The following is a 144,179-nucleotide window of genomic DNA, read 5'->3' on the forward strand; positions in this document are numbered from 1 at the left end:
TGCATCGCGTCACTTGCTATAAATTGATCTAACGACACGCACGTGACGTCGCGGCATGTTCGCCGCAGATAACGAAATATATTATGCTAAGCTCCCACCGAGTTATGAGAGCCTGGTACTCCGGCCAGGATTAAGGAGCTACACGAATGGCTTACAAAGCACCTCGCAAGGAATGAGAAAGGCGCAGGTTGAGATACTCACTTTACGAGGTGAGGCTTTGTATAGTAAGACTTCAATTTAAAAAGTCTTATGCCCATTTTCACCATCAATCCCTAATTTTTAAGTGACCCCTATGAAAACAAAATGCCTGTTAAGTGTTACCATAGGTGTCACTTAAAAATAAGGGACCGATGGTGAAAACGGGCATTAACCCCTTATAAACGGCAGTGTATTCTGCCGGTTACTTACCTGCCTACTACTGCCGTATCTTACATTAGAGTAATCCAGCGCGTAGGATACAATGAACTCGTCTGAAAATGTCACACGTCCCACGTAGGTTTCGCTAAATAACTTCAGCTGTGTTTATACAACAAGGCACTATTTTGCGAATAAAATAAATATAGTCTAATGGCGCTGCACATCACAATGATAACCGACACTGTACGTGTAGTACGAGTACGTTAAATACAGGTGGTAACTAACTAAATCAGAAGTCGTCAAGAATAAAAATTGTGTCACATCGCGGTTAGCTAAAATAAATTCAAATCACGCGAACAAAATACGAAGGTAGGTACCTCCTAAATAATGTCAAAATTCTTTCGATCTCCTAAAACCTACCTCCTAACCTACGGGTCCGTGGCCGAGTCCCCCAGTATTCGACGCACCCGTGGTTGAAGCCCCCGATTTAAATAAATTTATTATCATACTTTTTTCGGCTTTTGCACTAAGTACAGTCAACGAAAACCATGCATATTTGACGCTATTTAAAATGATGTATTTATTTTTTTGTTAAAAATACTTAAAACTTTTATAATTAAAACTTTTATTTGTAGTTAGTTAAATGTAGAGAGAGTAGAGTTATTTTAAAGACTGGTTGTTACAATTATTTTGATTAGGTAAAACGATTTACATGTTATTATAGGTAAATAAAACCTATGACAAAATATGATAGGTTAAAATAAAACCTGTTATATTTTTAGGTATCACTATGGTAAATTAATATTATTAAACATTTATTTGTACGATCAGTATAAATATTTAATCGTTTATAAATATTTTTGTGACTGACTGTACATTTGATTAAAAATTGCTTCTATCTGACCGGGGGCGTTGACCACGGGTGCGTCGAACACAGGGGGACTCGGCCACGGACCCTAACCTACTCCTCTCGCAAAGAGGTCTTCATACCTACTTGCACAATTCTAGCGATACCTATCTCACTTCAAGACAGCATGTCTAAAATGCTACACAGAAGTCTATGATCTAAATAGTTTGCAATAAGTTCCAAAATACCATAAACACTTACGTCGTTGGTGGAGACTTCTCTTTCTATGATCTGAGGTGGAGACGAACCATTATCTCAGTTCAAGACAGCATTTCTAAGAGTAGGCGCACACCGTTGATTTTTAGTTGGCCGATAGTTGTGCCCGATTTTAAATTGTATGAAGAATCGGCCAAATCGAATCGGCGTAGTGTGAGCACTCCCATACATGCCCATACTGATCAACTGCCCGACTAAACTATCGGCTGACGAAAAATCAACGGTGTGCGCCTACTCTAAAATGCTACACAGAAGTCTATGATCTATTTATTTATTTATTTAAAATCTTTATTGCACACATAAAAATACAGTGGTACAACAGGCGAGCTTAATGCCATGTGGCATTCTCTTCCAGCTAACCAGAAAATTAAACAAAACAGAGAATTTAAGTAGGCGGTGCAAAATAGTACAAAATACAAAAAAATAAAATCTAATATAATACATAAAATATTATAATATAAATTAATACAAAATATATATACAACGTGTCCCAAAATTCAAGGATAAGCCGGCGCCGCAGGATGGACATAGTCATGACTACTTCAGGAAAAATAAGAAAAAAAATCTATCTCAATTATTTTTTAAGTTACACAATAAATTATGAAATTCGTCGAAAATTGACACCTCTTATGATATTTTACATTACCACGACCACAATTTTTCAAATACTTCTGTTTTTTTGTTTGTATCGGCAACTTAAGTAGTGCTGCTGTCCTCTCCAATTCTTAAAACCCTCAGAATCCTTGCAGTTTTTACACAAAAGTTAATCAAAATATGATATTTCTTTAAAATTTTGAACGATTTTTACTTTCACTCCACTTTGACTCGTCGTTTTGTAATAAAACAGTATGAACACTACTGCGGCAAGTTTTTTATAAAGTTGCCGCAACTATCCAAGATTCCAAAATGGTATAATACTCTAAGAAAACTAGTCGGAATAAAGATATGCGTACCATTTTTACAAGCACTTCGCTTGTTAGTTAGTATGGGATAAATCTTGCAATTAAATAGGTTTGGTTCGAACTAGCAGAATTCATATTTTGACTTGTTTTTCTCAAATTTTCTACTCCTTCGGCGAGGCTGTTGGTATTATTTCTGTTGAGGTTTTATTGCTGTAAGGTATCGCACCGCACTTTTTTGGTATAATATTACACACTTTTAGCATAAATTTAACAAAAATATAGCAATATATGGTAGTAATATACTTTTTGATTTTTTTCAGGTAAAAACTACCTAGCCAAAAATCTTTATAATATTATTTTAAACAGAATACTAATTGACATGTTAAATAGTTTTAGCATACTATTAAATATAAATAACATTTATGTACGTTACATACACTTTCTAGCTGAAGTTTTTGTTGTCTACGCAGTTTTTTATTAATGGTGAACTTCAACGGAAGTAAAAATATATTTTTAGTTATGAAACGCATACATGTTACATATCAAATTAAAGGCAATTTAATACACTTCTTTGGATCCTGTAAAACATTTAGTAGAGTATAAGACATTTTGTAAAAAAATGATTTAAAAAGTAGTATCTCAACAATGTAAAAAAAATCAATTTTCCTTTAATTACTAACTAAAGGTTGATTTTATCGATACAATTTATAGCACAAAATATTAAGCGCACACGTAGAGCTATCATTTAAATAAAAAAGTAATGAAATCGGACAAACGGTTTTCAAGTTATGGTTGATTTTCTAAAATTTACTGCCATTTTTGTTAGCTTCCACTTAGAGATGCCAATCATTGTTTTATAATAGCGTAATAAAATTATTAACCTGCTGTGAGAAGGGAATTGAGTATCTTCTAATTAAATCGATAACTTGGCTGACCCACGGATTAATTAGGAATACATTAAAATCGCGCGCGTAAATACCTAATTCTGGTCAAAAAGCCAATTCTGTTTTGAAAGTATTTATGGATTTATTGGCTTTTAAACTATTTTAAACCTTGCTGTGACTCATTGTGTACCCTCAAATTTCATAAAAACGCTATTTTTGTATTATTAATAGTTTATGTTAGAAACTCCTAAAATAGCAATTTAATTTTTTTTTAAGGACAGGTAGAGGCCTCAAGATGACAGATATCTCATTAAATTTAATGCTAATCGTAATCTATATGTCAAAACGCAACTTTTGATACCTCTTGCGTAACCGTAGCTCAAAAAAAAATTTTTCCCATACAACGACGGGACACCCTAATGTGCAGCCCAGACTACTTTTTAGATGCTAAAACCTATTACGGCTACATAAGATAACAATGTTTACCTTGATGTACCTTCAACACCCACACACTATTTATCCAAAAGGTTAACGTATGTGACGCATAGTTTGCGGTGCATAAAAAGCATTTTTTTTAGTTTGTAGTCATAGTTACAGATAAATCTTATACACCGTTGGAATTTAAACTTTATTACAGTGGAATAAAACGTAATGTGTACATTTTGTGCTCGTGACTGTACCTGAGTGTACCTGCCCAAATTAAAACCGTTTGATATTTATGAAAACCTCCAGCCTTCAGCTTAGAAATAAAACTATATCAAGACCTATTAGCCACTGGTATGACGTCATAGTCTAAATTGCGTTCTTCATCCCTAAGTTCTATGGGGGAGGGGACTGGGAATGACGTCAGGGGCAGCTAGGTCTAATTTTATTTCGACGACAAGTCTAGAGGGCAGATTTTTATTGTGCCTATTTACTGCATGAATGTCAACGTATAGATTACGAAGCTCTATAGCATCTTATGTACCTACTTGGAAAAAAGAGCTATTTTGAAAAAAAAGAAATGTTAGTCTCCAATTTTAGAATCCAGTTCTCTGATATGGGATATGGCTAAATCGTACGTCCTATGACGTCATGTTTCTTTTTGATTCAAGACAGACCTGACCTGACCAAACTGACAACAAATTAGGCATAATATACCTAATGCTTTGTATGTTTCAAGTCCAACTGGGAATGGAAACTAGTACTTCGGAAACGGAATCAAGAGAGTTCAACTCCCTAGCCACTTGGCCATGTCGGTGTTGTCTCATGACGATTTTGCAAATATTTTCGACCTGCGCGGTTGGAAGCGGCCTAATCATTAGTAAGAAAAAGATTAGTGAATGTCATGTCTGACCTTCTTTATGGTTGCTTAGCAACGCGTGTTTTTCATTGTTATGACATAGTCATGTAAATAAACATTCAATATTTATCAAAGCATATTATTTTATGTAATAAATTGGCGACAGGATGCCGATTTCAAATAAAAACTACACCAGAGTGCGAGCTGCACTACGAGGAACCCTTACAAGAACAGAAAATTACCTAAACCTGCATGAAAACTAATGTAACGAAGAGATTGAATCACGACTACAGTCATTGGAAAATACATTACAAAAATTACTAGAAACACAAGAAGAAATAGAATCTCAAGTGGACGAGGAATTATTAGAACAGGAAATTCAACAAAGGTACGAAATAGAAGAATTATGTACTACTTTAAAAACGAAACTTTTGAAATTACGTACAAATAATAGATCTATTCATGAGCAATCACTAAATACAGCTCCGATTACAAACATTGCAACTGGACATGTACCGAAATTACAATTTCAACCATTACACGAAAAAGAGTCGTTCCGAAATTTTAATAAGAGATTGATGGTATATTTTCTAATAAACAAAATCGTTGAGCCTAGAACAAAAATATACATTCTGCTATCTACATTACCACCAGAACTTCATGAGAAACTATATGATCTATGTGCACCAGATGATCCACTACATAAAACTTATGAAGAACTTACCGCAATATTGGACGAGTATATCGACCCTAAACCCAGCGTTTGGGCTCTACAACACAAATTTATTTCCCGAATACAACAAGAAAATGAAACCATTGCAATGTACGCATCAGAACTTAAGAAACTTTCATCAAATTGTGAATTCAAATGCATGAATTGCAAGAAAACTACCGCAGAGAGCTTCCTATCTCTACAATTTATACGAGGACTTAAAGATGGCGAAATTCGTACGAAAATATTACAAGAACCGGACACATCCTCTTTTACTAAATTATTACAAATAGCTTCAGCAAATGAATTGGGTAAAACAGAGAGCTTAAAAATTACATCTGATATTGAAAAACGTACTGACTGCATCAACAAGATAATCAGTTCTAATAAAAAACCAGCGATACAGAATATGAATCGAAAATCACCTAGGTCAATTAAAGACCTATCAGGTAAATGTTTTCGCTGTGGGAAGCCTGATCATCGTGCAAATGAATGCGGAGCAATCAACTCTACATGTCGAAAATGTCAAAAAGTAGGACATCTGGCAAGAGTATGCTTGAAACGGACACAGACGAACCAGATTGATGATGGTTTGAATTCTGTAAGTGATGAAAGCATAGCTGATATTAACCTCATCAAAAGTGAAGTCACAGAAAGATATATGATTACTATCACCATAGAAAATAGAACAATTAAGATGGAATTTGACACGGGTGCTTCATTGTCATCGATGTCCCTTACCGACTACAATGCCCTGAATATTAATAAAAAGATTTTCAAAACTGATATGAAACTGAGAACTTACACCGGAGAAATAATTAAACCTTATGGAGTCGTTTACATCAAAGGAATTTACAAAAACCAAAATTTCTATGGTAAACTGTATATTATTGACAAAAATGTTGATCCAATATTTGGTAGAAGCTGGATGAAAGAATTAAACATTGAACTAGCAGATGTTCGATTAGTTGAATCAGTACCTCAAAATAATATATTAGACCAATTGTTGGAGGAATTTGCATCTTCTGTATTCCAAACTGATCTTGGTAAAATTCCCAACTACAAGGCACACCTTAACTTAAAAGAGAACACACAACCAATTTTTATAAAACCTAGAAGAATCCCTTACGCTCTTAAACCGAAAGTAGATGAAGAAATAGATCGCCTTTGCAAAATAGGCGTAATTACAAAAATAGACCATTCTGAATGGGGTACGCCGATCGTTCCAATTGTAAAACCTAATGGGTCAATTCGACTTTGCGCTGACTACAAGATAACATTGAATAAAGTTATCCAAGATGAAAAATATCCGATTCCAATAATTGAAGACATATTCTCGGAGATGAATGGAGGCAAAATTTTCTGTACACTTGACATTACGCAAGCATACTTAAATATGGAAATGGACGAAGAAAGCGCCTTACTACAAACCCTTAGCACACATAAAGGAACATACAAGGTTAATAGACTAATGTTTGGAGTAAAAGTAGCACCAAGTCTTTGGCAAAGATTTATGGACCAACTGCTTCAAGGACTAAGAGGAGTAAAATGTTTCTTTGATGACATAATTATTCAAGGATCATCTGAAAGTCAATTATGTCAACGATTGAAAGAAGTTCTTTTAAAACTTAAGGAAAACAATCTGCGAGTGAATAAAGAAAAATGCCACTTCTTTAAACGCAGTATTAACTACCTAGGTCACACTATTGACGAACATGGCTTACACAAAAACAAAGACAAAGTAAAAGCCATATGTCAAACTAAACCACCGAAAAACGTTAATGAATTACGTACATTCCTCGGCATGGCAAATTACTACAATAAATTTATACCAAATCTAACGGCAATTACAAACCCTCTGAATGAACTACTAAAGAAAGGAACGGAATTTATATGGAATTCGAAATGCCAGACCAGTTTTGATAATATAAAGAAAGAAATTCTCAGCGAAAGAGTATTGACATATTTTGATCCAGCCAGGCCACTTGTTCTAGCTACTGATGCGTCACCGCTCGGATTGGGAGCTGTTCTCTCTCACAGATACCCTGATGGGTCCGAACGGCCAATCGCGTTTGCATCGAGATCTTTAACTTCAAGTGAAAAGAAGTATAGTCAAATTGACAAAGAAGCAACAGCTATACATTGGGGGTTAAAGAAATTCTTCCATTACTGTTACGGCCGAAAGTTTACACTAATTACTGATCATAAACCATTAACTTCAATTTTTCACCCAAACCAAACCTTGCCAGCCCTCAGCACCATGAGATTGTTTCATTATGCACATTTTTTATCTGGATTCGATTACAATATTGAATACCGAACTTCAAAGAATAACTCCAATGCAGATTACCTATCCAGATTTCCTGTAGAAAATGTCAAAGAAAATTCAATAGACCAGCATTGCGCGTACCAAATACAGCAAATTAACACACTGGAGATAGGGCCGCAAGTCATCGCTCGTGAAACTGCTAAAGATGATGAACTTAAGCCAATACTAGAAGCGCTGAAATCAGGACGATCTCTGAAACATTATGGGTACAAAGATAATGAACTTACTCTACAAAATGATTGTATTTTAAAAGGAAGCAGAGTATTTATTCCAAAAAACTTACACATGCAGATACTAAACGAATTACATGCGGGCCATATTGGTATTCTGAAAATGAAGTTACTAGCTCGTAGCTATGTTTATTGGAAGAACATAGACAAAGATATAGAAAATAAGGTAAAATCTTGCAGAGCATGTCGTTTAGAACAGAATCAACCAACTCGAGCTCCTATTCATCACTGGGAAGAACCAAACGGCCCATGGCAAAGACTTCATATCGACTTCGCAGGTCCATCAAATGGACACTATCTTTTCATTGTCGTTGACGCATTTTCAAAATGGGTTGAAATAATCCCTACAAAAACCACTACAAGTTCATGGTGCATAAAAAGATTAAATGAATTATTTGACTATAACCTGCCCAGGTGTATGAAGAATAATTGTACCAAGTTTCGTTAAAATTCGTCGAGTAGTTTTTGTTTCTATAAGGAACATACAGACGGACAGACAGACAGATAAAAATTTTACTGATTGCATTTTTGGCATCAGTATCGATCACTAATCACCCCCTGATAGTTATTTTGAAAATATATTTCATGTATAGAATTCTATAGAATTCTGTCCGTCTGTATGTTCCTTATAGAAACAAAAACTACTCGACGGATTTTAACGAAACTTGGTACAATTATTCTTCATACACCTGGGCAGGTTATAGTATACTTAGGAATTCCCATGGGAACAGGAATTAGCGGGAAAATCTTTTAGTATGAAAAATCTAAACGCTTAACGGAAGTTATACGCTTGAAATTTGGCATGTAGGTACCTTAGTAAACTCAAAGCTTAGTTACAACAAGGAATTCCCGAAATTCCCACAGGAATTAGCGGGAAAATCCTTTTGTATGAATAACCTAAACCGCTTAAGTTGACCTGAAGTGATGCAGTGACCGTGCGCTCTCCGCCCTCTATCTCGAAAACGGTTCACCGTATAAAAAAAGTTTTTAAACAAAATTTGTAGAAAATTTAGTATTCTACAATATTGATAATAAATACAAATAGCAAAAAACCCACAGGAAATGAGATATTTCTAAAAAAAGCGCAAAATACCCATTTTTGTGACCGTTGACCTTAAAATTTAATAGTTGCTTACACCCTACCATATGTAGGTTTTGAGACAACTTTTAGGGTGTCAATTTACAAGTATTTACAGACTTACAGCTGGGTATCTCGAATTCCGAGGTGAACTTACTATAATGACTGGACTATAGTAAGACCCTATACCTACTAAAATGAACATTCAAACGAATCATACGATCCTAATTCGTTCATGCTATAATTAAATTCTTGTTACACGAAAGTTCAAAGGTCAAGCCACCTCCAACTGATTTAGGACTTGAAAGAGGAAATTCCTAAAGTCCATAAATTTTCCCTTCCAAAGAAATTCCAAAACATCCCGTTTGAAATATTCCCTTTTTCCTGAAAATCGGCAAAGGCGTAGATCTTATGCAGCCGATAAGCGTACGCGCGTACGTTGTGAAGTTCGCACATAAATTGCGCGTACGTCAGCTACACAACGAGGATCTAAAGTAGTCCAAGTATGAAGGACTATTCGATGCTTGAACTATGTTAAAGCGAAGAAGTTGAATTTATATTGATGAATTTAGTACAAACTTAGATTTTTCTGAACCTAAGCACAACTGCAAGTCTAGTTACATTTTTATATCGAATGTAGGTATACTTGCAATGCAGTCTTCACCCCAAACCCGCCTATCCACCGACATGAGTCGTCGACTTTTGACATTCTTTCAATTAATTTCAATTAATTTAAATTTCTTTTGACATTTGCAATTCAAATTTTGTTTCCTGACATTTATTTATTGTATTGTTACTGTCATGGTATGAAAAAAAACTACGAGTAAAATAAGATTTTGAGTCATTTTGAGTTGTAAAAATATGTAAAGTCTGAAACTAAATGTAGCAATAATAATTAACGTAACTTTAAGAACAAGAACTTTTGCACGTCGCATGCGACAGAATATGCTGGAATTTATTAAATTAACACCCATCTGTAACCATGTTCTTGCAAATAAATTATTTTATTATTATTATTATTCGCTTCTTAAGGAATCTACACACCAATCCCAGAAGCGGCTTGGTAGGGTTGACTCTATATTTCAAAAGACTTTTGAAATATAGTCACCACTACCAACTACGAGATTATTCTACAAAAAAATTCACAGTCTGATTTGTTGTCGACTTGACGTGGAACACAAAAAGTCAACAGTTTATTCGCGAATATTTACATACGATATTTAAGAAACTTCTTTGAATTTAAACTTCACTTAATAGTGAACTTAGTTAATACTAACTAGGTTGTTTAGCTTAAAAACATAAAAAGCAAGTGTGGAAATAATTTTCCCTTTCCCTGTGTTTCCCACGGCGAGGTTAGGTGGGTTCGGATCTTCTAATTAATTTGCACGAGGATCCGTGGTCGACCCCTAGTCTTGATAAATGTTCGTGTTCGTTTATATTACTCCTGACCTTACTATTGTCCTTCTTAACTCCGTGAGGTAATGTAGGTGCTTTTTTTAACCCACAATGAAGAAGATTGCTCTGCATCTCACCTGATGGAAAGTGATGATCAGGATCAGGTAGAAGTGAGTTTCACCCAGGAATCTCGACCACAGAGGAGCTGGCTATCTTATCATTTTTACTATGGCGACAGGCATTGGTAAAATGATGCTAGCTAGCCACGCTGACTTAAAAAAGTCCTACCACCAACCAAACCGAGCAAAAAATTTTGCCCCCCCTGACTGGGAATTGAACCCGGGACCTCTAGCCAACAGATGATCTTATCTTATCACTAGGCAGAAAAAATTGCCCCTACCGGAAAATAAAACCAAGGACCTCTATGTCTGCGACAGGTGGTCATACCATTAGACCAGGTGTAAAAGTAGTTTTGCAAGCTCTCCCAAAACTGCCACTTTTCAGCCTCAGAAAAGTTGTGAAAAGAAAGAAATACAGGGTGCAGATAAGTTAATACGATGTTCGGGCGTCAGCGCCCGGCGCGGCGTCGAACCGGATAATCCGAGACAGGATTTATGCCCCAACTTCAGGCATTACTCCTCTTATCGGCTACTGTGTACTGCAATATACCTTCGTACTTTTTTGGAATTCTTCTAAGTTTGAAAATCATATAAAACTTTTTAAAGGCTTTAGAATTATTTCAAAAAAAGAAAAATCTGTACTTAGGCCCTTTTCGGGGCACTTGCCCTACCAACTCCTTGGGACAATGGGCTGGTTTGAGAAGAAGTGTTGGAAGAAACTCAGTCACCTTTTAATTTATTTAGTGAAGTAGTTTTCCAGCAATTTTTCAGCCATTTGGGATCTTTTATAATACTATGCGAGACTTCATTCACTAGAGGCTCTATATTATTAACCATAAAATAATAAGGTATACTCAAAGTTTTAAGTTCGCCATAATCATCATCATTTCAGCCACAGGACATCCACACATCCACTGCTGAAAATAGGCCTCGCTCAATTATTTTCAGATTGACTGGTTATTAGCGGCCTGCAAAGATTTTAAGTTGCGTAGATATAATTAAAATTTAGGAAACAATGTACGTTAATAAATTGAAAATCCGCTCTGTTCTAGAATTCCCTCTGTCCTAAATATGATCCTTCATGATTCTTTCTTAATTCCAGCTAATTTTCATTGGATAATTAAGATATCGAAATAACTAACACAGGCAGCTGTCCATTAATTCCAGCGTAAAATAAAGCCCACACAGGCACGTAGCAACCGACCTGACGGCGTTATTCTGCATATTATCACGATCTCCTTAATCGATATTAACTATTAACAAGTTGTCCACTTAATGCCAGCTACCAGTTGCGACCGAGCGCCGTGGGTGGTGCGGTTATACGCCCATAATGCGGATGTCGCTGATTGATTGAAGGCAGATTATGAGTATAATCATCTTTAAATGACAGGAGTGCATGGACTTTAGCTGGCTTGCTCGCACTTATTATCTTGTTAATAAATTGTGATATTCTAAGGCCGACTTGCACCATGTTACTTTAACTTTAATAAACGTTAAAATTTTGTCCAACTCTATACAAAAAAAAATCTGTTATTGTTATCATCATCATCATTTCAGCCATAGGACGTCCACTGCTGAACATAGGCCTCCCCCAATGCTTTCGACGGATTAGCAAGCTGAAGTGGCAATGGGCAGGGCACATAGTACGCAGAACTGACGGCCGATGGGGCAGCAAGGTTCTGGAATGGAGGCCGCGTACCGGAAAACGCAGCGTGAGACGTCCACCTACAAGGTGGACCGACGACATCGTAAAGGTAGCAGGGAAGCGCTGAACGCAGGCCGCTACCAATCGATCAACGTTATTGTTATAGTAACGGCTAATTTAAATTGGTGCAACTCAGCCTAAAGTATGACAAAGGTGACTTGAGCTTTTTTCGCCACTTCATCTTCACTAGCCGATGCGATGTAATTATTGTCCTGAGTGGTGGAGCAAGCTTTATTTGAGAATAAACACGTCCCAAATAATACTTTAAAAAGGGAGCTACATACTAAACTAATTAGAAAACATCATCATCTCATTAACTCAGCTATGGGATGTCCATTGTCCATTGCTGGACGAGGGCCTCTCTCGATGATTTCCAGATTGTTAAGTTGTAAACGATGCATTCCCAACAACCTGAAAAAACCTTACTGATATCCCAACTAATATTATAAATGCGAAAGTAACTCTGTCTGTCTGTCTGTCTGTCTGTCTGTTACGCTTTCCCGCTTAAACCTCGCAACCAATTTTGATGAAATTTGGCATAGAGATAGTTTGAGTCCCGGGAAAGAACATAGGATAGTTTTTATCCCGGTTTTTGAAACAGGGACGCGCGCGATAAAGTTTTTCTGTGACAGACAAAATTCCACGCGGGCGAAGCCGCGGGCGGAAAGCTAGTAGAAAATAAATGTATTCTTAATAAAGTCTTGGTATGGCCCAAAAGATAAGGAGACATGTAACGTGCCCCATAAGCGCTAACTTTTCTTTTTTATTATTTTATATAATAATTTTGACGTTCATAAGTGCCACTTGTGGTCTAAACTGAATAAATACTTTTGATTTTAATTTTGATTTTGATTTTCTAGGTTTATACGCAGAAACAATTGGCCAAGTAGTTCACCAGCAACTGGATACAATTAAATCATCCAAGGCAGAAATATGTAAGGCAATAAATCAGTCGCGCAAAGATGATACGCTTTGTTAGCGGCGACGCTTGCGACACGCCGTATTTCACATAGATTTGGTTTGTGCATAAATCCGTCAGCCATTTTGTTTTTGTTGTCTTGAGGCCGCTTTGTCTTGAATATGCTGGGAGTGTTATAATAATTGCAGGTCTCACTATGGTGGTAGATTTTTAAAACTGTCCCTTAATGGAGATTGGCGCTTAAATCTTAGGATTTTCAAAATATTCTCTGGGTCTGGATTTTCAAAAAATCTCAATTGAGTAATTAACTTCACAATGCAGTTACCTGGCAAAATTTACCAATTTTACTCTTAAAACTGCGTTTTCTAGGAGAGCCGTAGCAATAAATATTGCAAGACCTGCAATATTTATTGCTACAATGCAGGTATAAAAATAACCACCCAAAGATCAATATTTCTCACCACTTAATTGCAACTTGACTCACCTAGTGCTTACCTGGAATAAAAATAATTCGTTTTATTAGAATATATTCTAATATTTTACCTCTAAATGAAACAAATGGTAAAGAGAGGATTAGCTCGTTTGTTAGCCAGCGGAACGAAAGCTTAGAGTTTGAATTGTTATTATTAGATTAGTTGTTAAGTTGTCGCAATTAATCACGCGCTATTGTGACGTGCGGTTATGATGATAATATACTGGCAACGCCTGCATTGTTTTAAAGCTTAGTGCTGTTACAATAATGGCGCACATAAGCTTGTGTGAACAATGTGGGTTATTTATTTGGATTATGATACAATTTTGTTGCGAGTTGAAATTCAAACATAGGCGGGGCATCTTTATTCAGAGACTAGCTGGCCCGGCGAACTTTGTACCGTAAAAAATACGCCAATTCATTTAGGATTTTGTTAGTGAAAAATAAGTATCAAAAATCAGAAATCAGTTCAGTAGTTTCGCAACCAATTCAATCAAAACAAGCTACCTATCAAATCTTTTCACTTTAAATTTTAGGTAATTTTGTTTTTTTTGTCAACTGGCATAAGAGTATTAAATTTATGCCAACAAACGTAAAAAAAAGTATCGCGAAGTGAAGAAAAGTAAAAGCTTATTACTTACATAAAAATAAAATAATAATAATCTGTTCATATTGTAGACAGATACGAGTACGTTGACACTAACTTGACAGCATCCCGTGTCACAGTCAATTCCATTTCGCTGTACAGTTGCAAAGATAAAAATAAAATCCAACGATTCCAGACACGTTTATTCACTCTAGAAGCTTCGATTTTATTTCGATACAAACCGCAACTGCGCGTAAGCTGGAACATCAACAAGGGCGAGGCAATAGCGTATCGAGAGCCCCATTCAAATTACATGCGCTACGTGAATGTCACCCATCGCCTAACCGCATACATAATACAACACTGCTTTTGCGGTCCCAGCCATCTTTATCCCCTTGTGATATGGTAACATTTCGGTTGTCTGAGTGTTGTTACGCTTGGCTGGATATACTAGGTCTCACTTCCGAGTGGTCAGCTCCAGGCGATGGCTAATTAAGAACGTAACCTCAGTGGCTGTGCCTAAGGCATGCTAAATGAGGGCTAAGCTCGCACCAGCTCTTAGTATTTATTAGGGCGTGTTAGATGATTTTGCATGAAGATGCAAATGCGCTGGGAAAGCAACCGTCTGCACTTTCTAACGGCTCGCTGATCTGAAATGGTAATGAAGTTGTATTGCTTTGAACGGGATGGACTATGGTTAATATGGTGATGCAGGTACTACATATTTGGTTTTATTATTATTTGTATTTAATTTAAATTATTAAGTAGCTAAAATGGAGAAGGTAATCGTAAAACGACGATCTGGTGAAGGTCGCGGGAAGAGCCTGGATGCGGGCAGCGCAGGACCGTTCATTGTGGAAAACCTTGGGGGAGGCCTTTGTCCAGCAGTGGACGTCATTTGGCTGAAAACGAACGAATCGTAAAATATGCTTTCGAAAATCGAGATGTTGTTGAAATATAAATAATGAATAATAATTGAAAGTGTGCGTTTTTCTTTTGTTATTTTTTTAATAGTGGTAAGTATGAGGCAAAATATGCCAACTGATGATTGAAAGCAACACCAAATCCTAATCTTGCAAATCCTAATGTTGTAATTACTTATGAAAATCCTACAGTAGGTACTAGGGCATGAATATCGGAATCTCGGAATCTCGTAATATCGGAATCTCGGACTGCGAGATCCGATATTTCAATTTCGATATTGAGCGACCCAATATCGTAATATCGGAATCAGATAAAAGTTTCAATTGAGATTTTAAACAAAGCGTTTAAGCTCGCCACAACCTGCCACAAAGCCCAAATTACATGATTGGCAAAGACCAATGATTTTCTCATGTATCTCACCATCACTTTTTGTTCAACTGCAAATATTTTAATATCTTTACTATTTATGTTTAATTTAACTTGTTATAAATCAATTTTAGCATTTGCCATAGGTACTTGGTCAACAAAGAACGACATCTCAACTCCCATTCAAACATTAATTTTACTGGACTATGGACCGTCAGTCAGTCAGTTCTGCGTACTATGTGCCCTGCCCATTGCCACTTCAGCTTGCTAATCCGTCGGGCTATGTCAGCGACCTTAGTTAGTTTACGGAGCTCCTCATTTCTGATTAGATCTCGTAAAGAAACACCAAGCTTATCCCTCTCCATAGCACGTTGTGCCCTATATTCAAAGGCCACGTTTTCGAGCCGTATATCATCACTGGTAACACACACTAATTAAAGACTTTCGTCTTCGTATTCGACGATTTACCTCTTTCTCGAAATTGCATCTAACTACCTAGCTGATCGTTTGTCCGAGATAGACATACTTACTTGTCAACAATCTCGAGAATCGAGCTCCTAACCGAAACTGGGTAAGGAGCAACACGGACATTCGACATAAGCTTCATTTTTTCCACATTCATCCGAAGGCCTACCTGTTGGGAAACTCGATTAAGGTCTTCGAGCATTCTGATAAGGTCTTCCAACGGCAGAAGCCTTAGTACGCAAAACAGACGGACGATGAGGCAGCAAGGTTCTGAAGTGGAGGCCACGTACCGGAAAGCGCAGCGTAGGACTCATAACCACAAGGTGGACCGACGACCTCATAAAGGTAGCAGGAAGGCGCTGGATGCAGGCCGCCACCAACCGGCCATTGTGAAAATCAGCATCGGAGCCTGTGTTCAGCAGTGGACGTCCTATGGCTGACATGATGATGATGATGGCTCGTGGTTTTGTGAGTTGTACATCGATAATCAAAAAGGAACAAATTACAAGCATATTCAAGTTTTTTACCACTCTCTACAATTTTTGTAGCACGTGATTTGAATGACTCTAAAATTCGTTCCGCCAACATAAAACAGGGTAATATAATGAAGGAGTAAAAGTTTGTTTGATACCTGTGATTTTACAAAAACACTTTAATTATTTGCTAGTCCATATAGGCTCATTATCAGTAACCATTCATTATCAGGTGATCCGTCTGCTCGTTTGCCTCTTTTCACATAAAAAACCAAATGCAATGGATACCCATAACGTAAAAATGGTTTTAAAATACTTCAATTTTATGAAGTGCTGTTTTGTACCAAATTAAAGAAATTAAAATCATTATTTAGTTGTAAACAATCCAGAATTCTTACGAATATAACCAAATAGTAAATTTATAGCACATGAACTCAATTCCGATATTAATATCGGAATTCCGATATTGAGATCTAATATCGGAATCCAATATCGGAATTGGAAACCTTCTGATATTACATGCCCTAGTAGGTACCTACACTATCCAATAGTACGCAGAAAAAAACCTCATTGTAGTTGAGCAGTGAACAGTGCACCTATATATTATCTTAAATCAGTATACATAATGACCATCAAGAGAAAAAGTAAACCTGTCTCATTAAGACGATCATACAAAAAATAACACGTCCAAACACAGCAGATTTCAAATATCCGCTACCAAAATTGATGTAGTTTTTCTAAGCTCATTAATCAACAAAAACGCTGATGGGAAATTACGAGTATCCGTGCACCTCGGGCTATAGGAGCGGGTATGTTGAGTAGTGATGTGCTAACATCGATAGAAAGTTTGGTATCGATGTACAAATCGGTTTTGTTTAATTATTTAATGCCAAAAATAGAGACAATATAGGGCAAGCAATGTCACATTATTGTAGTGGTTTTTACATGAATTCTTGTAATTTGTGCTATCACACTTTTTCTTTTACCTTCTGATCTTGCCTTTCTTTGAAGTCTGTTCTTATAATCTATTTCATCAACTACATTATGTAATTATTTACATAATACTTTTGTCCCTTATGGAGGAACTTTTTTTTTTTAATTTATTTAACAACTTAAAGACAGTTACATTGAGACAATTACATTTAGACCACTAGGGTTTGATGTAAAGCTAACGAGTTTGCAGTGGGTACATTCACAATTTCACATACAATTACATAATACAGCATAAAATTATTTATAACTATTCTCTCCTATTCACACTAAATCAAATAAATCTAAATTAAAATAAGTAAATGGTGTAGGTACTCTTGTCTCGCATATTGCTGAGTATAAGCAAAACGACTTTGTCAACAATCAATGTGTATCTAATCATAAATCTTAAACACTGATCTATGTTGTTCACAGACTTCAAAACTTTTAGCGCATACTAAGCGTATCTAATTATCGATATATCGATACATTTGCCTCAAATCCCTACCCTAGTTACAAAAACAATCATTAATGACTAATATCTTTATTATTCGTTCTATAATCGCAAACCAAATTACGAATTCAAATCAATTGTTATTTAGATTTTTAGGGATCCTTAAAAAAACTACGATACACTACCCATTTATTTACTTTACCGTTACCGTGTTTTAAATCAATATTAATAATATGAAAATATGCAAAATGTACCAGTATCCCGCCGTGCAATTTAATAATGATATTTATTTTGTGTTCAATGAGATTGAATGCGTGTACGAGGCGCATTACCAAAAATTACCAGAGTTTAAGTATTTATAACCTATCTTTACTTTAGGGTTCTTTATCAAAATGTGAAATAAAATATAATAACTTTCGCTGTATGATAAATTTTATAGTGTTGTTGAATGGAAGACTTCGTCTTCACCAGATTTTATAAACTGTCATTGAAATCTGACAATATAGCTTATTTGGGCTGAAAGATGAATATTAATTATTTACCTTAATTGACTAGGGCTCAGTTGCACCACCTAACTTTAACCGTAACTACAACGTTAAGTGATGCTTTTTGTATGGAGTTTGACAGATTTTTACGTTTGTCAAAGTTAAAGTAAGATAGTACGATCCAGCCTAGATATTTCATAAATGAGAGCTGCTCTTTCAACGGGCTCTATATTCACATTTTGTAGTTTCATCGCCTTTTCGCCATAATAAAATTAAAGCTATAAAAATGTACAGAACCTTGACCATTTTCAAAAATTTTCCCACAATACCAGATTATTGATTTTGTGGCTGACACGACGTTTAATGACTACTTTAAGTACACATGTCGCGGACTAAAAACGAATGGACCTGTCGTGTATCGTCCGCATCAATCATTTTTTTTGCTGCGAGGTGAAGGAAATGAGTTGCGCCGGAGCGTGGGGCACGTTTGCGACTTTGCCGTGCGATTTAGTCGGATGGGATTGAGAGAAGGTGGACCGACGACATCGTAAAGGTAGCAGGGAAGCGCTGGACGCAGGCCGCTACCAATCGATCAACATGGAAAGCATTGGGAGGCCTATGTTCAGCAGTGGATGTCCTATGGCTGAAATGATGATGATGATGATGATGATTGAGATGCACAGAAGTTAAATTAAATTATAAAGAAGTTGCATCTATGCTAGCTAAAGTCGGCCGTTTGGTGTAGTGGTTCGAAACGGACTACTATTCCGGAGGTAGCGGGTTCGATTCCCGCACAGTACAAACATTTGTGTTCATGAACATATTTGTTTGTATTGGACTGGGTGTTTTCTATGTATAATAAGTATGTATTTACAAAAAAAAAGTATTTAAGTATGTTTATATCCGTTGTCTAGTACCCATAATACAAGCTTTGCTTAGTTTGGGACTAGAAGCGCAGTGTTAAATGTCCAAGGATATTTATTTATTATTTATTATGCGCTACCAAAACTTGTCTTCAAATATTAACGAGCGAAGCATTATAGCACTTCCGTGCCATATTTTGACCAAGGTGTAGAGTCCAAGCTTAGCTAGGGCTTGTAGAGTTGAGGCGTCTAGAATTATACACTTAACTCTTTATGAGAATTGATAACTTTTTCACAGTGTGAGCCATTATGGTGTCATCATGTTAACATTTTACATAAAATATTTTTGGTAGGATCAAGGATGTTTAAAAATCATTATTTTATCGTTGCAAATAATTTATTCATATAATTGCGACTCGATCTGTCTCTGTCTGTCTCGACAAATTCGTTCCCAATCGAGTAAGTCGCGAGCGTGCTCGTTGAACCGTGAAAAAATGTGTGAAAAATTGCGTCGATTACATCTAATGACTGAGCGACGTTCATGTAAGGTTTCGGCAGTGGCCATTACATAGATTGGCATTAGCGACCTTTGTGTCTCAGACAATATGGGGCTTTCTCTACATACGTAGGGTATGTGGCGTTTTTGCACAAATATGTGCCTTTTTGGCTATTGAAAAGAAAGTACGGGACAAACAAGTGAAATTATTTTATTTTACCTATGTTAGCTCAAAATATGGAGTTTTTGATGTCGAGAAGTTTCCATGAAATAAAACAGTCAAGTAGTATAAAATTAGTGCCATCATCTAAGGAGCCAAGTTCTCTATTTATAAAATTTTAGGATAAAAGCTGCAAGGAAATCAAAAGTAATAGATACTAAGTTAGTTGTACATCTTAGCACTGATACAAATATAATCAGCTAAAAATAATTTTCTTTTTACTTTTGCAACCCGATCGAAACATCAGACGGATAGAGGTAATTAATTCTTAATTAACCTAATTTAAAATCTTATCATGTTCAATTCCTATTATTTATTCCTAATATTAAGCTATTTAAATTGCCCATTCCAGCTGACCTCCTATAACAAATAAGTAAACATTCACATCCACAAATGGAGTATTAATCTCACGTAGACATTATACCGTGCGCAGACGCCGTGTGTGGCTGCGATTATCCAGTCCAGACCAGTTACACCTGTCCGAACTGATTGACGGCGCTCCAATTACCGATCAGACTGTAGGTTTTGTTTCAATCTAGCTTAAGTGGCCTATAGTCTTAATTGAGAGTTCATAAAAGGATCGCTGTCTTGCTTAAATACGGATACTTAAGTGTTTAAAAATAAAGTGAAGGCTTTAATAGGCGGCTTTTGTTAAACTTTTTTCGCAAATAAAAAACTACCTTCACAAACGTAACTTTTGTGTTTTCATGCCTAACGTGTTTCAAAAGTTAAGGTAGATTAAATAGTTCTCTTGGAATACTCACACTTGAAAATTGGCTAGGTCCGGACAAGGCCTGGTAGTCGCTTGATTAGTAAAGTGAAGGTCAAGTATTAGTCCAGTCAATAAAGCATTATAGATGGAAATCCATGGAACACAATTTCTGACTTCGGGACTTTATTTAGACTAGTTAGGAGGTCAAGGACTAAGGGCGGGGACTTTTGCTATGTTCACCTCCTAACTAGTCTAAATAAAGTCCCGAGGTCAGAAATTGTGTTCCACGGATTTCTCTCTACACCGTCGTTAAAGCATTCATTGACTGGACTATATTCGTTTTGGGACTTTATTATCCTTGAAATGGTATCTACAGGACTACAGGTGTACTGAAAACTATTGAAAAGAAAATAATAATATGTCTCAAACTCTTAGATCTGACACTGACCGGCATCCTTTCCTGGCATGCCTTCTATCAAAGTCAAAGTCAAAATTCCTTTATTTCCTAAATCGTCAAATATTATCTTTATTCTAGTATTTCATTCAGCCAGTTCTACACATCGCTTCACGTAAAAGATAATCTTGCTTTTCCCATATCATGACATAAGAACGCCAGGTGTTAATAAATTCTAATAATACAGAAAGAATAATGTTAAGTGTCACCAACTAATGCCTTTACAGCTTCAACTGGCTTAGTCCCATTACGGTTCCGTACTGTATTCGCAACTAGGTACTGAATTGATTCATGCAAATTTATTGCAAAACGCGAGCGGCTGCTTCAAACAAGTTTATTTAGAGCAAACTATATATTTACTTATTTTATGGTAATAGTAGAGAATTTAGTAATGATGTTTGGTCGATTCAATGCATTGACTTCCTTTGTCGAACTTCAGTTAACTAACTAGGTCAATACTAATATAATTATAAATGTAAAAGTAATTTTCTTAGTCAATTAAGTTTTCACGGTTAGTTTCTGAACCCATTTTAGGGCGACGTTGATGAAAAATTAATTGGCTTTGAAAGAAGAATATCATATCTTTGACTTTTCGTGAATCGTTACACTAAACATCCTCTAAGTACCTAATATTAAAGGCCGGTCGATCTATTCTCATAAATAAAACACTGGATACTCATTTTTCACATTATATTGCCTCGTCCCGCTATTCTAACGTTTGATTCTCGTGTGACATTGACGTATTGTCAATGTCACTATGACAGCATCTCATTGGCCACAACGATACCGTTATTTTAACGTTTTAGATTTTTCATAATTAACACTAAGGATTAAAATTTAATTTGTCTAAGTAAATGTTATTTGTTAGGCATTCTCATTTAGTTTCAATTACAAAAAATATTCATCAAATCATTAAACTGAATATTAGAGAATGTGAAAATGAACAGAGGCTCATAAACGATCCAACGCTAATTACTATTGCTTCCTTCCTTATTATGATTATGAATTGAGCGTTTATTAAATCAATATTAGGATATTGAATACTGAAAAGGAACGCACGAATATTAACGACTCTATGGTTATATTCTTACAGACTCTACAATTTGGTGACTGAAGCCCGTTTTCACCATCATTACCTACCTAATTATTATTTTTAAGTGACCCCCATGGAAACAAAATTCCTGTTATGTGTTACCATAGGGGTCACTTAAAAATTAAGGATTGGTGGTGAAAACGGGAATGAGTTTCTTCCGCCACTTCTTCTCAGCACCAGCCCATATGTTGTCCCGAAGTGGTGGTAGGGCAAGCTATATTTGGGACGTGTACAAGCGGCCTAAAATGGGCTTAAGTACTGAATAAATGCTTGTTTCCTAAAATGTTTTTCTGAAGTTCATCCTAAAATGTCATCAGTTTATTGAGCTTTACAACCTGCGTGGTTTTCATTTCTGCTCACATTTTTCGGTCACTTTCCACATTATAACAACCATGTCTAATCCTTCAAGGCCCGCGAATCTAGACACAATAGATAATCAATTGTTATGACTTAATGAATGCCGTCTGGGACTCAAGCGGTAAATAGAAAATCTTTTTAAACGATAGAATTAATATTATCGTGCGATATCTTTATTGCTTCATGTGGTACAAACAAGGTATTAAAAATAAAATAGTCCCAGAACATGAGCCCTGTGAGGGCATTGCAACATTATACATAATATTAATTAAGCTTAATCTAAATTATTTTAATAAATGTAAGTACAAATTCTAATTAATTTTTGAGATCATACAATTCTTTCAAAGAGTAAAAATATTTCTTTAACCCATTAACGCCCGCCGTACAATAAATAGTACACAACTTTAAGTTACGATAAATCTGGTTTAATGAGTATTTTTACCCTGGAAATAATTACAATCGGTAAACAAAGGTCTATGCATTATATCCTGAGATGAAACAGACCATAATTATTATACAATCTTAAGGGGGTATTTTGCGATTCCGTTTCAGTGATTTTTTCATGTCTTCTAGTGGGTACTTGATAATTTTTTATGCTAGGTTTAAGTTACACAAAATACCAAATAAGTTGTTTGTGTATTAGCTAACAACATATCCTAATAAAAAATACATAGAAAAGTTCATTTCATGGAAAGTTTTTCATGCTATAACTCCCAAAGTGATGCTGTACAAACTTTAGTACAATGGGCGCTTGACACGTTACGTAAAATAGTACAGTAACGACATTATTATTAGAGTGTTTACTTATTTCTGCCTAGTTTTTATATATAATCTTTGTTTTCTTTTTCCAATAACATGGCTCTTTATTTATGGAGTTACAGACAACAAAAAGAAACATTTTGTTTTCCCAATTACGACCTATTTGTCGACCTAAAGAGACTTAGTTACATAGTTTTTGGAACCACACGTGAAAACAGAACCAAAAGGTATCTTTTGATTACTTATAAAGATTTTCACAAAAAGCCTAGAGACAGATTCGACAAGGCAAACGTCATTTTATTAGCATTGATTGAAAGATAATAATGTGGGTACCATTAAAACAAATGTTGACGCTTTAGAACCATTGGGAAAGGTCATTATATGGGGTCTCTTGATAAAAAAAAGTAGAGTTAGGCACCACAGGGTGTCCAGGTCTAGTATAATAAGAAAATCAGTGGGTTAGATTAGATGACTAGTCTATAGAACTTTACCAAATTGAGGAAAAAGGAAAAAAAGCGGTGGATGGGTCTTGTTAGCTTATATGGTGGACATGACAATTTCAAATGCATGCAGACTGCACTGCATAGTAAACCCATATAGTCGCTTAGATCAGCTAGCATTCCGCAAATATATAATACGCACATATTTGACCTATAAAAGATAAATAAAAGTAGGTATTCTTGCTCTAGTTGATGGAGAAGAAATATGAAATAATGGTTATAATCAAAATAAACCAGCAAACAAGCTGATTTGATAGCTTAAAATTACTGTGTGTTTCAATAGAGTCAAATCAGCTTATGGCAAGTGCCTGAAAACACTGTGCCAGGATGAAGAAGGCTTTGCTCAATATGACTCATAAGCGCCCATTGTACTAAACTTAGTACACCCCTGAAAACCTAACTTCTGATTTTGATTTTGGTTTTCTTTGTGTTTAGTATTATTTCTGAAGTATTTTTATAAAGAAAATAAACATTGGCTATGGGAAATTGACCGTAGTTTTCATTTGGGCGTTAATGGGTTAATAACCATTCCTTCAATTCTTTACCAAACAAATTATCATTTTCAATATTCTTTATATTCGTAGGTATCTTATTATATAATTTTATTGACATATGGTAAGTGCCTGAGCTAACTAGATGCAATTTAGTAAAAGGTTGTACTAGTCTATTTCTATGTCTTAAGTTTCTTTCTTGTGAATAAAGATCTTTTGCTTGGGCATATTCATGGAGATTTTTCCTGACTTTACAAATTTCTAATATGTACATTGAGACAAGTGTAAGAATATTTAGCTTTATGAAGTGAGGTCTGCAACTTTCCCTATCTGTGATGTTAACAAGAATTCTAAGGCATCTCTTTTGCAAAATAAAATAAATAACTGACTTACTTCCGTACTGTTACCCCAAAGAATGATCCCGTAATTCAACCAAGCATTAGCGTAGGCATAATAGGCAATGGTAGCAGTTTTTAAGTCCGTGCATTTTTTCAACTCGTACAGTGCATAAGTAAATTTTGAGAGTTTAGCGGCAATTTTTTCTATATGTGGTTTCCAGTTAATATTTGAATCTAATTCTATTCCTAATAGGGTACATGAGGTCACGAATTTTATGCTATTATTATTTAATGTAATATTTGTTTGGAGGGGTTGTTTTTGCCTTGGTTTAAATTGTATCAATGATGTCTTAGCTATATTAATTTCTAAATTGTGGTCTTGTAACCATTCTAATATTTTGTCTATTGTACTATATAGTTGGTGTTGCAGGTCTTGGCTGTTGTTACATGGAAAAACTATAGATATATCATCAGCGTATATTATGCATTTCTTATCAATACAAGTTACCACGTCGTTGATATAAATTATAAATAAAATGCACCCTAATACACTACCTTGGGGTATTGAACGTACTACTTGCAGTTTTTGAGATCTAGTACAATTTAATATGCCAGAACTACAGTCATAATAATCAATTTCGCTTAACAGCAAAGTAATATAAATACTGGATATTTTAATGCAAAATGCAACTTTATACTGTAAGTAACAACAATGGGGTAAGTATTTGTTGTGGCTTGCGCCATAAAGTTGCCCGCAGATGTGTGAACTTTCTCGAACGTTCCAACGACTGACAAAGGTTCGTGAGTAAGTGTGATTGAAAACACCTTGAAGTGGTCTCAGTGGTTTTAAGTTGTGGTGAAAATAAAGGTTTGTGGTCTTACAGTCTTAAAATGAAGGTGGTTTCAAGCAAGAATGATGCTGACGTAAATAAAAAAATATTTATGGGTAACATGTAAAATGGAGTTAAAATAGCTTAAAGAAATTGTTGAGATAACTAAAATTCTTAGCAATCAATAACAGAACTCCGTTCGTTCGTTCGTTTCAGCCAAATGACGTCCACTGCTGGATAAAGGATTTCCATAACCACTGATCCTGCACTGCCCGCATCCAGGTACAACCCGAGACCTTCACCAGATCGTCAGTCCACCTAGTGCGGGGCTTGCCCACACTACGTGGCCCATAGTTGCCACTTGCCACTCGAGAACAGAACAGAACTTATGATAATTCATTGAATACAAAAAAATATAAATTATGCCGACCACTGATACTTATTAACTAGCTCTGAACTCCCAAATTACTCCTACAATCACATCAATATTTGCCTCTAGTAGGATTCGATCCAGCAACCATAACGCGTCGTGGTCCTCTACGCTAACCATCTTGCAAAAGAAAGCCGTCCTCTTTTTTATGCATCACAGCCAAGTTACGAATGGGCGTCATTAAGTTGAAATATAATATTTTTAACGCCTAAAAAGTGCTCGCCGCTTTAAATGGATATTCTTGTAAGCAGAACTAATTGCGGTAATTGAGGTTGCTGTGCTGCTTTTTAGCATTGACCCACATAATTTTCTCAAGTGCTTTTGAGGCACAGTTACCTTATATTACAATCAGGACACGCTACGTCTTCCAGCCCGTGGTCACCACTCGAGAACTTTCCTGCCCCAACGGCCATCGTCTCTACGAGCTATGTGCCCCGCCCACTGCCACTTGATTTTAGCAATTCTGCGAGCTATGTCGGTTACTTTGGTTCTCCTGCGGATCTCCTCATTTCTGAATCGATCACGCAGGGCGGATCACGGATCACGTAGCGTGGGCAGGCCTCCTACTAGGTGGACCGACGATCTGGTAAAGGTCGCGGGAAGGGCCTGGATGCGGGCAGCGCAGGACCGTTCACTATGGAAAACCTTGGGGGAGGCCTTTGTCCAGCAGTGGACGTCATTTGGCTGAAACGAACGAACAATCAGGACATGAATATTCACATCTATCTTAAGAGGTATATTTTTTAAAATGAGTTGGTTTGCACGATCACTGAAACTATTAATCCGATATTTTGTGACAGACTAAAATTATGAATTGAGTTTATTAAGTTGCATAAAATATACATGAAAGTCGTTTCTGAGCTAAATCACTTTATGGCGATTCTAAGTAAATAAACTTTTATAAAGCTCTATTTTATTATTTTACCTAATTATTTGAAGTTTAATTGCCAATTTAGCCATAATGCGTTGGCAATTTAGCCATAATAAAATCCATACCCATTCGCAATAAATATGCGCCATAATTTATCTATTATGGATGTTCCCGTCACGCCAGAGCCAATAAACACGGTGTACCACCGTCATGGTGTACCACCGAATCGCAGTAGTAGAACAAAGGTGGACATAAAACTAGTTTATTATTTGCACACGAGTCTACGCCAAGGATTTATAGATCGAACCTGAATTTGTTTATATTTGTAATGTCATCGGCAGAAAATGCTGTTGAATTTGGGCAAGTTCGTAAAGAATTTAAATTTAATGCTATTGAATAGAGTGCAAACATGCTTGTTATTACTTCGGTTTTTCTGAATATTTTAATATTTTTTGTTACACGTAAATTTTGGCGTTATCTATCTTGATCTTCGAATACGAATATACATTTATGTAAAAAAATAGTTGACTACTATCATAAAACAGATAAATCAGATACATATCTATTTTATGGTACAGTCAGTGTCAAGTAGTTCATGATATTATGGCTGGGTTGCACCGTCTTACTTTAACTTCGACAAACGTCAAAAATCTGTCAAACTCCATACAAAAAGCACCGGTTATCGTCATAGTTGCCTTTAAAGTTAGGTAGTGCAACTCAGCCTAAAAGTGTGCAAAAATATGACAACACAATCGTTTTTCAATTGTAACAAAGACGTGTTGCGAATTTTTTGGCTACTTTGGGTGTAATGAACTATTTGACGTTGACTTTAAAGTGACCATGAAGATTAAACAATAGACGAACGCATCAAAAAGCGAAAAAAACTAAACCAACCTGCGTCATGTTCCCAACTGTACTCCTTCAGGAAGTGCACGGGAAGCACCGTATATCCCGATGATGCACGCGGCTCCCGCGGATCTATTGTTATCGGAGGCAGGCTTTTTATTTATCTTATTGCTGCTCCCATCGAATTATTGACAGCTCAGATAGGGAGGTGAAACATTCGGAATATGGGAGATATTTCTTTTACGATCGCGGGTGGAACAGTGTGGTACAGTTTCAGATATGAACTCTAGCGGTAGGGCAAGCTATATTTGGGAATTGTGTAAGTGCCCTGGAAAGGGCGTATGTACTGAATAAACTACTCATTTTATTTTATTTATCTACATCATTTGTTTTGAAAGTAGACGATACGTATCGTGAAAGTGTTGAAAATCAAAAGGATAGAGCAAATTATTTGACCTTTGAATGCGCCTTGTGTGAGAGTTTTCCAAAGTTTTAGGCGGAGCCCACATTAAATGCAGCCGAGCTTATTTGTAACATGGCATTTTCTTATTATTTTTGGTAGAAAGCTAAGTGTACCTACCTAAGTACTTCCTATTTAAATCGTGCATTTTAAAAGTTTAGTGACATTAAAACTATTTTAGCAGTAACTGACAAAAAAAAAAGGTTTTTATCCAAAGGAATGCTATCAGATATGGAAAATACTACCATTGAGGATCGAATAGTTCAATTTAAATGCATTCAATGATTTAAACGTTCACAGTAGACTAAAGTCCTTAATAGCCGCTATTCCGCCACAATCTATTGTTCCCAGTATATAAATCACTGTGGTCTAAAATTACAGAGCATGCGACTCGTATATGCCAAAGTACTGAGACAACCCTTAATAATAGTAGGTCAGGGCGTAATGTCAGTAGGGCTGCCGCTACTTGATAGTTAGTGTTCACTATCATGGTGATCTAGACTTCTTTATCCCTATAAAAACCTAGAATTCTATGAACATAGCTGACAGCAAAACATCGCAGCATATTGTGGACTCATATTTCAAACACGATTTAAAACTTGAAAAAGTCAACTTCTGTTTCACACGTTTGAGATATTATTATATTACTTAGCATTTTAAATTTGGAAAAATCCCTATAAAGTAATGGTCCTATAAGTTGGTATCTAATCGATCCATTATGGTCCTTCTACATTCGTTTTTCCGCTAGCCAAAATAGCAATATTAATAACTGCGCATAGATTCTATCAACGATAGCAATAACAAGGAGATAGCACAGCATGGGATAGTCACGTGCCACTCGCCTTGGCCGTTTTTAAACAAATTTTAAAATTAACCTTTACAAAAAATGTCACCTCCATTGCTGACAGGCACCGCGTGATGGCAAGAAAAACTCATTCCTTCGTAAGAGTAGGCGCACACCGTTGATTTTTCGTCGGCCGATAGTTTAGTCGGGCAGTTGATCAGTATGGGCATGTATGGGAGTGCACACACTACGCTGATTCGATTTGGCCGATTCTTCATACAATTTAAAATCGGGCACAACTATCGGCCAACTAAAAATTAACGGTGTGCGCCTACTCTAAGTGTCAACCCTGGATCTAGCTCCAGGCACTTTGCGGGCTACGGAGCCCTCCTAACTCGCAGGGTCATCGCACCGATCCGGGCGGGTGCGGTCAAAACAAATTAAACTTTTTGCAACGCCGGAACGCCGGAAAATTAGGCCGGTTTGTTTCATAATGATATCGTCCGCCGGCTAATTTTGCGACTCCATTTCTTTCTTTGGACTGATTTTTTGAGTTTTTGTCGCTGAGCTTAAAAGTTAGTGGGTTTTTAGATCGGTTAGTGTCAGATTTTCTCGTTTGATTAAACATTCGACATACAGCGACAGCAATAAATTGGCAGGTCTTTGCAATAAAACTGAATTAATAATAAAATAGCACATTCTAATCTGATATAATTTTATGTGAAAGCAGACACATTACAAAACTCATTGTCTTACACCATTGGCCATGTGAATAATGGAATTCCGCAATTTAGGGAAGAAGATAATTCACTTGTTCGCAATATTATTGTCAAATTTTATGAGCTGTCCGCTCGCCTCATTGAACTCACTCAATCGGACTGTTTAATGTGATCTCCGATTCAAGAAAACAAGCTTTTTTGTACAAGCTATGTATTTATTAAATCTTATAATTATAATTTACTTATCTNTCGTTGATATAGATTATAAATAAAATGCACCCCAATACACTACCTTGGGGTATTGAACGTACTACTTGCAGTTTTTGAGATCTAGTACAATTTAATAGGCCAGAACTACAGTCATAATAATCAATTTCTACAAATTGTGCTCTATCATTTAAATACGACGCAAACCATTGATGTGCTATTCCTCGAATACCTATATCGTATAGCTTTTTTAATAAAATTTTATGGGAGACCCGATCATATGCTTTACTCATATCCAACATTATTCCTATGGCATATTTATTTGTGTTTATTATATTTAAAATATCATTTACGTATTTATAAACGGCTGTAATAGTAGATCTTTCTTTTCGAAAGCCATGCTGACTATCATTGAAAACATTGTATTTTTTACAAAAAGATTGAAGGCGGATGGCCATTGCGGTTTCAAAAATTTTAGAAAAGGTCGACAAAAGGGCTANTGTTATGACGTAGGTATCCGCTAAGAAAGGATTTTACGAAACTCCACCCCTAAGGGGGTAAAACGGGATCCACGCGTACGAAGTCGCGGAATTAAACGTTACTGATTAAATACGCAAAAATCATATTGTATAACAAAATATATTCCTGACTATAGTTTAAAGCTATAAGTTAATTCGTACATAATTTTATTTCAGTTACATACAACCATCTAATTGAGTGAAACGTTAAAGATGACTATGTATTTTAATGTATGCTAAATACGTAAGTAGGTAGTTACGAGGAAACGATCACTCGTTTTCCAGTAATGTTCACAGTATCACGTTTTGTGAAAGGTTTACCTGTCTAATTTTCATAAAGAAACGACCAAGTTAATTAGACTTTGGAAAAAAAATGTGATTGTTAATTTTCGATCGCGGCTCTCTGCCGTAATTGGCGATGGTCGGTACCTTGAACCTGGCGAGGGCACGCGGCGTCATGTGACCAGCGGTCGACGGCGACCGTCAATCCTCTACTATTGCCAACTGGTTTTCTTCATTCATACAGCAATCCAATAACACTTACATTCTTCACATGATATGACGCTATTTGCATTTAAATCATCGCGTCGTAATAATAATAAGGACTATATTACTTGAGCAGTCATACTGTATCCACCTGCTACCGTACTCAAAGATACTACAATCATATCGTTGTTGCACAAAAGAGAGAACTGATGTACTTACTTAAGTAAGCCGTGTAAAATAAATGCTTGGTTAAGTGATTCTCTAGACAAACAAATAGTTGCCGTATGTCTTAGATAAAGGGCATAATATGTAATGCACAGCTTGTTTTATGTAAATTACATGAAATTGCTTGCAACGAAAGGTTAAAATAGTGTCATGTAATGGGCCTTCTCGTTAAATTGCTTAGGTTGTGTAAGGTTAGGCATTGTAATAGCGTTTAATCATACGTGTTGTACAAGAGTCAGAGCTAAAACGCATATGCTCTGATTTATTATGATGATTTATTACACATGGCCATATTGAAATTCCTACCTTTTGAACAAATTCTATTGACTCACATAGGGAAATTATTAAATAATTGAGACCGACTCAACGATGACTAAGGCACAGGTCAGGTCCTTCCTATCTAGGCTTTTTTGTAAATATTATAGATAGAAAACTGAACCAATACAAAAAATATGTTCACGCACACAATTATTTATACTGTGCGGGAAATGAACCCTCGACCTCTGGCATTGTAACTCAGTCTGGTACGCGACCACTTACAACAAATGGCCGATCTGCCAGCTTATTAGGATGCGCGCCACGATATAATCTTACCGACGATTTATAACGATGAAATACCCGGATAAGATTACCTAGTAGTTATATCGTTACGCGCATCCTAGGCTACCTCTATAAAAACTGGAGAAGGGGTTTGGGGGTTCTCTCGAAGCCGGAAAGGCTCGCCCGTGAACGATAGCTTCTAGCCTGAGGCGGAGCTGTGGACGAATGTCCAAGCTAGGACAATAGCTCCGATTCATTGGGCTCCTGTGGACACCGTCAGGTTAGTGGGCAGGCACCGCCTTTAGGGCGCAGGCGGGGAGAGTCCTACATAACCCACTGACCGTCCTCATCTATTTATTACTAGCTTTCCTCCCGCGGCTTCCCCCGCGTGGAATTTTGCGATTTTTTTATATAATCTATGACACTCACTAGCTTTCTATTGGTGAAATAATTTTTAAAATCGGTTCAGTAGATCCCGAGATTACCCCTTACAATTTAACAAATATACAAACACACAAACTTTACCTCTTTATGTTAGTATAGATAGATTTATTTAAAACTTTAATGCCAAATAAATTTGAACATAAGGCGAACTTAATGCATTAAGCATTCTCAACCAGTAATGCGCAAAGCAAAAAAAAAAAGGATTTAAAGTATATTTATACAAAGTCGTATCGCAAGACGAATTAATAAAAGATTCCTTTGAAGCATGCCGTCGTTAACGTAATAGTTATTAAATAATTGTACCTATCAGGCATTTTGGCCAATTACCTGTTCAAAAACAAAAAAACCACAGTTGGCAGATGTAGGTATATATATCAGTTCCGAATATCAAATGGCCAAAGTTCAAAAAATTTACTAAGTACAAAAAGGAGTCACAGTCAAAATAACAAAATTACAAAGGTCAACATAGGCAGGTATAAACCAAAGAACACACAGATCATAAGATCATTAAAATCTGTTAGCTGTGGAACTTAATATCCCTAATAAAAAAAAAAAAACAAAAAAAAACGTGTAGGTTTTTCTTAAACTCTTCTAATAAGACCTATCTAAGATAAAATATTAAAGGATTTGTCCACTAGATGCAGTCTGCGGTCAGGTCAAGTAAGTAAATGTATAATGTCTTTGACCTGACCGCATACTGCATCCCGTGTGGCAAATTCTAAAGATTTAAATTCTTTAAAATATGATGTAAAAAGAAATTTAAGTAGGCCTACCTAATTGTCAAATGTCCTTTTGAATACCAAAAAATACTGAAAAGTTACGATCGTGCATTCTTACAAATCAAGCGTTCACTTGCCGTCGTACAAGCGACGCGCCCACGTTTTGGCGGTAAAAAATGTTGAGGAAAGGTCGGAATGCTTCCTCGCCATGCGCCGTTGGTCATGTGAAACAGGATCAACACGAGTCACTGATAGTAATTTAGTTTAGTATAGGTACAGTACCTACTTAGAAGAATTTTGTCGCCAATCGAATCCACCAATTTGGAAAGTTCATATTTGTTATTAACTTTGGACTTAAGCATACACACATAATTGTGAAAAATAAATACTTCTTCTTAAGCTATTTCTCATAGAATAAATTACAATAGAGATAATAGAACTGCAGAGCATTTAGTCTTATTAATTTGATGTATTTAATGGATGATAGAAAGTAATTAAGAACTTTAATATTATAATTATTATTTCAATCAGCTCGTAGTCATACGAGTAGGTAACCAAAGGGTTACGTACTTACTAAAGTACAAATCAGAAAAATATAATTACCAATAATGAAGTATTAATCATCGTAAAACCACTTGTTTACAATAATGAAACATGTTGTAGACGCATCGTCTATCGAATTTATACCTCTAACTATTGTTTGTTGACCATATTGCAGGTTCTAAAGTTTTTCTTTATGGGCTGTGTTAAACACGGAGGCAATGAAGTGGTATTTTGGTGGTTCTAATCATACTCTAATAAGTTTTATATGTCATCTAGCTGTAGGCGATAGAGACGTCACTCAGGACTCTGGTGCTGGACTGTGTGCATCAGCAACAGTGCACACACATAGTAACTACACAATAAATATAATATAATATACCGATGTATTCAATTTGTGGATAGAAACATTATTTTTTATTAACTTGTGTTTTTAGTTTAGAAATTATTTACTTATTGCGACAAGAGATGATAAAAAAGTCAGTAAGTAGTTTATCGTATATTATAAAAATGTTATTCATACCGTGACCACATTATTAGAAATAGGTAGGTACATACCTACTTACAGTCCTATCTTTGAAATGGCATGTCCGATTTTAAAGGTAGGATCTACGTCATGAAAAAATGACGTCAAAATAATCTTACCATCGTTATCTGCCTCCCTACTTAAAACTTATTTTTAGGTAGCATTTTTATATGAGAGAGATTAATATTATCTCTGTACCAAAATAGACTAAGTGGGATTAATTTAACATGAATAAAATATTCGCATTCTTTCTACAATTCTATAAATTAATCTACTTTATTATCCCATACCTACTTACTTATAAAAGCTGATCGGTCAATGTATAACTATAGAGAAGTTAATAGTAAGTATTATGGACACTCTACCAAAAAGCTATATGTATGTATAGTATCTTGAAATGAATTAAAAACAAAGGTAAAAAATTTAATCACTACGAATTTAACAAAAAGCATGGCAATGGAAATTAACCTTTTGTTACAGGATTGTAAAAAGTATATAAAAGACATACAAAAGTTAAATGTTGTTTAGTTTTACTTCTTTTTTGTTAAGTTATTCGCTCCAGTTTTTAGAAATAATATTACCGGTTAAGAGTTATGTAACACTAGTAATACACGGAAACGACAAACACGATCTTAAACAAACTATGTAGATACGCTATAACTCAAAGCACATGCTTAAGGATGCACATAATAGTATAATATATTATGTAGGTTTAATTTAGTACATTTAATTACATTAATAAATTGTAAATGTACTAAACAAGCAATACAATTTTCTATAGACAATTTTTTAATAAGTTGAAAATATCGAATGTGGGAAAACGTGTAAGTGGAAGAACTGGAAAAGACTAAATTGAGTAAGTAATTAAACGTATTATACGTAAACGCACATGGTCCCTGAAATAAGAATTAGAAGCTTTTATTTGTAGTGTGAGATTACAATTGAATTTCCCTAATTTTAAAAATAAATACACAATTAATGATTGAACTCGATATGAGTTTTCAACTAATCATTATTGAATGTATTGTAATTTAAGAGTTAAAAACATTGTTATTTAATTTTTAGCGTTAAGAGTCGCATCTCAAACTAATTTGAAAATTATAAATAACTTGAAAAAATCGTGGGTTCAATTCCCGCCTTAGGCAGTTCGATTTTTTCAAGTTATTTATAATTTTCAAGTTAAAAACATTGTCTAATTAATTATATTCTGAAAAAAAATTGTTTGTAATAGTCTTTCAGCGCCATATTAATCGACGAACTTTCACATCAAGTAATTTTAATATGGGCTGGTTAGCTTTTAGAAAGCCTATGGTATTTTGGCGCTTCATATCTACTGAATACTAACTAATGTACCTAAATAAACTAGAACTTTTGATATACCCAAGTCTGTACACCTTGTATGTTACATCAGTTACAATGCAATGCTGCGAATGCGTAATCCAATAGAAACTTAGTTTTTATAGGTCTTATTACCCTTACTAACTTATACATATCTAGGCAGCCTCTACATTTTACACACGAAGATGTCGAACTGATAGCAGAAATTAACAAATACTTAATTATTGCAGAAATTAGTTCCAGATAAAGTGGGTAATAATTTCTGAACATGAAAGACTGATTGTCGAGAGAGTTGCTAGTTTGGTTATTGTGTACAAGATAATACGTCATGCTCATGACTTTAAGGACAAAAAATGGTTTGGTACTTAACAATTTATCATTTCTTTTGTCCACGAGGAAAAATTGTGTTCTACCATGCACTTATTTCTTTATTTTTATATAAAAACTTTATTGCACACAAAAATGGAGTACAAAAGTCGAACTTAATCTTAAGTCAATTTTGATGAACTATAAACGTGAATTTTAACTACGAGCAACTGACCTACACAAGGACCTATCTAATAGAGTTATGAAAAAAAAAATATAGGTAGCTAGGTAGGTACAGTTAGTTACTCTAACATTGCGAACTTAGGTACCTGTACCTAAGTATCTAGTAAAGCGGACATTGATCGGATAACGAAATACTTAGAGCTACAGTTCCTGCAGATATCTAATATAGAAAGTATTTATGTGACATATAGGTAATAGGTAGCTCAATTTCATATGTAAGTAGAACAGTAAGTAAAACTTTTAATTATTGCACTTGGTTCAGAATCGTTCTGTGATTTTTGTGCGGTTTTGCTACGCTCTAAGTAGATACCTGGGTAGAAGTCTGTCAATTTAGTTTTGCTAAGTAAACACAAAGACTAAGGTGCACTAGGTAGAGGCCCTGATATTAGACAATATTATGTACCTACTATGATGGAGCTACTTTTAAAATATAGCGATCCGATCAAATAACCGCCGAACCACAATCGTCCTATCAAAATTCCAGTAGTAAGGGTATAGGAGGTAGTTACCTAATGTAGGTACACACCTACATAGAGATGCTCTCTTTCAGGCATAGTTCTGATACGGTAGTACCAGTAAGTAGGTATACTTAAGTATTTAAGAAAAGAAGTTATATGTACCTTGGTTTGGTGACAAGGCTCAATTTACGAATTAAAATGATAATGACATTATCAAACATTGCGCATTGACTGGTGCTATATCGCAAGCACATAGGCACGTCTTACTGCCTATTGTTTGACATTGTGGAGCATTAGGATCGTGTAAGCAAGCACACACATCATTAATAGGTTCCTATTTCCTACTGGATCTACGATGCAACCTATTTCAGATTTTGTGGTTTACTTATTAAATACCTAAGTTTAAGAATAACGGTTTTAAAAATTAGATTATTAAAGTTACTTACATTGTAGTGTTTATTAGAGTAAAATGCTAGTAATATTAAAATTCTACGTTCTACCTAGTTTGGAACTTCTATGTAGACATCTAATAAAATAGTGCACGTTTAACGTGTTACTATAATAGTTATTTACTACTACAAAAACAGCGATAGAAGTTAATTTACATTTAAATTGATAGCGCAAACGTATTGTAATTTATAAATACTTACGGTTGTGTCTTTTGTCCTTCCACATTCTTGCAGATTATAACAATAAAATGAGTAATTAAAAATGTTCTTAAATTCATGATGAACTATATAACATCGAGTGCAGATGTCACTTGCACGGGATGAGACCGGTCCGCTGCGCGAGATCGTTCCACTACAACTGCGTGCGCAAGAGCGTCTATGGCTGCTCCGAGGAAAACGGATAAGGCTGCGCGGGCGCTGGATTTACCTACGGCTGGGAGCTTTTGCATACACCTAAAGCAAATCTGCACGCGATAAATTTTACTTTACGTAGAATGTGCGTCACGACAAACACAGTAAGTTGGTGACTCCAGAAAAAGGATAGGGTTTTAGATTTAGATACAATCCTGCCTCTCGCTGAATATCACACCGTTTACTAAGGAACTACATTCGTTTAGTAAACATTATTCGCATAATATTTTTGCTATGTGATAGTGAAAATGGTTTGATTATTTTTATTTAAAAGTTTATGTAACAGAGCACAAAAGGTGAACACAATGCCATAATTGTGGTATTCTCTTCCAGTCAACCTTTGGACCAATAAGAATGTACGGGACTATTCCCACCTCTCGTTCCCACCACTGCAACTCCTGTGTAGCCAGGATCTACAGCTTGACCGCCACAAAAACCCAACCAATAAGAATGTAGAGACGATTCGATTTTTTCAAGTTACTTATAATTTTTTTAAATGTAGACGGTGCCTAAATATGTATCTTGCAGTGAAATTAACTACTAACTGCCTTTACATTATTTAATATACTTAGCAGTAACCTGAGCACGAATATACAGGATGATTTTGTTATCAGTGTCCAAATTTTTAGGAGCGACTCAGAATCAGTAACTTAATTGATTTACGTAATTAAAGAAAATAAATATTTTTAAAGTTTTAAATTTGGCACACGTGGATAATTTGCTTCGTTCATAGAAAAATAGTACACACAGTGAACTGCAAATCTTAACAGACATAATGGTGCGCGAAAATAAGCCTTAACCTTTAAAAAATAAGATATGGAATTAGATTTAAGTACAATATTTTTTTTGCGAAAAATACCACGATTATAAATAATTAAGATTAAGTTGTATTGTTAAATTATTCTATAAGTTTATTTATTTTGGATACTGATAGCAGTCACCCTGTATATATCATTGTCATTAATTCCTAATTCTTTTTTTTGTACGAAAAACAATTAGGGTACTGGTATATGTCTAAGCCTAGCGCAGACCACCGATTTTTAGTTAGGTCGGGCTGTTAATCAGTATGGACGTGTATGAAAGTGCGCACATTACACCGATTTGGTATCGGCCGATCCTTCATACAAATTATAATCGGGCCCAACTATCGGCCAACTAAAACTGATGAACCAAGATGGTGGGATGTCTTATATTAATTACTAAAAGTAGGTAAATAATTAAAAAGCCTTTGAACGTATTTAATTATTTTTTATTGAATGTGGTTGCATACAGTTCACTGTATAAGAAATGAAATTCAAATCTTGTAATAAACTAGTAAGTCGCTCAAAGTGGCGTTCTGTATATGGCAATGAGCCTTCAATAAAACTCGCAAGTGAAGGCACTTTAAGATTACCAGCAATTATTTCTGGTGCTAATATATTGAATACAAGTTGAGCTGCATGACAATTTTTATTATTAGTGTTCCATTCAGCAGCAAACTTAAGTAAAGTTTCTTTTTGAGTGTTATTAATTTCCTTAAGTGTTTCAAAAAGTTTATCATTCCCCTGTTTCAGTACTTCATTAACAATTTTTAAGACATTCAGAGGTCTTTCCATTCGCAATGCGAGCTTCAAAGCCTTTACCATTTTTTTGTCATGCAATAGATTCAAAAGCTCTTGCTCTTGTATAACTAGTTGTTCTCTCTCTTTAGCTGTTTTTTCGCGACGTTCTGCTGTTACATCTTTTAGAGTGACTAGTTTGGAATCAGACCCTCCAGTGATCACAAGGGACTCATTTTTATTAAGAGCCAAAGACCATACTTTTCCATCATGATTATCCAAAGACATTTTACATTCTGATGTTTTAATATTCCAAAGCTTTAAGAGACCATCTGCACCACATGACAGAATTTGCTGACCTCTGGTGAGAAATTCAATCTTCAAAACTGAGCTCTCATGACCTTCAAAAGTTTTCAAACAACTTAAGTCTTGTATAGACCACAGTTTGAGTGAGCAATCTGCTGAGGAAGTTAAAATAACCTGATCAACAGGTGAAAACCGAACACACCACACTCCCCGCCTGTGTCCCTTTAATACTCCAAGTAATGTCAAATCTTCTGTCCATAATTTTGTTGTTTTATCTTGAGAACCTGTTGCTATCATTTTGTCATTGGGTGAAACTGTGACACAATTAATATCCATTTGGTGGGCTATTTCTGTATGAGTTGATTTAATTTTTTGATTTAAATTATCAGTTTCTTTAGGAACTGACCAAACTTTTAAACAATTGTCTTGACTGACAGAAGCAAAGAATTCTGCAGATGACTGGGAAGTAAAAACAGATCCAACAGAAGCTGTATGTCTTGCTCCAACACCAATGCATTGTATGCTTTTGTTTTCCATTTGTAGCCAAATTCTTACACTATTATCTTTGGCTGAAGAAATGAATAATTCTGGTCTGGTTGGAAAACATGCCAATGACAAAACTATGTCTGTATGACCTTTTATTATTTCACAGTTCATACTTTCCAACTCATAATACTTCAAATCCTTACTGTTTGTAGCAACTACTATGTGTGTTTCAGATTTTCCCACAAATATGATGTCTAAGACTTCATCAGTAAATCCAACCATTTGTTTCATGCAAGCAAATGACTCTAAATCATGAATAATGATGTTATGATCAGCAGTTACAACTGAAAGCATATTGCGGGCGTCATTAAATAGGAGATGGGTAGCAGCTAGCCCACCCTCCTCTGAGGCCGGGGACACAAGGCTGTTGGACTGCTCATACATCAGACGACTCATTTGCATATTCCAAACTTTAATTATTCCCTTTTCTCCCACGCAAGCCACATAAATTCCTTCAGTTTCCAACTTTTTCTTGAAGTTAGGTATTTTGAATGAGAGAGGCAAAATCACACAGGCCTCGATGCTCTCATAGACTGGGATAACTTTGACAGCTTTACTTTCACTGAGCTTCCAAAGGATTAATACTCGATCTCTTCCTGAACTAACCATATATTCTCCATCGTTAGTAAAATTTATGGAAGTAATTTTACTAAAATGACCTGCATATGTTACAAGTTCTTTACCTGATTTGCAATCCCAAGATCTTATTTTGGTATCATCAGCTGCTCCGAAAATAAGTTGTTTTGAATGGTCCGGATGATATTTCAGGACAGAAAACACCCCCATTGCTCCTCTTAAACTGCTTGTGCAAGTATTATGGGCAAGATTCCAGAGTCTTATATTGCCATCAGAACCACCTGATGCAACATTTTCATCCGTACAGTCAAATGCGATTCGAGCAACAGGACCCTTATGACTAGATCTCCACATTTTCAGTTGACTTCCAGTACATTTATCCCATAACTTCATTAAACCGCTCTTATGTGCTGTGATAATTGTATCATTACTATGTGACATTTTGAATGTGTATATTTGATCACTCTCAACATTTTCTTCGACATTTCCTATTACAAGTACCACAGACAGGGTATTGACATCGATAATTTTGATAACATCATCACACAGGCAAAGTAGGTGCGCGCCATCGGTAGTCCACTCTATTTCTCCTCCTGTGTAGAAGGCTGTATACTCGGCAGTTTTCTCATACCTGAAAGAAAGGCCGGTCAAGTTTAGAGGTTGTTACAGTTTCGTATATCAAAATGGTGTCCAAAATATTAGTCTAATAAATTAAGCATATTACATGAGATACTTACTCTTCCTTTAATAAGCTTCCCATGTTGTCTTCACAGCGTCATTAAATTGAACAAATTACAAAAAATAACACGGCTTTAAAATAATGCAACACGTGTATTTGACGCAAAGAGCATATTTGACGTTTCTTTTCTTCTTCTTCTTCTTTTTTTATGGCAACGGCTTGGTTTTGAGAACCATGATTTCGCCAATGTCACGTAAACAGTTTTGACAAAGTAACAGGGTTTACAAAAAAACAAAAATATTTAACGTTTCTAATAATAAGCAAAATTATTATTTGTGTACCTATAACAAAAAAGACAACACAAATTGAGACACCACAAATAGATACATAACATAGAAATTAAAATGTAAGGAAGGGGGTAGGTGGGACTAAAGATTGGGAGGAAAGAAAAAAATTCGGTTACCTACAAACGAATTTTGCGGGATTGAATAAAGGACAATGTTCGTTCTCCATACATTGTTCGCCTAAGAACCAACAATTTTGACATATTACTACCCGAAAGCGAAATAATACGATTCTGTGTGTAAGAACAATGATTCCTGATGGACACTTGCCATAAAATTAATGATTATGAATATTAAATCACAGCGATTTTATAATATGTCGTTTATGACAACATGGCGTCTAAATCACATTGATTGTATTGTGTGAATGTATGAACACCGATTCGCGAAAAATGTTTTGTATTGTCGTCACGCCGAGTCGCAGCCAAATAGTATAAAATAATAGAACAAGTTTTAGAAATACAACTCGGCATTCCACTTNATTGGGCGAAAGTTTTCGGGTTCTTTGGCATTAATTTTTTTAGGAACAGGTTTTACTACGGTTATTTTTAATAAATCAGGAAACGTGGCTTGTTCAAAAGATTGGTTAATTAAATATGTAAGTGGTTCAACTAGCTCCTCTCTACAGTACTTAATTAATGTAGGTGGAAGTTCATCAATACCATAACTTGACTTGTTTTTTAATTTTTTAATAATGTTTGTTACCTCAAGTGTAGTGACTGGTCTGAGATACATGGTGTTATTAATTGGTTGTACTACAGGGCGGCCTTCGGGAATCCTAACCTCATTATCACGCGATCCCACTGAAACGAAATATTTGTTGAAAGTATTTGCGACCAAATAGGGGTCTTTTAAGTTATCTCCGTTGTATTTTAACTGTATGTTTTTATGTATTTTTTTATTTCTTTTATTAGTTCGCTCTTTTATAATTTGCCACATGGCTTTAGTTATGTTTTTTGATGTTTTTATTCTACTAATATACTGATTTTTCTTCGATGTATTTACTGCAACTTTTAAGAGTTTTACATATTTTTTATAATAATTATTTAATGTATTGCTATTTATTTGTGATATTAATACTTTAAGAAGACGCTTATTTTTACACGATACTTTTATACCCTTAGTTAACCAAGGTTTTATTTTATTTTTAACTAATGTATTTTTCTTAGGAATTACAGAATCAAGTAGAGTAGTTAATTGATCAAGAAACATTTTATAGTTTTCATTTATATTTTTGTCAGCAGTAATAATATTAATCCAATTTATTGCCAATAGTTTTTCTTTAAATAACGCTAAGCTTTNTAAATTTTTTTAGGAACAGGTTTTACTACGGTTATTTTTAATAAATCAGGAAACGTGGCTTGTTCAAAAGATTGGTTAATTAAATATGTAAGTGGTTCAACTAGCTCCTCTCTACAGTACTTAATTAATGTAGGTGGAAGTTCATCAATACCATAACTTGACTTGTTTTTTAATTTTTTAACCCTATACTTGGCAACGACGGTTTTGGTTAATATTTGTGATTTACACTATAAATATTGGATTTTGGACGAGTAAAAATCATGTAAAAAATACGATAAAAAATCTTAGGTATTTAGTTTTGGAAATATAGTATGTATCTTTAAATGCACATTGCCAGCTTTGTAGTAAATTAAAACATGGTTTATTTGTTAATCGAATGTAATTATTTAAATGAAAATTACTACAAACCCCTAAGCTATTCCTTATTTGACAAATAAAAAATAAACATCTTTTACAAAAAACTGAAAACAAAGTAAAGAACCCACTTTAAAGTCTGTAACGCCTTGCAAGTATAGCTGCAATTGGATGTATGAAAACTAATCCATCAGCGTCGTTGGAGTACCTCCTGAACCTCAGACCCCTCTTACCATCCAGGAGAAGCAAATGTAGACAGAACACATGGGAATCTTACAAGACCATTAAAGAAATACAAAGGGTATTGATGCTAACTGGTACCGAACTGTGTTCACGTCTTTGATTGAAGATAATTAGATATCCAACTTACAGTGGAAACTCAAGATAGCGGAAATAGATCTCTGGAACTCTCAGGGAAACTATACAGCAGTCAAACTGGCTAAAATTCTTCAATCACCGGCTTTATAACCAGAAGCATGCAGCAGCTTGAACAGGCTGCTCGCTTTTTGGGGTGATCTGGGTTGGTTGGAGTAGGAAAATAACCACCCAAGAGAATTGGGAGGCTAAGTGTGGTTTCTGATTCATCAGCTGAAGTGTCACCGCTACTGACTTTCGACCTGGTTCTGGATTTTGGAACCAGAACCGGGATTTGTGCGCCTGATTTTGTTGCTGCAGCACTTAGTTGTTAAAAAAACAACGATTCTTTATTATATTAATTAAAACTCACATCGACATATAATTTACAGTTATAAATATTGTAAGTAATATAATAATTCCTTTTTTATGCGATAAAATCTACGAAAAAAATAAAACAAAGTCAACGAGAACCTGGCAATGTGTCTTTAAAGATACATTCAAAATTGAAAGTAAATTATTACGTATCTGGCAATGTGCATTTCGAGATACATTCGGACAATACGCATCGTATAGAATAATTATAAAGTTTTAGGATGAAAAAAACAGCACTATCATCAAAAAACATTTATTTACTATCTATATTACTACAATTAATTACCAATATTCTTTAAAAAAAACACCGAAAATAATCAAAATTATCAGCCAGTGCGTAGACGCCCGTCAACGGTCTGACATTTGGCATATTACTGTTAAATCTGTGCAATCTGTAGTGATTCTATACTGTATAACACAATCTGTAGTATCTGGGCTAACGTTATATTTAAAAAACATTTGAAAATAGTTTTTGGTTTATCCCCCATATTTTTGTTTTGGTCAACGTATCTATAAATGCACAATGCCAAGAAAAGGGTTAATAATGTTTGTTACCTCAAGTGTAGTGACTGGTCTGAGATACATGGTGTTATTAATTGGTTGTACTACAGGGCGGCCTTCGGGAATCCTAACCTCATTATCACGCGATCCCACTGAAACGAAATATTTGTTGAAAGTATTTGCGACCAAATAGGGGTCTTTTAAGTTATCTCCGTTGTATTTTAACTGTATGTTTTTATGTATTTTTTTATTTCTTTTATTAGTTCGCTCTTTTATAATTTGCCACATGGCTTTAGTTATGTNGTCTAAGCCACATTCGCATAAGGAACTATCCTTTATGTGCATCTTCGCGAGGTGAACCGGAGTACACGCATGACCAATTCGCAACCGACATATAATTGATACGGAACTTTTTGGTAAGTATTTGTGTTTAAAAAACCAGGGTCTAGGGGGAATATCGTTTTGAATGTCAGCATAATATTTGCCAACCATCCTTTTTGAATTGTCCCAATGAGTTCTCCACGATTTATAAAGATGGGCTAGGGAGAGGGATGCAGCATCATGAGAAAATAGTGAGTAGTGCTCTAGGGAGCCAGAGGATATAGCATGTTTTGCGCATGAGTCAACAGATTCGTTTCCTGGAATTCCTCTGTGACTAGGGATCCAAGCTAAAACGATATTTATACCCTTCGAACGGCAATCAAAGAGAGCTTCTCTTATTTTTAAGACGGTTGGAAATTTAACTTTAGACTTAAAAGTATTGGCCAGAATCGATTGGAGACAACTTAGGGAGTCCGAAAAAATTAAAACATTATTTAATGAGTGGGATCTGACATAAAGAATTGCTTCTAAAATTGCCACTGCTTCACCGGTAAAAACCGATGTCACTGGGGGACATTTGTAACTAAGAGCGATTTTGTACACAGGTATCCACACAGCGGCGCCGACACAGCCGTCATCAGCGAGCTTGGACGCATCTGTGTACATCGTGAGCCAGCCTTGCCAGTGTTCGGATAAAATAATTCTGAATTCTTGGGGTGCGGCAGGGGAATCCTTAGAAATACCGAAATTTAAAATAACAGGCGGTTGGAATATTAACGATTCAAAGCTATTGGAGAAGAGAGGGAAAACAGGGGTTTTTGTAATGGGACATGGAAGACGACTAAATTTTTGAAAGCTTAGCAAAATGCAAGGTGTCTTTTGAGAAGAAGATGAAATGTTGGAAGACGAGAGAAGCTCAAGTTTTTTTAAAAGTGGATGAGAGGCATTCTGAGCGACCTTAGCAAAGAAACGGTCGCTGAGGTACTGCCTACGCAAATAGAGGGGAGGGTCAACGCTCTCTACTTGTAACGCATTTATAGGCGAAGATTTCATTGCTCCCAAAATTATGCGTAGGCACTTTGATTGTGTTTTGGATAATCTATCAAGGGCTGCCTTGTTACAAGGATCCAAAAGAAAAGACGCGTAGTCAAAATGACTGCGTACAATGGCGTTATAAAGGAGCTTTTGGGAGTAAGGGTGGGCCCCCCACCAAGTGCCTGAAAGGGCGCGAATTACATTAATTCCATTTTCGGCCTTTTTAAGGATGGAGTTAAAATGAGCGACACCAGACAGTCTACAGTCTAGAGTCAGACCCAAAAATTTGACCTGGTTGCAGCAGGGAATAAGGTCACCATCTATAAATACCTCTATGTTCGGAGTGTGTCGTTTCCGGGTAAAAGTAACGCAACAGCATTTCGGAACAGAGATGGATAGTCCGTGGGAGAGCATCCAGTCACTAAGATAGCTTAGAGCGGAATTAAGACGAGTAGTTGCGTCGTCTATGGATTTAGATGAGATGTATAGGGCAATATCATCGGCGTATTGAAGGATGTTGCAAAAAGAATCGACAGCTTGGTCAAGGTCGTAGGTATATATGCTGTAAAGGAGTGGACTGAGAACGGAACCTTGAGGTAGGCCTTTCCAGAGTAGACGGGGAGGGGATGTGATGTTTTGACATTTAATTGAGACAGTTCTTGCCATTAACGAGTTACTGATGAAACGAACCAACTTCTCCGAGCCACTCAGATGTAGCAACTTTTGCCTGAGTACTGGAAGTAAGACGTTATCGTAAGCGGAAGATATGTCCAAAAAAACACCCACTAAGTACTCCTTATTCCTGAAAGCCAGTCTGATGTCGGTGGTTAAAATGCTAAGACTGTCCAGAGTGCTCAGTCCTTTGCGAAAACCGAATTGAGACTTTGCTAGGATACCGTGAGACTCCATGAACCACTCCAGGCGGTTTCTGATCATATGCTCCATAACTTTTAGTAGGGCAGAGGATAAGGCTATAGGGCGATAGGAGCTATGTTCTAAAGGATCCTTCCCTGGCTTCGGTATAGGTATTACGATTTGTTCCTTCCAAGAGTCAGGGACGGATCCTAGGTCAAAGAAGTTGTTGACTAGTTGAAGAAAGACAGTTTTGGCTTTAGGGGGAGAGTTAACTAGAAAGGAATATGGCAATCCGTCGGCTCCGGGGGACGAATCAGTTAGCCCACTAAGGGCACAAAGGAGTTCGTCAGCAGAAAAAGGGGAATCTAAGTTACCAGTTGGGGGAATAGGCACAAAGGAACCGGAAGGGAAGCAGTCCATAAAGGGGACAAAAGGAGGGGCTAATTTATCTGCAAATTCTTCCAACCAAATAGAGGGATCGTTTGAGGGAGCGTTGGATGATGACAGGGATTGGCGGTACCTTCTTATCTGCTTCCACACTACAGAAGAGGGCGTCCTGGGAGACATATTCTCGCAGAAACGGGTCCATCCTAGCTTTTTCTTTTGTGATAAAAATTTCCTTGTCTGGGCTGCTGTCTGCTGGTAGAGCAGAAAGTTCTCTATTGTCATAGACCTATTATAGCGTTTTTCCGCCTCTTTGCGTTTCCGAATGGCAGCTGAACACTCCGCATCCCACCAGGGGGGGGAGGTCTTATGTGTAGGATTCTTTTGAGGGAAATGTTCATCTGCTGACATCCGGAGGATGTTTGTAAAGTGATCATACACTGAAATTGAATTTAAAGGGGAGATAGTGGGAAGTGAGTCTAATTTATTATTTACTGATAATGAGAAGGCTGACCAATCAGCATTATTTAATTTATATCGTAGTAGAGGAGGGGGACGGACGGTTGGGGATGATTTATTAGGGATAGTTAACAAAATGGGGAAATGGTCGCTGCCAAAAGTGCTTTTTAGGACATTCCAAGAGAGAAGTGACGAAAGGTTAGGAGAGCAAAAAGATACATCCACGGCGGTGGCTGGATTTTGAGATGGACGGCATCTTCTGGTTGAACAGCCGTTGTTTAGGACGCATAGATTTAGATCGTCTAAGAGGTCTAAGAGTAAAGATCCTGGGGAGTCCGTGTGATAGGAGCCCCATGCAGTATTATGAGCATTAAGATCGCCTAGGATAAGGACGGGAGGAGGAACAGCCAGAATGGCTGAACGCAGTTCATTAAGGGAGGATGAGTTAGGACGGGGAATGTAAACGGATAGGATTGAAAGGTCGAAAATTCGCACAGCCACGACATTAATGTCCTGGCTATGCGAGGGAAGAGGGAGTTGGGAATAGGAGAGGGAGCGCCTTACAAGAAAAGCGCTTCCTGCGTATCCATCGTTTCTATCATCCCGGAGACATGAATAGCCAGATACACGGAAGTGTGAATCCGGAACTAACCAGGTCTCCGAGACGGCTATGAACGACGGAGAGTATTTATTAATTAGGTAGGAAAGTTCGTGTTTTTTCCTTCTAATGCTCTGACAGTTCCACTGAACCGCCTGGATTGCCATTGTAATGAGATATCTGAGAGATTTGGGAAAGTTTTTGAGCAACGTTGGTCGGTATATTGTCTTTGTGTTGGGTAACAACACGGAGGATGAGGGTTAGGACAAGATCTAAAAGGTTCATGTCATCTGACGAGGACGATGGAGAATTGTCGGTAAGGGCGCAACCATTTGGAAGACTAGAAGCACAGTTGCCAATAATGGCCTGGTGTGCCTGCCTGTCGTAGCCTTTTCCTAACGGCGCGTGTGAGCGGGGGGAGCGAGGTATGGATTTCTTGTACGAGAGAGGTAGGTGGGATGTTTGTGAATGGAGTGGTTGGGATGGAGAGGGTAGGGGTTGTGAGGATGGAGACTTTGTGATGTCAGCATAAGACCTACGAGTTGTTGGGTACATGGCCGAAGCCTCAGCGTAGGAGATGTTATCTTGTGACATAGCTATTTTAATTGCTTTCTGTCTGGAGTGCTCTGGACAGGATTTGTTAAGAGCGAAGTGGGGTCCTGTGCAGTGAATGCATGTGGCCTTTTCTTCCGTAACATCACAGTTATCCGCTGAGTGGGGTTGCGTGCAACGAAAACATCTAGCCTTCGACCTGCACTGAGCTTTGACATGGCCAAAGCGGCAGCAGTTGAGGCACTGAATAGTAGGGAGTTGGTATGTCTCAACTGGGATTGAATTATGGAAGAGAAAAACTCGTTTTGGCAAAACCTGTCCTTTAAACGTCACAACCACCGATTGAGTGGGGACCCAGGACGCCTGTCCGTCTGTGGTCACTTTCCTGTTTAGACGACGAGCTTTTAGCAGGATACCACAACCATCAGGGATTGTCAATGACTCAGCGAGTTCNGGAATTACAGAATCAAGTAGAGTAGTTAATTGTTCAAGAAATATTTTATAGTTCTCATTTATATTTTTGTCAGCGGTAATAATATTATTCCAATTTATTGTTAATAGTTTTTCTTTAAATAACGCTAAGTTTTTTGGGTTAAATTTTCTTTTGCATACATAATGTTCCTGATTATCAGTTAAAGTTAGCCCTAATTTATTCAGAGTTATAGAGATGCCTCTGTGATCTGAAAGCCCATACTCCTTAACATCAACATTCATACAGCTTGCGTCAAAGTTAGTCAATATTGCATCCAGGCAAGTGGAGCTTGTGGCCGTTACTCTTGTAGGTTCTTTTATATTCTGATGAAAATTGAAACTCTTAAATAAATTAACCATATTTTTAGTTTCTATTGTTTTGCTAAGGAAGTTTACATTTAAATCACCCCCTATTATTATATTTTTCTTTAAATATTTAGTTGTTAATAATTTTAATAAATGCTCTAGTTGTGTATTAAATAAAGTCACTTCTCTTTTACTATTTGGCCAGTATAAAACTATTAAAATTGTATTTAGACTAGGAAATTCAATTGCACATAATTCCATAATATATTCTATAGACAATAACTTAATGTCATCTAATTCAATAAAATCTATTTTATCCTTAACAAATATGCACACACCNACTAACCTAAAAACATTTTATAGTCATAACTAGGCGGTTATTTGACCACGATCGCACCTGATGTTAAGTGGGATGCAGTCTAGTATTCTGTAGGCTACGTTTCTTACTAAAAGGAAAATACAAAAATTGCAGTAAAACCACATATTTTAGTTTTCTCGTAATTCTCATCCAATACCATCTACTGGACTCCACTGAACAGCTCTAGATAATGTTCCCGAACATTCACAGCGCCATTTGTCATTATTAAAACAATGCATCCAAACAACTACCACTAAAATAGCAGAGTTAAAACACCAACATGTTTTGTTTTGTTTTGTTTACACGTTGCAACTTGTTTGCTTACGCTTCAGCAGTAGCAATTCATTATTGTAAAACTGTATCAGAGATTAACTGCAATCTAAAATAAGGAGTCACTTTACTTGAAAAAGCGTCATTTTTCAATTAAAGTGGCTCCTTATGTTAGATTCAATGCTCATAATTACAATAATATATTTTTTACTCTAAAATGGTTGTGCATAACTCCAAAGATGTTCTGCTATAGTTCTCTACACTTTAACATACTACACAGGTATTTTTTATAATAATTTGTATGAAAATATCTGTGCATTACATTCTGAAAGAACTTTGCATGCCGAACAAACAACTCATAAAAAGCAGAATATTTAACAAGAATAATATCCTTAGCTATTTACGGAAATGCACATCTCAAACATTAAATACGCAAGTTGGAAACATTCAAAGTAAATGAACTTTTACATTAGTTTTCAGGTTTGCTCTTCTGATTCTCGCACAAAAGGCACTATTCTGAAATTACAAATAGAATAACTACTTAATAAAATTTCAGTAGCTTTAGCAACTTTATAGGTTCTCACACGTTAGCTGTCTCTAAAGCGATGGCTATCAAACGAATGTCCTAAGAAACTGAAAACTTATTTAAAATACTAAGAAAGCAACTTTAATAAAGAATCAAATAAGTTATAGTGTCCATCTGGGTAACTTTACCCATCGTAACTATACTTTGGGCCAGTGTTATACTGATGGGTTAAGTTACCCATATTTACATACCTACGCAGCTATTTGAAAAAATTTCTAAATTAACATTGCTAACTATTATGTCTTGAAGTAGTTAAGAGCTTTTACACAAAAACAAAATTAAAACGACACATCTGAACAATTCAACAAATCCCACGTACATTTCAGTTATCTATTTTCTCTTCTAACTTAGACGTTTCTATTTAAACTCCAGAATAAGGCTGCAAACAAGTAATTATTAAACCGCCATACCTTTGAAATCCGTAAGCTACAATGCAGTTGCGAGCAATTTCAAACTCAAGTTGATTTCTATTTTCTATGCAAGTCGGCTTTATTAAATGTGTAATTAATATCTAATAGCTTTACGCTTGTGAAGACACTTGATTTTATTATTATCTATTGTTTTCGAGTACGTGCGTTGGAGGTTTTAATTAAATTGTCTTAGGTAGGTGCTTTAATATCTGTATCACTTTAAATGATACCAAATTTAAATTATACGTAATTTTCAAAGCGGCTAAAATGCGTTATAAAATTAACGATGTATCAATTTTCATTACTAAAGCTTCAAAAGAAAAATATGACGATATTTTTACAATACAAATATACGAGTTATCATATCCCTTGTACTCGTATGTAGGTGGACATAATAATGTAATTGGGAGGGAAAACAAAATTTTACAAAGGGCATGCATTAAAACAAAGCAGACCTTTAAAATACGTAATCAGATTCAAGAACTTTTCTATGAAATGGGTTGGGAATCCGGATTTTCATATTAATTAGCACACTCACATCAATGACTTTGAATGAGACAATTAATTTCAGTTACAATTAATTTTCAGATGTAATTAGAACGAATTTAATTTAATAATAAGATTAAATAGATTTAAAAAAGTGACATCATGAATTCAGAAAAGATAGGATTTCAGGAGAACTTGTGATCTAAGGAACGCGGGTTCGTATCCCGCCGCCGCTCGACTATTGTAGTGAACTCACTCGTAACAAAAGCATTTAGCTTACTACGAGGGGTAACGGTATTGTAAATACAAATTACTATATAGTCCAGTAGAATTAGCTTTTAAATCGGAAATAATTCCTACAAAAGATTTTATTGCTTTAATGGCCTCATTGGTTGCCCATTAAGACTCTCCTAAGTTTTCGACTTCGACGGAGTTGTGCTTAAGTGGTGGGGGCCCCCGAAAGGGGCGTTTTTTCGGTTTTCCGGTTATACCGCGTAAAGGACTTACCCTATCGAAAAGTGGTCTTCATGACGGTTGAAGGGCACTTAATCCTGCATTGAATAAGACCAAATTCAAATGTTTTGGATAAACCGTTCCCGCGCTAAAGTTCGGAAAAGTAGAAAATATACGTATAATTAATGACCCTCTCCACGTCCAATGGCTCGTTACCCGCAGGCTTCCAAGTCTTGAAAAGGAGCGCCTCAACCAGTGTAACCCTATCAAGGCATACGAGCTGGATTCGCCGATCCTTGTTCGTCCCAGCCGTTCCTTAACTGCGGTTGCTGCACCTCTTCCTGGCACTCACCTGAACGACTCTGTGTTACCTACTGTGGCTGCCCCTCTTCCTTGTATCCTCCTGCACGACTACGTTGCCTAGCCGTATGTTTTTTTTATTTAGTAGAAATAATAATGGCAGGTTGAACCAACAAGAAGGTTTTAGTTTATCAATCATAAAAATTTTCTTGACAAGATAAATGTCAAACAACTTTAATCTGAATAATTTTGAACTTTACTGACTAACAGTTAAAGATTATTTTGTCTATCTCGAGATTATTCTGTAACATAGTTTCAAAAGGTAATATGTGCTCGCGATTCGTTGAAGGAATCAATTTGAAAACTGACGAACCTTTTCATTCCGCGACTGTACCTTAATTATTATGTACATTTTAAAGATTAAATAGAAAAAAACGTGTTTTTAACACGGTAAAACAACATATTATCATAAACGAAAATATGTATTGATCATCAATCATCATTATCGTCATCATAATCAACTTGGATTATAAAATTGGCATCTTGTTAAATTGATTATTTTATGAAGCTAAGATTTTATTAACAAAAGGATTTTCATAAAACCCATGGATTATTGGCCAGGGAGTCCAGTAATAGAAAAATAATTTCCCAATTTTTTTTGTAACTTCAAAAGTATGATAATAAAAATTCAAATAACCATTTTGAAATGATCGGTACATTTTTAAGCCTTAGTTTTTCAAGTGAAACCTTAAATTCAAGAAAGGATTATTTTTTAATTTATGAAAATGCTCTCCATTCTTAGTGGGAATGTTTCAATGTTGACAACACTTCTGAAATGTCAAAATTCCGTCGAATTAAAAATCAGAGTTTAATATTCTTTATCAAAACATACGATAATTTCATGAAAAAATACATAAAAAGTAATGTCAGAGTAGGTAGAGTCACCACTCTACACCATGAATGGATGTGATGGCGATGGCACCCCATCACATTCGTTCATAAACAGACACTACTTTAAATCTATGGTTTTGACGTCACCGCAAAATTACATGTAACCATCAGCCACACTGTAACCACAAATCGCGTGCGTCATTTTTCATTCATTTCGTAAAACAGCGCAAAAGCACTTAAGTACAGGCAACAAAAAATCAAGTTATACAATGCAGTATCTTATTCAGTCACAATAGGTATTATTTTGCAACATTTACAGTCTGATGTGGTTGACTGTCCCTTACTTTACCATTTTTCGCATGGTGGCTCGCTCGATCGGCCATAACATATCATATTACACTAACTCACTGATTCGACATTGATAAGCGAACGAAGCTCACAATCAACATAGTATGTTTGGATCATTTATCACCGTTCGAGTAATGTTCGAGAGATCACAAATTGAACGTCTAAATACGATTGTAGTGGTAACCTTGTGAAGCTTTTAATACAAGATGACTCTTATTTTGTATCTTTCTTAGCTAAAAGTATCCTGTTCAATGGGTGAGTATTTAGTAATTTTTGATAATAATTATCTATAAATACTATTACTAAACCTGACTCTCTTATAATTTATGGGGGTTTGCTAGCAATTTTGTCAAGTAATTTAATGAAATAAATAACTTTAACCTTACGAAGTTTTATCCACTTCCATGAATCAGTCACTGGCTTTAAATCTTAACTAACATGTTTGCAATAAATTACCCGATTTAAGCATGTTTAGTGTAATGAAAAGAGACGACAATAAAGTTCAATATACCTCTCAACCATTTTATACTTAAACTTAAGACACTGAATTAAAAAATATTTGCAGTATAAATAAAAAGTCCAAAGGTTAACTGCAACTAAAGGTTAATTGTTCCTTGCACAATAAGTAAATTATCATACTGAAGTAAATAAATCGCATTAAAAGAACGTGCAATTAAAGTCTTAAAGAAAGATTCTTCAACTAAACTCAATGAGACTGTTTTTAGATTACAATATTAATGCAAAACTGAATGCTGAGGAGAAAACTGGACGGTTTTTCATGCGGTTTTCACCAAGCAGATAGAGTGATTCATCAGGAAGGCTTAGACGAATCCCTCTAAATCAGTAATACCCGATTGTAGTCTATAGATGATATTGACCTCGAAGGGGACTATTATCATCATCATAATCATCATCATCATCATTTCAGCCATAGGACGTTCACTGCTGAACATAGGCCTCTAAAGGGTCTATGCATGGAGTAAAATAAATTCACGAGTTGATGTTCAGGAGTTGTAAATAACTTGTTGAACTCATTTGTTTGGTCTTTAAATATTTATTTAGCAGGATAAAATTAAATAAATGTTTTAAAACAACCTCTCATTATGTGTGTTAATATTTGTTTTCTCAAGAATAAAGTCTTCCTCACATAGCTTTTTATTCGCAGGTCTCATCTGGGCCGAGATTCGCTCGCTCTGGACAGGAGGGCTGATGGAGTACATCAGCGACCTATGGAATATCGTGGACTTCATTACCAACATGTTCTACATCGCCTGGATTAGCTTGAGGGTTGCTTCGTGGTACATTGTGCAGGTGAGCTCTTTCTTCGCAGATTTTGTACCCGTCATCATCATTATCTTCATCACTAGATTATTTTATCTCTAATGCAGGAGCCCTCTCTAATTTACCAGAGACAAAAAGAAGATTTGGCCTACACTCTCCACATTCTGGAGATGGGTCAGGGAGATCTGATGTTTACAGATTTGTCCCTCAGCACTCTCTTGTGACATCCACGGCAAAATTAGGGGTGGCCTAAAATCAAAACGGCCCAGCTGGATTAAGATTTATTATCTCTGGTTTGCTGAAATGATTCTATTTGAGTACTAGAACAACCCCCTTTCGGACCGAAAAGTTGTACTTATGCTGCTGGTTATTTATTAGCCACAACAGTCACACTTTAATTTGTTATGTCTTTATTTATCGCCAAAACAACCAAAACACATGAGTTCTCCAATTAAAAATACGATAAGTCAAAGTGGGTCACCGTTTTATCATGTCATACCAATAAAAACAAACCTGTGTCCATTTAAACAGGTGTGAAGCTCGCGTCCACGTTGATGTCTTCCTGCCATTCCAGTAACAACCCTCGTCCGGTATAAACGTTTGTTTGGTTGGATGTCTCAGAAGGACGCTCCATCTGGAAAGAATTTTTAAAATTAACACAATGTCTGCTTTGAAAATCAGGGGCTACTGACTCACACTGAGAAACGTTGTCAATCCCCAAACTAAAAAGAGCTCACACTAAAAATAAATAACTAAACATTCTTAAATACAGAACAAAAATAACTACCAAAACTAGACTCCTTATTTTTTTTGTACCTCTCTCGTCTCGTTTCGTCATAGCCAAATGATGTCCACTAAAATTCATAAAATTCATTTATTTTTGCAAATAGGCTTTTAGAAAGCACTTTTACACGTCCCAATATTAACCCTACCACTGCTTCGGGACAATAAATGGGCCAGTGCTGAGAAGAAGCAGCGCAAGAAACTCAGTCACTATTATTCTGCTGGACAAAGGCTTCCCCCAAGGATTTCCATAACCACCGGTCCTGCGCTGCCCGCATCCAAGCGCTTCCCGCTACCTTCACCAGATCGTCGGTCCACTTCCATCCCATTTTTTTTACTTAAAAGTATTATTTTGTCTTAATTACGGTAATTGGTAAGATTTATAGGTGTTTTAATATCGTGTTGATTTCATCACGGACGCGGGATTGCCCCGCATGCGTGACACGTGTTCTTTTCATACAAGTATTAATTCTTGTTCCGCGTGCGTATTCCACGCATTACAATGCGTAGAATGCACGTAATGAAATCCTATATTACCATTTGTTCCTATAAATTACACTACACTAGGTAAAGTGTGCTAGCCACAATACAGATTTATGTCTGCCAAATTCTTCAGAGCTCTATCTCTTCGGGCGTCCGGATCAAAACCAGAGGTAGATATTTCGGTACTCAATACTTTCTGACCTATTTATCTTTTCTCCCAACTAAATACGATCTGCGCGTGTTTTCACTTTGTGGTTTGTACACGTGTTGGTGCAGTTTGCACTTTCATTCTTTATTTCGTTGTTCATCTTATAATTTTCTTCAATGAAAATGATTAGTCGTAAGTATTCTCATATTCGAAGGTTTTTAAATAAAAATATTAATAATAATAATATTGGCAAAAAGATGAAAAATACCTGTAATTCTTTTTATTCTCCTGCATTATTATCAACTTTTACTACTTGAGGCATAAGCAATACTATTATATCGAATGCATTATGTCTGGAAATCTAAAATAGATTTGGTCCTACTCTCTGACTACTAAAATCTACGTTCCCGGTGTTACCCAATATGTTATCGGTGTAGACATCCAATATTAGCCATTTGATTCGTCGCGTTAAATTTTACCCGCGTGAGTGATGGCCGCAGACAAAACGCAATTTTTCTAGAACCGCACAAATGATAGCGATTAGTCATTTGATAGCCGAAATATGAATCTATAAATTGTTACTCGTGTGTTCGAGGTTTTACTTTTTTATGAAATACATATTGATAAGCTTCACTAAACAATGTTAAACAAGCATAGCGCATATCAATTCAAATACATAATTTATTCGTATATAGATGTATAGGTATGTATTCGTACATAACTACGAAATAATTAGCTACCTTTGCTACGATCGATGTATGGATATGATAATAAAAGTTTAAGCAGATTAGACGCTCCCTCATAATTAATTTGATATTGAAAATCGAATTAAGTAGTATGTAGGACGTTATTTTTTAATCAATTTCAAACGAACACGGTCGTTGTATAAATACCAAGTCTACGTTTGTTAGAGAAACCACTTCATTTTCTGGGGTTCAATTAGAAACTCGGCCTTTCATTGAAAACAAAAACATAAAAGGTGTATTAGCAGGGCTTAGATTGTCATATAAACTACATATTATCACATTTCTAAAGTTTTTGATATCCCTTATTTTTCCGTAGCGCGACTACAAAAGCGGCATGGACCCATGGTACCCCCGCGAACGCTGGGACTCCTACGACCCCATGCTGCTCTCTGAAGGTGCCTTCGCTGCTGGCATGATATTCTCCTTCCTCAAACTGGTGCACATCTTCTCCATCAACCCTTACCTTGGACCGCTGCAGGTGTCCCTCGGAAGAATGATCCTGGACATCATCAAGTTCTTCTTCGTTTATATGCTGGTGCTGTTCGCGTTTGGGTGTGGTAAGTTTACGGATTGTTTAGTTTATTAAAGAAGCAGGTGTTGTTATTATCTGAACCCGTATGAAATAGCAAAAATAATCAAATTCTTTTTCTTGGATATACTATCCTGCAAAATTTCAACCCTGATTGAAGCCGCTTTGAGCGATTTCTTTTAACTACTGTAGTAGGTATACCACTCATACTTTAACAATAAGTATGGATATTTTTTCTATGATTCAAAATGACCCAAAATATTTTTCACAAATTAGGTCACTGTAATGTTTAGAGTTCTGACTTCTATTGCCACATATGTAATCTTTACCCCAACTTAAATCGTAACATGTAAGATCATTCTTTTGCTTAGAGTTATAATTAAAAAAATCCCATCAGGCCTGAACCAGCTGATGTGGTACTACGCGGAGCTGGAGAAGAACAAATGCTACCACAACCCGAATGGTATGCCGGACTTCGACACGCAAGAACGAGCCTGCACTATCTGGAGAAGATACGCCAAGTAAGAAAGACATTAACATCAAACTATTTTCTAACTAAAGACAAAAAGAACCTCCTCCTTTTTAAAATCAGTTAGAAAGATAACACCGATACTTTGCTACTAACAAATACCTACAGAACTGACTACATTGTTAAATAACTGTTTTTCTGAAAGATTCAACACACTTCTTTCATACAAGATTCTGTACCGACCTAACAGTAGCTACCTATCTGGATTCTAACGTTTCGATGACGAATGAAAACGATTTTTTTTTACTACTTGTTCTCTCATCTGATTCTCACCTCTAAAGTTGTAGGGTACAAAATCATAGCCTTTCATTTGTTTTTTTTTCCATCTACTAGCCCAATATTAGGTCAGTTATCTTTTTATGAATTTAAATCCTTGGAGTCTCTAATTTTATAAATTTCCGTAGCCTATTCGAGACCTCCCAGTCCCTCTTCTGGGCGTCGTTCGGGCTGGTCGACCTGACGACCTTCGAGCTGACCGGCATCAAGAGCTTCACGCGCTTCTGGGCGCTGTTGACCTTCGGCTCATACTCCGTCATCAACATCATCGTGCTCCTGAATATGCTTATCGCTATGATGTCCAACTCTTACCAGATCATTTCTGTAAGTTGGAAAAGTTTTTGTGTCATTAACTTGCTGATGGAGGGAGATAGATTACGGTAACGCTGTACAGAGCATCTTTATGCAGTTATAATAGAAGCAATTGTAACTCTACATTACTCTTATTTATCACCTAGTAGTAAGTGCATGGATTTCGAAGGTGACTGAGTTTCATCCACCACTTCTTCTCAGCACCAGCCCATAATTATTTTGTCCTCAAGTGGTGGTAGGGCATGCTATTTGGGACGCAAAGGGCAAAGTCCTTAGGGCAAAAGGCCCTGGAATGGGCCTAAGTATAGAATAAATTTATTTTTCGTCTTTTAAAATGTGACTAATTCAATATTATTATACTTACTACTTATTTTTTTAGGATTGAACCAAGATCATCCAGGATTTAAAATACAATTACATTTTTGTGTAGGAACGTTCGGACATGGAATGGAAATTCGCTCGCAGCAATCTCTGGATGTCATACTTCGAGGACGGTGACACAGTTCCCCCACCTTTCAACATCATCCCTACTCCTAAACATCTGGTGTGCTGGATCAAGCACTGCTGTGGGAATAGGGAACGTGGATCTATAATAGTAAGTTACCAATCCATACTACTCACGACGTTGTACCATTTCATTTCATACTAATTGTAAGTATTAATATTAAAATCTTCTTTTTACCATTTGGGAACGAGTAGTTTCAGACTTTTTGAGTCATATACACGACTAATAACAAAATGTGTTAAAATATCCAAGTCAAAATTTGAGAAGAATTAAGGTATTTCTTTAAGACAATATGATTTGAAAGAAAGAAAGAAACATTGTTTATTTGGTTCAAACATAGATGATGATGATGATGATGGTTTGAGATTGATTTAGGTATATTGAGATTGTCGTAAGTGATGATGAAGTACCTAAGATGGAGTAGGTGCCTTGGCTTACTCTGTAAACATCTATGTAGACTCAAGTGTTAAAATACCGAAATTAAAGAGATTACTGCTGAAGCAACTAAGTAAATATTCACCAAAAAAACTTTATCCAGAACAAATCTCGAGAAAAAGCCAGGCAACAGCACGAGGCAGTCATGAGGGTGCTGGTCAGGAGATACGTCACCGCGGAACAGAGGGCACGTGACGAGGTCGGAGTGACGGAGGATGACGTCATGGAGATCAGACAGGACATCTCCACGCTGCGCTTCGAGCTGATAGACATCCTCCATAATAATGGGATGAAGACGCCGAGGCTGAAGATGCAGGATTCCACTGGTAAGGACTTTTAGCTTATGAAACAATGGCTGTTTTACAGGCATGAACAAAAGAAAGCCGAAAGAGTCACAACTCACCACATAGGTACATAAATCTCAACTGAAATAAGTATACTAAATCTATATGTGGTAGGTATTCTATAGGTAAATACCATAGTCTTCTCTCTCGTAGATACTGCATATAAAATGGATAATATGGCCTAAGTAACAATTGATTTAGTATCATATTGATGACCCAATTATCTGAAACTTGCCAGCAATAAGTACCTACCTAATTGCTATTTTTAGATTCGAAAAATAACTTGATAGTCAAGTCATTTTTTACCCTTGCCACATAATTTCAAATAATGGGAACTTACATTGTCACTGCAATATTAAAAGAAAATTCCTTCTGTTTCAGCAATGGATATTCTTAGATAATTCTACTACTTACCACTTTAGAAACTTTATAGAAACTTTATTAATTTACAATGTTTACTATAAATAGTCGCTGGCAAGAAAGGCAAGGTGATGGAGCGAAGGATCCTCAAGGACTTCCAAATTGGCATCGTGGAGGGCATCATCAAGGACGTCATCTCCAAGGAGAGCAAGCCCAAGGACGTCTTCAGCCAGATCGCCAAGGCCATAGTCAGGAGAGGAAGCACTGACAGGTAATAATAAAACATTGATAGATCTTCTGACTACTTTAATTGGTTAATAAAAAAATAGTAATACCCGTTTTCACCATCAATCCCTAATTTTTGAGTGACCCCTATGATAACACGTAACATGCATTTTGTTTTCGTAGGGGTCAATTAAAAGCCACACTGTAAAATGATACTCAATACGGGTGTAAATCCAATGTGAACGTCCAGGACGATGACATTGATCTTGATGATGAAAACTGAGTATGTTTTACCGTAAAATTCAATTTTTTGAAATCAATCAAGTCAGTTGAGTTCACGAGGTAAAAATTTGTGGTAGATTAGTCCCTTATTAATGCTTGTGTCAGGAGGAGAGAATTTACCATGATAGGTCAGCGGTCGACGGGGACCACACTATCAGTTATTAGTTTATCACCCATGCTAGTCGTCTGAATCCAGGCTAAATTGATTACCTGGTCTGGTCTGGCTCTGGCAGTGTTGGGAATGAGATTTGCTTTTAGATGTTATGCTAATTATGGCTTTTGGTAGAGATAAAGTTTGTGATAATCACTAGGCAAAGTTTGGTGTATAATTTTATTGGTTGAGCCGTGTGGTTCTGACAGAGTAGAATAGAAAAACTCTCACTCTTTATGGGTTGATAATGTTGTCATAACTATGCCATTACATTAATTCAATCGATAATTTTTAATCGTAGCAAAAAACGCGACTGGAACGCAATGGTGCGCACGAACACCGTCCGACGCGACCCTATCGGAAGAACCTCTGAAGCGGAGGTCAGACGCAGCCGCCAGTCCCTCCGGGCACACATCTTAGAGAACGTCAGCGCGAGGACCATCGACCCTCAGAAGCTACTCGGTAAGTCACAAACATCTGACTCCAGTAATCCCTCATCGGGAGGACTTTGGAGGTTAATTGCAGCCGCCAACCCCTCCGAACATACATCCTCGAAAACGTTAGTGCGAGGACCATTGACCCTCAGTTGGTAAGCAACAGCAGCAAATGCTCTTTCCATCTATCACTGCTCATGCTGACATCTCGTTTACGTGAGAGGAACAACATTCGAAACTTTTGATAACATTTTTTGGGAGTAACGTGTCTGCTACACGTCTCCAGTAAGCGAGCTATGCTAGATGTTTCCCTACGTGATCGAATCAGAAAATTAAATGATGTGGGAGAACCAAAGAAACCGACTACTGGAGAATTGATGACCGTTGGGGCAGTAAGGTTCTCGAGTGGCGACCACGGACTGGAAAAAGTAATGTGAACAGCCTTCTCACTCGGTGGTATAACGATCTAGTGAAGGTGGCAGGAAGCACTTGAACAAGGACATGGTCGATCGTCGTAGACGTCTTTGGCAGTGGCTTTTGTCCTGCTGTGGGCGCCTTTGAGTGAGATGAGGAATCAATAGACACCCCATCAAGAGGACAGCTTTATTAATCAATTGCTTTAATTTCAGAATACAACCCGAAACTTTCCGACGTGACGCCATGCACCAGGGTGGCATACGCCAAGTTCATGCGCACCAAGATCAAGTCGGACTTCGCGCTGCGCGAGGAGCAGAAGCAGAAGGGCTCCGTGGAAGAGTTCAGCCTGGAGGACGAGGTCTTTGAGACTCCCAAGAGGGTCGACTCGAAGAGGCAGAGCAAGAATATACGTAAGTTTATAAATAACTAGTTTTTTTTTTTCAGCAAAGCCCTCGTGGTCTGTTACAGGAAGATTTTATCCCGGGCCTGTCTCCTTATCAAAAACCTGGATATAAACTATCCCATATAGTAGGGCAAAAAAATACATTTATAGGCTCCTTAAGAGCATTTGACGATTTTTAAGCCTACTAATTTAATTAGTCATAAAGATAATTTTTATTTGATTTTGATTTTCATAATATTTTTTTTCTTAAAGACGTTAATTTAGTTTGGTGGTCTAAGCAAGAAACATTATGGATCTTGAATCTTGTTTGAGCTAAGAGTAACTTGTTATTGAAAAACTAGCAGTAAATTAGAATGAGATAAGGTATCTAGAATGTTATTGATTTTCTAGTGTGAGTCCGTTTAGAGTAAATCATCTAGAAAAAGAAATATTTTTATACGCGATCTTATAAGTAGATAATTCGTAAAATGCGTAAAAAGCGTAGTGTAAAATGTCCAGGGATATTTGTTTATTTAATTCAAATCTGATTGGACATTTTAAATCCATAATACGTTTTTCCTCACAAAACTCTACCATTTCAAGAAATAATATAAACAAATGAAGGCTTCAATACCTAATACAAGTGGGTAAATAACCCACCCCTCGTGAAGACTTGAATGTGTCAAATCAGGGCTGTTACCGCAGATCCAATTATCCGTGCATACTTGTTGGCACAACTCGCTAACGTGCGAATCACAAACTAATGGGATGCTAACTACTAAACAATTGTCAATCTAATTTTATTTGACTTTCAATGGCTGAATCTATTAATTGTAGAAAATTTAAAAAAAAGAATAAAGATTTTCTGCTCTAGGTACTCAATCAATCAATGAATATACAAATTACAATAATGAAAAACTCTGTCAAAGGGTCATCGATTCCAAAATATTCTAAGTAATAATTTTCGATTTGTTCTCAGGTAAATCATTCCGCACCAGAACTCCAATTCCAGAAACATCTGACGACGAGGTATTGAAAGAACATGAAATGACTGTAGAAGCTAATATCGAGTCTAAAGGTAACATGGCGACAATTTACTGTCATTTTTGAAATAACAAATTAGTACTTATCGTCAAATACCGTTCCTTTCAGATTCCGAAGGATGCTCCGAAATAACCAGACCACTCAAATCTTCATCTCAAGAACCTTCAGAGCCCAGGACACCAGAGTTCGACCCCATCAGCGACAGGCGTCTAACGCCCCCAGCGCAATTCGACACCAAAGACCACATCATCCAGATAGAAGAGCCAGAATCACCCACCAGGACTCTCTGCATGACCCAAGATGAAGATACCAAACTTCAAAAACCTATAACTCCAACGCCTAGTATTAAATCCGAACAGATCCTCTCAGCGTCTGCTTTAGACGGTCAGTACAAGCAAATGATGACTCCTCCACCAGTCATAATGACCCCACCCCCTCCCGAAAGTCCAGCCCCACCAATACCCATCCAGCAAGCCATATCCAGGCCAGCATCTAGGTCCACCCTAACTAAGTCTCCAATGCCAGAATCTAGGTCACCTATCCCAGAATCACGGTCTCCGATCCCAGAATCAAAGTCGCCACAGCCAGAATCGAGTTCTCGGCAAGAATCAAGATCTAGATCTCCCCGACCAGAGACCTCGACAACTAGACCTATGTCTTCGTTGGGGTCATCCAGGGTGTCCCCTAGTCCGTCGCCTACGCCGTCCATGGCTATCAGTGATAAGGGGAAGTCAAAAGTCACTGGCAAAATGGTTTCTGGGTGGCTTTAGATTGTGTTTAAATTAGTGGTATCAGTCGGTTTGATCGAAAGAAAAAAATATCTGCGTTCATTGTTTTAGTACTAGTAGTCTTTGAACGACCATAAGTTATTTTTGTTAAGAAAGCAGCCATTATGTTTAGTGAAGATTCCAAAAGAGTATGAGTTGGTAAGGGGTTTGAAATGCTTAGTGATAGACATACAGCCAATAATGTGATAGTAAGAACCAATATTGTCATAAACGATGAAGGTGTTTTTATCGATACCACTAATATTAATGAAAACCAATTGACTCTGTTGGGTCCTACAGTTTGGGTACAAAAGACCAAAATCGACGTATTAGTGAGATAATAAATGCCTTGTAATAGCAATAACTAGGTTTAGGGCAAAATTCGTTGATGCTACAGAAACTATTTAAAAATAACACGCACGCGGTTTAAAAAAAAATAGACATCTCTCGTCTCGTCTGAGTCCTAAACACTTATTAAGTTCATATTGAAACAGTAAAATATTGTAGCAACAGCGGAAACTTTGCATAAGTAGGTAAATTAGTTAACAAAAAGAATTAAAAAAACTCCTAAATGTGAATAACGTAAGAAATCTACTTGTTTGTTTGTGTTTGTTTAAATTTAAATTGGTTAAAAATTATTTGAGAAACCTACCAAAGATTATTACGAACAAGATGATTAATAATTACTTAACGGCAAAGAAATCTGACAGGTTTAGGGTAGATACACTTTTCTAGTCAAAAAATGGCTATATCAAGTTGATAGCTCTTACAACCACAACACTAGAGATTAATTATATTTTTATAATGTCCACCAAGCAGATTACTTATATTTTAAGACAAAGTTTGTTAAAATAGTTTGTAAGTTTTATTAAATAAAACGTTTGTTTTGCGTTCAACATTCTTTTAATTAGGACGTTTAAAAACCCGAAAACGAAAAAAAGACAAAGGATGCTAAGGTTGTTACTTATTTACCCCAAAATTTTTCTTTTATGTACAATTATTACAACCTCGGTAAATATAGGTTATATCCTGAGGCGGGGTTTTATTACAAATAGGTAATTATATTTTCACTTCATCTTTAACCTTTCTTTTAACTTTATGCTCACGAATTTGGCTAATAACAATTCTATTATTAACAATCCCGGAGAAACAAAACTTTTGGGAGATAAGTGAAACTAAGGAGTTAAATGGGGTAAGCATTAATTTACAAATCAAACTCAGTTACGCCGAGCCCATACACAATACAATGTTTTGAAGTGCTAAATCAAATAGGTCCTAATAGAAAAGTTCATACTTGATTTAAAAGATAAGCACGCTCTAGCCCAAAATCTTAATTCAGAAACCGTGCTCTATATCTAGTCGTATAATTAGGTAGTATCTTTTCTACTTTACCTATTTTTATTCTTGGTTTCCTGAAAGATAAATTTTATATGTTGGTAACTCTATTGATCATCTATTGTTTATGGTTCATTCAAGTTTATAAAGTAAGACAATAAACCCATTTTACCCAGGTTAGGTACCTACTTACTCTCAGATATTTATGTCGATAACTTCATTTTAAACCGAATTACCTTAACACTTACTTATGTAGGTAGTAAAATACTCAAGTTAATACAGAAAAGATTCTACACGTGTTAATTAATTATTCAAGCTCTACTCAATTTCCCAAGGATTGCAATAATCGTACTTTATCTCAGAAACAAAATAATTCCACGAGTTCGCGGGAACTTTAGATGGTTACCAACTTTTAATTAGATGTATGGATTTATGTTAGTTTATAAATGACAAGAACAACCAAAGAACATAGCTAACGATTAAACTTGTTAAAAGAAAAATACCTACACTCTTAGGTTTGTCATGTGATAAAGTTTTTCAATTAAAATTTGGGAACAGAAAATTTGTAATTGCTTGAGCAATTTCAAGATAAGCACAGGTTTAGTAAAACACACAGTACGATGGTTAGGTATTAATTTATTGTCAAGTACAATAATTATTTTACAATTTGGGTACAAAATATAAAGGTTAATCTTATCAATGCGGTAATGTTACTCATTAACAAGACAACGAGAAATAATGTATGATCATGGCTAACTTTAATACTACTAGGGAAGAGGTAAGGATAAATTCTCGTCTAACAAATTGTTACCATAATTCTTGAAAAATATTCTTAACGTTACCTAAGTTATTAGATGGGTATGTGCAGGGGTTTTGGTTTATTTAATTATGTTTTGCATACAAATTCAGACTACAATTACGTAACTTGTCTAAGAAAAATAATTAACGTAACATTAGAGCAATAAATAAAAATACAACTGTGCAAACCCTCTGTAGAGTTCGTAGATATCACTTAACGAATTTAAAGTTAAGTACTAAAATAAATTAGAAAAGATATGCGATGTAGCTGGAGCTATTGAAAAATCTTTTTCTTGGTAAGTAGTTCACAGAAAATCTAAAGAAAACTATCAGAAAATCTACCCTCTTAGTATGCGTGAAGGAACTGAAGTTTTTCAAGCAAATCATACCTAATTTTATCCACACTTGGTCAATCAAGATCTATTCAGCGCATATAAAGTTACAAAACTTTATCCTCCCAAATCTAATATATGGTTCTACGAATATATTAGAGCCTATTGAGTTCAAAGGATTTGAATAATACAAAAAAAATCGGATCGTTTTGGTTAAAATTACATTGAGACTCGCAGATACAGACTTTTTGTCGGTTGATACTTTAGTCAGGCTGTTTATCAGTATGAAAATGTAAGACCGATTGGATATCGGCAGATTCCTCAAATTAAGACTCTGAACCAACTATCGGCCTGAGTAAAAAGCGCCAAGTGTAATATTACACGAACCATTCGGTGCCACTTTTGACCCTTTTCTAACTCAAAACCTCTTTAATAAGATACATTTCTGTGACCGAGTCCTGCATAATATTATTGTATATTCGCTGACCATCGGTTCAGAGTCGAATTTCACGTGTTCCAGCGACGAGAGGGTCTATCAGACATTCACATTAGTCATGAATTTGACGCTCTGAAACTACGCGCTCTGCTCGCTTGTTTGTCACCTGACCGACTGTGAATCGAGGGGCGCGCGACAATTTTATGACGTGTTACTTTATTGGACAATCTAATTTTTGATTTTATTGGGTCACCTACAAGTAAAAAAGGTTTTGGATAATGATTTTGGAAATTGGGTCAGCCGCGCATAGCAATAGATTACTGATGTTTGCAATTGTACGGTAACGCATCGTACAGATACTTTATAGTAACTAGAGTTATTTTAGAAAAGACTATTAAAATTTAGTATTACAATAATCATGCCAGAACTTTTCTTCCACAAAGCAACAATGAGAATAGTATTTCAAAATCAAACTTCTTCAAAACTTCGGCAGATTATTCGCAAAGAACACATAAATAACAAATAAGTTACGACATACGATATAATGTGTGTTAGTATCTACTGAGACTAAATGGACGGTTGATAAGGGACAAACAATTCCTAAATATTATAATAAATATTGTGGGCAGTGGTAATAAAAGAAGTAAATCCACCAGTCTTGGACAACATTAAGGTTTTGATGGAATCCTTTAGTCCTTTAGGTAATACGTTTCATTTAAAAACCTCCTATAATAAATTAATGAAGATGGAAATTTCAGCTATCAAATCTTGGAGATCCTACAAAAAGACTAGGAAACGTCACTAAATCTTTATTTGGTACACATCCACCTGTGGCTAGTTATTCTGAAAGCTATCACGCATTTGGATTCGTGTCAAGCGTTTGACAAAGGCACAAGCACTAGATTATAGGCAGTGGTTTAGAGCCAGCCAGTCTTGGGCTGTCTCTTAATGGTCTTGATGTCATCCAGCTTCTTGGCTCCTCGCAGGGGCTCGGGCGAGGCAGGAGGAATCAGCTGTTCCGTGCTGGACGTGGAAGAGAGACGTTTGGGCGGCGAAGGTGGCGCTGGAGGCTGCAGCAACAATATTCGTTTATCCACAAAGGTAACTAAAAAGTCAAGGAGTTATTGTATACAGAGTCTGATTTGCAACATTGCAACTGTATAAAAACGTAGTAAGGGCCCAAAATTGACCCCTGCAGGACACCTGTCAATTAACGAATTTGATTGCAATAATCTTGTTCGCAAGTTCTTAATAGACCCAAAACAAAACCTATTCTGGCAACAATCGGAAGTCAAAAAATTTAAATGTTTGCCAACAATTTTACTTATTAAAACAGTGGGGCGAAAGAAGACCCTTGCAACACTCCAAACAAAATTGACATAAAATAGCTCAAAATTAATTTAGTTTTAAAAGACCTATTTCTTCAGTGAATGTAGTATGATAGTAATGTATTTCAATCCAATCTAATACGAGGGTGGACAACCCTGGCACTCTTCCAATACCATCAAACTCATTTCCATTTTATGGAACGCTCTGAATAAAACGCGTTGACTCACCGCTACAGCAGAGATAGAAGGCTGCGGCGAGGCGACTCTAGGTGTGGGAGACGGTGACTTAGGAGGCGTGGGCGGTTTCGGCGGCGTAGGCGAAGGTGATTTCGGCGGCGGCGGCGTGGGAGATTTCGGCGGCGCGTGCACCGGCGGCGTGCTAGGGGTCACCTCCATTGTAGGCGCTGCTGGCGCCTGGGTCATTTGAAAGACATTTTTTTTACTGCCTTGGGTGTTTGTTGGCAAAGGAATAAAATTACTAATCTTATTTTGACGTCTATAATTAATGATAATGGACTTTCAACTCCAATTTAAGAGTAGAACGAACTCGAAATGAAATTGACCATTAATCAATCACCATGCTTAGATTATTTAGAATTTATTCAACAGGTCTGTTTGATTTGGTTCAAAAAAAGTTTGGGGACCTGGGATAGTAGATATCCGGAGACCCCAAAATGTTTTTCTCGTGAACTGCTTCCTAATAATATTTTCGTTTTACATAACATGTTATACCCAAATACGAGTATGAACCCCATTTTAATACTAACAAAGACCCTTCACAGGTTGCAATCTAAGGTACGGCCAACGAGAAGCGACACCAAATGTAAACTTTGACATATTTTGGCAGGAGAACGAGACGTTACGACAAATACACAAGATGGGAAGAGACAGAATATATTGTCAACTCGACAGTCGTATCGACCTTTTGTATCGCTGCTAGTTGGCCGTACTTTAGATACGACAGCAAAACCAAGCCAAGCAATGGTTAGGCCAAGTTACCTTGGGCTTGGCGGGGGGCGGGGGCGGGATGGCGCCTTCCGCGGGCTTAATCTCGGGAGCCACTGGCCGCGCCACCGCGATGTCTTCGGCCGGCTTGCTGTCTGCAGGAGCCTCCGATGCCTACGAAGAAGCAAGCACATGGACACCATTTATGGTTATGGCAGTTATACAGGGTGGAAACGATAAGTGATCACACTGGACTATTTCTAAACTATTCAAGATATTGGTTACTATCCTGAACTGCTTCGTGAGGTCTATCAAATGGTATCAATAATAGGAATATTATTTATTTATTCTAGAAGGCTGCTTGAAGGCTTACAGAAAATCCAACGCGCCAACAAGTTATAGGTACAGTCGTGCAAATAATATGTATCAAATATGTATTTTATTCTACGTAACCATGGGTTACAGAAGACTTACTTGGTCATCCGACTGCGCTGGTGGTACTGGAGGCTTTCTCTTGATCACTTTGGGAGGTGATGACTCTCCTGGCACTCGCTTCGCCTTCAGTGGACTAGGTTCTAAATAGGATAAAAAATAAGAACACGGTTTTGTTAAAATTTCACCTTTTGAAAATAGTTAAAGTACATTCCTATAGAAAAGTTATAGGAAAACATGTTAAGAAATTATATTTCAAAGTTAAATTAGCCCCTCAGTGGTGCCGCGTGTGTCTTTTAGACCTAGAGGTTCACCACCAATATTACGAGTGGGTTCACCACAATAATCCAGTGGCTATGGAGTTCGATGTTCGAACTACCGACCTTTGAATCAGCAATCTGATACTGAGTTGTTGAGCTATTTTCCGATAAATATTTAAATAAATAAATGAATCAAAGAAAGAAACGAAATAGGTAATTGAAACCTGGTTGCTGGTCGTCAGGCTGTGGGCTGATGGACCGCGGACTGGGCACGGGGCTGGGTCCGCGCGGGGTCGGCACGGGCGTCGGCGCCTTAGACGCAGGCTGCTCATTAGATAAAAAGGATGATTAAACGTATCTTTATCATTTGTACCTATATTATTGTAGTTTCCAAGACTATTCGAGAAAACCATTTACAACGTTCATACAGAAGGCCCTCGCATCGGAAAGTTTTCTGACATTCTAGACCAGTGTTTTAGTGTCTTTTTTTAAGGGGGTCACAAGAAGTCGTAAAAACTACGTTATACAAATCAACAAAAAAACGACTCGTCCATGTAATTGCGAACAGTCGGTCGGTCTCTACATGTTATAAAATACATGAAAAAAAAAGTGAACGGTTGGGGTTCGCAAAATATTTTTTTATACTAATCGTGTCATGAAAAAGTTTGAAAAACACTGCTCTAGACAAAATAACGCAGTATGCAGTTTATGTGGTTAATGCAGTTCCTAAAACTCATTTATGTAGGTAAGTAACCTTAGAAGGAGCTGCGGATTGCTGAAGCTGAGCTGGGCTCGGTGAACGCGCGCTGGCTGCAGCAGAGAGCAGCGCGCCCATGCCACTGTCACCTGCACCCCAACACAAACGTGCTTTATTTAGAAAGAAAGAAAAGTATTTATTCGATGCAAGTAGGTACACTGCAAGATAATAACTAAAACTAGACAACAGAACGGGTACAAGCACCAAAATGTCATCAGCTCAGTATGCCACTCACGACCACTGGTATTCTGCGGATGCCAGTTGAAGTAAAGGGCGCAGCTCGCCCAGGAACAATCGGCTAACATAACAAGTACTTTTAAACATAGATACAGCCTACCTAGACAGATTATTTAATTACATTATTTATGTATAGCTAAGATTCTAATAATAATTAAGGGGGCGTCCATAAATTACGTGAGGCTTTTAGGGGGGGGAGGGGGTCAACAAAAACCTCACCAAATCTCACATGGGGGAGAGGGGGGTCTCGGGAAATATCACGTATTTTTTTCCACAAGAAATAGAGAAATAGTTTGCCAAAAAACTGGGTTAAATCTTAAGTAAAAAAATTGGCCAAGTGCGTGTCGTGCCACGCGCAGTGTAGGGTTCCTTAGTTGTCCGTCGTTATCACAATATATTTCAGAAGTAAGCAATTACTTCATCTAAAGTCACTTTTAATATTTTCTTCTAAGGAATTTTTATTAGGTATGAAATTTTATAATACTTGAGTAAAACGACTATTACTCTTGAACTAAGTGATCTATCTTAACCGCTATAGTTTTCCTTGAAAGTTCATAAAAAGCACTATAATCTTGAATTTTTCCAGATTTATCAAGCCAACAGTTTAGTTTTTAGCAGAGGGGAAAGCCCTACTCGGACAAAAATTGGCACTTTAAACTTTAACATTTTGCAAACGGATCCCTAAATCGAAAAATGGTCTTAGAAACCCCTAAGCCATTTTAAAAGACCTACCCACACGATGGGGTAGAAGACGAAAAAAAACACCCCACTTTACATTTAGGGGAGCTACCCTAAAAAAATGTTTTTTTTTCAAAATTTGTTTCTACCGTTTTGTCGTCGTGATTAATATACATACCTCTACAAAATTACAACTCTCTAGTGCCAATAGTTTCCAAGCAAAACCTCGGACAGACAGACAGCCAGACATATCGAAACTATTAAGGGTTCCTTGTCAGGACTAAAAAATGATATTTGTATGATGATAATGTCATTTTATTCTATACAGTCTAAACAAATACCTACAACTAAAAATGCTTCAGTCTGCATGTGTGAATACTAAAATGCAGAATAAATGACGAAATTAAGAAAATTATAAAACAAGTTCTTTTTTTATCAAAATCGATTTTGCTAGATTATTAGTGATTTTGTAGAAAGGAACAATTAGACTAGGTACTTCTGTAAAAAAACAATGTGACCCTAGTACTAACCGCTGTCACTACACGTGAATTTCTGGATCTATTCGTAATCAGTGGGCTTAGTGCGACTTTACACAATCGTCATCCGCTAGCGACTGCGTAAAAAATGACATACATTAAATGTATGATGATTGTACAGCGTCCCTAGCAGATACTTTCAAGAACTAAAATCTTAAACTTTATATATCTTTTTGATGCACTCGTTAGCAACAACGTTAAAGCACACAAAAAAAATGTTTAATATTACTCCAAAACTATTAAATTTCGGATTTTTTTTAATATCACGTGAGATTTGGGGGTGGGGGAGGGGGTCAGGCAAAATCTCACCAAATCTCACCAAGGGGGGCGGGGGGGTTGAAAAATAGCCAAAATTGTCTCACGTAATTTATGGACGCCCCCTAATATAAATTAATAACTAGTACAACCATGAACAAAGCGTTCCGCATTTTTTTATAGACTACTTAACTTATAACATCCTGACTTCTGATAAAGGAAACAAATATTTTTATAGCTAATTTAATAAAAGATTGAGTCAGAAAAGGTTCTTCGCGGAAGTACCTAGATGCGACGGTATTAGGTAGGTACCTAGAGACGCTCTGTAAAGCATGACGCGTTTCGTAAAACATAGCTATGAACACTCTTGATAGAGCCAAACACAAAGCAGATCAAAATTCGTACATCCATTTGGGTATTACGATGTATCATAGACGCGTCAAACTTATAGCCCCCTTTTTCCCGTAGGGGTTTAAAAATGACTATATCAAGTTCGTGAAATGACGAATACCCCTAAATCCAAGAGTAGTGTTGCTGTATGTAATATAAACAACACGTGAGGTAATAAATCTACGTCGAAATAAACCTATACCTACTATAAAAGCTGTGATACATAGTTATATTTTATCTACTACTACGACACCGCTAAACTCAACCTCATAAAAATAATTCACATCACAAAATCTCAGGTATAGGTAGTAGAAAACGTTACCCAAGTAAACTCCCAGACAAAAAAACTAAATACACCCTTTATTTTTGCCCCAACCTAAATAACAATCAACATAGTTAATTTTCTTTTTTCTTAAATACGAGTAGGAATTAATAAATTGCTAATAAGCAATTTATTAATTATTCGTCTGATAAGACGAATGCAATAAAGTGTCTTGTGGCGTAGGTTCGTATCAACTACCCAAATTATTACGAACAAACAGCGACACCTATTTTGATTACACTAATTTTTTAATTAAAAATGTATGTAGGTACGCTGGTTTTCAGTTTCAAACTTAGATTCGGCCACAGCTTAGACAAATTGGAAATCCCACACAAAATTATAACAAGCTTCGTTAATAAAGATACACCGAAATTGCACGATAAATATTGAATAACAATATTGGAGCATGCACGATATAATACGCAACTGCTCCCGAGTCCGACCCTCCAACCCTCACCGACTTGTAGTCTAAGAGACAGGGTGCCTATATTAGTTTTCATCTCTACAAAGTTAAAGCCTATAACTACTAATAAATACTTTTGATAAATGACAAAATGTGATGCTGTAAAAGACATACTTACATAACAACTTGACTTTGCTATGTCGCAACAAAATTAATTTTTTTTCTGCGCATAATATTTTCTTCAGTGCTCAAGAAACTGTGCAATGTGCATTAACACAAAACATTATAATCAAAGTCTACACTAAACGTACCTGGTAACGGAGACTTGGGCGAAGGTGATGTAGGAAGTGGCTCTCCAACCTCCGTGGAGATATCCTTGATGAGCTCCAGAAGAGTGTGGCCAGGAGTTAGCGGCATCTCGATGGGAGATGCACCTCGGGATCCTAATACGAGTAAAATGAAGTAAAAACACAAGTATTTTTCAAATAAAGAACATAGAAAAAAAAATTACAAGTCATCTCGGACTATAAAATGTGTTGCAGTGAAATCAATTACAGTGTGTACCAAGTGACATGTGGCTCTTTATTAATCTTAATTAATTTAAATCAATTGTTGTACCTGGCAATGGTGATCTCAAGACCAGTTTTCTAGCTTCCTCCATGGCTCGCTGCAAGTTTTGCTGGTTCTTGAATGACTCGCGTGTGCGGCACCGGCCGATTTGACTCCTAATAGAATGTTAAAAAGTATTTTAGCACCCTTTAATCCCAACTAATACTCTGTCTGTCTGTCTGTCTGTCTGTCTGTCTGTCTGTCTGTTACGCTTTCCCGCTTAAACCTCGCAACCGATTTTGATGAAATTTGGCATAGAGATAGTTTGAGTCCCGGGAAAGAACATAGGATAGTTTTTATCCCGGTTTTTGAAACAGGGACGCGCGCGATAAAGTTTTTCTGTGACAGACAAAATTCCACGCGGGCGAAGCCGCGGGCGGAAAGCTAGTAGTCTATATCATTGAATGACAATAACACACGAGTAAGTATAATACACCGGTTAGCAAAATTTTATGACATACAAATATTTCAATTTACGGCATTGTATCTCCTAGACTACATCCTTACTAGCTTTAAAACGACTACTATAAAGTGTGGTTGTTTTATTTTTGCGAAGAGACGGTCAAGAATGTTTAGACTACAGATATTTTTAGTGTTTTAAAATCTATTTTGATCATAGTGAGATACTTGGCCTGTCGATTGAAACTAATTGACTTTTTAAGACCAGAATGATTCACAGAAAAGTAGAGCTTTGGAAGTAGTGATAAAAGGTGTCAAAACTTTATATATGGACTCTTTTCAAGGACACGGGGTTCACCCGGATGCGGGCAGCGCGTTGTAGAAATTCTTGGGGGAGGATTGTCCAGCAGAGGACGTCATTTGGCTGAAACGAACGAAAAAGAACTCATCTAGTTACTCACGATATGCCAGTTTGCGCCAGCGTCTGGTCCCACTTGGCGTTAGTGGTGTTGGCGACGGCCATCTTGGCTATTCTCCTGAACCTGGACAGGCCGTCCTCATCGGCAGGCCTTTCTTCATCTACCCCCGCCACAGGGGCTACTTGGAAGTTCTTCATAAGGCGACGCTCCCACACCTTCATGCGTTTGCCTAGGACAGCTAGAGGAGAATTTGTTGATTAGTAGTTATAATGGGGATGTTGCCTGGGTCAAAAAGCAAGAGTTTTAATTAGTCCGTCAGTTAACTTATCAAAAAATACTCTACACGTATTTTTCACTTTTTCAAACTAATGAAAATTTAAAGAGATAAAGCGCCCCAAAGTTCATAAGAAGAGGCCCGTGACGTCAACGCTTGCTTAAAAATGCCGCACGTTGTGACGTCGTGCGCAACTTCAACGCACCATAACTATGTAATTATTTGTTAGATTGACAAATAAAATTATATGTGTCCAATATTTTTTGATATTAAACATTACGGACTAAAAAATTTTTTTTAGGCAACTAGCCTATTGGTTTGACGATTGTCTAAAATAATTGGCATGGCAATAAACAAATCATCAAAATATTATGTTTCCTGATGTTTATCTGACTCATGGTGGCGACCATTTATCTAAATAGGTACATAGATTAAGGTGCCACGGACAACCGCACCATGTATCCGTGCAAATTTTAGAATAGGTTTTTAGAAGAAACTATTATGGCGATATCTATGAGAATATAGAAGACTTCTGAAGACTTATAGAGCTCGTATCTCAACACTCAAAGCCGACACGTCTCCTTTTAGCTCTTTGATGTCGTTTTCTGTCATAGGCTTAAATCATCTACCCTCCTATGCAAGGCTGAGAGACGTATTCTCAGAGGAAATCTATTTTGGGTACAACTCCCACTTACCTACCCTTTGAAGACTTCTAGCAGCTCGTTTATGTCGTCTTCTGTCACAGGCTCATCGTCTACCCCCCTGTGCAAGTCTAGTAGGCCTAATATGCGCGCCGTGATATCTTTTATCGACGTCAAAATGTATGTGAAAAATCGATAATATGGCGTGATAACCGCTTATCGCGGCGCGCATCTAATCTGCTGGATACAACTCTCACCCTTCTCCTTTCGATCCGTTCTTTCCGAAGACTTCTAGCAGCTCATATCACAGAGCTGACACGTCTCCCTTCTGTCACAGGCTCATCGCCTACTCTCCTGTGCAAGGCTGAGACGTATTTTCAATGGCTAAAGGAAAATCTCCTGGATACAACTCCCACTTACCCTTCTCCTTTCGATCTGTGAACGACACATGCATGCCGTTCTTCTCAAATACTTCTAGCAGCTCGTATCTCAGAGCTGACACGTCTCCCTTCAGCTCGTTGATGTCGTCTTCTTAAAGGAAATCTGTTGAGTACATTTTTCACTTACTCTTTGAAGACTTCTAGCAGCTCGTTTATGTCGTCCTCTGTCACAGGCTCATCATCTACCCTCCAGTGCATGGCCAAGACTTATTCCCAAAGACTAAAGAAAAATCTGTTGGAAAAATCTTCCACTTACCCTTCTCCTTTCGATCTGTGAACGACACATCCATGCCGTTCTTCTCGAAGACTTCTAGCAGCTCGTGTCTCAGAGCTGACACGTCTCCCTTCAGCTCGTTAATAACGTCTTCTGTCACAGGCTCATCATCTGCCCTCCTGTGCAAGTCTGAGACGTATCTTCAAAGGCTAAAGGAAAATCTGCTGGATACAACTCCCACTTACCCTTCTCCTTTCGATCCGTGAACGACACATCCATGCCGTTCTTCTCAAATACTTCTAGCAGCTCGTATCTCAGAGCTGACACGTCTCCCTTCAGCTCGTTAATATCGTCTTCTGTCACAGGCTTGTCATCTACCCTTCTGTACAAGCCTGAGACGTATTCTCAAAGGAAATCTTTTGGGTACAACTCCCACTTACCTACCTTTTGAAGACTTCTAGCAGCTTGTTTATCTTGTCTTCTGTTACAGGCTCATCATCTACCCTCCTGTGCATGGCTGAGACGTATATTCAAATGCTACAGCAATATAACTATTGGAAAAATCTTCCACTTACCCTTCTCCTTTCGATCTGTGAACGACACATCCATTCCATTCTTCTCGAAGACTTCTAGCAGCTCGTATCTCAGAGCTGACACGTCTCCCTTCAGCTCGTTGATGTCGTCTTCTGTCACAGGCTCATCGTCCATCTTTCTGTGCATGGCGGAGACGTATCTCCAAACAAGTGCTCGCATCACTGCTGTGTAGCGGACGTCTATTTCTTTCTCTTTTTGCTCCTAGGAAAAGATAGAGAAAGAAATACATTTTTCAAGGTATGCAAATTGATAGCGTTGAATTTCCAAAATAACACAGAATCAAGGTACGAATAGCGAAGCTTAGGCTGAGTTGCGCTAACTTACTTTGACCGTAACTTTAACAATAACCGGTGCTTTTTGTATGGAGTTTGACAGATTTTTGACGTTTGTTAAAGTCAAAATAAGATGGTGCAACTCAACCCTAATTACGTAGCCGTAGGGTTATTCTACCAGCCAACAGAGTAAATTATGTAATAGAATTAATCTTAAGTAGGCTGCATAATATTTCGTAGTAGAAATATTTATGCTACAATACAATAAAATAGGTATGTGATATTGTACAGATAACTTGGATGATAGAAGAACTTAACATACTAATGATGAAATCATTCCAAGGAATTTATGGAAAAGGCTTTTGCTTTTACGGTGTTTGACCTCGGGTCTTGTCCTACGTGGGTAGAATGTTTTCTTTGCTTTAGAAAACAATGTAAACAATTAATTCCTTTACAGTTTCTTAACTTTCATAAGAACTGTAGGGAGATACCTGAAATACTATGTTATTTTAATAAAACTAGCTCTTGACCGCGACTTCGTCGTCGTAGATTTCGATTTCAAAATAGTCTAACTAAACATTTATAGCTTCTTTGCCATTTTGATATGTAAGCATTAAGCAATACCTATCATTGTAAAGTTTCATCAGAATCCGTCCATTACTTTTTGCGTAAACCTCTAACAAACACCCACACAAACGTTTGCGTCTATTATATCAATATGGAGCTCTCAATTTCCTCAAATATGAATTTTAAGAAAATATTAATATTCTCGTGGAGCAATCCACCTCCTTCGGAATAAGTACAATCGTTTAGTAAAACCTCATTTTTAATATCTGGATACTCACGACCATAATGAAGATAAACTTTAATAAAATTTATCCCGTAATAACTCTGTGCCCCGCTGTTTCATAATAACAGCATTATTAAATAATATATTTTCTTTTAAAAGTACTTTTACGTAGCTAGTTGCCAATAATAATTTGATTCAAAGTATGCTGCTCAAAAATATTCAACCTTTAAAAATCTAGCACAATTTGGAATACTAGACCCAATAAAAATAATTAAATAACTTTTTGCGAGTCAAACTTTGTGACTACCTATGTACATTTCAGTTTCAATATTATATTACTACGATATTTATACATGAAACTTTAAATAGAGGCAAAGCATGGTAAATTGTGAGGCATTAACAATAGGGACTAGCACAGATTTAGGGACTAGAGTCCTTTATAGAACCAAATCTTTAGCTTACGAGAATAATATTATTGATTAACACTAGCATTGTGTTCAATTGTTTGGCCAGCTTTAGTGACTGGCATTCAATAGTGGAAAAGTTCCAATCGACTTACACTGGCGAAGATTTATAATACAAAACATTTTCTCACTACAAGCATTTGCTAAGTTTTCTTAAATCAATCAGAAAGAAGTAAGTAACACTTTTTGTGCTAGAAACTTAATTTGTATTGCGTGCGTTCATATCCCAGCACTACTGAAATATTACAAAACTAAATGTTGAGTAGTTTTTCAAAGATTTCACGCTCTCTTAAGCATGCTTAAGTAGATACAAGGCTATAAGTTACACACTTATTAAATAAATATTGTGCTCTTGAATAGTTTATGAAAAGTGAAGCCTCAATGTAACCTTGTTGGTGTTCAAATAAATAAATAAGTAATAAGGCCGCCAGCTTGGGGGGAAGCCGGGGCATGGTCTTGGTGGTAATCGCTGACGTAGTGAGCTGAGTAAGTCAAGCTGCACAGTTAACTCGTTCGGTTCTCTTCGGTTGTAAAATGCAGGTATTTCTACCGAATTGAAATATACGCGACGAATTTCACTCTATCTAGCAGTGAGGAAGGTTAAATATCCCACCTGCGTCTTCATCTTCCTCTGCTTATCCTTCTTCCTCAACCCCAGCATCTTGAGCAGCAGTTTGGGGGTGGGCATAATGTTGAAAGGGGGCGGTAGCGTCGCGCTCTCTTCGAAGTAACTCATCCAGAGGCGCGTCCTGGCGAACTTCCACTCCACGTCTGAGTGTTCCTGAGGGAATACAACTTGTGATAAGGTATAGATTAGTTTAGTTTTTGTGTATTGGGTAATGATATTGATTGTGGGTACAGAGTGATGAGAACTATTACATACATACATAGACACCCATTTTGTTTAGTTAACAATCCCACAAAATAACGAATTTTGTCACACATTAATGTACAATACCTAAGGTATTAGGTATGTACTGAGTTATAAAATATAATTTTAATAAGGAAACATGTCAGTAAATGGCCTACTCTAGTACTCTATTTACCTAGTACCTATCTCTTGACAGTTTTTTTTGCAAAAACGTCTTTTTAAAACAATCTTTTTTTACGTTAGCGAAAATGCAACAACCGATTGTTTTTCTTTGGTAGCTTTAAAAAAGCTTACTAACTCCCTATAAAACCTTTATGCAATTTGCTATAGTTTTATTCGTTTATTTTTCTGTCCTAACATTATGGTTGTAAATATCCTCGGAGGTAGGAACTTTGTTGTAATTATGTAATTAGAACTCAATATTAATTTATTACACGCGTTCCGTACCTAATATCTCCGGGCTAAGGGCTTCCTGAGGGCCCTCCTAACACCAAAGGCCAGATTCAAACAAACGAGACAATTTCATACAAATTAAAGTCACTTGCTTATGCTAAAGGATTAAAGAGGAATTAATTACGAGACAAACGAACCTGCGTCTGAAACGGCCATTTTGTTTTGCTGCAAAACCCGTTTAAAATAACATTAAAGAAGGTTAACGTTTTCTGCATCACAAAATGTATTTAACGTAGGGTTCGTTGCCTACGCAATAATAATGGCCAAAGGCTACGGAAAGGAACGATTGATAAAATCCGTTTTACCCAATTTATTTTAGACAATGAATAAAAATAAGAAAGCTATTTTGGGACGAAAGCATTTTTAGATATTCAATTTATTTGGTTAAGTCTTTCTTGTTTTATATTTTGTAAATAACTTGCAGGATATGCTGGTTTATTCTTGATTTTAAACAGGAACAATTATTATAGACTATCAATAAAAAACAAAAACACGACTGCGTAAAAATGAACTGAAAAGATAGAATCAAGACAAATGCAGCCTAGTCGGAGGCATCAATGACTAGTTCTTTTGTTGGTGATATGTATTTGATGCCTCCGACTGCATTTGCCCTCCTTCTGGTGCAGTCGGGTAAAAAAGGAAAATCCGAAATACGAATAATACGATACGAGTACCTATTCCGTCTATCATGTCTGTTGTAAAAGCCTTAGCGGACTTAAAAACCGAGTAGTATAGAGTCAAAGGGAACGACCTGTTTAATCCTTTGTTTGTTGGCGGCCACTGTATTTTAAACTTTATTCAAACGAGACAGGTTATAAAGCAAATGGAACATATTTTTGTCTATACTAGTTAACGTTAGATAGTTCTGTTATAAGAGTAAGCTCTACCTATTACTTATTATGTGGCTCTACCTTATTCTAATTAGTATTTATATTATTTTAATCCCGCAAATAATGTGACTCTACTCGACTTGTTTGGTTTAAAATGATATTATGATTATGGTTAAATTAATCTTTATCTACAATATCCTAACCAGATTGAGAAGAGAGTAATATTTCGGGTCCCATCTGGGAATCGAAGGCTTCAGTGCCATTTCAGGCCTCCTAACTACAGCTACCACAGACTTAGATCTAAATCTGTAATAAGTACCTACTATACTAAGTAGTAGAGTAGTATTGCTGCGTCATAGCAATGCCTCTTGCTCTTCGAGTATCCACGGAAGACCAGCGTCGTGGTGTCCCTTACGACACATCTGCATGATGCTGAGTGGATACCGTTTCGGTGACACGCACTATCGACAAATGTGTTAACTACCCATTGCCGGTCATGTCACCTCATTCTGTCGCAAAGAATTGCCATTTGATGAGAGCAAGAGCAAAAACAGAAATGGATAGTTAACACTGTGGCTGATAGCACATTGCCTACTTTACTTAGTTTCAGTTTTGTTATCATTTTCTTGAATTTGTTTTGTGTCGCTGAATAAAACATAATTCATTTTCATTTTTCATTTATAACCATAACCACTGCGGTATAGACTCGTATAGAGCCATAACAAATGACCGAGTTCCCCAAACGTATTTACGCACTTACATTCGCGATTCTAAAAGTGTGAAGGTGCTTTGAATTATGATTGCGGAAATTTTTCTCCCCGTCTTACATTATCTTTAGGAGTCTTTCTTTTTTGGCCTTGTCTACTCGTTATTGCGCTTATACACGCGTCTTGATGTAATGATTTCGAATAAGTAATAGGTACTTACTACTCGTGCTTGTTTCAATAACATTTGCCCTCAGCATGACTTGACTTGTCAACCATAACCGACGTTCTTATTTACATGTACAATTTAATCGAGACAATATAAATTAATTTAAAAGATAGTAATATTAATAGTCTGTGTATGTAAGCCATAAAATAGCCATAATAACAGTAATATTAAATGGGTATTCACTGCAAAGCAAACAATGGTCGTCAAGCGTTTCCGATGCCACGTCATTTGTAGCACCATTGATGGTGCATCCACATTCCACACTGAAATTAACATTAATATTACAAGTTTTAGGTACAGACCTAATTTAGACTCGTACCTAGTATTAGGACAACGCTTTAATCTCACTCAATTATGTTCTGTGATTATTATTTTTTAAAATAAAACAACCAATCAAATAGCTAATTATTAAAACTATTTTTTTACTTTACGAGCCTTTCAATTTTATCTAATTTCACAAATGATAATTGCAATAAAATTACTAAAAACTCTATTGTTAAATTCTGATTAACATTTTGTTCAACTTGGCCTGAAATTTTAAAAGGTAAGCCTAATTAAGTTTCTAGACTTTAAATAATTTGCCCCCTAGACATTAACATGCATGAAATTTCCAGGGGAATTCATAAGAAATGCTTTTTGGGGAACTTTCAGCTACCAACTCCCTAAGTAAGCACGCTTGGTGGATCCCGGAATCTCAGGATATGGAGTTGGGAACCAAACTTGAGTATTCGAAAACAATTTTAATCCAACCCCTTAGAAGACAGATAATGTCCTGTATTTTACATGTTTCGTTGAACAGACCTACTGCTACTAGCCCATAATTTTTTGCAACTATGTTGTTATTTCTATCTAGATAGAGCTTGGTTGTTCTATGTCCAAGACAAAAATATCTCGTAAAAGATAACATGTCATGCGATGGCTGCGGTTTGTTTAGGGCATTGCTAACTTGAATCAATCCGATCTGTGCCATGAATCTACACAAAAGAGGTGTCCATTTATCCAATGAAATCAGTCAACCCAATAGTCAACCTAGGATTCAACTTATAAATGCATCAGTAACGGAATAGTAGTAGGTAAGTATGTATTCTTTTTTCAGATACAGAATAAGTAAGTTAAAACTAAACGTAGCTAACATAAGAAAATGATTTGCCTATAAGTTTTGCCTATAAGTTTTGCCTATAAGTTAAAACTAAACGTAGCTAACATAAGAAAATGATTTGCCGTCTTGGAAAGTTTCTAATCTTAATTTCGTAGTGTTAGAACTAACGATTATCGTAAACCCTGGGCCAAATACATCGGTATAACCCGAAGATTCGCGCTATCACTTGTATTTATGTAGCCAAATATTCGCGTTTACTTCGGTGTTTTTTGCATACCTAATCGCAAGACTCTCCTCCTGTTAAATCAATGTCGCCCAATGTTATTGCGATGTATGTAGCTCAGGGTAAGAAGAAGTAGTCAATATCATCATTATCATTTCAGCCACAGTAAGTCCACTATAAGTAATATAGGCCTCCCCCAATGATCCACAATGGCCGATTGGTAGCATTAATATAAGAAGAAGAAGTAACTTACATCAATCATGGCATACGAGTTGGACATCATAGCGATGAGCAAGTTGAGGAGCACGATGACGTTGATGACGGAGTATGATCCGAACATCAGCAGCCCCCAGAACCGCGTGTAGCTCTTGATGCCGGCCAGCTCGAAGTTCTCCAGCCCCACCATACCGAAGGAGGCCCAGAAGAGTGACTGGGAGGCCTCGAACACGCTGTTTGGGAAGTCGATACCATTATCTAAAGATTTACCAATGCAAAACTCCTTTAAAAATATAGAATAGCCCTGATAAGTGAGCAAGATTTGAACATCACAGCGATGAGCAAATTCAGGAGCACGATGACGTTGATGACGGAGTAAGAGCCGTGGAAGGAAAGTGTAACTCTTGATGCCGGTAAGCTCGAAGTTCTCCAGCCCCACCATGCCGAAGGAGGCCCAGAAGAGGGACTGGGAGGCCTCGAACACGCTGTTTGAGAAGTGGACACCGTTAACTAAAGATTTCCCAAGAAAAACTCCTTAAAATTACACAATAGCTCTGATAACCCAGCAAGATTTGGACATCATAGCGATGACAAAGTTCAGGAGCACGATGACGTTGATGACGGAGTAAGAGCCGTGGAAGGAACGTGTAACTCTTGATGCCGGTCAGCTCGAAGTTCTCCAGCCCTACTATGCCGAAAGAGGCCCAAAAGAGGGACTGGGAAGCCTTGAACACGCTGTCATGAGTCAACACCATTATGTATTAGGGGATTTCCGAAGACAACTTCTTTAAAAATACCAAATAACTATGACCAAGATTTTTTTCAATTTGCTTTGACAATCTATTTTAATAGTCTTGAAATCAATAAATGGATAGACAAAATTTTGCGAACTAGCTGGAGACAAAGTACTTGCCAAAATATGAAGACAGATGTTTAGCTTTTACCATAAGTTTTAAAATAATTATGTATACCATATCCATTGCTACAATTTCAGGATAAATTACGGGAAAGAGTTCTAGCTTGATGTCCTGTTACTAAATTTTACATTCCAAAAAGCAGCAATTTATCATTAAAATACAAACCACTTTCTAGTCGTATATTTTTATATTTAATGATTTCGAAAAGAATACATTAAATATTTTTAAAACATCAACCTTGATAAATCAAAAAATACTAAAAAGATTTGACATACGCACAAATTATTTTTGGTTTCGGAATAATCTAAGATTTAGGGAAAAACAGTCCAACTAGCTTACATTTTAACACATACCGTATCACACGAAGCAACTAAATAATAAGGTGCAAGTAATAAATAATTGAAAACCAAACAATCCAGCCCAAACCACAAACATTGCCGTGATAGCATCTCAATAAGCGTGATAATCCATCGTGTCTCTCAAAGTCATACAATCCACTTCATCGATCTTCAAGGTGTTCATTTTCACATTAATATCTTCCTCCAGCTGAATCTGGGTTTGGAGGAGGTAACGAAGAGAAGACGATGCCTCATGCAGCATTTGCTGAAGCTGCTCAGTGCTGTGACGAAGCATCTCACACTCGTAATATAAAGCCTGACCAGGAGGATCTTTCACAAGCTCAGCACCAGTTCTGTTAGCTCGTCTTCCAAGCCTGGTATGAGCTAATGCCATATGCCCTTCCTTATCAGATAGGGCTTTCTGCAGCTGCAAAATATTGTCCTGCATATCAGATATCTTCTGGGTCGTCTCCCTATGCATATCCTCCAACTTAGCCTTAGCTAACTTCGTCTCCTTGATACGCTCACTGAACTCGTGATTGCACCTCTTGTAAGCCACCCAAAGATCATCTATTACCTGCTTGAGGATGGTATCGACGAACATTCTGATCGGTCTGGCGCTGGTCACTTCTCTAGCAGCCAATTGGATATTTTGAGCTGAATATGAGTTATATTCTTCAGCTGATATATTGGCAGGGTCTAGGTTAGAGTATCCCTCATAGATAGACAGGCATAAATCGGTAGGTTTGAGGGACAAGTTGCCTTTATCAACGTCTATCGCAGCCTGTTTGTATTGGAGATCACGGTCTAACAGATATCGAGTTGAGCGTAAGCGTCTCATTTGTTCATTCAACTGTTCCAAGACCCGTTTTAAAAGACTTTGGCCTCCAAGAATAGTAGTAATCTCCTGCTGAAGAGCATGTTCTACCTCGTCGACAACTAAATCGATACCAATACGCCCATCTCTCAGCATAAGGCACTTTCGGCAGATGTTCAAAGCGTTGCTTTGTAAAGAGCTGAGGCAATCAAGGAGGCGAGTTTTGTACATTCCGAGAGCTTCAAGCTCGATGCATATTTCCCTTCGTTGGATTTGCAGTTCGTTCTTGTTGAACTCGACGTCGCCGATGCGTTCTTCGAGGCGTCTATCGCTTGTAGTTTTCATGATGCTGGATCGCTCCGCGGTCTCCTGGCGGATCCTCTCGCATTCTCCAAGGACTCTGTCGGCGAGTTGCTGCTGATCTTCTGTGTTCCTGCATCGCTGATCGTTGCTGAGCTTCCACTCGGACAGCGTGAACTTGGCAGCTCTTGGCGGCATACACACAAGGGCCTGTTCCGCCAATCTGGTCGTCGCTATCGGAGCGCCGATCACATGACGCACTCCGAATTGCACTTCACCCATTTTCAAAAGTAAACTAAACTAGGGAACTAAAAAATTTCAAAAATACGACAAAGCGTGTGATACAGTGCTGACAGTGTTTGGCATTATTGACAATACAATCTAATGGTTGCTATGGAAACGCGAAATTGGGAATCGAACAAACGAAATAGGTTGAATTGGATGTTATTGGCGCTTTTTCGGCACTCTCCGTGGCCGAAATAGCGCTTTACCAATTTTAACTGTTCTGGTTATATGGAAGGACATCCAGAGTTTTATGAAATGGGAATAAAATTTCGTTACGAAGTAACTGATTTAATATTAAATGAAATATTAATATTAAACATAGGGTAAATCGCTGACTTTGTATGAAAATAATCTCAAACTAAATTAGATAGCGTTTAAATTCGGATAAATGTTCTGTTGTTCACCTAGAAGGTGAAAAAGAAAACTACTAAAATATTGTACAAATCTCTGATTGTAGATATTGATTCAGTTAAGTTTCGGTGTTACGATAGATTTATGTGTAGTTTTCTACATCGCGGTGTCGAAGTTTATCTAGTTAATTTATCAAAAGACAGATTTACCTACATTATCAAGCCAACTACCCCTGCAATTAAGAGCTTAGTTCATTAATTAAGAGCTTGTAATATTACTAGCGCACTCTCTCTCGACTCACTTCCCGAAACTCCTCCACTTCATACAAGAATCGCCCGCGTTGTCCCAATCAGGCAGGCCGCCCGGTAAAACATAGCACTTCCTTTTTTCCAGGTCGGCAAAGTACCAGAGAAGTTGGTTTAGACCTGTTGTAGTTTTTAGAGAAATATTTTTACATACATAGAATGTACTAGAATGTCTAATCTGATATGAAAATAATTATACAAAAAAACAGCACAATTTAGGCAACCTTATCGCTTGGAAGCGATTTCTTCCAGGCAACCCACGGAGACGACACACTGCGTAATTTATTTAGCTGTAATAAGGTAAACAGGCTTCGCCAAATAGAACGCATACTTGACACGCGTATTGTTTGTAGAATGTGGATGTCTCATATAAAACACAGCGCGGTGCTAGCAGTAGGTACACAACGCTCTAAGCCCAGCCAATAGTTTCGTCGGGCAGTTAATCAGTATGGGCATGTACTACATTACACCGATTTGGTATCAGTCGATTCTTCAAACAAATTAAAATCGGGCCCAACTATCGTCCAATTAAAAACCGGTGGTCTGCGACTAGGCTAAAACTCTATTAACGCTATAACCCGCCTAAGTACGCTTTCTTTTTGGCAAAGCCGTAAAAATTCAGATGAAAATGTAGGCAGGATATATTGACACGTGATACATCACTTACCACAAGCGAAGGCGAAGAGCACCAAACTGTAGATAAAGAAGAACTTCACGATGTCGATGACCATTCTTCCCAGAGAGATCTGCAGCGGCCCCAGGTGCGGGTTGATGGAGAAAAGGTGAACCAGCTTCAAGGCACTGGGAAGCAAAAGTTTAATTTCACACGAGCCGACTTATACATTTATTACGAACTAGCGGCCGCCCGCGACTTCGTACGCGTTGATGAACCCGTTATACCTAATTAGTGGTTGAATTTTGGAAAATCCCGTCTTAGTGAGTGAACACCTACGTTGTAAAAGGAACCCCCGTGCAAAATTTAAGACTCCTAGCACTTGTAGTTTCTGATATTTCGTGATGAGTGAGTCATTGACTTTTCGCTTTTAAAGATATACAGGGTGTTAGGTAAATGGGTAGGTATATGAGCATTTAAAAAATTAAAATGATGATATCAAATTTCTGACTTCACCATACCATTTATATGTATATGTTATCATGGGCTAGTGTCGGCTCATATACCCATTTACCTAACACCCTGTAGATGAGAAAAACGGACTCTAGCTAGAGAGTCGAAAGCGTCAAAATTCTCCCTTGGGATGAACTTGGTTTGGAGGTCACTGTTGACATCTGTAATTTGCTTCCAGTAAGCTGCAAATCAAAGCTACAATCTCGCTACCACTTACCTAAAAATGTTAGCAGCAGCGAACAGCCCCTCAGCAATGAGCTGTGGGTCGAAAGCGTCCCAGTTTTCCCTCGGGATGAACTTGGTTTGGGGGTCCCCTGTGATCTGCAGCCAGGAGGTTGCGAACCAAAGCTACAATCTCGCTACCACTTACCTAAAAATGTTAGCAGCAGCGAACAGCCCCTCAGCAATGAGTTGGGGGTCGAAAGCGTCCCAGTTTTCCCTCGGGATGAACTTGGTTTGGGGGTCCCCTGTGATCTGCTGCCAGGAGGTTGCGAACCAAAGCTACAAACTCGCTACCACTTACCTAAAAATGTTAGCAGCAGCGAACAGCCCCTCAGCAATGAGCTGTGGGTCGAAAGCGTCCCAGTTTTCCCTCGGGATGAACTTGGTCTGGGGGTCTCTATTGATCTCTGTGATCTGCTGCCAGTAGGCTGCGAACCGAAGCAAGGCTACGGCCACGTAGAGAGAATTCCTGGTGAAGTCTATGAAGTTCCACATATTTCGGAGGTAGGAGCGGATGCCTTCAATGTAGATCTCTTGAGTTTCCTCCCAGATGAAACCTAGAAAAAAAATCAGGCTATAGAGGTAGCTATGCTTTACAAAATAGGTAATTTCATGGTGAAAAAGACTGCCTTGGGTAGAAATTAAATCCACGACCTTTTGATTGCCGAGTGATTGCTTTTAGCCATTTATTAAGCTATAGAAACATTGGTAGATTTAAAGTTTTAAATTAGTTTTTGACATGATAATTCAATACAAATGTTAAGATATTATATTTTTGTAGCCCCTTTTTCTTTTGAACTGCACCATAGATAACAGGTATCTTTATTGCAAGCCACAAACACAAACGGCAGTCTTATTACTGATTTGACCTTCCTCAAGGTGGGAACAATTGTTTATGAAAAGGATAAAGGTAAAATAATCCGAATCATATCCAAAAGGTGTTTTCTCGCAAATTTCGTAGGAATTCAAACGATTCGATTATCTAATTAAATATACGAGTGATTTCCGTATGGAAAGTCACCAAACTCTGCTTTGAGTTTGAATTGAAACTAAATTAAACCTAGTCCCATTTCCCTCAAACGCAAAATAAATCTTTACCTCATATTAGAATAAAAAAGAATCGGTAAATAATTGGTTTTACGTAAGCGAAAATGACGGCCGAAAAATTTTAATCGACTTGACAGAGTTAATATCCGGCAGTTACGAAGTTTAAATCAGGACGTTTTCTTTAAGGACAAAATTCAATCTCCATCACACTTGGCCTTAAAATAACTGAGGAGTTAATTTCGGTGTCCTTGAAACTGATACCTAGGAAAACTCTTATTTTGATGGTATTAAAGTTACCAACTACAAAATAGAGTCAATAAATATTGTGGCCCTACTTTTCAGGTAGGTACAGTCAGTTGTCTGCAACTAACTTTTTTCATTCCTTTCTTCTTTGCGTTTTTTCGTTAAAAAAGGCCCTGTGAATATGGCGGCTCTGATACGACCAGGCACGGTTCTAGGGTGGCCAGACGTGGAACCCAGCATAATAATTGTAGCATTTGTAGCGCCAAATGGGAAGAAGGGAGCGAAATATTTTTCACAAAATGAACAACACAAACAAAAATTTTTTTTCACCAATCTACTCATATTGAACAAGGCGCATGTTAATGTCGATAATTAATTTTATGAAACAGACTCCCAAATCAAAGGCATGAACGCGTCACCATTTTTTTACAAACGCTGGGACGGGGCGTCAAAATAAAGTGTTTTACCCGGTTAGGAAAAAATCGTAAAACTGTGACTGTTCCCTATTTGTCACTTACCAAGGACGTATACGACAACCACCAGCTCCAGATACGTGGGCCCATTCCCTCTTTGCTTGAGGAGTTCCTTTTCTAGCTCTTTCACCATCCACTCCGGTCCAAACAGTTGTATGGCTTGCACCTCCGCTCTTTGGGACACCAGGATCAGAATCACTGGTAAAACGGCGAACAATTAAAGAAAAAATCACATGTTATTTTAAATATGACAGGGAGTGACTTGTACACCACACAAGATACAATAACTCGTTCTTTCTATTTTTGGAGACTATTAATAAATTTTCAAAGACTCTGAAAAGTCAAGTGTTTTAGAAAAAAAATTAAATGCAAAGATAGAATCTAAATCATCAAGCTCATTGCCAATACATGAATCAACTTACCAAAAAATATAGTATGGACATCAAAGTTCATAAGCTCAAGACACAAAATTCATAACCCATTAAAGTAACTCGTCAAATTGTATCTAGAATTTTCTATAGACAACAAATACTCACATAGAAAGAACAAATAACTAGACGCGTGAATCAAGAACTTCATGAACGGTTTCCTCATCAGTTTTCCGGTAGCACAGTTGGGGGCGATCATATACAGGGTGCAGTAGAACGGGAAAAGCAGGGCGACGCGGCAGATGATCATAATCTTTTCCATGGCGGTCTTCCGACGGAACCCTGGGACGCCTTCGTACCAGATGGCGGCTAGAAGTTGCTGAATGTTGGGGTGGGCGACAAACTGTAGGCGAAATTAAGAATAAGGATACTTTATTCAGCATATTGTAAAGAATACAGTACATTTAACCAAATTTAGAAGCTATGCTGAAGAGGCATCCGCTCAGCAATATTCGCGAATGCCAAAACGCCATGGCGAGAAGCTGGTTTTCAGCGGGAATCAACAACACAGATTGCGTGCCCTCTTGACCGAGACTATATTGAGGCGATTTGATGGTGCATTGATAATTAAAATACTCTAAAGAATAAGCCGGGACTAAATTAAGTCGCTTTAGAATTTGCTGCGTTTTCCGGTACGCGGCCTCCACTCCAAAACGTGGGACGTCCTCCCACAAGGTGGACTGACGACATCATGCGCTGGACGCAGGCCGCTACCAACCGGTCAATAAAAATAGTATCATGTGGAAGCAAAGAAATAAAACATCACTACGACTACCGAAAATCGACAGATATCCAGTCAGTCCACTTATCAGGGTGATTTTTGCTTTTGCCCATCAACTCGTATTAAAACAGCATTATTTGCATAATATTACAACAAAACCTGAGCGTTAATTTATTTCAATGCTGGTATCAAGGGGTCAGGGTTATACCCGTGGTTACATGACCGTTTTAAGCGACCTTTTGGCTTGAAGGGCTATATTAATTTAAATATTTTTGGCTAGCGGGAACTCCTCGATGGCTCATAAGTTCATAACGGTAGTCTAGTCAGTTTAATTAATTTAATTCTTATAACAAAATCCTGAATATGTTATCCCGAAGTATTCGAAGGTCAGGCTTTTGTAATTGCTCTAAGTGCTTGTTCACGTTGACTCGCGGGCGCGGTGGCGAGCGCGGTGACGAAATATCAAACATATTATGTAGTGATTCCAAGTGTTCACGTACGAAACGCAGGTGCGGTCTAACTAGCGGGCAAGCTAGCGACTGGTGGTTCAACCAGTTTGAACTTGTCGCTAGAAACGATAGTATGTCACACTCGCGCGAACGCCTGGTGGTCAATGTGAACACGAGCTCGCAACGTTTCCCGCGCCCGCGCGTGCCTACGTGAACAAGCACTAAAAAGGGCTTAAAGTTATTATTTTTATTTGAAATGGATAAATTATTTTTAAATAACATAAAAACATAATAAAAATAACATTGCAAGCTCCTCACCAGTTTCGTCCTCCAAATAATGACCAACTCTTAGCTACAATCCGATCGAGCTAACTGCGCTAGCGCTAGCACCTCACTGGAATGCGACTCTCCCTCGCACTCACCCGCACACCTCCCCGCGTTCGCCCCGTCCGTACCATAGCGTCGATGTGACGTCACGGCTGCCAGGTGTGCAGTTAACTCGACCGGATTGTAAACTTGGATCTAAAGCCCGTATTCACAAACGATACTTGCTCAAGTGAATCACTTACTCACTTACAATTAACTGCCTCTGTGGTCTATTGGTAAGACCACCTGTTTCAGACGCAGAGGTCCCGGGTTCGATTCCCAGTGGGGGCAGATTTTTCTGTTCGGTTTGGTTGGTGGTAGGGCTTGTTTTAAGTCCGCCTGGCTAGCTACCACCATCTTACCTAAGTCTGTCGCCATAACAATAATGTTAACAGCATTATTGTGTTCCGGCAGTTAAGAGGTAAGATAGCCAGTTCCTCCGTGGTTGAGGATTCCGGGTGAAGCTCGCTTCCACCTTCGGCCTGATCGTCACTTACCATATACAGGTCAAGAGCTTCCTCGTTGTGGATAAAAAAAAAAAAATCAGAAAATCGAACGCACAGTGTTGAATAGAGCTCTGGTTCGTGTGTCACCCTATGCGTCCACGCGCACTGTGAGACCTCATAGTAATGTTTGTGAATACGGTCGTGAATCTTCTTTTAGGAAAGTGATCTTACCTTCTTCTGTTTAAAATCTATTGCCAGTTCCAATCTCGCAATCTTCATGTGGTCTCCTACAACGAACTCTGGCTCGTCAGGGTCATGGTTCAGGATGATGAACAGCTGTTAGTACCTACATAAATAAGCTGATGAATTTGGATCGAAAGTAGACCAACCTTTTTCTGCTTAAAATCGATAGCCAGTTCCAGTCTTGCCAGTTTCATGTGGTCTCCTTCAACGAACGCCGGCTCGTCAGGGTCGTGGTTGAGGATGATGACTAGCTCTTAGTACTTTATGTACTATAAATAGCAGATGAATTTGGATCGATAGTAAACCAACCTTTTTCTGCTTAAAATCGATAGCCAGTTCCAGTCTTGCCAGTTTCATGTGGTCTCCTTCAACGAACGCCGGCTCGTCAGGGTCGTGGTTCAGGATGATGAACAGCTCTTAGTACCTACATAAATAAGCTGATGAATTTGGATCGAAAGTAGACCAACCTTTTTCTGTTTAAAATCGATAGCCAGTTCCAGTCTTGCCAGTTTCATGTGGTCTCCTTCAACGAACGCCGGCTCGTCAGGATCGTGGTTCAGGATGATGGCCAGCTCTTGGCTGCTGCGCGACTGGTCCAGTAAGTCCACAGCGAACTTCTGAGCTTGGCGACGAAGCTCCAGGTATTCGGCTTTGCTTTCCTAGTAAATTATTCTCAATTTTATTTCTTAAGCTTGCTAAGAGTAAGAAACTATGGATGTTTGGCACCTAAAATGTGATAAAGTTATAGCCATTTGATGAAAATGAAAATGCAAAAAATATTTTAAGAACAGCATTTTTAACCTTTAAACTTCAAATTCACATACTCTTTGAACCGTTTCTTGAGTTTCCGATACGGGAAATGATTCCGGGCTTCAGAAGGGACATTGAGGAGTTGAATCCAGTTATTAATGTCAGAATATCCACTGGAAGCTTGTATATCACACAAAACACAATAGTGTCAACGTTTGCACAGCCTCTGAGCCTGATTCCAGATGTTGAAGCACAGTTACATATTAAAGTTCAACGGAAAGAGAAGAATATACTCAAATATTCCTATTTACCTGTTCCGCAAAAGCCAAGTTCCGCAGTTCCCAAGAGAGCTGAAAGGCAGTCAGTATGGGGTCGGTGGAAGACAAGGCAATGAGCGAAGGCGATGCCAGAGCCCTGTACTCGTTCAGACGGGCTAGAGAGTGCCGGAGGGAATCTTCGGTAGACTCGCGGATACATTCTTCACAACCGCACCTGGATATTAAATAGAAACAATAAGATCGAAAGGCAGTCAGTATGGGGTCGGTGGAAGACAGGGCTATGAGCGATGGCGAAGCCAGAGCTCTGTGCTCGTTCAGTCGAGCTAGAGAGTGGCGGAGGGAATCTTCGGTAGACTCGCGGATACATTCTTCACAACCGCACCTGGATATTAAATAGAAACAATAAGATCGAAAGGCAGTCAGTATGGGGTCGGTGGAAGACAGGGCTATGAGCGATGGCGAAGCCAGAGCTCTGTGCTCGTTCAGTCGAGCTAGAGAGTGGCGGAGGGAATCTTCGGTAGACTCGCGGATACATTCTTCACAACCGCACCTGGATGTTAAATAGAATCAATAAGTTCAAAGGCAGTCAGTATGGGGTCGGTGAAGGACAGGGCTATGAGCGATGGCGAAGCCAGAGCCCTACTCGTTCAGTCGAGCTAGAGAGTGGCGGAGAGAATCTTCTGGACTTGCGGATACATTGAATGATTAAGTTTATTGTCAATGAGTTACGCATATTAACTCTCATCTTGTTTATTGTTTAGAGTTCTTAATTTAGTTCCTCGTTTTGAATGATATCTATAAATGTACCGACTTATTGATTTTTACTAGAAAATCTATTCCTTCAAATTGTTTTTCTTTTCAGCAAAAGGATAATCGTGTGTAATATCGACTTGGTACATGGTCTTTATAGTGGTCTAAAACTACTAGAAGGTGTCTAGTATCGTATCTTGTTTTCTCATCAGCATCTTTTCAATTCAGATGCCGGTAGTTTTCTCGCTGATCAGAACCACATTGTGTTCGCTAATATGACGATGGCCTTCAGTCTTCACTCTAGAACGCTTCTGCATTTGAAGCCAATTCAATTCGTTTCAGTCAAATGACGTCCACTGCTGGAAAAAGGCCTCCCCCAAGGATTTCCTTGACGACTAATCCTGCGTTGCCACTTACCTTACGTCATGAGGATTTGGCACCGTGGCTCCGCGGTCGAGCAGGATCTTGAGGATCTCGTAGTTGTTCTTGTGCGCTGCCAGCATCAGTGGCGTGATGTCTGGCGTGAACATCGCCGTGTTCGGGTCCACTTTCTGCCAGCTCTGTACAGGGAGGAAAAAATAAAATGTCATTAGCCCAGGCGAAAACGACCTACTTTTAGTTGACCGATAGTTGGGCCGGATTTAAATTTGTAAGAAGAACGGCCGATACCGAATGGGTGTAGGTAATATGCGCATTTATCATCATGTCCATCCATACTGATTAACGACCCGACGTGACTATCGGTCGACTAAAAGCTGTCGGTGATCTGCGGCTAGGCTTAGCCATTGGCATTACCTCCGGTCGCATGGTTGTTAAGAGTCAAAGAAAAAGAATTTCTCATAATAATCCTGAGTGTACCATCAGGGATTTTGATAGAAAGCATATCAATACTCTCTCTCTCTCTCTTTCTCCCTCTCTTTCTCTCTCTCTCTCTCTCTCTCTCTCTCTGTACCTACTGGTTCATATAACAGGTATAGTACTTTCTGTACGATAAATGTGGTATTAGGCCGAGTCCGCACTACGGCTAAACCGCCGCGATTTTTAACCGCGTGATTTTATAAGCAAGTAAAACTAATGCAAGCGTCCACACTGCGGCTTTTTCCCGCGAATACGTTTCGGGCGGTTTCGCGGTTTACCGCTTGTGTGAAAAAACCGTAGAGCGGACATAGCCTAATTTTATACATGAAAAATCAAGGAAAATAATGTCGTCGTAGTCAAGAGACGATTAGGCAGGCAACGTACTCGTACCAATACCACCAATACATAATTTTCTAGGACAGTTTAGTTGTGTTTGCCAAACAGTTTCGTAGTGCTTCCATCTTAGGATAAAATGTTTCAACAAAACTTATGCACTTTACAGGCTTCTCGTACCTAGTTCGTGGCTGAACATTAAGAAAGTAGGTTATGTAAGACAGACATAGCTATTGAAGTATTTCTAGAATCCAAAAAAGATTACAAAATGAGTACATTCCCGGTAGACTTTCATTTTTCTATGGAAGTTCCAAAACACTCACGTATTTCTCCCCGTCCTTGTGTATCAGCTCTTCATGCTCCAGCAGAAGTTCCACAGCCTCCACAAACTCCGCGTTGATAGACTGAAGCAATGCGTCTTTGGTCTCCACGCCCATGATGACCAGGAGTTCCACCATCTCCATGTTTTCCCCGTCGATGGCCAGGGTCAGGGCCCCTCGGCCGAGGGAGTCCACACAGTTCACGTCGATGTGCTTCTGGCGATGAGCTTTCTGGAGAATCCTGGGGACACAAGAGGTAAATACATATAGGGTTCTGATTAATTTCGTTGCGGGTCCAATGACAGTTTAACTTTCCCCCAGGACAAACTTGACCTTCACTGGTTGGGTTTTTATTGGCGGTCAAGCTGTAGGTCCTGGCTACACAGGAGTTGCATCTGTGAGATCGAGCTGGGAATAGTCCCGTTATACCTACAAGGGTTCTGTACTCAAGGGTGCCTAATGCCCCCTAATTTTCTAGTTTTGTACTAACAATTTCATAGGGAATACAATTCCGAATGCTATCTGTCAGAGAGCTGTATCACATGAAATGTAAAAATAAAGGAACATACAAGAGATGTGTTTTATTTTGAGATGTTGGACTAAATAACTAAAATAGAATAAGAAAAATCTGAAGTAACAAACCCCAATCTTAGAAGTAAGATTGATTATGAAGTCGGAAAATGTACACTGTTTATACTTTATACTTTAGGAGTACCTAAGTCGGATCAAATCGCTGCTTCTACTTGATAGAGTAAGATTCGTTAACGATATGAATTCTATAGAACCACATGTTGTAGGTACCTACAACCTACTATTTTTAACGCAAAGGGAAAGAATAAGGCGTAACGTTTATTACGTCTCAATCTAATATCTAGTCTATAAATATACAGTGCTATCAGAAACAAAAAGTCCTTGAGTAGCCTCAAAACACTTTTTAATTACAAAATTATTAAAAAACACTCGCCAAGTCTGCGGACCAATAACTTGTTTTTGTAAACATATTAAAGTGTCTTCCACAAGGCAATCCCACAAATGGAGCGGGCCATTGTCAACAGCGTCCGAGAATTGATTAATGCCAAAACAATCCAATTATACACAACAATAATTAGATTTGTCGTGCTCACGATTGGCGACGTCATTTCGCCGGCTTTATTTTAATAGTTGTTTACTCTTGGTTTGTTTCTATGTGATCGAGACATGATTTTCCATTGCCAATACTGTGCAATCAATTTTTACTTGAAACTTTTTGTTACAGTACATCCGGGTCTCCAACGCGTGTTTAGCTTTGTTAGACTCGTTTTTAAGTTGGCCACAGGTCACAACAATTTTATGTTCTTAGTGATCTAGCCATACCAGCAACTGAAAATTAGGCAAGCTCTACATTTGATATTTCATTAAAAATAGGTACCTACCTACTAAACTAAACAAAAAGTAGGTAGATACTTTTTATTTATTTTCCGAAAGACTGGCCAGAAACAGATATTTTTTCTATCTTTATTTATTTGGGGGCTTTTGCCTATTAAGATACGACAGCCCCATCTATCCTTATTATTAAAAAAATATAATTAAACACACATGCGTGAATATGATTAGAGGTATCTACTGAAATAAAATATCACAGTAAAATTATTTATCGTATCTATAGCAGATGGAAATATGAATATGAATTCTACATTATTTGTGAGCCAAAACTCTAAGTTAATTTAAAAAGTTTTAAATCGTAATACCGCGTTTTGACATCCTCAAGCCGCGACTTTTGACGCTAATTGTAATTACCAAATTAGGTTCGTCTGTCAAACTCCATGCGAAAACACCGGTTAAATTTACAGTTACAGTTAAGGTTAAGGTTAACTGAGACTTAAACTAGGCTTACCTCCTGACGTTGCCCATGTCGCCTCTCTCGACGGCGAGGAGGTATTTCTTTTCCTCTAAAGTGAGGGCTTTAGGCAGAGTAGGCAGTTCCATGGGCTTGCGGCCGCCCTCCAATGCTAGGTCGCCCTAGTAAAGAAATATAAACAAAAAATATGAATAAAGTGTTATACGACCATACTATAATATGAACCGTAAGTACTTAGATGAATGTCTAGACTTTTTGTTCACTGAAAAGAACTCAAGGGGTTAAAAAACCACTGTGGAAATTGAATAGGTAGACAATTACAAAATAATTAAAAGATTTTGGGTTACCTAGGTCCTAAAATGAGTTGATTACAGACACCTGTATCTAATTACTTAGATACCCTGTTAAGTACCGGTGCTGCCGGCATAGGTACCTACGAGTACATAATAGTATTCCTAATGAATAACTTTACATTCCTAATTCACGCACGTCTACAATTTGTAAGCACACTGGTAGATGTACTTAGGTATAGATCTGTTGTCCCCCCTGACTAGGGGAGACAACAGGCCTTCAAAATCCAGTTGGCCCCTTATGATGGCCATCCAGGGGGAACAACAGAACTGCACCCTACTTACGCATTCTAAATCCTTTTTGTCGCCCATATCTGATGCTGGAGCAGCGTCCGCCCCCACAGGCGAACTTCTTATCCTCGGCTAGTTACCTGATGGTAATAAGTCAATATATATTTATAAGTTTCTATGTAAAATACCAAAAATATTCCACACATCCATGCATAATGTCCACTCGTGCGACGCGTGGAAGCCTCCCAACGCTAATCCGCGTCCGTCACCCACTTGCATCTGACATAACCTTACGCAGTAATTCAATTGTGAGCGCATAATCGAATGTACTGACAGATTAGACGAGTAAACAATGATTAAAACTCTTTATTTTTTGCAAATAGGCTTTTAAAAAGCACTTTTACACGTCCCGGTATTAACCCTACCACTGCTTCGGGCATACTGCAATAAATGGGTCAGTGCTGAGAAGAAGCAGCGCAAGAAACTCAAAGAAAAAGCAGCGCAAGAAACTCAGAGAAGAAGCAGCGCAGGAAACTCATAGAAGAAGCAGCGCAAGAAACTCAGAGAAGAAGCAGCGCAAGAAACTCATAGAAGAAGCAGCGCAAGAAACTCAGATTAAAGTTAATTTCTCGATCCTGTTTCAGCTTCAGGTATTCTGAAATCTGACATGAGCCCTTCAGGCTTTTACGGGGCTCATGTTTTCGGGACTGTATTGTCTTATAATATGTATTTAAGACCTAATTTTATGTACCAACACAACATGATGCAATAAAACATTAAGACTATGACTATAATACGCGTCTGTCTGTTCGCGATAAACTGAAAAACTAGTGAACGGATTTTGATGCGGTTTTTTATAATGGATAGAGTATTTCTGTTACAGACCGAAATGAAAATTAATTACGTAAACACAAACGAACGAATGTTTATCCAATAATTAAGGTCAGTAGACATTATAAAACAACGCTCAAAAATTATAAATACCGACAGTAAGTATTTTAGGTCGTATGTTTAGCTTATAAGTAGGTAAATTAAAGTTCAATCAATCAAGGCATCCTTGAGATTTAATCAAGAACCATTTATTTGGCTAAAACCTAAACGAAACAATTAGTCACAAAGATTTACAGCCGTACTTGTCAAAGCAGTTCAACGAGCTTTCCGGCCCACTGCAAAATAATTAATACTTAGTTAAGTTTTAATTATCTTTTTTGATTAGGCACCGACAGGCCATTTCGTTTGAGAGTTTAGGTTTATTGCAAATTAGGTACGTAGGTCTTAGCAATAAATAATTTAGTCTTCTTTAGATCTAATTTTAATTAGTTATGACCTCTTTTCTACGTACATACCTATCTAACAAGATTCTGCGAATATTTGGTTCATCGTCTGCCTCACTTCAGTTACCGTGCTTCAGCGAAATTGTTTTCTAAACAATTGCTCAGTGAATAGACATCCAGTGGAAGATCCCAGCTTCAATTCCCAGGTGGAGCATTTAATAATTACAAAGGAATGTCACACTGATGTCCCCAGGGACTCTCAACCAAAAGTCCTAACTTCGATTCCCAGATGAGGCATTCGTAACGGATTTACGAATGTCACACTGTCTACACATGTTTCTTTTGCGTCAGTTATGATGACATTACACAACCATAATTGAATTGGCGTAAGCCCATAATCGAATGTTGTTCACGTCTACCTGCGAAGCACTTGTTGATCGGATTGGCAACGAATATGCTTACCTTTTCAAAACTCCTCGATAAGCCAGTCTGTGCCTACTGTTGTTTGAAAACTATGCCAAAGAGGATTATTGAAAACATTTATAACCATAAAAACGCATTAAATTATGCTGTATACTTAGTATGTTTGTCTGGAAGCGCTGCATGGTAAGCCCAAAAGATAAGGATAAGGGATACGTTCATAAGTGCCAAAATACTGGACATAAATTAACAAATATTTTTGATTTGATATTAGTATCTTTGACCAATATCAAGATTATTAAGTAGTTAACTACTGATCAAAAAACTATTGTTGTATTTTGCTCTCTGCTTTTTCCATAAAGTTAACTAGTTATTTATTCTGTTTGAACTTGAAATTATGAGCGATGGTTTGGAAATGGTTGAGGCTGTTTCCCAGGTATAAGATTTAAGTCGTTATAACACACATGACAGACGAATAATATTTCTCGTATTACTAGTTAGCATGAACAACATACAGACACTAATTACTACTATAGTTATTGATGATATACCCATGACATGACTAACATCATGTAAATATTATCTATTAATGCTGATTTATTATTTATTAATGCATTGCTTAAGTTCTGAGTAAACTTAAAGTCTCATCTTTACTCTCCATTTAATATTAGATAAAAAAATGCTGAGTAAATGTCTTAAATAATTTAATTAAGACTTTAATTTATTGAGAACTTGTTAAAAATGTTTAACCAACCGCTCGTACAATTTTTTAAATATTACAATTAAATCTCTTACCTTAGAAAATTTAAAAAACACGTTCACATTCTTACCTTTTTTTCAAATTTCACAAAAACACAAAAAATGTACTCACAGGCAACGCTCGCCCTGGCTGGCGTGACGCCACTCCTGCGCCTGGCCTCGCCGCCTGCCTTTTTATACCCCACCCCTTACCCCCTAGGGGTGAGACCCCTTACCCCCTAGATCCAATTAGGACCCAATGCGTGACGGCTAGGCCTGGCGGTTCGAAGCGGTTATTTCGTATAATAACCCACGTGGAGTTAGGTACCCGTGTACCTAAGTGAATGGATAGACTGGAGAATTGTAAAAATCGTGCTTTCCATCATCATCATCATCATCAACAGCCCTTTACAGTCCAATGGACTATGAGCCTCCTCCACTATAGTGGAGGGTTTTACCATAATCACCACGCTTGGCAGGCGGGTTGGAGTCGCAGTTTAAAAGTTTGATGTTTTTCAGAGAGAGCTGCTGCCCGTTCTCTGTTTAATGTGCTTCCCATACTTAAACCTAAATAAATCACAGGCAGTAATAGACTCGAGAAGCTGTAGGAACATATTGATAAAAAAAAAAACATTTTGGTCGGACGAATCGAACGGAAAATGTACCTGAGACAGGCTCATAGAGATTCACCATGATGCTGCAAGTCTTATTATGTACTAGCAGCCGCCCGCGACTTTGTACGCGTGGATCCCGTTTTACCCCCTTAGGGGTGGAGTTTCGTAAAATCCTTTCTTAGCTGATGCCCACGTCACAACAACTACCTGCATGCCAAATTTCAGCCCGATCCATCTAGTGGTTTGGGGTGTGCGTTGATAGATCACTATTCAGTCAGTCACCTTTGAGTTATATAAATTTAGTCAGATTTTGAGAAGTTCTTTTACACGTCTATTTATTAAAATAAAATATGAATACCTACTTTCTTAGCTACATTATTATCTACTTACACCATGCGTATAATAAAACAGGGATTCTATTTTCTCTATCAAAGACAATACAGATGGTAACTAGGTACTCGTAAGTAGATAAGTTAATCTAACGTTAGTCATGTAGCCATTAATCTGGTTAATAAAATTAATGCATAATTGAATCACGCAAATAAACTTTGAATCACAACAAATGTGGCTTTACTACGAAAACTCAATTCTTTTGTTTTATATTTTTTACTTTTTTTATCTGACTACAAACTTTTTGAACGTTTTCCCGCCTAAAAAATTTACTTTCTTTTCATATTTTATGGCTTCGCGCTCTACTTAAAGGCCATTATTTTTTTATTGATGACACGACCTTTTATTTTTACTTTTTCTCAAATTTTATATCGATGTTCTTTCTTATGGCTAACCATTCATAGACTAACATAATAAAACATGCGAAGTGTACGACGTGTAACTTGGTAAGGCGCAAGTCCAGCCAGTTTACCTTGACTAAAATAAATCTAATTTAATCTCCCTTTTTTTTTCGTGCCCGAGCAACTGCACGCAGGAGGATTTAATTAATGCTGCTGACTCCACTCTTGTAGCGGAATTTTGGGCTGCACTGTGTATGTTTGTTGTCGACACGATAAGAAGAAGGCTATCCGCCTTGACTATGCCTTGAATAAAAGAGCGCATAAAAATGTAAAACTTTATTACAACATGGTCTATGAAACATAATACACTGTACACACTACATGTAGATTTGACTAGCAATAGTGCCTATACAGATATGTCACATTTCTACACATCCATCTACTCTCGATTGTGATTAATTTAAAACTTAAATTGTAACTGTAGGCGATTGTTTTAGCTGATGATATTATTTTCAAAACACAGTAAAAATGACCGAACTTTAAGTTTCACCCCAATTTGTCAATAAAAACTAGGTAGTAAAAAAGGAACTAAATCTATAGGCACAGATTTTTAATAAAAATAAAGTTTGGCAGTTTTGTTAAAAAAATGGAGTGTTGAACTATTTTCAAGATCTAGAAGTAAATGCAAGACTCGGTTCTATTTTGGTCCCAAAATCATTTTAAAAGAACTACGATTTAGAAGTCAAATGTAAGCCAGGAAATAAGTACAACATTAGCACTTTTCCTGATGTTAACCCTTTGTTTGGACAGCGCCATACTTACTTAGTTTCCAGAATAAAATTATTATTGAAACTTTATCTGTTTCTAGGTTTATCTTTGTTTTAAGTCCCGAAAACAATAAAATGTTGGACTTGCTAGTTAAGTCCATTATTTGGTCAATGGAAGTCATAATACAGGAGACGTAATTTAAAAAACATAACCTTCCTTCTGGCACAGTCGGGTAAATAGGTAGGTATAATAAGTACCATTAGCTAATACAAACACCGGACAGTTGATCATTTATTATACAATATTTAAGTATAATTTTGTATGTACAATTTTTTTTATATGTAAATTTTATAATAACACACTGTAAATAGCGTTTCTTGCATAATTTTTAAAGTTTTTTTACGCGTAAGTTGTATTCCTACTTCGGTAAATTTTACTAAACATAGAACAATTTTAATAAATCTCCACAGTTTTTTTTTTTTAATATTGATAAAATTTTAACACCTTTCCGATAACTTTCACTATGGGCGTACTTAAGTACCTATTCTTGTTTATTACGCTGAGTGAAATAGCCTTAAAAATGTTTGAGATTATTAAAATTGTACCACATATTGTACATTTCCTAGACACAAATACGTATTACAGTGTAATTAATGGTATTACTGCACAAACTTACAATGATGACATGACACTGAAAAACGCTGTAATAATCTTCCAAAATGAAGCTCATACTTTGTTCGTTGTAAATAAAAGCATCTTTGTGGAATATATCCTACTAAGTTACATTCGACTTTATACGATTGTATGAGCCAAAGCACACGATGCTTTGCGGCGCCGCATCGCAATGATTTCGCTCGTGTGCCCGTCGGATTATTCCACTTTTTTCACATGGGTGAAGAAAATGGATTTCACCTAAGTAGGTGCTTAATTTTTCAGGTGAATTCCTAGATGAACAAAGGCGATTGATTTAGTCGAATCAATTCACCTGCGTGATATCACGTGGCGGCTGAAATGTTTCCGATTCGAGGTGAAATAAGGACACTAAAAATTCCACTTTCTTCACCCAGGTGAACAAAGCGGAATAATCCTGCCCGCCATAGATACTTTTATGTAAGATGACGCAGCGACACCGCTCCGGCGTCGCACTGCCGCCGCAATGCATCGTGTGCTTCGACCCTTATGACTGTCTACTCCACGAGTTTTTCTACTAATTTGAGCATCAGAAGAAAACAAGGAAAACCAATAGATTCGGTCTAAATAGATCGTAGGCATTTGAAAAGTATGTATTAAATGGAAAGACATGGAAGCTGATCTGTTAACCTATCTACATAGATTTTAGAAACGAGTCTCTACTAAATGCAAGTTAATCTGACCTCTTATATTTTGCAAATCACCCTACAATATAACGTTATTATAAACGTGCAATATAACGTTATTTAAACAATAACATAACCATCAACAATTCACAATAAACCATGAGTCAAATAATAAGTACTTATTTGGCTATCCAAATAAGTACTTAATTTACCTGACAGATAGTTCTGTTTGTCAGGTAAATTACCTACCACTTTTTGTTTCATGAAGTAACGGATAATGAACAAGTTATGTAGATATCGTTAGGGAAACTATGAAACTTTATCAAGAACTGTGAATAGCCCCGTGACGCGTATTCTCAAACGACTCAAAAATCTTGAGTCAAAACTCAAGCGTAGATTAAACGGTCATTGTTCGAATTCAGTAATTAGGTAAGTAATGGATAAAGCACTGGCTTAAAAAATCTACTCTTAAATATAGACTCAAACTCAAGTGCGTTTAATAATACGGGTCTTCCTTGAAGTTACATTTACTACAAGTTAAAAAGTCATAAGAAAAACATCTCTCTGACTAAAAACACACGTAGGTATGCATGGCTAAGTCTAAATTATAATATTAGGTAATGTCATATTAACAGAATACCTATTTCATGTTTAATAATTATTCTAATACCTATAATACCGCAATATACAAACATAAAAGCCTTTATTTAGTATCTTAATATCATTAATAATATTTTTTTTTTAATATTAACTTGTTAAAACTACAAATAAATGGACATCAGACATTATCACCAAACAATTTCAATTACATTAATAAAAATTTATTTCACGTTAAAAATAACAATAAAATTTTAACAATTCGTTGACTTAATTAATTGATTAACAAATTAATAATTGATACAAAGATTACATGCGTGTGGGTCTTTAGTAAATCACATTAGTAAAAATAAATTAAAATGACGCGTGTGCGACGTGCGTGTGTGCTATGTTGCCTAATTGCGCTCACCAGTTGGCGCCACTGTCGAGTAAGATCCTGTCACATTAAACCGCCTCTGTGGTCTAGTGGTAAGACCACCTGCTTCAGACGCAGAGGTCCCGGGTTCGATTCCCAGTGGGAGTAGCTTTTTCTGTTCGGTTTGGTTGGTGGTAGGGCTTGTTCTAAGTTCGCCTGGCTAGCTACCACCATTTTACCTAAGTCTGTCGCCATAACAACAATGTTAACAGCGTTGTTGTGTTCCGGCAGTTAGAGGTAAGATAGCCAGTTCCTCCGTGGTTGAGGATTCCGGGTGAAGCTCGCTTCCACCTTCGGCCTGATCGTCACTTACCATCAGGTGAGATACAGGCCAAGAGCTTCCTCGTTGTGGATAAAAAAAAACATGCTCGTGGCTAGGACAGTAGCGCCAACAGATGAGCGCTGAAGCGGTAAGAAGACTATCGCATTTATTTTGCCACCAGCCGGGATAGGATGCGCGCTATGATAAAATCTTATCGACGATTTTAGATTAGATTAGATTCATCTAAAGTTTATCGTGGCGCGAATCCTACAGGTTGGCGTCACTGTCCTATCACTCGCCAGTCATGCCAGTAGCGTCATCTGGTGAGCGCAGGAGGCAGACCCTCATTGCACACGCGTTTAGGAAACATGACGTCACAAGTTCTGCAAGTGTGTAAAAATAATAGGAACACTTATGTAGCACTTCGAATAAAATCTAAATTTACAAAAAAGGAATTCCTTTTACAATCTCAAATCCATGGCAATTCATATCTAAATGGTATTCCTATAAATACAAATCTGTTGTGGAAGAAAAATCTGAAAAAATACTTTTTCCGTTCGAGGCAGTGGTAATATAGTGGCCACCACGTTTTAAACCTTATCAACTCTTCATAAGGTTGAGCAACAAAAACACACTTGAAGAAATCAACGCAAACTATCAAAAGCGGTCCAGCCGAATTTACTTAATTTTATTTTTTCATTTCCTTAAATGCATTCATTTTCATACCAAAATACGGTGCAGAAAATATTTTGAATGTTTACTTACTTTAAATTTAAACAGCATGCCAACTCGTACCTAATCTTGAGGTGCAGGGCCTCATGGTGTGATTCGCATTACTATAGAAAATATACCTAGTTGTCGTCTAAAAATTAGTTCTGTGAGATCGCAAGTTCCAAAACTTTCTGAAAAATTGTGAGTTCATACAAGAATTAATATTTTGTCATTTTCCATGCGAAATCGCCTTAAATCTAAAAGAATCTCACCTTTCTAAATAGGTACTTAAGGATATTTTTGCCTTTTATTGCCTTTGCCATATCCTGCAAAACGAAACATCAAAATGACAATTGAACTGTCACTTTCCACGGTTTCCATTGGTCCGTGTCTATGTTTTGTCTATCGGCTTGAATTCAAAAATTTGAAGTAAAATTTTCGTTATCTGTGACCGCAATTTTGGTCGCCCGCCAAAAACATAGGAGCCACTAACGCCTACTTTATTTACACACATTTACACTACAGACAGAATGGAAGCAGTTGTTCACTTCAGGTCCTCTTCCTCATCCTCCACGTATAGTAAGTCCTCCATCTTGGTCATAAACTTGCTGTCTAACTTGTCTTCAACTGGCAACGGGGTGTCCTGAAATGGGAGTAGGGTAGATTGACTTTTTGTGCCTGTACGTTGTATTAGAATTTATATTTTAAATTGGTTCTATTCTGTTACCTTCATACCATAGACATACATAATTAAATTAGAATAAAGAAACCAACCTTTCCAAGAGTTTCTGATGCCTTGAATAACAGTTTTCAGCAGAGTTTATAGCAGATTCCATCCAAATTTTAATCAAGCACGAAAAAGCATGCAACACCACATTTAAAAACCGGCCAAGTGCGAGTCGGGCTCGCGCACAAAGGGTTCCGTAGCAGCAACAGTTAAATCAACCTATCTCAAAAACTATAAGAGATACTTTGATCAAACCAAAAATCGTTGAAAGAGTTAATTAGCATGCATCACCTCTATTTTTTTTAGAATTTTATACCCCGTAGTTATAAAAATAGAGGGGGGGGGACATACTTTTTACGACTTTGAGAGCTGATATCTCAAAAACCGTTCACTTTAAGAAAAATGTTTTTTAGAAAACTTTATATCATTTTAAAAGACCTTTCCATTGATACCCCACACGGGTATGTACATCGAAAAAAAATTTTCATCCCTCAGTTACATGTATGGGGGGCCCCACCCCCAATTCTTTTTTTTACTATTTAGTGTCATAATTTTGTAGCGGTTCATACAACACATATTCCCATCAAATTTCATCACTGTAGTACTTATAGTTTCCGAGTAAATCGGCTGTGACAGACGGACAGACGGACAGACGGACAGACGGACAGACGGACAGACGGACAGACGGACAGACGGACATGACGAAACTATAAGGGTTCCGTTTTTGCCATTTTGGCTACGGAACCCTAAAAACCAAGCTCTCTTCTTGTGAAGGTATCAAGATAGTAAAAGCACACAGACTATCAACATATTTTCATTATGTTATTTAATTATGAAATTTTAAGACCCTGACACATAGGTGTGACTGAATCGCGACGTATAGACGAATTTGAAGTCGTCACTTTTTATAGGCTTCTGTCTATAAAAGCCCGTTGTCGGGCAGGGGTTTTTTTAAGAGTCAAAATGTAAGAATAAATAAATAAAAGCAGTATATTTTCTAAAAGTTTATTATTGCAAGCAACACAAGTGACAACACAATCGAAGCGAGCGGTGTTAGGTTCCATAGTAAAACCTCAAGACCATATCTTCAAATGTAAAAAAATATCAAACAACCAATTAATTTAATTTGACATCTTTAGATTTTATTATTTGCGCGTTTTCTTTAACATTTGCCCCTTGTTACTTTTGTCGATAGATTATTTTCTTATCAACCTACAAACGCCTTTTTCTATCTCATTTCAAAATACGGCCTTGAAAGCTTAATATTAAATCCTATTTGAAATATAAAAACAGTATATCAAAACCAACGAGAAGAATTTAAATTCAAAGAAACATGCAGCAAGTATAATCGCAGACAGAATTCCTAAAAAATTGTTTTCACCAAAATGGTTTATAAGAATGACACAAGTAACATTAAAAAAACACAACAATTTCAAAATCAGTCGTCATTTTAGTCATGCAAATAATCAACATGCATTTAAACCTGACACATGCAATTTTTGAGAACACCCAAGATAAAAAATAAATAGAATACGTTCATATTTTCCATGAAAATTCACTTTTTTTTTACATTTTTTATAGAAATTATGAACACATTCTTCATGAATAAACATGCAAAATCACATCACAGTATTTAAACACACCATTAAAACAGAAAGCAATAGCATAAAAAAGCATTGATAGTTAGCAAAATTTCTCGAACACAACAAACAACACAAAATTGTACATTCATCTACATATTTTTATTATAAGCAACATTCTGAGATCTTTTGACAGTCGGTTTTAATTAAAATAGTTCCGTAGACGAATGTACATGACAACGCAAAAATATATATCATTGTAACGAAATAAAGTTATAATTCAAGTAGCATTTGACCGAGTAAGTACCTTCTGAAGGATATTAGCACGTTTCGCTACATTTTGTACTTTAATCTATTAGATATCACATTCAAGGAAGATTATTAATTATTAAAGCGATATAAGGACTGTTGTATGTACCCACTGTTCTTAAATTTTTCAGTGTATAGGCCATTCTAAATTAAATCATCTGTATAAAACAATCAAGTACAGATTCGACTGTGAACACATAATTTGACACTTCAATATGTATGACAAACACAAAATATTTCTGTCATTCATTTCAAAACTAAATCATGGCACACATCAGTCTTCCTGTGCGAACATTCACATAATAAAGTTTCATCGATTTAAAATGTCTGAAACAATCACAGATTGAATTAAACTTGGCTGTCTCTTTAATTTTAAATTACAAAACTGTATGAATGCTCCTTAATCTCTATCGGTGGGTACAGAGAAAACTTCAATATTTAGGACGCATGAAAACAAATAATTACTTTCTGGAAGAACGATAAATACTATAAAGTTTTGGCATTTCCATACATATTGATCTACTTTCTACCTATGACGTATGCGGGTATGTCTACATTTGTTTATTTATACACGCTTTTTATCTTCTTCTAAATATGTTGATAATTTTATGAAAAAACAGCCAAGCGTACCAGAACACTTTGAAACATGATCACAGTATATGGCCGGCAGTCACGACATCTCACTATCTAAAAGTATCAATTTTTCTTCTCTCGTTAAGATTTAGGTACACACGGCCACACTGTTAACTATCCATTTCCGCTTTTGCTCTCGCTCTCGTCAAATGGTGATTCTTTGCGATAGAACGAGACGACATAACAGGCAATGGATAGTTAACACTGTTGCCGATGGTACATCAAAGATACATACCATCAAGTGACTAAGAATTTAGAAACAGAGCTAGCAACAAGGTAAGCGCTTAATGCGAAATAACTCTAAACTTCATCGCAATAAACGCCACTTTCGTTCAGCAGTACAACCCGGTCGAGTTAACTGCGTACCTGGCGGCCGTGACGTCACATCGTCGCTCTGGTACGGACGGGGCGTACGCGGGGAGGTGTGTAAGTAAGTGGGGAAGTCGCATTCCAGCGAGTTACGCAGTTAGCTCGATCGGATGTTAAGTTCCAATAGGCTAGTTGCCTAAAAAAATTTTTTTAGTCCGTAATGTTTAATATCAAAAAATATTGGACACATATAATTTTATTTGTCAATCTAACAAATAATTACATAGTTATGGTGCGTTGAAGTTGCGCACGACGTCACAACGTGCGGCATTTTTAAGCAAGCGTTGACGTCACGGGCCTCTTCTTATGGACTTTGGGGCGCTATATCTCTTTAAATTTTCATTAGTTTGAAAAAGTGAAAAATACGTGTAAAGTATTTTTTGATAAGTTAACTGACGGACTAATTAAAACTCTTGCTTTTTGACCCAGGCAACATCCCCATTATTGTCAGTATTAAAAATGTATTTTGTATAGTGAGATTTCGTGAAATTGAGCGTTGATTTGTACGAGCTGTAGATTAGGAGAACCGCCGAGACGGAGTCAGGGTCCAATACTTGTTCGGACGCGACGTGTCCAGGCATTTGAACGGGGACTGCAAGCAATTTTCGACTTTAAAACTTAGTACTGTAAGACTAAAGTTGTATGTATTGCATCTTGAATATTGTGTTGAAATGACGTCACAAACCTATTGTCAGTCTTTATGAATCTAACGTGGCTAAAAATAAGATAAAAAAATCGATAAATATAATAACAATATTATTTAATAACTTGCTAGTTGAATACAAATAAAGCAACATTCAATAAAAAAAACATGCACATAGTTAATAAAGACTCAAATCCCGTAGCACAACATGCAAAGCTTCATGCATAGTAAAAAAATGAAAAATACAAGTTAATCTTTCAGTTAAAATCGTTAAGTCGTTCCCGGAATGTTGCCCCTAGTGAGAATATCTGTGTATTTTCCCATTATTGGCAATGTTCTTGGCAACAGCATATCTCTAGGCCACCATTATCATACTTACCAGCCATTTAAATATCCCCGGGTGAAGTTCTCTTCAAGGGAATATTCCTGTCTATCTAATAAATCATCATACATACCGACACTCACATGGGAAAGGCGCCAAATAGACCAGCTACAGCCATGTTGCGTTATTGTCTTTGGAATACTATCATAAAACTGAATATTCTCTTCGTTGGGGATATAAATAAAACGTCGTACGTACCGTCGCAGTACCATCATATTGCGTATACCCTGGTATGTTACCATTATTTGAGAATATTTATATTACCACCCTGGGTAATATTCCTGGGAACAGGAATCTGCCTACGTCATCAGCCTGGTGCCTACCTCACCAGCCTGTTGCCTACGTCACCAGCCCGCTGCCTACGTCACCAGCCCGCTGCCTACGTCACCAGCCCGCTGCCTACGTCACCAGCCCGCTGCCTACGTCACCAGCCCGCTGCCTACGTCATACGCACCGGCGGCGCGCGCGGGAAGGGCGCGAGGCAGACCAGCAGCACGGTCATGTTGTCGCAGCCCAGGCCTCCGGTGGCGCAGTTGGGAGCCAGGCAGCGCTGCATGAGCCTGGCTCCTACGTCACCAGCCAGCTGCCTACGTCACCAGCCCGCTGCCTACGTCACCAGCCCGCTGCCTACGTCATACGTACCGGCGGGGCGCGCGGGAAGGGCGCGAGGCAGACCAGCAGCACGGTCATGTTGTCGCAGCCCAGGCCTCCGGTGGCGCAGTTGGGAGCCAGACAGCGTTGCATGAGCGCCTCGCACACAGCCGCTGGTTCCCAGCCGCTGAGTAGACGCACGCGGCAGAACGATATCACCTCCTGGCGGAAAAACATCATCGTGATCGTGGTTATCGTCATCATAAACATCATCATCACTAAGGCTGGGTTGCACCATCTTACTTTATAGTTCCAAAATACTGAACTGTCCTATCCATGACATTGACAGTGGGGCGCCACCGTCAATACCGGATTGCTGGTTCCGATTTTTGCCATGTTGGAAACCATATACCTAGTTAGAATAAGAATAAATTTCAGTTCAGCGTGGGTTATCTATAACTATGACTAACGTCAAAAATCTGTCAAACTCCATACAAAAATCATCGGTTATCGTCATAGTTAGGTGGTGGAACTCAGCCTAACATCATCTAATGAGTGATTGATAAAGAGGCTGACAAAGGTTACTATTCTTGCGCTGTTTCTTCTCGGCACTGGCCCAATGTCCCCAAACGGTGGTAGGAGTAAAGTAAAAAGTATATTGCAGAAAATAAATTACTTTCATGACCATCATCATCATCGTCACCACCATCCATTTCAGGTCATTTAGTCTCCACTATAGAGAGAGCAGAGAGGACGACCCTCTCTTTCCGAAAAAAAGTAGGGGTCCTATTCTACTTTGCCAAAACCAACCAAGAGAGAGCTCGTAGATAAACAACTGAAATGACTTTAAAGATGTTTGAAAGGGATCATCATCGAGAGACGCGCGACTTTCGGTGGCAGATCGAAATACACGCAGGTGAAGTCACGGAAAAAAGCTGATACAAAATATGTCAAAAACTAATAATTCAAACTAACCTCATTAGACAGAACCTCCCAGATGCCGTCACAGGCTATCACAATAAACTCCCAGTCGTCGTTCAGCTGCCTCACTTGCACATCTGGATACGCTGTAACGATAACAAACACAATGATAAAACTTTACAGTCTTAAAGAATAAATATAAAACAAATAGCTGAATTTTTAATAGCTTGCAATATACATGTCAATATTAGCTCCAGTGTTCATATTTCCATCCGTAAAAGATTTGCCACACGGGATGCGTTCTGCAGTCAGCGGGCAGGTCAAAGGGAACGTAGCCCGCATTATGTATGAACTAAAGTCTGGTCGCGGAGTACGTAGAATTTTGTCCAATGACCCCAAGCTACCCATCCTTATCGCTCGCGCGTAATTATATTCCTGTTGCGCTCGTACACTCACTGCTGCTGCCCGTGCAGCGCTGCCCGCAGTCGCGACAGGAATATAATTACGCGCGAGCGACAAGAATAGGTGTAGCTTAATGGGGTCATTGGACAAAATTCTACGTGCTCGGCGACCAGACTATACACTATCGGTCTCTATACCTTTTGTATTGTGCAAAATAACCGTGCGGAACAAGCAAAGAACACAAACCACACCGTTGATAGATTGCTTTGTCACAATCGCTGACAGATTATGTTGCCCGGACCACTGACCGACAATGTTGTTCATTCATGATGTGGGCTACCTACACTTTAACTGACCGCAGACCGCAGAACGCATCAAACCTGACAAACCCTTTATCCTACATGATGTTTACCGACTCCTCGGCTTTAATTCATCAAAATTCACGGATAAAAACAAGTTCAACCTAATCCTACCTGTGACGATCTGTTCCCTGGGCGACAGCCGGTAATTCCTCTTGAACACGTAGTCTCCAAGAGCCCGGGACAGCGCCAGGTTCCCGTTGACGCGGTTGAGCTGCACCCAGCCGCCGCCGGCCGTGATCCGGCGAAGCTCCTCCTCGTTGTTCGGCTTGTGGTCGTACGAGAGCACCTCCACCTAAGATAATAAGGTCCATTTTTGTTGAGCAGGTCATTTATGTGCTCCTCTAAAGCCTGGTCCGTGAACGTAGAATTTTGTCCAATGACCCCAAGCTACCCATCCTTATCGCTCGCGCGTAATTATGTTGCTGTCGCGCTCGCACACTCACTGAGGGCGCGCGTCGCACAGTCGCGACCAGGCTGTAGTTTATCAAGCAAATGGAAGATTTCACCTAATCTCCTGACACTGACTTTGGAAATTTTGTAAGCACAGTCGACGCCACATCACACCCGCCAATTTTCGCTATTCGACCTATAACGACCACATAAGAAGTCATCTAAAATGTGACACAGAGTAAAACTGTGTTAAACAGCAAAACTGTGCTAAACAGTAAAACTGTGCTCTGGAGCCGGTCAATGCTATGAGCTCGGGACAGCGCCAACTGTGTTAAAGAGCAAAACTGTGCTCTTGAGCCGGTCAATGCTATGAGCCCGGGACAGCGCCAGGTTGCCGTTGACGCGGTTGAGCTGCACCCAGCCGCCGCCGGCCGTGATCCGGCGCAGCTCCTCCTCGTTGTTCGGCTTGTGGTCGTACGAGAGCACCTCCACCTAAGGTAATAAGGTTCATTATTGTTGAGCAGGTCATTTATGTGCTCCTCAAAAGCCTGGTCCGTGAGCACGTAGAATTTTGTCCAATGACCCCAAGCTACCCATCCTTATCGCTCGCGCGTAATTATGTTGCTGTCGCGCTCGCACACTCACTGAGGGCGCGCGTCGCACAGTCGCGACCAGGCTGTAGTTTATCAAGCAAATGGAAGATTTCACCTAATCTCCTGACACTGACTTTGGAAATAAATTTTGTAAGCACAGTCGACGCCACATCACACCCGCCAATTTTCGCTATTCGACCTATCACAACCACATAATAGTCATCAAAAAAGTGACACAGAGCAAAACTGTGTTAAACAGCAAAACTGTGTTAAACAGCAGAACTGTGCTCTTGAGCCGGTCAATGCTATGAGCTCGGGACAGCGCCAACTGTGTTAAAGAGCAAAACTGTGCTCTGGAGCCGGTCAATGCTATGAGCCCGGGACAGCGCCAGGTTGCCGTTGACGCGGTTGAGCTGCACCCAGCCGCCGCCGGCCGTGATCCGGCGCAGCTCCTCCTCGTTGTTCGGCTTGTGGTCGTACGAGAGCACCTCCACCTAAGATAATAAGGTCCATTTTTGTTGAGCAGGTCGTTCGTTCGTTCGTTTCAGCGGAATGACGTCCACTGCTGGACAAAGGCCTCCTCCAAGGTTTTCCACAATGAACGGTCTTGCGCTCCCCGCATCCAGGCTCTTCTCACGATCTTCACCAGATCGCCGGTCCACCTAGTAGGAGGCCTGCCCACGCTACGTCTTCCAGCCCGTGGACGTGGAGGTTGAGCAGGTCACTTAGGCTCAACTGCAAGATGTGCTCCTCTAGTTTATTTATTTATTTATTTATTTATTTATTTTATAGAAACCAACAGCGATACATTGAAAATATTAGTTATAAGATTTAGCAAGCAAATGGAAGATTTCGCCTACACTCCTCACGCTGACTTGAAGATGACGATAGACTTGAGATTTGACGATTTGTGCACAGTCGACGCCACATCACACCCGCCAATTTTCGCTATTTGACCTATCACGGCCAAGATGTCATCAAAACTGTGACACAGACTAAATCTGTGTTAAACGGCAAAACTGTGCAAAGTTGGCCTGTGCTACGAAGCCTTGTACTCACGGCGCCGCGTACGCTGGCGATGGCTCTGGAGTCGCCGACGTTGGCACAATACAGTGTTCTCTTTCACGAGCACCACCACTGCTGTGCTGCGGAGCCCTAATGTGCTACGGAGCCCTGCTGTGCTACGGAGCCCTGCTGTACTGCGGCCACTGTGCTACGGAGCCTTGCTGTGCTACAGCCACTGTGCTACGGAGCCCTGCTATGCTACGGAGCCCTGCTGTGCTACGGAGCCCTGCTGTGCTACAGCCACTGTGCTACGGAGCCCAGCTGTGCTACAGCCACTGTGCTACAGCCACTGTGCTACGGAGCCCTGCTGTGCTACGGAGCCCTGCTGTACTGCGGCCACTGTGCTACGGAGCCTTGCTGTGCTACAGCCACTGTGCTACAGCCACTGTGCTACAGCCACTGTGCTACGGAGCCCTGCTGTGCTACGGCCACTGTGCTACGGAGCCCTGCTGTGCTACGGCCACTGTGCTACGAAGCTATCTACTCACGGCGCCGCGTACGCTGGCGATGGCTCTGGAGTCGCCGACGTTGGCGCAGTACAGAGTGTTCTCTTTCACAAGCACCACCACTGCTGTGCTGCCAGCTACTTTTTCTTGCAGCATGTCTTCCTCTAACATAGCTTGGTCGAGGTCTAGGAAACCCTGGAAGTATGATTTTTTTGTTGTGTTTAAAATGGTTTTTGTTTAAACATACAGTATAGATCGTGTGACATCCACGAAGACGCGCCACACCATTCTTCCGCGAATGTTTGAGTGTTATCGATACACGCTAAATTATCCATGAGTGCACACGCACACTACAATAATGACGCTCGGATTGCTCGAATCAAACTCCCCGCACCCCGCACTTCCCTCGACCTAAAATTGGTGGGGCGTCTTCGTGGATGAAACGATCTAGTCTTGATTAAGGTGCTGATGACGTCAGAGTTATTACTGCTAAATCTACGAGGCTTGACCACTCGTAAATAATGTGAACTAATTACTTTTGTCAAAACTTAAACAAACATTAGGTGTCTCAAATGTGTGGTCACAGGTCAAAAATTCATATCATTACACTAAGAAAGATCAAATATAATTTATACTGTACAAAAAATTTAGGTATTAGGTACAGTCAAGTTCATAAATACATTGGCAGTAACAATTTTTTTAAATGTTGTTAGCATTATAACGATCATTTTCAATACAAACTCAAACATCAATAAAATGTAATCATGTTCATTAACATATTGCAGTAGCGCAGTCAATACTGCGCTACTGTGCTACAATACTTTGAAACATTGGGCACTGAAAATATATTTATGAACTGGACTGTACAAAATCACACTCTTGTTTTTCTCTTAAAACGTGAACTGATATGCTATCTTTAAGTGGTGTAATGATTGAGTAGTAGACGTAAACAGCTTTTTAATTGAGATATTTATTTGATAAATGCGTAAAATATTATACAACCTTAGAGCATAGTTTTTTCTAATAATAATCGTAGTTCTAAGAAGTTTTTATCATGTTGCAGTTCTTCCAGGTCCTAAACCTACCTTTACCGGACTAAAATATTTGTTCTTGCAATATCACCTTTATTACAACTGCATATTAAAGCAGAGTTTAACGTCACATGCTTTTAGTACTTCAATCAAATTCCCAAGAAATCCACATTTAACACATAGTTTTTGGGTAATATGTACCAAACAACCACTCGGTTCATAATGCATTATTGCTGTTTCACACTTATTATTCAAATTAACATTATTCTAGTAATTAACATAATTACCTGCTTTAGCGCCTCTTCAATATTCCCAAGGTGGTACTCCGGACGAGCAGTTATGAACTTGTGAAGATGTTTTCCAGCATATTCTGCTATGTTAGCTCCTGAAAACAGTTAGTACAGAGTTAACACTATTTTTTGCACCAATACACGCGCGGCCTACTCTGGTAAGCCAATTTAAAATCACTGTAAATCAGTTTGTAAGTAATTTATGAATAAAATTACTATGTAAACATTAAAGGTGTTTATTATAGTTCTTTTATAATCAAAGTTTCTTTATAAGACTATTTGGGATCAAAAATTATAAATGGATTTAAAATTTGTAAATTTTTGGACCAAAATTGCACTCCGTGATCCATGGTAGCAAAAAAATTATTTACTGAAAAAATATAATTTGTTTTTTATCTTTCATAGCATTCAAGACTTTCTACTACCTGGTACATGGGGTAAATCCATTTTTTGCAAGTCTTCCATAATTTTTTTGTCGAGTGATTTCGAGCTTTTGAGTAGAACCGCAGTTTGACGGCCAATTTTAGAAAAATGCGCAGACGCTGGCGACCCAAGCTTTACTGGCTTATTGACAAATTTAGTAAACGAGGCTTTCCTGGAATGCCAGCTCTCTGGCGCAAGTTTTTAAAAAGTTATAGCGTAAAATGTTACCCTGGTCTACTATAGTAGGCCACGCGTGTACTCTAGTGTTCTACTACCTGGTACATGGGGTAAATCCATTTTTTGCAAGTCTTCCATAATTTTTTTGTCGAGTGATTTCGAGCTTTTGAGTAGAACCGCAGTTTGACGGCCAATTTTAGAAAAATGCGCAGACGCTGGCGACCCAAGCTTTACTGGCTTATTGACAAATTTAGTAAACGAGGCTTTCCTGGAATGCCAGCTCTCTGGCGCAAGTTTTTAAAAAGTTATAGCGTAAAATGTTACCCTGGTCTACTATAGTAGGCCACGCGTGTACTCTAGTGTTAAAGGTTGCAGAAACTGATGAATTCATTTTAGAACTTTTCTGCATGACATGTGGCCATAATGAAAACACATAAACGTAACGTAAATAAGGGACTGAAGACTAAACAATGACACCTTAGATTAGTTAATAGTACATACAGCGTAGTTAATGTTTAATATTAGATACACATTTTGACTTTAATACAGAAGACTAGATCAATTCATGAAGTTTTTGTTATCAAATGAACTTGTAAGTCTATTTCATACCTCCATGACCATCATATACAGCAAAAAACGCTGTCCCCGGATCATCGGGGAGGGACAGTATGTGTGTGTGGGAGTCGTCCATGGACACCCGCCAGCCTTGCATGCACGACGAGCCCACCAAGTAGCGGCTGTCCTGGCAAGTCGACGACTGCTTCTCAGTCACCGGCTCCGAAAGGGTCTGCCCCATCACTCTAAAAAGCAAAACAACATAGTATAACATATTGTGTACGTTTTTGTAGCTTTTTAGCACCGCCTACTCAATATCTCTGTTTTGCTCAAGGTCAGCTGGTAGAGAATGACGTATGGCATTAAGCTCGCCTTTTTGTACTAAACATTGTTGTGTGTGCAATAAAGTCTTTAAATAAATAAATAAATAAATATAAGTAAGCAGGCTCCTTTTTGGCAAAAAATACCTTTATCTATGTATTTTTTTTTTCTTTGTTCATTTGTATTTTCGTGTTTTCATTTCAAATAACGATTTTTTATTTCTATTTCCATACGTAATACCTTTTTTTATAAGTAGTCCTTGGTGTTTGTGATAATATAGGTACTTACAAAATATATTACAGGCAAATTCTGGTTTAGAAACAATTTGTTCTAAACTAGTATTCAATGTATTTAATATTCAAACGATCTTCATAAGCGGAAGGACTACTCATACTAAATTCAACCAAATTCCTGGGAGATTTCCATCCATGCAGAAAGTTGATGACTAAAATCTGATGTCATTATTATTTTTTGTCTCAATTGGCACTGTATGTATCAGCAGCTTATAATAAACCAGAAACTTGGCAGATACAGAACTTAATCAGTCTCAAACACTCTAATAAACGCACTAAACTATTAAACTTAGAGATGAATAAAAACAAGAAAAATAAATTGAAGAACAGAACTTTGAAGTAAATATCGGCCATAACTCTACTTACAGGTTTATCGATGGCAATAAAAGTGCAATATCACTCACAATTATAATGTGCTTTAGTAGATTTATCGCTTTGTTTTTACGAATAATGTATTTTTCTTGAGATAAATAAAATGCGTAGGTAAATATCGCAAATGTCACTTTGACAGTTTTATGACTGACAGAACAAGCACCACAGACAAACATTTGTTATTCTTACACAGTAGTGTTTCGTCAAAGAAATCAAAAATTATAAGTCCTAGCTTATTTGTTGGTTTTAAATCAAAAACATGGACAAAAATAAACACTTCATAATAAATTAACACAGTAGTTTTACTGGTACAATGATAAGCATTATTTAATGCAAAGCACAGCTGAATTTTTAAAGTAAACAAGGAGATTCTTCTTTCCTGTCTACTTTTAAAACGTGTACTCATATTCACAACACAAGAAACACAAACCTTATCAATTTCGACGCAGTAAACATGATTTTACCGACAGTTACAAAAATATCTTTTATAATTTTAATAGATTCCACATTTATAAAATAATTTCAAAATAAATGTAAGTACCTGTCTTTTTGACAAATTCTTGTCTGAATGAAATATGTCACTGAAAACATTAAACATGCCGGTTTCTATGGTTAGTACGTGTAAAAAGTATAGATGACCCACGCTGAACTGTCCCACCAAACTCAATGACAGGGGGGCGCTACCATCGTTCAACTGTATGGTTTCCAAACATGGCAAAAATCGGAACCAGCGATCCGGTATAGACGGTGGCGCCCCGCTGTCAATGTCATGCACAGCACAGCACAGCCCCCCTAGACAAAACGCACTTTTTGATCAAATCGAAAATCGAATCCGTCAAAACTCCATACAAAAAAGGGCTTTTCGACCACTTTTTAGACCCACAGTTCAGTATTTTGGAACTATAAGTACCTAACTCACAAAGCAAAAAAGTACGCTTATAATTTTTGGTAGAGAAGCATAATAAAATTAACATCCAGTGGGTCTAGACAAAATGCCATCGCAAACCAATATGAAGTTTTCACTAATGTCAGTCGCCGCGTCACCAGTAATTCGATTAGATCGGAAAATGGCAGAGAGCAGAAATAACAGGAGTAGCAGCGCGCGTTTATTTCCATACAAAAAAATTTCGCCATTTCCTGAGGGGGACGAGGTAATGACATTTGTGTAACAGCTGATGGCGCTGAGACACTCAGGGTTGCCAACTCTATGGGCATCGTTTCCTTTACTTTCGCGAAAAAGTTCGATCATGGTTCCGATCACGGTTATTTGGCATGTGGCAAAAGTCGGAACTAATGTTATTTTGACATTTCCCCATTTCTATGGGGCTATACTGTACAGCGCCCCCCTGTAAATAGGGTTCCCAACCCTCCCGGATTGCCCGGGAGACTCCGGAAATAATGGTTAACCTCCCGACCTCCCGGAGAGCAATATTTTCTCCGGTATTTCTAAAAATTAAATGCATCCATTGCTGCTCGTACTTGTGTATAAATTTTATCTTTAAAAGAACCAATCACATGGACCAACATTACTAAACTCCAGGAATTATTAAATATTGACATAGATTTGACAAATTTATGCTTTGGGTTTACGCTGGGTTGACTTCTTTACGAAATCGAAAGACAGAAATCCTTGTCCTGAATAAAAAAAAAATGGTCACGTTTGTTCTTTCCATTCCTGTCTCTATTAATGCTTCATTCGAGCGCGTATTCAGCGTGATGGAGCAACCCCCCCCCCCCCCCCACAATTCTCCCGGGTTGGTCCTTTCAAGAGTTGGCAACCCTACCTGTAAATGTCACNGCACTGCTCCGCACTGCTCCGCACAACTCCACACCGCTCCGCTCTTCTCCGCACCGCAAGGCAGCGTCAAATTCTATAGAAAATCAAGTGCACCTGATTCTTCTCCTCTTGATTCATTTCCATCGAAGCGGAGGGGAGTGAAGATGTGCAAATAAGGGAATCTGATTGGATTCAAAAAACTTCTCTGCTCCACTCCGCCTTAGTGTAAACCGGGCCTTAGAGGATGAACAGGAGGTGGCATTTTGAGCATTCTTTTAAATTAGTTTCTTCCTTCTTTCTGCTCTCTGTTTACGTCTATGCTTCGCTGTCAAATTAGCTGTCAAAACGACATCGCGATACGGATTTGTCAAAACAGCCTTAGGGTGGGTTGCACCATCTTAGTTTAACTTTGACAAACGTCTAAAATCTGTCAAACTCCATACAAAAAACACCGGTTAACGTCATAGTTACGGTCAAAGTTAGGTGGCGCAACTCACCCTATTGGTTTTCGATATAATCGAAGCTTATCACCGGGGTTTAAGTAATCGCAATGAAAATGGCGGGTGTTGCGATTCGATTCGATTTTGATTGAGTCTTAAATGCATGTTGGCTAAGCCTTTGTATGGGAAATTTCAATCCAGTCTTTCGATTATCGATAGGTAGGGCTTTGCGATTCGATTTTTTGCCGTTTGACTAAGCCTTTTTTGTTATCGACCTCTTTTGCGATTTGTTTGTTTGTTTGCGACTGGTTTGCGATGGGTTTGCGATTTTAAAGTGCGTTTTGACTAGACCCACAGGAATTTCAAAAATCTTTAGCTTCATGAGCTTTGCCTAAAATGTGCAAACCGCACGAAACCATAAAAAAACAAAGCTTGTAATTTTAAGCTATACTTTTCCCGCCAAAAAGTTTTTTTATGTAAGTAACCTAGCTAGGACATAATAATTATTATAGGTCGAAATAAAATAAATATCCTTGGACATTTTTTTTTACACTGCGCCGCTAGTCCCAAACTAAGCAAAGCTTGTACTATGGGTACTAGACAACGGATATAAACATACTTAAATACTTTTTTTTTTGTAAATACATACATATTATACATAGAAACACCCAGACCCGTCACAGAAATTAAAATTCATCATTTCAATTTCTGCCCGACCGGGAATCGAACCCGGGACCTCTCGGCATAGTAGTCCGTTCTGAACCACTACACCAAACGGCCGACCAAATAATAGATAAATAATGCATTATAATTATTTTGATATTAATAAAATTATTTTAACGCATTATTTACTAAGTCTTAATCACCGCTTTAGAAAAATCATCATCGTCAAACAACATCAATTTAAATAAATTCGCTAACCGCACGTTTACCAAGTAAACGTCCTTGAACCGTTATTTTAATTGATCATCTACTTACATTGCGATCAATCAACTCGTAACGTTATTGGCAATATGATGTCAACTCGATCGACTTGTTATTATTACTAAAGAATTAATAATAATATCGTTATATTACCAAAGGCGTGTGCGCGTGCGCATGGTATCGCTGATCGCTGAAACCTGATTATGGCGTCACACCGATGGCTGAGGCAATCATAAGTTTGGTTTACATACATTAAGCATAGCTAATTTGTTTTGAATAACACCATAAGTTGCTGATATTATTAAAAGACATTTTACACTTTTGTCAGCCTTTTCTTGCTTATTGGACTGTCAGACACAATTACAACAGACACTACACCAATGGTGATTAAAAAAGCGCGTACGGCTACGCAAAACTTAAAAAACTCTTAGCTTAAAGTTTCGAGCGCGTTTGATAATACGAGTCTAAGCTAGATTTATTATTTTAAATTGTTGTATTAATTATACTTAGATTTATTAGTAAATCCTACTAATATTATAAAAATACAATTAAAGTTTGTGTGGATGTCTAGATGTCTGGATGTTTGTTACTCTTTCACGCAAAAACTACTGAACGGATTTTGATGAAACTTCACAGTATTATTGTTTATAGCCCAGAATAACATTATAGGCTACCTATAATTTATGACGATCTGTGACAAACTAATTTCACGCGGGTGAAGCTGCGGGTAAAAGCTAGTAGATAATAAAGGGACAATATTATTTGATCCTCTAAAAACTAATTGATCTTTTTTGAATGTGCACTTTTAAAAATAAATGATGTTTTTTATTATATTTTATCTTTATATTAATTATTGGGTCTATATTAGTTGATCTACGGATAAATTATGAATGATCTTCATTAAAGGTAACATAATATTCATGTTTAATATACTCTTTTAATATTTGGTAAACAAAAATAATATTTGATCCTCTTTTTTAGTTATTGATCTTTAATTTTGTTAATTTGTTGATTTTTATATCAAATTTGCCTTTTAATATTGATCACCTAATAAATACATTTCGATCTACGTATAACTTAACTTTAAAATATATTTGATCTAACAAAAAATATAATTGGTTAATATTTTTAATTAAAAAAATTCTTTTAATTTACTCGGTACTTTGTGGTTGAGTGACAATCGTCCGTCATTGGTTACTGAGTTGGCCAAGGGCTTAGCGGCCAATAAGCAAGCAGAATGGTACATTGCCATGTTTGTTTAAATTACAAGCTTTGCTTAGTTTGGGACTAGAGGCGCTATGTAAAATAATTTCTTACTTCTGACATCCCTGAACCCGACATCATAATTTTTACCTCTTTATTTTTTTCAAATCGCAAGGTTGATTTTCTCTTAGTATACCGATCTCGACCGTGATCAGTGACCATAGTCATCTGTCAACGGGTCGATTAGACACGATAAAAGTACTAAACGATATTTGTTTACTTTTAGTGCGACATCGGGTCGTAAGGACCTGATAAGTTTTCTTTTCCAAATATTTACTGTGTTTGACGAAACAATTGCAAAGCAATATTTATATTTCGTACTACTGAAAAGACCGAATATATCATCCCGCACCAACGCATCCAGCACCTAAGGTCAATTCGACCCGATAACGCAGTGTGAACGTGTTAAGTATGATTTTTTAATAAAAAAAAATCTTTAAACATCAAGTGCCTTTAAATAGTTTCCATCCAGTTATTATTATTAATATTATTATATTATTATTATTATATTATCCTTTGACTACAACTTAATAAAAATAAGTACCATAACATAATTATTTTGAAGATTATTTGATATAGATAAAAAATAATTTATACAAATCGAATTATTTAAAAAAGTATCACAATATTGAATATTTGGTGCTCATTTCCTATATTTTTGAGGACCAACAAGTAACGATCAGATATAATTTTCACATCTCAAATTTTTTTTGCGTAGTTCAAAAGAGGTTAAAATATCGATCGATTTCATTTATTTTATGTCTCAAAGAAAGAGGATCAATCATTAAAATAGATGACCATTTAGATTTTTTTAATTGCCATTTTTGCTAATTTAAAAAGATCATTTAAATACATGCCGATAATAAACATTTAAATGATTCTAATATTTAAGAGAAATGTATGGCATGGTACATTTATTTATAATAAAAGTAGTCGGTGTCATCATTGCATTGCATTCAATTTCTAAATGCGGAGCACATTTTTAAAATTTTAAATTGCCTAAGTATACAAGTTCGGCCTTCAACTCAATATTAATTTATTTTATGCGAACTTCCGTAGCAAAATTCCGTCAAGCGCGAAAAGGTATATACTTAACTAAATAGCCCCGTAGAAATAATACAATGATAAATTAAGTAGTTAACTATCACGCCGATCTTAGGTTCGATTCCTAGCAGAAACAGAAGGACAGGACAAAAACACTTTCCATTGCATTTTCTACAGAGAAATGCCAGGGAAAGTGATTTTTCCTAGTTAAGTATTATTAGAAGAAGTGATCGCAAAAATCGAGGTGACTTATAATGAGAAGATTCGGCATACAAACAATTACTGAACTGTTACATGCTTAGGTAGGTAGGTTATAACTTAACTTAATAAAAGTAATAAACTTTTAACCAAGAAAATTGGAAACTGAACAAGTTTCCGTCACATTCGCGAAGGTTTATCTCAGCGAGGGTCAGAGAAGGGCTACTTAAAATGTAGAAAAAAGGTTGATCGCGTTAGGCTCTATGAAATTCATCTGAAAGGTTAATTACGCACATTATGCCTTATGTAGGTAAACAAGGTTCTACTTGAATCATTCAGGCGTTCCCCAATCCTGATAGCGAATCACTACTACTGATTTACCGGTTCATAAAAGCCATTGAATCAATATCGTATTCACAGTTTCAAATTACAAGTTATCAGGGGGAGCATGACGAAACGATCGCCGCCGGTGACACTGGCCAGTATCGTGTGACGGCGCGGCGCGAAAGTGCGTTCAGACAGTGTTCGATCGCATTCAATTTAAAATTTCGAATTTTTAAACGCGCTCTATTTTTTAATTTGAACTTCTGTTGTTTTATTTTGTTTTTTAACATGGCGTGTCCAATGAGGTGAGCCTATTTTATTTTTATTTATGTTTTATTAAATTATTTTGGTGTTAAATAATTCTAACGTTCTACTTATTTACTTAAACGTTACTTAAATTATCTCCATCCAATCTTTATGATAATAGATTGTTTAGCATTTAAACTGCATTACCTGCATCGAATTCCCAGACGCATGTAAATATTTTTAAATGCAGCGGACGTAAACGAATGCATTCTATTTTAATTAAACGACTCGTTTACTATAAAAAAAAGTCGTAAAATTCTAAGCAGTGAGACAAATTCCACAAAAGGAAGTAGCTTATTGCTGGCATACATAATTTATATTCAAGTTATTTACTAAAATTATCGCTACTGTGCTAATCTATTGATTTTAATATTAATAGTAAGAACCAGAGTGATCGAATAAAGTAACTTAGATGACTGAATAATTAATCGCTAGCTGTCTTTTGGATCTCTATCTACCCTACTCGATAATAAAATTATAATCATCATAATAATAATATTATGTGGGATATTAGACCATGTTTTAAACTAAATTATGAATTAAAACTTTAAAACAAACTTTAACCCTTTTCTTGGCATTGTGCATTTAAAGATACGTTGACCAAAACAAAAATATGGGGGAGAAACCAAAAACTATTTTCAAATGTTTTTTTAATATAACGTTAGCCCAAATACTACAGATTGTGTTACACAGTATAGAATCGCTACAGGCTGCACAGATTTAACAGTAATATGCAAAATGTCAGATCGTTGACAGGCGTCTATGCACCGGCTGATAATTTTTATTATTTTCGGTGTTTTTTTTTAAAGAATATTGGTGATTATTTGTAGTCATATGGATAGTAAATAAATGTTTCTTGATGATAGTGCTGTTTTTTCATCCCAAAACTTGTATAATTATTCTTGTACGATGCGGATTGTCCGAATGTATCTCTAAATGCACATTGTCAGACACGTAGTAATTTACTTTCAATTTTGAATGTATCTTTAAAGACACATTGCCAGGTTCTCGTTGACTTTATTTTATTACTTTTTCATAGATTTTATCGCATAAAAAAGTAATATGTAATTAGTTAATAATATTTAAAGCTGTAAAATACAATATGCTGATGTGAGTTTTTAATTCATTTACTAAAGAATCGTTGTGATTTGGACAACTTAGTGCTGCAGCAACAAAATCAGGCGCGCAAAATGTTGCTTATGGTTCCAAAATCTCGAACCAGATCGAAAGTCAGTAGCGGTGACACTTCAGCTGATGAATTAGAAGCCGTACTTAGCCTCCTGATTCTCTTGGGTAGTTATCTTCCTACTCCAACCAACCCAAATCACCCCAAAAAGCGAGCAGTCTGTCCAGGCTGCTGCATGCTTCTGGTTATAAAGCTGGTGATTCAAGAATTTTAGCCAGTTCGACTGCTGCATAGTTTCCCTGAGAGTTCCAGAAATCCATTACCGCTATCTTGCGTTTCCACTGTAAGTTGGACATCTAATTATCTTCAATCAAAGACGTGAACACAGTTTGGTACCAGTTGGCATCAATACCCCTCGTATTTCTTTAATGGTCTTGCAAGATTCCCATGTGTTCTATCTACATTTGCTTCTCCTGGATGGTAAGAAGGGTTTGAGTTTCAGGAGGTACTCCAACTACGCTTATGGAGTGGTTCTCATACATCCAAATGCAGCTATACTTGCAAGGCGTTACAGACTTTGAAGTGTTTTTTTTACTTTGTTTTCAGTTTTTTGTAAAAGATATTTATTTTTTATTTATCAAATAAGGAATAGCTTAAGGTTTTGTAATAATTTTCATTTAAATAACTAATTTCTACTAACAAATAAACCATGTTTTAATTTAATACAAAGCTGGCAATGTGCACTTAAAGATACATACTATATTTCCAAAACTACATACCTTAGATTTTTTTTCGTATTTTTTACATGATTTTTACTCGTCATAAATCCAAAATTTATAGTGTAAATCACAAATATTAACCAAAACCGTCGTTGCCAAGTATAGGGTTAAAAACACCATACGCTTGTCTTATTTCCCGTACGTCGAACCCGCAACGGCTAGGGCGATGTAATTTTTAGCACGAACCACCAAACTCATTGGCTCGTATTCATAAACGACACCCAAATCTCGCTTATCATAGTTCAAATCTATGAATGGTGGAATTTCAATACCTAATCAAAAACACCACATTTCTGTTACAATTTCTTGTAAAAAAGCAAGTAAAAAAAGTAAAGCATAATAATTGTTGTCAGTATCAGTAGGTATATTTCACCGAAATCCCTAGACTAAAAAACCATCGGACTTTTAAAACTAGTCGTTATTGTCTGTTTTAGGCTATTCTATTATTTTCAGTTAACTCCATACTTACAGATTTAATTTAGATTCATGTCATTAGGTTGAACTTTTGATGACGCTTTCGTGAAGCTCACATTGTTTGAACGGTCATTGTTTTTAGGTATATTGATAATTTCGTCATCGTAAAGTATGACGTTTTCGTTGTGATAACAACTTATCTTAAATAAATAAAAGTTTGAATTCACGTGAATGAGTTCTATCTTTTGCTAGTAATGTTTTTTACGAAGTTTTAGATAGTAATAATGTGCTTTTACGGCCTAAGTAAATAAATCATAGATGTCACTGCATTATGTTGCGTAAGTACTTATTCAACATTTTTTCAGTAAAAATATTGTTAAGGTCGTCACTTTATTGAGACAATTGTCTTGCGAGAAAATAGACAGTTGATTAAATAATGAAACAGTTAATTTCATCTGCTATGCATTAATAATCAGCTCATTTAATATTAACCTGTGTATTACTAATTATTTGACTGATTATCACCCCGATCCCCCGGATCGTGGTGTAAAAAAGTATTTGAAGTTTTGGCAAAAAATGGTTCCTACAGCGGGCCCTGACAGTTCAACAAACTCTAACACACGCCTCTATTACTATCATGTAGGTATTAGATTTTGCCTCCGAGCTGTGTTGATAAAAGTTCATTTTGAAAACTATCTGAATATCTGTTATCAACAGTGGTCTCTCGCGAGACTCCATCGACAGGTTATTTGCTCGACGACCGGTAATTCAAGTTTGCTGAAGATATTGAACCTGTCATTAAATAAGATCGATGGCATGTCAACAAAAAATACACTAACTGCTTAATATTGCATATTTTTTTTACATTTAGGTATATTCCTATAATTAGGATTCTATAAATATCTCACGCACGCACGACCACATGTAGATATTTTTTTATGGTGTTTTAATTGATCAACGTGATCTTAAACTTCCTAGGTTATCCTTGTTGTTGAGGTTTTTCATTTTCCTTGAACGTACATGTAATTAGATACACTTACTTACTCATCCACGTCATCATACTAAGAAAAATAGAAGAATGTACCTAAGCTAATAACTTCATCGATCTACTGGGTAATCTACACTGCAAAAACGCGCTTTCCTCTCATTTGCCAACCTCGTACACCTATTTATGATAATTTTAATATTATACGACCGGAAGGTGGACCGACGACATCATAAAGGTAGCAGGAAGGCGCTGGACGCAGGCCGCTACCAACCGGGCATCATGGAAAGCATTGGGGGAGGCCTATGTTCAGCAGTGGACGTCCTATGTATGGCTGAGATGATAAATAATAGTAATAATAATAAATTCCTTAGACATTTTACACTGCGCTTCTAGTCCCAAACTAAGCAAAGCTTGTACTATGGGTACTAGACAACGGATATAAACATACTTAAATACTTTTTTTTGTAAATACATACTTATTATACATAGAATACACCCAGTCCAATACAAACAAATATGTTCATGCACACAAATGTTTGTACTGTGCGGGAATCGAACCCGCTACCTCCGGAATAGTAGTCCGTTTCGAACCACTACACCAAATGGCCGACTAAATGATGATGATGATGATTGATATTATACCAAAAACCTTCCAGGTCAGCGATAGACGAGATCGGGCAGGAAGGCGACCACCTTGGTAACGAGGCGGGCATGCTGTACGGAGAGTATCTGATGCTGGACAAGCTGCTCAATGCTCAGAGGATGCTCAGCGCCGACTCGTCCAATCCGGTGCACGATGAGCACTTGTTTATTGTCACACATCAAGGTAAATATAAAGACGATTCTAGATTTACTGAAGAGGATGATGAAGTTCTGATCCAGTGGGTCTAGACAATGTGCACATTATAAGTAATCACAAACCAGTTGAAAAGTGGTCGAAAAGCCTTTTTTTTGTATGGAGTTTCGATTTTAGATTCGATCAAAAAGTACACTTTGTCTAGACCCACTGGGATACCTAAAGCGAGAGATAGACAAAGGCTCTAGACGCCTGATGGTTGATGCCGAAATATACACTCCAAAATGAATTATCTTCTACGGCTGGCAATGTGGTGAGGAATCGCGAATCTGTTTGATTGTTTCGCTTAATTTTAATCAGAATATCCTTTAGCCTAGGCGCAGACCATCGTTTTTTTTAGTTGGCCGATAGTTGGGCCCGATTTTAATTTGTATAAAGAATCTTCCGATACCAAATCGGTGTAAATGTGCGCACTTTCATACATCTCCGTACCTACTGATTAACAGCCCGACCCAACTATCGACCAACTAAAAGTTGGTGGCCTGCGACTAGGCTAAAGACTAACAGTCTACGAAATCAAGGATTTTGTACTTTTCTTTCAAAATCTGATAAATCTCGCTGCCACTGACAGTTTTCAGATGATCATCCTCTGAATAGTGTCAAAATTACCGTGTCCGTAAATAACCAGCTTAAAATTAAATGACCTGAAGACACTCTTTTCCTCTTCCAGCCTACGAGCTCTGGTTCAAGCAGATCATATTCGAGGTGGACTCCGTCCGGTCGCTGCTCGATGTGGAGGGCCTGGACGAGAGCCACACCATGGAGATCCTCAAGAGACTGAACAGGATTGTGCTCATCCTGAAGGTAAAGGAATTCACCAAAATAATGAGCATCCTGGCCCCTAGACAAGTGGCAAAACGTGACAGCTGTAAATTCGCTAAGATTTTTTTTGTATGGAGTTTTCGCCCCGTGAAGAGATTCGATTTGAAAAGTGCCACTTGTCTAGGGCCCCAAGTGTTCTCCTTTTACAAAAACATACACATAGACCATGCTCTATCTATAAAAATATTTTGATGAACTTTGATAGTTCAACTCCTAATATCTGTCATCTCAAAACCGTAAACATAGCTGATTAGCCCAATCATTGCAAAATTTATTAGGATTTACGCATAATAAAACTTGTAAAATGATTCTGTGTAGTTTTTAGTCTTTTGTGCCAAATAAAAAATCCTCAGTCCTCAAAATCAAAGGCAATACACTCCAAAAACGTGGCTAAGAGGATTTCCGATAGCTAGACCTTGATTACTCCGAGATTAAAATCTATGTGCGTCTTCAAAAGACCCAAATCTCGTGCCCAAATTCCTCTTCGGTCACGCACATGTGCCATACACGATAGCGAAGCCCTGACTTGTGACCCGAGCTCTGATAAACCGCCCGCAACCAGTATAATATACCAATAGCTACCGTCTGTCATTGGGCGTGTTTCCATGACGAAACGGTAAAATTAAAGCCAATTTTATCAGCCATGCATGACGAACTGATAAAAAATAGGTAAAGCCAATGCAAGGTACCTAAAGTCATGACGGAAAGGTCTCTCCGCCAGAGAGAGAAAGAGAAATTTCATAATCTTCTCTGACTAGGTTTGAAAAAAATAAATACCAAAAGCTACGTGTCCGTCATAATAATGCCAAATGTAAGATTAAATCATAACATAACGATAAAACATTTAAAACAGATACCTACTTACGCCCGCCACGTGAAAATTACTTACTTTAGATAGGTAAGTATTACTATTATGTGGACTTGCGAAAAAAGATCTTTTTCGATCAAATACACCAAATCTTTCTTCGAAAACCCACTTCTCTATTCTAGCTAACTCATTAAATTAGTTTATAGATTATGGTTGTTTCAATTTTTAGTTTCGATCGAAGTTTGTACATAGTTTGATAGTACGGGCCTAAGTCTTGGCGCGAATTTGTTTTTGTTAGATAAACGGCATTTTTTATAAATGGTATTTTATAATTTTTTGGGCAATTTTCTCAATGAACTTCCTTCGGAGTTCAACGAATATTATTATAACAAACACCAAAGTATAATGTGATACGTATCATATTGCGATCCAGTTACCGACTTTCCATATAAATCCGCTTTCTCGCTCAGCCGCGGTCTCGAATCGCATGTGCTTATTGATTATTATGGTTAACTTAATGAACTTTAGCGATAATAACACTATTGTTTTGATTCGAAGAAACTGTAACAAAATATTTATGTTGCCATAATATTATGTACAGATTACCTACATGATGATAATAACCTAGAAGATGCTAGAACAGCTAGTAGTGTAGAAGGTATTTAACTATTTCTGCTAACTTCTATACCATGCAGCGTTGCCAGTTTTTTTTTCGCCAAGTCGGGACTTTGGTACTTTTTGAGTGAAAATAGCGGGACTCTTCCGTCAGAAGCGGGACATAGTAAAAAAACATATCGGCTGAACCATTTAAGAACCTAGTAAGTGCAGCGGAGCAAATTTTACAGGAGAGCGAAAAAACGCATTTTCATTTGCCCCGCTAAGATGCTTAAAGATTTGGATAACTTCCGATGTTTATATTAAAGATTAGTTACTAAAGTATACTTTATGGAATAAAAGAATATATTTAGTTAAAAATTGCAAGTTTTATGCTCTTTACCAACACTAAAAAATATTTTTTTGACAAAAGTGCCTCGTAAAAATCAAAATCAAAATCGAATATAAATCAGTACTCATGTAGTCCCCAGATTTTGATATGGTTATCGAGTGTCAGCCAACAGAACTCGAAATAATATTTAAATTACAGTAGCATTTTACCTCTAGTAAGTCACATTGACCATTTTGAAACCTAGTAAGTCCATGCACTTACTAGGTTTTAAATGGTCATTGTAACTTGCTAGGTTTTGATAATGGTTTTTGCAGATTTGAATTGGACTTACTAGGTTTTTAGCAACGCGTTTCTCCGGTGTTATTAAGTGTAATAGAGCGATTTCTGTCTTCACATCCTGTGGAGACCTTAATTCTAAGGTGATTTGTGACAAAAAACGAAAATCTGAAAAAGTGTCCCTTACTAGGTTCTTAAATGGTTCAGCCGATATATAACCAAAGGTTTTCAAATATTTATCTTTTTATTTGACTTAAAATTACGTTTAATACGTGGCAAAAGTAGCCATAGAAAATGTATTTTAACAAAAAATAATATTTTAAATCAGATTTACTCTATCGTTAAATTCGTCTTTAGAATAAAAAAAGAATAAAATTAAAAATGTTTTATTCTTCAGAATAATATGGCGTTTCAAATAATAGTTTTGGTGAAGTAATTGTCTCTCTCCGAAAAGCGGGACCGAGCCTGTCCCGCGCGGGACATTTAAATTTGATTTAAAAATCGGGACGTCTGGCAACGCTGATACCATGTCACTAAGGCTACGGCCGGATACTCGCGACACCCCCACTCGGGCGATAACGTAGGTTTTAGTGGGTATACTTCGTCCTTTTCAGGACGGAGCAGCGCCCTTTTTAGGGCGCTGGGAGTCCCACACTACCCTGTCCCACGGCAGTGGTGACGGTGCGTAAAGCATTTCCTACGCGACAAAAAAATGGCATGTTATGGAGAAGGGTGGAGATATCAAAGAGAATTTAAGAAATAAATAAAGCGACAATAGCTGAACGGTGAAGGTGTCGGACTGGCCTACTCGTGATCCGAGGAACGCGGGTTCGATCCCCGCCGCTCGACTACTGTGGTGAACCAACTCTTAGCTCACCACGAGGGGTTAACGGGACCTGAAAAAAACCAAAACAAGGTTATTTTGTATTAAAGCGTGACATTGGACACACCTACTTCCTCGGTACAAAATCGTAGCCAGATAAATTGGTAAGTGGGTCCTCCATAGCTGACAAAGCAAAACCAACAAAAACTCTAGAATTCTTGAATGAAGAACAAAACAAATGCTCCAGCTTCCATTACAGTTCTTCTTGCTGGAGCAACTAAAATGATGATCAAACTTCTGTTTCCAGCTTCTGGTAGACCAGGTGATGATCCTGGAGACGATGACCCCGCTCGATTTCATGGACTTCAGGAACTACCTGCGGCCAGCTTCGGGCTTCCAGAGCTTACAATTCAGGCTCTTAGAGAACAAGGTAAAATAGAAAGAAAGAAAGAAAGAAAGAAGCATTTATTGCCATGGACATCACAAAAGGCAAAAGAGGTGAAATAAAAAAAAGCAAATAAGACAGAGGTGACATAAAACATACAATGAATGAGCAAGTTTAGTAAACTAAGCAGAGCCACCCTGTCGCACAGCGATGCCCATCGCAATGGGACCCCACTCAGCATAATATGCCGTGGCCCCCGGTGAGGGAAGCCACGACACTGGTTTTCAGTGTGCCCCATGCCGAGTGAGAGTCACGGACACTAACCTATACTGCATAAAATATACATACATAAATAATAATAATAGTGCGCGTATAAATTTTAAGTGTAAATACAGACATAGTAGAAAATAATAATATACGATATAGACGATACATAACGTAACACGTTTCTATTTACTGCTTCAATAGTCTTGTGGTTAGAGATTGGGCCAATCATAATGGTGAGGTCCCGAGTTCAATTCTCTGATGGGACATGCTCAAAAAATAATTTAAGTTACTTTATTTGTCGTTGTCGCAACATTCGTTGGACAGCTGTGTCGCCTTCCGACCCTCTTTTTTAGTTTTCGTTGGCATTTTTGACAGCCCTATAATTTTTGAGCTGGTTAATAAATTTTATTGTTCTACCTTCTAGCTCGGCCTCAAGCAAGCCCTCCGCGTAAAGTACAACCAAAACTACCAGACTGTGTTTGGAGACGACCCAGCGGCCATGGAGGCTCTGCACAAGTAAGTTCAGAGTATGTTTGTGTACAACCCTGTCGAGTTAAGTGCGCATCTGGCGACTGTGACATCACATCGACACGAGCGAGGGAGAGTTGCATTCCAGCAAAATGCGCAGTTACCTCGACCGGGTTGTAGATGAAACACCGTTCAAAACCTAGTTGCTTTTTATACTGCAGGTCAGTGTACTTCAATGTCATGTGATTCCGTGTAGCTGTTTCCTCTGATTGCACCATGTCATGGTACACAATCCTGGCATCATCAGACTACATCAGTAGCTCAATCATTCAATCTAGAACATTAAATCAAAGTGCGAAATAGGCTATGTGTTTTGACAGGATTATTCCAACTTCTCGTTCCTACCACTGCAACTCCTGTAGCCAGAATCTACAGTTTGACCGCCAATAAAAACCCAACCTGTTAAGACCAAGTTTGTCCCGGGGAAAGGCTAATGGCTGTTGATAGAGTCAAAGTGGATCTCTTAGGATTATAATTGGTCGAACTCTCTTATGATTATTTAGTTATACCATGAACCTTCTAATCTTCTAACTAAACTTATCTCCTCTCTCAGATCAGAAGAAGAACCGGCCCTCCTGGCCCTGATAGAGCGGTGGTTGGAACGCACGCCGGGCCTGAACGCTCACGGGTTCAACTTCTGGGGCAAGTTCCAAGCGGCTGTGGACAAGACCATTAAAGAAGACATCGACATTGCTTTGGTAAGCTTCAGAATAAGGTAAACCATGAGTTACGCTTTGCAAGCTTTGAATAGCTAAATGCACGTTTTCACCATCAATCCCCAATTTTTAAGTGACCTCTATGAAAACAAAATGCCTGTTATGTGTTACCATAGGGGTCACTTAAAAATTAAGGATTGATGGTGAAAACGGGCAAAAGACTCATAAAATGCATGTTCAGTCAGACCAGTGTAGTGTTGTAATTAAGATTAGGTAGGTAATTAATAGGTAAGTAATGCGTGAAAGGTTCTGGAGTGGAAGCCACGTATCGCAAGGTGGACCGACGACCTCATAAAAGTAGCAGAAAGGCGCTGGATGCAGACCGCTACCAACCGGTCAATAAGAAAATCTTTGGAGAAGGTCTATGTTCAGCAGTGGACGCCCTGTGGCTGAAATGATAATAATATGAGTCCCGTTATGGTCCCGTGCGATTAAAATAAAAACCAATTTAGTTACGCAATAAAGTAACAAAGAGACAAAAAAAGTTACTGTACACTCGTCGTTCAAAGCATTACGTGACAGAGAGTTCGGTAGAAGTGTGAGGATTTATTGACTAAAGCCTGGTCCGTGAGCACGTAGAATTTTGTCCAATGACCCCAAGCTACCCATCCTTATCGCTCGCGCGTAATTATATTGCTGTCGCGACTCTGCGACGGGCGCCCGCAGTGAGTGTGCGAGCGCGATAGCAACATAATTACGCGCGAGCGATAAGGATGGGTAGCTTGGGGTCATTGGACAAAATTCTACGTGCTCACGGACCAGGCTTTAGTTCAAATAATGAGGTTCACGTTAACTATTATTTTTCATTGCCTCCCCCAACCCGTCTGGCCAGCGTGGGGAGTGTAGGCCAAATCCTCCATTTGCATTTGCCATTAGAGAGGGTCGTGCTGATGATGTTGATGATGATATTTTTCAGCGCGAGCCAAACGAGACAATTCGCCGTCACCGCATGCAAGATGCCGAGAACCGACGCGAGATATACCGGTCTATATTCGACCCTGAGGTGCACGACGCTTTGCGGTCCCGAGGAGAGAGGAGGTAAGGTTCCTTGTACAAGCTAGTTCTAACGGCGATCGATAGATGGCGTTGTTTTCTTTACACATCACAGTAGCGTCGAGCAACTCAATGCACTTGTCACAAAAGCTCTGAAAACTTCAGAAACTGTACATAATTTAAGTTTGGTAGCGTTGTGTGGTCCCCATTTTCCAGAAGATGTTTTGGTTTAACCGTTTTGCGACCTAAACAAATGTACACAGGTGGAAATGAATAGATTTTGAGTATCTGCATAAAATGTCTGCACAAATTAGTAGAGAAGCCCTGATATAACTAGCCGAACTGCTTGGGGATAAATAAGTCGAAAGTGAACGCTAAGTCTATGGTTAACAAACCCTGGATGTTACTTGGAGACATGACATAGGACATAGGACGGGAATTTAGAACGAATTCGATTATACTAATAGGTATTTCCTAGTATGCATCTAGTTATACAGTGTGTCCGGGCATGTAGTGATCAAACTTTAAGGGCGTAATCTATGGACAATTTTATCGATGAAAATACTTCAAATTTGGGGCCTAACCCATTTCTCGAAAAATTACATCGATTTAAGTTTTTAATTTTTAGTTTACACCTCTTCTTTAAAAAACAAGTGAAAGCGTGGGTAGCTTAACATTAATAGGCAAATATTTTATATCATGTAATAGCCAATAAAATTATCTATTAGTAGAAGAAGAAAGCAGACACAAGTTTCATACATTTTATGGGAGAAAGAATGGATTTAATTAGAAAAATACATTACTTTTTTCACTTCTATTTTAGTTATTTTCCAACACAAGAAAAACCAGGTCGTTAAGGTATGTTTTATTTGCATTGTATTATTAGTATTTGAGCTATTCTACAAAAGGAATGTAAATTTATTAGTCTACGTCTGTTAGTTTCGACGTAATTGTTGGACAAAGATACCCCTTCCCAGCGGTTTCCATAGTAATCGGAATAGGTTGTGTGATTCTTTCAGGCAGTGCATTTTCGCATGTCGCGTGCGCTATGGAAACCGCAGGGAAGGGGTATCTTTGTTCAACAATTACGTCGAAACTAATAGACGTAGACTAATAAATTTACATTCGTTTTGTAGAATAGCTCAAATACTAAAAATACAATGCAAATAAAACATACCTTAACGACCTGGTTTTTCTTGTGTTGGAAAATAACTGAAAAAGAAGTGAAAAAAGTAATGTATTTTTCTAATTAAATCCATTCTTACTCCCATAAAATGTATGAAACTTGTGTCTGTTTTCTTCTTCTACTAATAGATAATTTTATTGGCTATCGCATGATATAAAATATTTGCCTATTAATGTTAAGCTACCCACGCTTTCACTTGTTTTTTAAAGAAGAGGTGAAAAATAAAACTTAAAAACTTAAATCGATGTAATTTTTCGAGAAATGGGTCAGGCCCCATTTTTGAAGTATTTTCATCGATAAAATTGTCCATAGATTACGCCTTTAAAGTTTGATCACTACATGCCCGGACACACTGTATNCAACTCGGCTGGGCAGCGTTCGGGAAACTACACAACAGCTTTTCGACCAAAACACTTCAGTGCCTAAAGTCGAAAGTCTACAATCAGTGTGTGTTACCAGTAGTGATGACACATGGTTCGGAAACGTGGCCTCTTACTATAAGGCCTTATAATAAGCTCAAAGTTGCACACCATGGTATGGACAGTGCTATGCTCGGTGTTTCTTTTCGAGATCGAACCAGAAATTAGGAGATTCTTAAACGAACTAAAGTTACCTGACATATAGCGATCGGATTACCAACCTAAAGTGGCAATGGGCACTGGGCAGGGCACATAGTACGTACGTAGAACAGACGGCCGATGGGGCAAGGTTCTAAAGTGGAGGCCACATCCACATACGTGTACGTGTTTGTCGGGAGGCGCTTTCTTTTTTTAACCAACTCCGGAACTAGAACCGGAATTCCGGAGTTGAGTGCCCAATATCGGAAATCAGTTCCGGAGTTGAAAACTATCCGATATTGCAAGCCCTAGTCACAACTCTCCTATGTTACAAGTCGCCTCGGTCTCCTCTTTTCCACCCCTACTAATGAATAAAATAATACAATCCACTTCACTCTGCTGTGCGTCTATCGGTGAAAAAAGTCTGAATTCTTAATAGTTTCGTGACCATTTTAGTAAAGGTCTAGTTTCTGAAACAGGCAGCTAACTAGAAGGGGAATATTAAATGATAGGTCTTCTAACATAGAATAGAATATTACCTGGCCCTCAACAAACGAATTAAAAAGATTTTTAATAGAGACATTTTTGAGATGGACGCATAACTTTAAAGAAAATAATGCAGGGTGGTTGTTTCCAAATTATAGATTTTAAATCAAGGTCTTGAGAATTGCAATCTTCATGAATATAAGACTAAAAAATAAGAATGGTTAATGTTTCTATAAACTATTATAGTAAAGTATTGATATAGGTACATACTAAGATTATTTCTATGATCAACAATTTATGGATAGGAGTAGCCCTGAAAATCTTCATCTAATAGAGATTAGAGTCAAGTAGAGACTTGACTCTACTTTTTAGGATCGCCTGTACAATTATTGTTAAGTTTATATTGTCAGGTCGAATAAGGTTAAAAAATAAAATATAAATATAAAGAGCTCATTAAATTGTAAAACAACAAGGTAACCTTCTCAAACCACATAAAAGTTGTAAACAAGTTTGACTCATTCATTGTTGTATAAAGATTTCTTTTTTTTTTTTACTACAAAACGTTAACATTTTAACTAACGTAGTTACCTATCTTAATTTAAATAAGATATTTAAATGTGTAAATCTGGCATAATATGACCCTTGTTGTTGAGTTTTAATCAATCCAATATTTGGTGTATGTCGCAGAAATATCAAAAATCAAAAATCAAATCAAAAATCAAAAAATATTTATTCAGTTTAGACCACAAGTGGCACTTATGAATAATTTTGAATAAATGTCAAATACTGAACCTCAGTTCCGCGAACGATTTAATCTTGTAAAATACACTAAAACACAAATAAACCAATATAAACCAGTGGGTTATTCAGCAGGAAGCTGTTTATAGCCGCAATGAAACAATAAATAGTTTTAACGGCTTCACGAACAGTTTTGAAATCAATCAATATTTTAATTAAACAATGGATCTAACAAAATAGTGAGTGATAAACAAACAGTTTAATTCATATACAGGGTAGATATACTCATAGTATAACTTAGCGCTTTAGATTACGTAAGCAAGCACAGCTCATAAGCCTAACTTCCTCAAATTTATTTTTTTTCTTACTCCCATTCCCATGTTCCAAAATATGTCTACTTATTTTATTTATCTTTTTTTGCCTATTTATTGGCGGCCTGACTTAGTTTTTTGTCAGTATGGATTATCACCTATCTGAATCACTTAGCATTGAAGTTGGAAAAATCTGGAATCTCTGTGCATGAAACTATGTTCGCTCTTCCAACAACTTATTGAAAAAATGTAAAAAAATGAGACAGCTAAATCTGATGATAGCGACCTTCTCGTGAAATTTTCAGTGAAAATTGTTTGCGTCACTCTGGCAGGGGTGCCTTATTAAATATGAAATAAGGACACCAAAGTTCACCAAACTAGGACGCGACGAAGTGGCGCCACCCTAGAGGATGATACTGGATGCTGCCCTTCCTCCTTAGTGGTACGAGAATCTCTACGGACCCATCTAAGGCCTGCCCTAATGTTCACATTTAACTTTGTATCATACTTAGTTCTTTCGTAGTTGGTGGTTGGTTGGATAAGGTTTTGTCAAAAGTTACGATTTCATTACTGTGAAATAGACCTAGTTAGCACATTAGGAAATTAATATTGTTCTTGTTAGCTGTCAAAACGCGTCTCTCCCAAAAATTTTGAGATTTCTAAGGCAGGTACTATCATAGCTTACGGTCCTTGTTTATTTTTTTATGGTTGCCAACTACTCAATTAATTTTCCCGTATACAACCATAAGGTAGTCCCTTAAAGTACCTCCTACACTAAATATAATGCTAATCCCGCATCAGAAATGGACTAACAAAAACTAATCATAGGTGCTTTTATACACGTTCAACGCACACCGCCTCGACAATCTACAATTATGGTAAGATAAATTACTAATTAATGATAACAGCGCCAACAAAATTATCCCGCGATCCAGGTTTTTTAGTCTGTACTTTTTTAGTCTGTGCTTCTTAGTTGTCAACGCCCGACAAGGCCAGTTTACATCTATCCCGGTGAGTTCCAGGAATGCAGTCCCCTGTAGGGTTGACGAAGATAAAAAGTGGATGGAAAGCTCGATTTCTAAAAAGGAGGGCGCCATTTATTATTATATGAGTAGAAAATGCTTTGATGAGGAGATTTGTGTCTTGTTATTTTTGTAATTTATAATATTTCAATAATATTTTCATTTTCATGCGTAAGCCTAGGTAAGCTCCTCACATGAAATAACTAGTTACGTTCACCTTTTAGGGACAAGTCTAATCTGTTATTAGTCAGTATATTTAAAGTTTACAGGATGTGTGCCTGTATTTTGGGGCTGGCTAAAGAATATTATTCCAATTTGTATTTTTTTTGTTTATCAGTGTTTCCAGAATTTCTAGAGCTAGGCAACCCTAGCTAGTCCCATGCGGTCGATAATACCTTTTTTCCCGTCACCATAGTCGAGCAACCAATACGGTATTCATCAAGGAGTATGACTATCTAAATAAGGTCGTATAATGCACTGGAATAATTATGATACCAAATGAAGAATGTAGTCGGGAGAAATATAAGTGCACGATGGTTAAGGAATGCATACAATGTATGAAACAACAATCGGCTTAGAAGTAAGATGGATTGCAATCTCTACAAACTGGGCTACGGATTATTTGGAATTTAATTTGACACTTCCAAATCAGATCAGAGCTGACTGATACACAAACTTCGCAATAAAATGAAGATAAGTATTTGTCTGGAGATGTATTCCCTGAATATTAATTAATTATTAATTCCCTAAAGTCACAATTATTAAATAAGTAGACAATAACAGCTACTTTAATTACTAACAAAATTACTTTATTCCAACTTAACTTTATAACAACAATGAATTTGAACCTGTTGTTATACCCAAATAAAAGCTTAATATGTAGAATGTACCTATACTCTACGTCTACATTTCACATAGACACGGTAATACTATCTATACAGTATTCCAACTCGGTCATATTTTTGAAATAAATGTCAACAGCCGCGCGGTACGTCACCGTTTGACAACATGCGATAGGGCTGCCCACCTGCGCACCCTGTTTTCATTACATCTGCCTTCTTGAATTTCTATCTAGTTTTGTAAATGTATTTTGTGATTGTAATTTTTCTTTTTTTTTCTTATTATTTCGCTTACCCGCATTTAATTATTAAAACAACAATATACATTTTAATTTCCAATTAACATCTGTTTTAAAAATGCTTACAATGGTGAAGTCAGAAAATTGTTATCATAATTTTTATAATTTTAAGTTTCATACAAATCTGATATTTATTTTGAATGATAATAAAAATAAAATGATATTCACTGACTTCACCATACTATTTTCATGCATAAATGTTAACATGGGCTAGTGTTGACTTATAAATCCATTTACTTAACACCCTGTATAAATAGGTACTTGTAATTATTTAAAAAAAAAACACTATGTTTAAAAAAACACATTGTCCGTTTATTACTGTGGCACATTCGCGACACCCCCGACTTTTGCATGTCGAGCGCATACCGAGATTTGAATTTCGAAGGAAAGCTCGAGTTTCGTCCGTTTATATGAAGTTACAATACTGTATGATAGTATTACCGTGACATAGATGAGTGTGAGGTCATTTTCGCCTGAAATAGGTATTCTATGAAAGAAAGTAACGGGACTATTCCCACCTCTCGTTCCCACCACTGCAACTCCTGTGTAGCCAGGATCTACAGCTTGACCGCCACAAAAACCCAACCAATGAAGGTCAAGTTTGTCCCGGGGGAAAGTTAAACTGTCATTGGACCCGCAACGAAATTAATCAGAAGAACATAGGAGGAGTTCGAAATTAAGGTTCGACTTCCCTCCATTGCAAAGCGGATGACAGGTGACAAACAAAGGTTTTAAACCTTCAAGAAAAGATTATGCACCACGGACAATAAATTAAATTAAGGGGGCCTATCTTATGAGCAATTAGCAACTACCTGCCAATAATATTTTTCACAAAATCGCTTAAAAGCACGGAAATTTTTCCTTGTCGCGACAAGATCGGTGTAATAAATTGCGGAAACAGATGTATGTTGTATTGAATTAAGCATTATATCACGTTCATGTTTCCAAAGATCACACTCCCACAAGATATGATGGGCAGACTGCTCATGACTGACATCATCAGTGGAACACTCGCAAAAAGGAGACGGAACTAGTTTGAATTCGTGAAGTTTATGTTTAAAGTTGCCATGTCCCGTGAGGAACTGCGACGAGCAATGGTCGATTTCTAACCATCGCCTAGTTAGACGTTCGCGTACATTCGGGAAGAATTTATATAAGTGACGTCCTTTGACTGACGTATCCCATCTTTTTTGCCATTCATTAAGTAAATCTTCTTCAACGGGAAGGGGTATCTTTGTTCAACAATTACGTCGAAACTAATAGACGTAGACTAATAAATTTACATTCGTTTTGTAGAATAGCTCAAATACTAAAAATACAATGCAAATAAAACATACCTTAACGACCTGGTTTTTCTTGTGTTGGAAAATAACTGAAAAAGAAGTGAAAAAAGTAATGTATTTTTCTAATTAAATCCATTCTTACTCCCATAAAATGTATGAAACTTGTGTCTGTTTTCTTCTTCTACTAATAGATAATTTTATTGGCTATCGCATGATATAAAATATTTGCCTATTAATGTTAAGCTACCCACGCTTTCACTTGTTTTTTAAAGAAGAGGTGAAAAATAAAACTTAAAAACTTAAATCGATGTAATTTTTCGAGAAATGGGTCAGGCCCCATTTTTGAAGTATTTTCATCGATAAAATTGTCCATAGATTACGCCTTTAAAGTTTGATCACTACATGCCCGGACACACTGTATATGCTACCTACCTCCTCAAAATTACTCCCTAAGCAAATGGTACAATCGATAAAACATCTTGTTCCAGGCTGTCCCACAAGGCTCTGCAAGGCGCCATCATGATCACCATCTACCGCGACGAGCCGCGGTTTTCACAGCCACACCAGCTGCTAACGCTGCTCATGGACATCGACAGCCTTATCACCAAGTGGCGCTGTGAGTACCCTCATCATCATCATCATCATCATGCCGCTTCTCCCAGCCGCATCAGCTGCTAACGCTGCTCTTGGACATCGACAGTCTCATCACCAAGTGGCGCTGTGAGTACCCTCATCATCATCATTATCATCATGCCGCTTCTCTCAGCCGCACCAGCTGCTCACGCTGCTCATGGACATCGACAGTCTCATCACCAAGTGGCGCTGTGAGTAAATCATCATCATCATCATCATCATCATCATGCCGCTTCTCTCAACCACACCAGCTGCTCATGGACATCGACAGCCTCATCTCCAAGTGGCGCTGTGAGTAAATCATCATCATCATCATCATCATCATCATCATCATCATCATCATGCCGCTTCTCGCAGCCGTATCAGCTGCTCACGCTGCTCATGGACATCGACAGCCTCATCACCAAGTGGCGCTGTGAGTACCATCATCATAATCATCATCATCATCATCATCATCATGCCGCTTTTCTCAGCCGCACCAGCTGCTCATGGACATCGACAGCCTCATCACCAAGTGGCGCTGTGAGTACATCATCATCATCATCATCATCATCATCATCATCATCATCATCATCATGCCGCTTCTCGCAGCCGCACCAGCTGCTTACTCTGCTCATGGACATCGAACAGCCTCATCACCAAGTGGCGCTGTGAGTACCATCATCATCATCATCATCATCATCATCATGCCGCTTCTCTCAGCCGCACCAGTTGCTCACGCTGCTTATGGACATCGACAGCCTCATCACCAAGTGGCGCTGTGAGTACCATCATCATCATCAGGGCATTTGGTCTGGACTGTTGTGAGTGTCAAGACCCTCGGACAGTGACTTAGTCGCCAATTTATCGTCATTGGTCAAGTCAGGTCAAGAGCAGGTGGGGGGTCTAAAGCCTGGTCCGCGAGCACGTAGAATTTTGTCGCGACTGTTCGACGGGCGTCCGCAGTGAGTGTGCGAGCACGACAGCAACATAATTACGCGCGAGCGATAAGGATGGGTAGCTTGGGGTCATTGGACAAAATTCTACGTGCTCGCGGACCAGCAGACTATAGCAGTGTACCGGTAAAAGGCTGGGCCATGCGTTGGTACGGTATGGTTTGGAATCGCGAGCGTGCACCGCAGGTTTTTAGAGGGTATACTTATCGGTTGGCACCTGCTATTGCTGCCTCCCGACAAGGGAGTCCCACATAACCTGCCACCTCCCCCGAGGTAGCAGGTATACGCAAAGTATTTTCCTAAAAAAAGGTCAGGAGTCCTGCTCCCTCTCAAATGTACCAGACTCTTAGGTAGAGGATTTGGTCTACACTCCCCACGGGTTGGGGAGGACAGATGTCTACATATTCAATTTTATCCCTCAGTCAGGATCATCCTTTATAACAACTTTTGTAACCTAGGCAATAAAATCAAAATTATTGACGGGTTGGGGAGGACAGATGTCTGCATATTCAATTTTATCCCTCAGTCAGGATCATCCTTTATAACAACTTTTGTAACCTAGGCAATAAAATCAAAATTATTGAGTATACCTAATCCTAAATTCTTTAGAAATTTCCATCGTTGTAAACAAACACTTGTGGACACAATTACACTATAATACTCACGTTTTCTTAATATCATACACATTATACAAACGATCTTTGAAAATCTAATAATCGTCTGTTGCAGTCCGTAAATGACATTTACAGAATTGCGATTAACGAGAGATTTTGTCGCATCACTATCAACTGACATAGACTAAAAATTCGTCAATGTCAGTTGGCCATATTTGTTTACATTTAGGGAAATTTCTAAAGAACTAAGGTTTATGTATCCATGGTGTTGCAGACAACCACGTGATCATGGTGCAGCGCATGATCGGCTCGCAGCAGCTTGGCACCGGC

At 37.6% G+C, this 144,179-nt stretch overlaps 7 protein-coding genes across 9 annotated transcripts in view; 2 read left to right on the forward strand and 5 right to left on the reverse strand.

Annotated features, from left to right (window-relative positions):
• dop (microtubule-associated serine/threonine (MAST) protein kinase dop) overlaps positions 1-41,850 on the reverse strand; it is a 136,316-nt gene extending 94,466 nt beyond the window's left edge. The window contains exons 1-4 of the mRNA XM_028322698.1: positions 41,334-41,850; positions 29,745-30,158; positions 24,564-25,067; positions 1,466-1,488 (exon numbers count right to left, since the gene is read on the reverse strand). Coding sequence (XP_028178499.1) covers positions 1,466-1,488; positions 24,564-25,067; positions 29,745-30,158; positions 41,334-41,790 — 1,398 coding nt within the window. The 5' untranslated portion in view covers positions 41,791-41,850. The remainder of the gene's footprint in view (positions 1-1,465; positions 1,489-24,563; positions 25,068-29,744; positions 30,159-41,333) is intronic.
• LOC114365968 (transducin beta-like protein 3) lies at positions 38,094-40,692 on the reverse strand. The gene is made up of 2 exons (XM_028322727.1): positions 40,566-40,692; positions 38,094-40,459 (listed from the first exon to the last, which is right to left on the reverse strand). Exons 1-2 carry the CDS (start codon positions 40,586-40,588, stop codon positions 38,101-38,103), a joined length of 2,382 nt encoding a protein of 793 aa, XP_028178528.1. The 5' UTR covers positions 40,589-40,692; the 3' UTR covers positions 38,094-38,100.
• A 5,077-nt stretch (positions 41,851-46,927) lies between the features above and the next one.
• On the forward strand, positions 46,928-64,064 carry trp (transient receptor potential). The gene is made up of 12 exons (XM_028322730.1): positions 46,928-46,989; positions 53,972-54,131; positions 56,578-56,818; positions 57,188-57,311; positions 57,724-57,919; positions 58,338-58,502; positions 58,951-59,173; positions 59,660-59,822; positions 60,511-60,671; positions 61,273-61,470; positions 62,422-62,520; positions 62,595-64,064. The coding sequence occupies exons 1-12, from the start codon at positions 46,928-46,930 to the stop codon at positions 63,254-63,256; spliced, it is 2,454 nt and encodes an 817-aa protein (XP_028178531.1). The 3' UTR covers positions 63,257-64,064.
• Positions 64,065-67,050: 2,986 nt separating this feature from the next.
• trpl (transient receptor potential-like) lies at positions 67,051-99,840 on the reverse strand. The gene is made up of 25 exons (XM_028322731.1): positions 99,788-99,840; positions 97,277-97,362; positions 96,678-96,802; positions 94,808-95,045; positions 93,711-93,853; positions 92,577-92,757; positions 91,983-92,174; positions 89,399-89,633; positions 88,908-89,060; positions 87,401-87,656; positions 86,419-86,552; positions 85,748-85,871; positions 82,476-82,671; positions 78,427-78,594; positions 76,269-76,488; positions 74,722-74,727; positions 74,167-74,362; positions 73,316-73,422; positions 73,009-73,140; positions 69,874-69,965; positions 69,344-69,443; positions 68,902-69,002; positions 68,482-68,601; positions 67,711-67,896; positions 67,051-67,224 (listed from the first exon to the last, which is right to left on the reverse strand). Exons 2-25 carry the CDS (start codon positions 97,301-97,303, stop codon positions 67,072-67,074), a joined length of 3,585 nt encoding a protein of 1,194 aa, XP_028178532.1. The 5' UTR covers positions 97,304-97,362; positions 99,788-99,840; the 3' UTR covers positions 67,051-67,071.
• LOC114365974 (tektin-1) lies at positions 83,653-85,159 on the reverse strand. The gene has a single exon (XM_028322733.1). The coding sequence runs from the start codon at positions 85,090-85,092 to the stop codon at positions 83,806-83,808; it is 1,287 nt and encodes a 428-aa protein (XP_028178534.1). The 5' UTR covers positions 85,093-85,159; the 3' UTR covers positions 83,653-83,805.
• A 5,631-nt stretch (positions 99,841-105,471) lies between the features above and the next one.
• Positions 105,472-118,426, reverse strand: LOC114365967 (probable protein phosphatase 2C T23F11.1). Of its 3 annotated transcripts, none has more exons than XM_028322723.1 (8): positions 118,374-118,426; positions 117,012-117,202; positions 115,800-115,897; positions 114,524-114,676; positions 112,099-112,279; positions 111,278-111,369; positions 110,354-110,524; positions 105,472-105,711 (listed from the first exon to the last, which is right to left on the reverse strand). In XM_028322723.1, the coding sequence occupies exons 1-8, from the start codon at positions 118,397-118,399 to the stop codon at positions 105,613-105,615; spliced, it is 1,011 nt and encodes a 336-aa protein (XP_028178524.1). In that variant the 5' UTR covers positions 118,400-118,426; the 3' UTR covers positions 105,472-105,612. The 3 variants fall into 3 exon arrangements, with proteins under 3 accessions (XP_028178524.1, XP_028178526.1, XP_028178525.1); XM_028322725.1 differs by lacking the exon at positions 118,374-118,426 and adding an exon at positions 117,938-118,076; XM_028322724.1 differs by lacking the exon at positions 118,374-118,426 and adding an exon at positions 117,976-118,059.
• Positions 118,427-124,104: 5,678 nt separating this feature from the next.
• Positions 124,105-144,179, forward strand: part of vermilion (Tryptophan 2,3-dioxygenase vermilion) — a 21,155-nt gene continuing 1,080 nt past the window's right edge. Inside the window, exons 1-9 of the mRNA XM_028322710.1 lie at positions 124,105-124,218; positions 128,183-128,352; positions 129,053-129,186; positions 132,365-132,487; positions 133,134-133,225; positions 133,791-133,935; positions 134,870-134,991; positions 142,156-142,283; positions 144,124-144,179. The exon at positions 144,124-144,179 is cut by the window's right edge and continues 38 nt beyond it. Coding sequence (XP_028178511.1) covers positions 124,202-124,218; positions 128,183-128,352; positions 129,053-129,186; positions 132,365-132,487; positions 133,134-133,225; positions 133,791-133,935; positions 134,870-134,991; positions 142,156-142,283; positions 144,124-144,179 — 987 coding nt within the window. The 5' untranslated portion in view covers positions 124,105-124,201. The remainder of the gene's footprint in view (positions 124,219-128,182; positions 128,353-129,052; positions 129,187-132,364; positions 132,488-133,133; positions 133,226-133,790; positions 133,936-134,869; positions 134,992-142,155; positions 142,284-144,123) is intronic.

The sequence above is a fragment of the Ostrinia furnacalis genome, unplaced genomic scaffold (assembly GCF_004193835.3).
Source record: "Ostrinia furnacalis isolate ACB-3 unplaced genomic scaffold, ASM419383v2 OfSCF7708, whole genome shotgun sequence".
Taxonomy (NCBI): domain Eukaryota; kingdom Metazoa; phylum Arthropoda; class Insecta; order Lepidoptera; family Crambidae; genus Ostrinia; species Ostrinia furnacalis.

Excerpts from the sequence above, each read along its gene's own strand:
- LOC114365974 (XM_028322733.1), bottom strand. The coding sequence starts at position 85,092 with ATGGGTGAAGTGCAATTCGGAGTGCGTCATGTGATCGGCGCTCCGATA.
- trpl (XM_028322731.1), bottom strand. The coding sequence starts at position 97,303 with ATGGGCGACAAAAAGGATTTAGAATGC. Across the intron at positions 92,175-92,576 it reads ACTTGGCTTTTGCGGAACAG|GAAAGCAAAGCCGAATACCT; the intron begins GTAAATAGGAAT and ends ATAATTTACTAG. Across the intron at positions 85,872-86,418 it reads GCTCTTCGCCTTCGCTTGTG|GTCTAAACCAACTTCTCTGG; the intron begins GTAAGTGATGTA and ends AAACTACAACAG.
- LOC114365967 (XM_028322723.1), bottom strand. The coding sequence starts at position 118,399 with ATGTTTACTGCGTCGAAATTGATAAG. Across the intron at positions 117,203-118,373 it reads ACTGCGTCGAAATTGATAAG|AGTGATGGGGCAGACCCTTT; the intron begins GTTTGTGTTTCT and ends TTTGCTTTTTAG. Across the intron at positions 111,370-112,098 it reads CAGGGAACAGATCGTCACAG|CGTATCCAGATGTGCAAGTG; the intron begins GTAGGATTAGGT and ends TTATCGTTACAG.
- trp (XM_028322730.1), top strand. The coding sequence starts at position 46,928 with ATGGGGAAATGGTCGCTGCCAAAAGTGCTTTTTAGGACATTCCAAGAG. Across the intron at positions 59,174-59,659 it reads GAAGATGCAGGATTCCACTG|TCGCTGGCAAGAAAGGCAAG; the intron begins GTAAGGACTTTT and ends TACTATAAATAG. Across the intron at positions 60,672-61,272 it reads CGACCCTCAGAAGCTACTCG|AATACAACCCGAAACTTTCC; the intron begins GTAAGTCACAAA and ends CTTTAATTTCAG.
- LOC114365968 (XM_028322727.1), bottom strand. The coding sequence starts at position 40,588 with ATGGGAAGCTTATTAAAGGAAGA. Across the intron at positions 40,460-40,565 it reads GGAAGCTTATTAAAGGAAGA|GTATGAGAAAACTGCCGAGT; the intron begins GTAAGTATCTCA and ends CCTTTCTTTCAG.